We start from the raw sequence: 144179 nt of genomic DNA, 5'->3' as shown, positions 1-144179 counted from the left end.
GGAAAATACATCCTCGAGGTGTAAGGACAGGCCAACCCAAAGACTCAAAGAAAAGAGAAGCACCTGGCTCAATTTTCTTTTTATATGCTTTTTCTCCTCCCCCTCGGCATGCCCTATGTAAACTGAGCTAGCCAGGAGTGCTGTTTGTCTTACCTGAGGTCCTCACTCTGGTGTTCGGGACTGCCTATGTTCTATTTTTCTGGGCTTGTCTCTTCCTTATCTTTTAGCCACTGTCATTCTGGACTCCTTTTACCTATTCTAACTACCTAAAATTTCCCCCTCAATAGATGGGAGGCCCAATTTTTTGGGAATAGGGGCTTTGAGGTCTTTCTGGCTACTTCCTGCTGAACTGGGACAGTGAGAGGCCTTGGGCCTCCCCTTCATGCTAATCTCAAGCCTCAGAGTTCTTATAGCAGTGTCCATCTAAGGGTGAGTGATATTTTCTGAGGTCGGCTATAGTTTTATATATCCTTGTTGAACTGGCACTGCATGTTGTAGCTTGTTGACTGGGCAAAGACAAAATGGGTTAGACAATTTATAATACATGGAGAAATCCTAAGCAGCATCAAATATGGTGATAACAAGGATTAGTAGGGGCATTAGCCAACTCCAAATTTCCCATTGCCAGAAGAAGGATCCCCCAAAGAGATTGTAGCCACCCCAAGAAATCTCCAGCACTTCGAAGTCCAGTAGGATCTAGAAAGTTTTTCTTGAGGACCATGAGACTTTTTTAATTTAGCTGGAGGTATTTACCCAGAAACAACACGTCTCATTCAAAATGGCTCAAGCACCTCCTCGTTCAGGGATCAGGAGATCTATCTCCTGTCCGTTTTGGAGTACAACCCCTTCTAAGCTGTGCTGGCTCTTTAGAGCTATCCTGAGAAATCTTATCCCCAGAAATTAGATTTTGGGGGTGTTCAATAGAATGGCACTCATTTGTAGTCCTGAATAGGTATCTGAGATCTCCCAGGGTCTCACAGGTGTATTGAGTGTCCTCTTCTGCTTTCTTCCATGGTTTGACTCATGAGTAGTGAATCCAGGAGTCATGTCCTGGTACCTTGACTGCTGTGGGGGTAGAAAGTATTACAGGGTAGGGTCACTTCCATGTGGGCTGGAGTTGAGCCTTTGGGGACCCATCTTTCCAGACTTTAATTAGGACTTGAGTCCCTGGAACATATAGTGGTGACTCTTTAGAATCTTTTGGGTCCTGGTTGACACCCAATAAGCATATATCTTGTTGGAATTGCCCAATGGTCATCGTATAAGATGAGGGTCTGAGCCTCTGGATCTAGGAAGAGTTCATTGACATAAACAAAATGTCTCCCATATAGCGTCTCATATGGACTAAGACCAACCTGTTCCTTAGGGTCAATATGGGTGCAGAGGAGAGCTACTGGTAAAGCCTCCTTCCATCCCAGGGAGGTCTTCTGGGTTATCTTTTTTACCACTGATTTTAAGAATTGGTTGGCTCTTTCTACTTTTCTTGAAGACTGAGGCCTCCAGGCACAATGGAGATAATGTGTGATGCCCAATTCTTTAGAGACCCCTTGGGTGACCTTAGGAGTAAATTATGTCCCACTGTCACTTTGTAATGACCTAGGCAGACCAAGTCTTGGAATGATTTCATAGAGTTTTTTTTTTTTACCCCCTCCTTAGCCTCCTCAGTCAGGGTGGGAAAGCCTTCAATCCATCCGGTGAATGTATCTATCATAACTAATATATATTTATACCTTTGAGAAACTGGCATCTGGGCGAAGTCCATCTGCCAATCCTCTCCTGGCTAGGTCCCACATCGTTGGACAGGCTGGGACAGCTGGAGTATTCAAGCTCCTTGGGGGCTGTTTAATTGGCAAGTGGAACAAGAGGAGACCACTTGCCTTAGAGTCGTTTGGAGGCCCGTTCCTCTGAAGGACCTTTCTAGTCATCTTTGGAGGGCCTTCTCCCATAAATGAGTGGTGGACTGTAAGGAGTTAACCAACTTTTCATTGGAGGTTCCCAGGCAGAAAATGGAGTCCCTCCTTTAGGAACCACCCCGTATGATCTTCTTGAAAGCCTTCACTCTTAGCTTTAAGAGTCTCACCTTCATTATATGAAGGAGTTTCTGGCAAATTAGTCTGTAGAACTAAGGTGGTAACCCCTATTAGGTCACTGTTCTGTAATGCTGTTCTCTTAGTTGCCTGATTGGCTGCTTGGTTCCCTTGTGGCATTTCCGGCTCCCTTTTTGGTGTCTTTTACAGTGGGAGGCTGAAACCTCAGCGGGCAGATGGACTGCCTCCACGAGTCTAAGGATTTTATCACCATATTTGATTGGGGAAGCGTGGCATGTCAAGTGGCCTCTTTGTTTCCAAATAGCAGCACGTGCATGTAGCACCAGAAAGGCACACTTGGAGTCTATAAATGGCTACTCTTCTTCCTTTCCCAGCTCTAAAGCTTGAGTCAGGGCTATGAGCTCAGCCAATTGGGCTGAAGTACCTGGTGGCAAGGGTTTAGCCCCTGTGGTCTCAAAATTGGAGACTACTGCTTATCCGGCTCTTCTTTTTCCATCCAAGACAAAGCTGCTTCCATCAGTGTACCAGATTTCCTCAGGATTAGTCAGAGGATCTTTTGACAGACCCTCTCGGGGTTTTGTCCAATGATCCAAAGTTTCTAGGCAAGAGTGAAAGAGGAGAGAGCCCTTGCGGGTAGGCAGGATGGTGGCAGGGTTAAGAGCCTCACAAGGGGGTATAGTCAGGCCTGGATTTTCCATCAGCACTACTTGATAAGGGCATATAGAGACAAATATAAGGTTTAAATGAATGGAAAGAAGTGCAATTTTTTTTCTTTAAAATGCTGATTAAAAGCAATTAGAAGCATCTATATAATGTTTTTATTTTACTAAACAAATAAACTATCAAAAATTTGAAACATATAACAGTTGGGTATAAGTAAATTTAAAAGCCAAGTGATTAAAATAATGACCTCTTAGGAGATAAAAAGTTGCTATTAAATGATTCCTTTTTCCTTTAATAAATAATAGAAACATGGAATTTTAAAATATTAGAGAAACAAGAGTTTTCTAAAGAAAATGTTGGTATTTCAATGTTATCAACAATAAATTAGATCTGATTTCAGGATAAATAATAATAAAGATTTACTTTCATGGTGTAACTTGGCATAAACAGCATATACATTGCATGAAAGAAACTGTATCAATTCTACCTCTATTTCTTTTCATATAAATAAATTTTGTACTTAGGACAACATTTTGGGAATTGGTAAATAAAAATTCAATTTAATATTAATATTTTTCTGAAACTGTGAATTACAGTATGAGAGTGTATGTATGTATATACCATTACACACACACACACAATGTAGAGTTGCAAATAATCTGTATTCATTCAAATCACAATGCTGACTTTCTTCAATAAACTGCATGGCTGAGTTTCCAATAACTCTGTGAGGAATAGGCAGTTCTAGATGCAGTGCTTTCATAATTGACTATTACTATGCTCAGTTTCACCTGATGGAGAAGTCTATTAGAACAATTTTAAACCCTTCAAAGCATTCATTGGCCTTTGTTATTATTATTATTATTATTATTATTATTATTATTATTATTGTGGTCTCTTAGATTGTAACCATGTATGGACTGGAATACATTGCATCGATGTATAAAGTCAAAGCTTTAATTGCTTTTCAGAAACTTTTCCTGCAACAGCATCTTGATAAATTAGGTGCTTCACATGAATTCTTAAGAAAATTGTCACTATTAAATGACAAAAAGCATATAGGTCTATGCCCTAGGACACAGTTGCAGAATTTAGATAAACTTCAGCCTCACTTTTCAACATTCTTGCATGAAAGAGACTATCAGGAAAAACACTCTTGTTTTGATATGGTCTTGCTCTTGAATTCCATGGTTGGTTTAAATTGATGTTTATTGTTGTTCAAAAAGTACCAAATAGAGAAACAATAATAGCATTGTTATTTTGTCACCCTGCTTTTTTAACTTATATGCAGAGTACATCATGTGAAATGCAGGCTGTATGAAGCACAAGCTGGAATCAAGATTGCCGGGAGAAATATCAATAACCTCAGATATGCAGAAGGCACAACACTTATGGCAGAAAGTGAAGAGGAACTAAAGAGCCCCCTGATGAAAGTGAAAGGGGAGAGTGAAAAAGTTGGCTTAAAGCTTAACATTCAGAAAACTGAGATCATGGCATCTAGTCCCATCACTTCATGGCAAATAGATGGGGAAAAAATGGAAATAGTGACAGACTTTATTTTGGGGAGCTCCAAAATCACTGCAGATGGTGATTTCAGCCATGAAATTAAAAGATGCTTGTTCCTTGGAAGAAAAGTTATGACCAACCTAGACAGCATATTAAAAATCAGAGACATTACTTTGCCAACAAAGGTCTATCTAGTCAAATCTATCATTTTTCCAGTAGTCATGTATGAATCTTTCCCAGCATGTGAGAGTTGGACTATAAAGAAACCTGAGCACTGAAGAATTGATTCTTTTGAACTGTTGTGTTGGGGAAGACTCTTGAGAGACCCTTGGACAGCAAGGAGATCCAACCAGTCCATCCTAAAGGAGATCAATCCTGAATATTCATTGGAAGGACTGATGCTGAAACTCCAATACTTTGGCCACCTGATGCAAAGAACTGACTCATTTGAAAAGGCCCTGATGCTGGGAAAGATGGAAGGCAGGAGGAGAGGGAGATGACAGAGGATGAGATGGTTGGATGGCATCACCGACTCAATGGACATGAGTTTGAGTAGGCTCCAGGAGCTGGTGAATGACAGGCAAGCCTGGTGTGCTGCAGTCCATGGGGTCACAAAGAGTTAGACACTACGGAGCAACTGAACTGACTGACTGACTAATGGCACTGCTGAAATATATCACTGTTTTTTGCTGATACTCTGAAGACTTATATTAAATAATCATTGTTAACTATATGTTTTAAATGAATACTTTGACTTTTGTACAAAAAAATTAATTAACATCATATTGAAATTGTTTTTAGCACTTCTACCTAAGCATTTGCATTGAATGCCACCAAAATTGTCACACTGATAAACTCTCTTATATATTTTCTGAAGGAGATATCTGAAGGGTCAGATGAGTCTGTGTTCCAAAATGAGTAGATCTTAAAATGCTTTTGTAAAAAAGTCTTGGCTTTGCTTTGAAATAGTTAGGCCCTCCACTTTTGTGTAGAAAATACAATTAAACATTATTTTCTTGTTATTAACCTCACATAATATTCAAAAGCTAATTCAAGCATTTATTAAAACATTAAAACACTGATTATAACAGTGTGTGTGTATGTTCAATGACTCAGTCATGTCCTACACTTTGTGGCCTCATGTATTGAAGCCCACCAACTCCTCTGCCCATGGGATTTTCTGTGGAAAGAATACTAGTGTGGGTTGCCATTTCCTACTCTGGAGAATCTTTCTGACCCCAGGATTGAACCCATGTCTCTGGCCATTCATACATTAGCTTGCAGATTCTTTTCCACTTGCACCATCTGCTAAGTCACTTCAGTCGTGTCCACCTCTGTATGATCCCATAGACAGCAGCCCACCAGGCTCCCCCATCCCTGGGATTCTCCAGGCAAGAACACTGGAGTGGGTTGCCATTTCCTTCTCCAATGTGTGAAAGTGAAAAGTGAAAGTGAAGTCGCTCAGTCGTGTCCGACTCCTAGCGACCCCATGGACGGCAGCCTACCAGCTCCTCCATCCATGGGATTTTTCCAGGCAAGATTGCACCATCTAGGAAGCCCAATTAGAACTATAGTATTATCAGTTGCGAGGCTTCCCTGGTGTCTCAGTAGTATGGAACCTGCCTCCAATGCAGGAGGAGATGTAGGTTCGATCCCTGAGTCAGGAAGATCCCCTGAAGAAGGAAATGGCAACCCACTCCAGTGTTCCTGCCTGGGAAATCTCTTGGACAAAGGAGCCTGACAGGCTACAGTCCACGGGGTGGTAAAGAGTTGGGCACAACTTAGCAACTAAACAACAACAACATTATCTATTGCATTTGTTGGAATCAGTACATTGTCAAGACACCAGTGGACTCAATATTCTTGTTAATGATAATCCTTTCTCCCCACCCTAATGGTAACCACTTTTCTGGCTTTGTGAATATCACTGGTTGTTTTTTATTTGTTTGTTTCTTAATTAGCAACCACATTTCTATTTCTAAATAGTGGCATGCAATATTGTTTGTTTGGGGAACTCTATATAAATGAACATATATGGATATGCTTGGGGGAGTTGCTCTGTTTAATACTAAGCTTTTATGATATCACAGTTTATTTCATGTAGTTAGAGTGTATTCATATTCATTATGAATAGTATTTTAAACTTTAATTGTATAGAAAAATAATAACTGTCAGTCTTATGACTACTATGTACTCAATTTTACTTTCAAAAATCTGTTTGGAATTCTATACTACCTACCATTACAATAAGAGAAATATATTAAGCAAGGGATGGGAATTCCCTGATAGCTCAGTCAGTAAAGAATCTGCCTGCAGTGCAGGAGCCCCAGGTTCAATCCCTGGGTCGGGAAGATCCCCTGGAGAAGGAATGACAACCTTCTCCAGTATTCTTGCCTGGAAAAATCCCATAGACAGAGGAACCTGGCGGGCTCCCGTCCATGGGGTCGCAAGAGTCCAACATGACTTAGCAACTAAACCAGCACCATAACCAGGGGATGGAAAGCTGAAAACACCAGAAAGAAGACCAAATTTATAGTTAATAACTGTGAAAAGCATCTATTTCCCATAGATCTGGGAAAACAAATCCAGATGATGTTGTGATATCTGAACTGGGAAGGTTGAAGAGGGATCCTGGAGGGTTAGAAAGCAACTTTCTAGAAGGGCTGTAGCTGTCTCTGGAGCTTGGAGATAGGGCTCCCAGAGCAGGACCCAGGCATCCCTCTATGTGGCAGTACTGTAGAGCTGCTGCTGGCGCCTCTGGGCAGGCTAGGAGGCTTGTTCCACTAAAGTAGAAAGTAGTGTTCACAGTCTGGACACTGTGACAGACTATTGCTGTCAGGGAGAAGGGTTCTTGCTCAGTTAATGACAGCAGGGACAGAAAACACAAAAGAGAAGCAAGTTTTCTTCAACTCTTTCAGCCTTCAAATCTCACTCTATGCCCGCTACTGGCAGACCGTAATAGGGAATCCCTGGTAGCTCAGCTGATAGAGAATCGGCCTATCGTGCAGGAGATCCAGGTTCAATCCCTGGGTGCAAAAATCCCCTAGAAAAGGAAATGGCAGCACACTCCAGTTTTCTTGCCTGGAAAATCCCATGGACAGAAGAGCCTGGCGCGCTACAGTTCATGAGGTCCAAAGCCAAATGAAAAAGAAGAGATATCTTCTTTAGACTTTAATGCTAGCATGACAAAGTAGAGAAAGACATATTTGGATCTGAGAAATCATAGCTTAATAACTCACATGAAAATTTTAATTGCACGATTATGCCTGGGTTGCTCAACTAACATGAGGCTGAGGATATCTGGATTGATAGGGACTGAGACCATAATCATTCACAAATATAAACTTGAACTATGAAAATATTGGTACATAATGATAGAGGGTAAAGTTTAAAATATGAACTATGTAATAAACATGCTTCCAACAGGTAGATTTTTCAGTTATGTAGTAACTCCAAAGAATATTATAAGTTGTTCCCCCCCCCCCAAACTTAAAGCTTTTCATCTGGTATTGAGATGTTGTAGTACTTTCAGATGAACATCAAAATGACTCAGCCATACATATACATGTATCCATTCTCCCCAAATCCCCTCCCATCCAGGTTGGCACATAACACTGAGCAGAATTTCCTGTGCTATACATTAGGTCCTTGTTTATCCACTGTATATATGCAGTGTGTATATGACCTTTCCCAAAATTCTACCTATCCCTTCCCCCTAGCAACATAAGTTTGTTTTCTAAGTCTTTGAGTCTCATTAGACTGTGGCTCAGATTATGAACTCCTTATTGTCAAATTCAGATTTATTGAAGAAAGTGGGGAAAACCACTAGACCATTAAGGTACGACCTAAATCAAATCCCTTATGATTATACTGTGGAAGTGAGAAATAGATTTAAGGGACTAGATCTGATAGACAGAGTGCCTGATGAACTATGGACGGAGGTTCATGACATTGTACAAGAGACAGGAATCAAGACCATCCCCAAGAAAAAGAAATGCAAAAAAGCAAAATGGCTGTCTGAGGAGGCCTTACAAATAGCTGTCAAAAGAAGAGAAGTGAAAAGCAAAGGAGAAAAGGAAAGATACACCCATTTGAATGCAGAGTTCCAAAGAATAGCAAGAAGAGATAAAAAAAGCCTTCCTCAGCGATCAATGCAAAGAAATAGAGGGAAACAATAGAATAGGAAAGACTAGAGATCTCTTCATGAAATTTAGAGATACCAAGGGAATATTTCACGCAAAGATGGGCTCAAAAAGGAAAAAATGATATGGACTTAACAGAAGCAGAAGATACTAAGAAGAGGTGGCAAGAATACACAGAAGAACTATACAAAAAAAGATCTTGATGACCCAGATAATCACAAAGGTGTGATCACTCACCTAGAGCCAGACATCCTGAAATGTGAAGTTAAGTGGGCCTTAGGAAGCATCACTGTGAACAACGCTAGTGGAGGTGATGGAATTCCAGTTGAGCTATTTCAAATCCTAAAAGATGATGCTGTGAAAGTGCTGCACTCAATACGCCAGCAAATTTGGAAAACCCAGCAGTGGCCACAGGACTGAAAAGGTCAGTTTTCATTCCAGTCCCAAAGAAAGGCAATGCCAAAGAATGCTCATCTCGAACGCTAGTAAAGTAGTGCTCAAAATTCTCCAAGCCAGGCTTCAGCAATACATGAACCGTGAACTTCCAGACATTCAAGCTGGTTTTAGAAAAGGCAGAGGAAACAGAGATCAAATTGCCAACATTTGCTGGATCATTGAAAGAGCAAGAGAGTTCCAGAAAAACATCTATTTCTACCTTATTGACTATGTCAAAGCCTTTGACTGCATGGATCACAATAAACTGTGGAAAATTCTTAAAGAGATGGGAATACAAGACCACCTGACTGGCCTCTTGAGAAACCTATAGGCAGGACAGAAAGCAACAGTTAGAACTTGACATGGAACAACAGACTGGTTCCACATAGAAACAGGAGTACATCAAAGCTGTATACTGTCACCCTGCTTGTTTAACTTATATGCAGAGAACATCATGAGAAACGCTGGGCTGGATGAAGCAGAAGTTGGAATCAAGATTGCGGGGATAAATATCAATCACCTCAGATATACAGATGACACCACCCTTATGGCAGAAAGCGAAGAAGAATTAAAGAGTCTCTAGGTAAAAGTGAAAGAGGAGAGTGAAAAAGTTGGCTTAAAGCTTAACATTCAGAAAACTAAGATTATGCATCTGGTCCCGTCACTTCATGGCAAATAGATGGGGAAACAGTGCAAATAGTGGCTGACTTTATTTTGGGGGGCTCAAAATCACTGCATATGGTGATTGCAGCCATGAAATTCAAAGATGCTTACTCCTTGGAAGGAAAGTTATGACCAACCTAGACAGCATATTAAAAAGCAGAGACATTACTTTGCCAACGAAAGTCCATCTTGTCAAGGCTATGGTTTTTCCAGTGGTCATGTGTGGATGTGAGAGTTGGACTATAAAGAGGTTTGAGCACGGAAAAATTGATGCTTTTGAACTGTGGTGTTGGAGAAGACTCTTTAGAGTCCCTTGGACTAGAGGAGACCCACCCAGTCCATTCTAAGGGAAATCGGTCCTGGGTGTTCATTGGAAGGACTGATGTTAAAGCTGAAACTCCAGTATTTTGGCCACCTGATGCGAAGAGCTGGCTCATTTGAAAAGCCCCTGATGCTGGGAAAGATTGAAGGCAGGAGGAGAAGGGGACGACAGAGGATGAGATGTTTAGAAGGCTTCACCGTCTCAATGGACATGAGTTTGGGTAAACTCCGGGAGTTGGTGATGGACAAGGGAGGACTGGTGTGCTGTGATTCATGGTTTTGTAAATAGTCCGACACGACTGAGTGACAACTGATCTAAACTGATATCGTGCTTTATAAATTTTTGTGTGACTAATGAAGAGTAAATTTTATTTAAAGATTGATTTTAATTTACACCTTAATTCATATAAAAATCATTGCATTTGAATAAGCAAACCTCATATATGGAGTTTTTGAGATCATGTGAAATAGTAAGCAATAATTCCACCTTGTATATGTATTTGCAGTCCTAGAGAGATTAAGATATTTTCTTTTTTTTCCCCCAGAAGATGCTTCCAGATGTCTCTTTGCTTATGTGGACAAACCTTCCCTAGAATTTTCTTTTATACTTCTGTGAAAAGAAACTTAATTTTTTGAAGATAAGCTTAGCAGTTGTCATAACATTTCCACATGAAAGAAGTACCAGAACCTCTTGTAAAGTTAGCAGTTATAAGCCAGCCTGCAGAGCTGTTTACGGAGAAGGAGATGAGCCAGTTTTAATAGGGTCCAAGAGGCTGTCTCCAAGGAATGACTGAGATCCTTTCCTTGTTATTACTGCAAACTGATGAGTTATGATGGTCCAATGAATCGGTGTTAGAAAGAAAGATTCAAAAAATCCCCAAAATGAATCATACCAAGAAAAAAGATTGTCTATACTGACTTTAGACACAATTCCAAGATTAGAGGTTTATAGGGAAAAGCTAATTCTAGCCCACATGTGAGCTGAGGTGGAAAAATTTCAACATCCTTGTATGATGGTTTTTAATTTGTGTTTGGGAATACATGCTGAGCATGACCGTGTAAATTAACACTTCCAATGTTGGGTACCCTAAGGCATGATCAAGGATGAAGCAGTGCGAGAGTGGGTCTGAAGTTGTGAATGACCTGTTTTCAAGGGCAGAAAATGAGAGCAATATAAATGGCTTTGTTGTTCTTTAGTAAAAATCAGGATTCTATACGTTGATTAAAGGTTACTCTCCCTATCTGGAAATTAGAAACTAGACTAACGCTATTGTCAACGGAAGTTCCAGTATTTTGCGACAATTTTAGATTGTGAGGATTCTTAATAAGATTATATGGTAAGGACTGCATGATTAATAGGAAACATAAGAGAGAGAACTACATTTGGACTTTAATCTAATAAAATATGTCCTAACAGCTAATATACATGTGTGTCTCATACTAATTTTGGCATTACAAGTTTTGCTGGTTGTGGTTACCTAAGAAATAAGGAATTTATTTTCCAAGAATGTGAGTAGATACATGGAGGTTAAAAGTTGGCAAAGAATCAAATACCTAGTCAGGGGCAGACGTGCACTGAAAAAAAAAAAAAAAAAGCTGATGTCATCTACAATCTATTCCAGAACAATCACTCAAGACTCAATATATTCAGTAGGAACACATAGTTTATAAACTGCCATTCAGGGCCATCACTCTTCAACATCAAAAAAAAAAAAAAAAAAAGAGGGATGATGTCATATCAACTTTGTATTTTATGTGCATTAAAGTGAGGGCAAACATCTCATTTATCTTCTGATATTACAAATGTTTAGTACATAGAAATTAATCAATAAAGATTTGTGGAAGGAATGAAGGAAGAGAAGAGAAAAGAAAGGTCAAGTTGCAAGTTTATCACTATCATTTCAGGATCAATTCACAAATTAAAAAAAAAAAAAAAAAGTGTGACTAAGAATTGCTCCCTGAGTTTACACCTAACTGGAAGCATGAAATCCTTATGCTAAATACTCATGTGCTCCCAATTTTATTTTAGAACTATTTATTACCTTTATCACACATTGAGTAGCTGAAGAAATTGTACCGAAGGCATATATCATAAAGGAAAAGGCTAATGTACTTCGTTATATGAAAATTGAAAATTTTGTTCATAAAATTTGAAATACCATGGAATAAAATTAAAGATGTAAATAACAAACTGAATAACAATAATTGTGAGAAACACAACAGATAACAAGGTAAAGCCTTCATATATAAAAAACTTTTTCAATGAATTCAGAGACAAAGGAAACAAAGGATGAGGGGTTTATGATAAATAGATATATATAACAGGTAATATTTCAGGACTTGTAAAGATAGCCACGATATGCTATGCTAGAAAAAGAGGTTATTAAACAATACATACAACACCATAAATGTATAGACTCACAATGATCTCTGGAAAGATTAAACGTCAAGACTGGATAAGTAAATGTAAAAGGCTGTTATATTTTATGATGATGATTATTATCTTTTTCTCTTTCCAACCCCTTTCTTTCTTTACTGGTGAAAAAAAAAGTAATAACAAGGAAAGCTTAGGGAAGAAAAATAACTGAACAATGAAGGACATTTAGAATGCAGCCATTTATTAGAATCTAATTCATACTTAAAACTCAAAGAATGGAATAGATATAAAGAAGGAGAGCTATATATTAGACAAACATCATACTCTATAACAACAGATAGAATATCAAATAAAACTGAATTCAAAATATATTTTTGTGCTGCCTAACTGTATAGACATTAATACATTACCTATAGGTCCTCTTATTAAGTGTCACTATAGTCTCTGAGCTTTGGCATTTGTGTGAGGCGGGAGGGGGAGAATTGAGGGGTAGAGATGGTCTAGTCGATATTTGTGCTTTTTTTCTGTTCTTTATATTCACTGTGCTAAATTAAAGTTGTTTGTGTGTTTGTTTGTTTGTTTTACTTATACTTGTTCTGGTCTCTGTTATCTATAAGAATTTCACTATATGGCAGTAAAGTAAAATCTAACCACTATTTCCTTGATGACTAACCTTCACCTTTTCTGTTACTGCTATTTGTTGTTTAAAAAAATCTTTTCAGCTTAAAAAGTAGAGAAATAGTTGTGAAATATTCTCAGGTTTTCATTTTCTACATTTCCTCCTAGTACAAATGAAATTTATTCTCCTTCATGGTAAGAAACCAGATTGTCTCTGGTTTAAACAGAGAAATTATTTCCCAGAAGCAACCTTAAGTTAATTTTAGTAACTTCAAAATGTCATCAGGTAAAGAAGAAAATAGGGCTTCTCTGATGACTCAGTGGTAGAATTTGCCTGTAATGCAGGAGATTCAGGGTCTATCCTAGGGTCAGGAAAGTCCTCTGGAGAAGGAAATGGCAACCCACTCCAGTATTCTTGCCTGGGAAATCCCATGGAGAGAGGAGCCTGGTTGACTACAGTCCATGGGGTTGCAAAAGCTTTGGATACAACTTAGTGACTCAACAGCAATAACAAAGCAGAAAATAATGTACATCTTGTAGGGTAAAAGGATTAAATTAGATAACGTATATAGTGTACATATCCAAGAGCCAGGTACATAGTGCTGTTCATATACAAATGATTTAATAATTTTATAACAATCAATTCATTGTCCTTGAGGATTAACAAAATGTGCTATATTTAAATTTATATTTTGGGGAAAATAATAGACTGTTTTAGTCTGCTATTCCTTAGCTAAGATAATGCCTAAACTCCTAAACTAATCATGTGGTCTTTTACTAAAAGAATCCTGAGGTTCCTTTGCATTTCAGGATCTATAATTTCATAATTTGAATCACCAAGACTTTGAAATATTCTGATACATTTTTAATTATTTTATATATATGTATGCATATTTATAATGATCCAAGGTTTCACTGGTGGCTCAGCAGTAAAGGATCCATCTGCAATGCAGGAGATGCAGGACACACATCTCTGGGCCGAGAAAATCCCCTGGAGGAGGGCATAGCAATCCACTCCAGTATGCCTGCCTGAAGAATCCCAGGGACAGAGGAGTCTGGTGGGCTACAGTTCATGGGGTCCCAAAGAGTCAGACATGACTAAAGTGACTGAGTGTGTATGCATATTGATCCAAAATGCACCATCTGTATATGGCTAGCCTGTGTAACGAAACTGTTCATAACCATTTGTAAATGGCTGGTACACAAATGCATTATGCAATAAATGCCAATGAGGTAAATCTTTTCAGTGATATTCCTGTTGATGTTAAAATAAAAGAGGCAAAACACTAATGAATGAGTTTCATTTTTCGGGATAATCAGTTCAGTTCAGTTCAGTTCAGTTGCTCAGTTGGGTACGACTCTTTGTGACCTCATGAATCGCAGCACGCCAGGCCTCCCTGTCCATCACAAACTCCCGGAGTTTACTCAAACTCATGCCCATCGATTCGGTGATGCCATCCAGCCATCTCAAACTCTGTCATCCCCTTCTCCTCCTGCCCCAAATCCCTCCCAGCATCAGGGTCTTTTCCAACGAGTCAACTCTTCGCATGAGGTGGCCAAAGTATTGGAGTTTCAGCTTCATCATCAGTCCTTCCAATGAACACTCAGGACTGATCTCCTTTGGGATGGACTGGTTGGATCTCCTTGCAGTCCAAGGGACTCTTAAGAGTCTTCTCCAGCACCATAGTTCAAAAGCATCATTTTTTCAGTGCTCAGCTTTCTTCACAGTCCAACTCTCACATCCATACATGACCACTGGAAAAACCATAGTCCTGACTAGACAGACCTTTGTTGGCAAAGTAATGTCTCTGTTTTTCAATATGCTATCTAATTTGATCATAACTTTCCTTCCAAGGAGTAAGTGTCTTTTAATTTCATGGCTGCAGTCACCATCTTCAGTGATTTTGGAGCCCAAAAAAATAAAGTCTGACACTGTTTCCACTGTCTCCCCTTCTATTTCCCATCAGGTGATGGGACCAGATGCCATGATCTTAGTTTTCTGAATGTTAAGCTTTAAGCCAACTTTTTCAGTCTCCTCTTTCACTTTCATCAAGAGGCTTTTTAGTTCCTCTTCACTTTCTGCCATAAGGGTGGTGTCATCTGCATATCTGAGGTTATTGATATTTCTCCCGGCAATCTTGATTCCAGCTTGTGCTTCTTCCAGCCCAGCGTTTCTCATGATGTACTCTGCATATAAGTTACATAAGCAGGGTGACAATATACAGCCTTGACGTTCTCCTTTTCCTATTCAGAACCAGTCTGTTGTTCCATGTCCAGTTCTAACTGTTGCTTCCTGACCTGCATACAGGTTTCTCAAGAGGCAGTTCAGGTGGTCTGGTATTTCCATCTCCTTTAGAATTTTCCATAGTTTATTGTGATCCACACAGTCGAAGGCTTTGGCATAGTCAATAAAGAGGAAATAGATGTTTTTCTGGAACTCTATTGCCTTTTTGATGATCCAGCGGATATTTCGGGATAATACTTGGTCTCATATCAGTTCACTTCAGTCACTCAGTCGTGTCTGATTTTTTGCGACCCCATGGACTGCAGTGCGCCAGGCCTCCTTGTCCATCTCCAACTCCCAGAGTTTACTCAGATTGGTGTCCATTGAGTTGGTGATGCCAGCCAGCCATCTCATCCTCTGTCATCCCCTTCTACTCCCACCCCCAATCCCTCCCAGCATCAGGATCTTTTCCAGTAAGTCAGTTCTTTGCATCAGGTAGCCAAAGTATTGGAGTTAGAGCTTCAACATCAGTCCTTTCAATGAATATTCAGGACTGATCTCCTTTAGGATGGACTGGTTGGATCTCCTTGCTGTCCAAGGGACTCTCAAGAGTCTTCTCCAACACCACAGTTCAAAAGCATCAATTCTTTGGCATTCAGCTTTCTTTATAGTCCAACTCTCACATCCATACATGACTACTGGAAAAACCATAGCTCAAATCATAAAACCTAATAAATTCTCTTAACTATACTTAGACTTTATAGCATGCACGTTTCACCTTATTTTATTCAATAGAATTTCTGCTAAAGTTTATAGCTTGAATTAAGAGCCTCTTGATATTTCCTCCTGAGATAAAGAGAGCCACAAATTCTTTGCCTTTCCCCACCCCTCTCCAGGAAAACAATGACCTTCTTCCCATCTTTGAATTTGGACAACATGGAACTGTTGTGTTCAGTGGTGTGATAAAAGAGACACTACAACTGCTTGGGGCTAGACTTTGAAAGGACTGCAAGATTCTGCAGTGATATCTTGGAACCCTAATTTGTCATGTATAAAACAAAATGGAGCAATGTGGTGATGGCACTGAAAGGGAAAAGTTCCCTGTTGAGTACAATCTTGCAGACATGCCTAACAAAGTGTCCAGTAGATACGTGAGGGAAGAAACCAGCATGGAAATTGATCATTCATTCTCAAACACTCGGCTTTATGATACATAAATTAGACACAAACTTTCTAGCCAAGCCTTCTCTGACTTTCTATCTCAAAAATGATGATCACATGTGTTCAAACCCATAGCCTGTGCAACAGCAATAGTGAACCCTGAAGCAAACCATGAACTTTGTGTGGCTATGATGTGTCAACATGGGTTAATCAATTCAACCAATGGACCCTCTCTAATGGGAAAAGTTGATAAAGGGAGGAAGCTGTGCATGTGTGGAAGCAGAGGGTATATGAATATACACAAGCAGTATATGTTTCTTCTTTTAAATTCTGTGAATCCAAAGTTGCACTAAAAATAAAGCCTTAATTTAAAAAATTAGGGTAAAAATAAAACTTTTCCAAAACCAAATATCTAAAATTTGAGTGATTTAAAGACAGTTTATTCTTGTTAAAATTTGTTAAGGAATTACATTTTGAGAATAAAAATTAAGTAGGAATATGGTTTTGAAAGAAAGAGAATTTTTGAATGTTTGATGCCTTTTTAAATCTGAACCTGAAATGCACAGATTACTTTGAACACCCAGAATATTATTCTTCTAATAATGTAATACAGAAATTAGATGTGTAAAATTAGATATAATGAGCTTATCTAGTTTACTTGTATATATGTACTCATACAACTAGTAAGTCAAATCAAAAATACAAATTGTTATCAAATAAACCTATAAAATATATAACCTTGCAAGTAATAACCAATGTTGTAGTTCCCAAGCTGTGTGTGGACTCTAGCTTGAGAAACTCTGTTTCAACTAATTCATTTGGTTTACAAGGTTAAATTATTGTTATTATGTAATCTTTTCCCAATATGCAGAATCTAAGCTTTTATAATGCTAATTATAAATTAACATGAAAACTGAAATGCTTCCAGACAGTGAACTATACATATTGGACAGAATGTCTCATCAAAATATTTATTTTATCCTCTTGTAACTGATAAGGTAGCTGCAGTTGCTAAAGGCAGATGTTTTATTACCATATCATAATGTATGTAAATAGACTGTCAAAAAGCAGAGTTTGAGGAAGTAGTCCATAGTGATGTGACTCTACTTCAGTGTAAAAGTCAGGAGAGATCTATAGATGTCTGACCACTTGGATGAGAATGGGGTAGGTTTGGTGACAGAGAAACAATGAAAAAATGTAATTTATTAATCTGAAAGGCTGTTACTACCCTGGCAAGTAAATTAATATCTCTGAGTAGTTGCATTTCACATGAATATCTACCTGAAAAATTGTATTTTCAAAGCATTGGGAAATTCAAAGTCTAAAAATTTTGTATGAAAAATTACCCTTCTATTATTTTGTTACGATACATTCCCCTAATGAGTAATGAAGTAGAACTGTTTTCATCAAGTCTTTTCAGTCTTAAATAATACAAAGATCATAATATAAGTTTAACTCTATTATCAATATGACTAAGGATCATAATCATACAATCTCTTCATTTGAGTACATTCCTAATGAACTTCTTTATAATGTGACAAGATACATTTGACAAAAATAATTTTACTAAAATGGCTATACTACCCAAAGCAATCTATAGATTCAATGCAATCCCTATCAAACTACCAATGGTATTTTTCACAGAACTAGAACAAATAATTTCACAATTTGTATGGAAATACAAAAAACCTCGAATAGCCAAAATAATCTTGAGAAAGAAGAATGGAACTGGAGGAATCAATCTGCCTGACTTCAGACTCTACTACAAAGCCACAGTCATCAAGATAGTATGGTACTGGCACAAAGACAGAAATATAGATCAATGGAACAGAATAGAAAGCCCAGAGATAAATCCACGAACCTATGGTCACCTTATCTTCGACAAAGGAGGCAAGGATATACAATGGAAAAAACACAACCTCTTTAACAAGTGGTGCTGGGAAAACTGGTCAACCACCCGTAAAAGAATGAAACTAGAACACTTTCTAACACCATACACAAAAATAAACTCAAAATGGATTAAAGATCTAAATGTAAGACCAGAAACTATAAAACTCCTAGAGGAGAACATAGGCAAAACACTCTCCAACATAAATCACAGCAGGATCCTCTATGACCCACATCCCAGAATTTTAGAAATAAAAGCAAAAATAAACAAATGGGACCTAATGAAACTTAAAAGCTTTTGCACAACAAAGGAAACCATAAGCAAGGTGAAAAGACAGCCCTCAGATTGGGAGAAAATAATAGCAAACAAAGCAACAGACAAAGGATTAATCTCAAAAATATACAAGCAACTTCTCCAGCTCAACTCCAGAAAAATAAATGACCCAATCAAAAAATGGGCCAAAGAACTAAACAGACATTTCTCCAAGGAAGACATACAGATGGCTAACAAACACATGAAAAGATGCTCAACATCACTCATTATCAGAGAAATGCAAATCAAAACCACAATGAGGTACCATTATACGCCAGTCAGGATGGCTGCTATCCAAAAGTCTACAAGCAATAAATGCTGGAGAGGGTGTGGAGAAAAGGGAACCCTCTTCCACTGTTGGTGGGAATGCAAATTAGTACAGCCACTATGGAAAACAGTGTGGAGATTTCTTAAAAAGCTGGAAATAGAACTGCCATATGACCCAGCAATCCCACTTCTGGGCATACACACCGAGGAAACCAGATCTGAAAGAGACACGTGCACCCCAATGTTCATTGCAACACTGTTTATAATAGCCAGGACATGGAAGCAACCCAGATGCCCATCAGCAGACGAATGGATGAGGAAGCTGTGGTACATATATACCATGGAATATTACTCAGCCATTAAAAAGAATTCATTTGAATCAGTTTTAATGAGATGGATGAAACTGGAGCCCATTATACAGAGCGAAGTAAGCCAGAAAGATAAAGACCATTACAGTATACTAACACATATATATGGACTTTAGAAAGATGGTAACGATAACCCTATATGCAAAACAGAAAAAGAGACTCAGATGTATAGAACAGACTTGTGGACTCTGTGGGAGAAGGCGAGGGTGGGATGTTTCAAGAGAACAGCATTGAAACATGTATAGTATCTAAGGTGAAACAGATCACCAGCCCAGGATGGATGCATGAGACAAGTGCTCGGGCCTGGTGCACTGGGAAGACCCAGAGGGATCGGGTGGAGAGGGGGGTGGGAGGGGGGGACCGGGATGGGGAATACGTGTAAACCCATGGCTAATTCATTTCAATGTATGACAAAAACTACTGTAATGATGTAAAGTAATTAGCCTCCAACTAATAAAAATAAATGAAAAAAAAAGTTTTGTTTTGTTTTGCAGAAAATGATTTCATTTGCTTTCACTACATATGATGCAGATACTAAATTAGTAATGTAAATTATCAACATGAGTCTTCTCAATTTAAGGTTTTGTTTGCTTTTTGTAAAAAGAAGTTATATTCTAAGTACCTTGACAAATATATCTTTCCCTTAGGTTTTCTTGGGAACAACCAACAAAATACATTTAACCACAAATTATTCCTGCAAGCATTATATAACAATTCATATGATAAAGCAAGCTGCAGCAACGAGATACATATTCTAATAAGGTGTTTAGATTATATTCCCATTGCATACTTGCAAGTGTTTGCAAAGTAAATTAAGCTGGAAAGTTATCATTTTCTTGTTACTGATAGAGTTCATCTATATTCACTTGTGTTTCCTTTTTAATATACATTTTACTATCAAATTCCTTCAATCTCTTTCCTTCCTTTGGACTAACCTTCTCTTACTCTCTCTCATTATGACGGTCTTAGAGAGCAAAGCATATTTTATGAACCCTTACAAGGGTGCTGCTGAGCAAGATAATTAATTTTGATATTTTTGTTCCCAAATGTTAATCCTATTTTAATAAACATAAACTGGACACTGTATTTTATTTTCTTTAAATGATTAAATATGTCCTAGTCCTCCAACTTGTCCAGTTAACATCTGACATCAAGAGTACCTAATTTTGTATAAAACTTTATAGGCATAAAGAAAAATAAGAAAACTGGGCATGGGCATTCTGTGTACATAATGTAGTTATAATAATTATCACATTGATTTCCAATTATTCACTTTTGTATCACATATCGCCAATGAAAAGAACATGTATTATTCATGTTTGGTATCACCAAGGCAGATCTCAGTGTCTGCTACAATGGGAGTTCTGTAAAAATCATGGCTGAATAAATGGGTGGGTGGGTGGGTTGTTGGATGGATAGATTGTTGAGTGAACAGCATAATGCATAAACTCCACCCAAAAAGAAAATTATGATGAAAAACTAGATTCCAGATATAAAAATGCTATATAGCAATGTATATTTTTCGAGAAATAAAGTGGCATAATACTTAGCATAAATTTGGCCCACTTTTGTTCAGCATAAGCAGAACTAATTATATATAAGAAGCCATGTGAAATAATTCTGAAAGACAACCTAGAATAAAATCTTTAAATCTTTTGATGTCATCTCTCAAAAAGCAGCACTTAGACATGCATACAATTATGCAAGTCAATCATTTACATAGAGAAACAAAAAAGCACCCTGCAGAGACAGAAATTTAATAAGAATCAACAATTAATGTTATTTCATCTATTCAAACATCTTAGATTTTGAAATATAAGTTATCACACTACACAATATCCTTTGGAATTTAGAGTGATGACACTAAGGAAAAGGAACCATTATTCTCCCCCATTCAAAGTTACTGAATGGAAGACCAAAAATCAGGATTAAATATAGTTTTAAAGGGTTGTCACAGCAATGCATTTCACCTGACTGCTCAGCATTCTTTCCATGGGCCATGTTGTGTGGTCCTCCTGTTCACATTCACCTATAATTTGTTCATCCTCATACTGTGGCACTCAGGTAGAACTGCATTCTATCCTTATAAATGCTCATGAAAGATGTAGCTGGCATTTACTCCATGTGTGACTTCTCCAGATTTTATCAGTAAAGTGCCCACCTGACCAAGTTGTTTAATTTACATTCAAAGAGAACACCTAGTCCTACTTTTATGCCAGAAATCACCTTAAATTACCACTGTTAACTTCCATACCTCAAAACTGACTCTCTACCCTCACAAATAGTTTATTCATTTTCTTCACACAGTTCAACTCTCCAGAAGTTGTACAAAGCTCTACAAAGTGTGGCTGGAGTATCAGTTACTGAGAAAGACTGAGGGACCCTTTGTCAATTATCCACAGATAAAACAACTTCATCATTCTCTCTCAGCTGTCAATTCTGATGCAACTTGATTCACAGGATGTCTCACACAAACTAATCTGACATTGACATTTACTGAAGAAATATTTAATGTACTGGATACCATACAAGGCACACAGAACAAAACAGTAAACAGAAAAGACAATGTGTTTGCTTTCTGGAGCATACATTATTAAGACTGAGTGAAGGTCAGATAGTTAAATTAATATACAAAGAAAATATCAAAAAGTTAGCAATACGTGGAAGACAGAAACAACAGAGTAGAATATCTTTCAGAGAGACAATACTGTGGTCTAGATAACCTAATATTTGCATGCCCTATTACTAAAGGGAAGACCATTCTCAGACAGGTTCAACCTTTAGTAATATATTTCACTTGAAGAAGCAGTGTCCAGCAGAGAGAAGATGGGGGTGGGCGGTGGGGTGGAGTTTGCTTGTAGGAAAAAAACCAATGTCACTGCCAGAATCTGAGTATTCTGAGTCATAGAAATGGAGAACATATTTGTCTAATGAAATAGAAGAGTCAACAGCCAAGAACATAGGCAACAAACCTCCATGGAATCACAAATATTCATATCATGAAAGAATATTTATGCTGAAAAACAGAAGAGTAAAAAGGAAGTTACAGCGCCCCGCGGCGCGCGGCCAATGCGCAGGCGCGGCGGCCGATGCGAGTGTGTGTGTGCGGGGGAGAAGATGGCGGCGGCGGGGGAAGCAGCGTGAGGAGCCGGAGGAGCGCCGAGGCTCATTGAAACGGGCCGCCATGGCCCTCCGCAGCCCGCAGTATATTTTTGGAGATTTTAGCCCTGATGAATTCAATCAGTTCTTTGTGACTCCTCGCGCTTCAGTTGAGCTTCCTCCATACGGCGGGACAGTTCTGTGTGGCGCACAGGCTGCTGGAGACCTCCCTGACCGGCACGATTATCAGAGAATTGAATTTTATGTTAATGAAGTAATTGAACCCAGTGACACTTTGCCGAGAACTCCCAGCTACAGTATTTCCAGCACATTGAAACCTCAGGCCCCTGAATTTATCCTTAGCTGCACAACTTCCTAATATAGGATTTCTTATATGGATTTCAATATTTAAAACTATAGAAGATGCTGGGGAAATGAAGGATCAGAAAGGGGATTATAAATGTCCAAGCAGGAGTTACCGTTCAGTCAGTCTGGCAAGATATCCAGCAGTGGAAGTGAAGCTGGGAATTAGATTTTGTGAAGAGGTCTTTGGGAAACTATGTTCCCTACATACTTTTTTCATCGGTGGATCTACAACCAAGGCCCTGGGAGTGGGCCTAGAATGGCTGACTGATGGACAACTGATCCAGTAGTTGGGAAGACAGTCTCTCAGCTGAGTGGAGGGCAGCCAAGACATTCTAAAGTCCATTGGTAAATTCTGTCATATCTTGACATCAAAGGGTCTCTTAAAAGTATAACTCACTTCACTTCTGCATTTCAAATCTCCCACAAGTTTCTATAGTGGCCAATTTTAACTTGGAACTCTATTAGTAAAGGGCTCCCCAGGTGGTGCAGTGGTAAAGAACCCATCTACTAGTGCAGGAGATGAAAGAGACAAGGGTTCAACCTCTGGGTTGGGAAAATCCCCTGAGATCTGCCCCTGAGATGGCAATTCACACCAGTATCCTTGCCCGGAAAATCCCATGGACAGAGGAGCCTGGATGGCTGCAGTCCATGGGGTCACAAAGAGTCAGTCATGACTGATTACCACCATTATATTAAGAAAGAAAATTCTTGGAAATATATTCCCCAGCTTAATCAAGTTGATGCAGTTAATATGCACTTAGTTTTATTGGCACACACAAAATTATTTTTTTACAAATGAGAGTCTAATAAATTCATTGCAAAAATCCAATATTTGAAAATTGATACAAAAAAAAAATTGATCCAAAATTGTCAATTGATGACATTCTTTAAAATTCAAAAGACCATTTAGAAATAAATTATATAAAAGGTTATATATATATAGATATATATATACACACACATACATATATGATGATATGAAAAGTTTCACTGTTGAAAATTAGAAGAGAAACCTTATTTATATAAAAACTGCATTGTTTAAGAAATGTTTAGTACTTTTGGATGATGAGTACTTATGTGTAACTATATGGTTTTTGTTTGATTTCTGTTTCAAACAAAACACATTTGTTTTTTCCAATAAGTTAAATATTTTTGAAACTTCAGTTACCAGAGATACAGAAATGCTATTTATGCTGTTTCATGATCCAACATTCTCTATAATTTCTTTAAAGATTAATCATTGATTTGCAGTTTACCTCTGTAAATACAGAATGAAACTGTGTTGCTGCAATTTTTACTCAAGGACCTATTTTTGATCTAAAGTACTTTGATTTTTCTACAAAATAAAGAATAATATATGAGTGTCCTTAGATTCAGCTTTAATGGCCTTGTTGTTTTTTTCTGATCTTTTCTAATCATAGATCTAGAATTCATTCCAAAAGTTTATCAAAACTCTAAGGAAAATAATTATCTAATCTTGTACCAAATTTAGAATATTGCGAATGAAAATTATTACTTCGGAATTTCAAAATTAGCTGTTTAGACTCTGAAATGTAGGAAAGCTATTTTTTCATATATTTCATTGATTTTTAGTATAACTGTTCTTACTACAACTTTCATAAGTTTCATAAGTTTGGAGCATGTTCCAATGTGGATCATCTTTGCTCAGAAGAAAACACCATTTCTAAAATTCTCTTTATACAAAATAACTGTATATACAAAGTATTTATTTATCTTCTCCTGGTGAATTATATTTTCACAACTGAAATAAAAATTCTTTTACAAATCTTAAAACTGAAAATTAGAATGTTCAAATCTCATTTTGAAGCGTAAATCCTGGTATGAAATTATAAAACAGAAGGTTGCTAGCAAGTATAGTATCTTTCATACTGTGTCAAGTACATTTTTGTAAAATTGGCTATTTTTAAATAAATGCTTTACTTCTATCACAATTACATTGTTCTTTCAGTTTGGGTGTGTATACCCAGTTACTCAATCACATCCGACTGTTTGCAACCCCATACAGAAATATATTTCTTCTACAGATATTGTTATGTTCAGAGTTTCGGACTCCATTTATCAGTATTTGTGTATTTTTAGGAGACATATTCATGCTAACTGAGCAACCAAGTATTCTCCTGTATTTCTTGGACTCATTTGAAGTATTAAGAATTGTTAAAGAAGTTTAATATAATGAAATACTAATTAGTGTAACTATTAACTGTGAAATTGCTTGCATTTAGCTGATAATATTATGGTTCCACAAACATGAACTTAAAATATATCACTTGGGTACTTATGGAAAGAGATGGGAAAAGAGAGAGGGAATAAAATCATAGTTAAGTAAAAATTAAAAGCATACTTAAATGTTCTTCATTGCAAGAATAATCCATAAGACCCAAATTCAAATTATTTTTTAACAGCTTTTCCCTTTGAAAATGTTGTTCTAGAATATAAAGAAAGGAAACTAAGTATTCTCAATTGCAATCTGAGGTATTCTATTTTGCATTTCTCTCTACCATATTTCATTTTACTTCTCGTCATAATATATGACTTAGTCTGGAGGTATTTTCTATGGGGATATATAGGAACCAAAGATTGGAGAGTACCTTTAAAATCATCTGGAAGAACATCCGTGCTATCTGAAGTGAACATCCTCAGTATAGCATTGCTACGAGTGGATATCTAGTATATATTTGAGTACTTCAGGGACAAGAAGCTCACTGGTTACAGAAAAACACTTTTCTCCCTTTGATCAGGTAAATCCTTAGAAATTCTCCATTATTCAGAATCTGAGTTAGTTTTCTCTATATCCACTGCAAATATATAGAGCAAGTCAATTCTTCTTCATGGTTACTTGTAGCAGCAATGAAATAATATGTGTATATGTATTTCTCATAAATTAGTCCCAATAGCACCTCCTCATTAGTATAGTGGTTAGTATCCCTACCAGTCATGTGGGAGACAGGGGTTCAATTCCCCAGTGGGGAGGTTGGCAATCTTTTAGGGTTTTCTAGGTGGTGCTAGTGGTGAAGAACCTGCCTGCCAATGCAGGAGACTTAAGAGACACGGGTTCAATCCCTGTGTCAGGAAGACCCTTTGGAGGAGGGCACAGCAACCCACTCCAGTATTCTTGCCTGGAGAGTCTCATGGACAGAGGAGCCTGGCGGGCTACAGTCCATGGGGTCACCATAGTGGGGCACAACTGAAGCAACTTAGCACACATGCAGTCCCAATTTGCAAGCATGGCTTCCTGTAATCTCATCTAGTCTTTTTCGTTGTTGTTGTTATGCTCATCACTTTTTTATGTTTATTATATATTTTTGAATTTCTTTTTTTAAATGTATTTATTTTAATTGGAGGCTAATTACTTTACTATATTATAGTGGTTTTTGCCATACATTGACATGAATCAGCCATGGGTTTACATGTGTTCCCCATCCAGAAGCCCCCTCCCACCTTCCTCCCCATCCCATCCCTCTGGGTCATCCCAGTGCACCAGCCCTAAGCACCCTGTCTCATGCATCGAACCTGGGCTGGTGGTCTGTAATAGAAAGTGCCAAACAACATTTCAACTAGTCTTATTTATCATCTAGTTAGGCAGATTTGTAATAGGAATTTTCTACTAATTGAACTGCATCACTGACTCAGTGGACATGAGTTTGAGCAAACTCAGGGAAACAGTGAAGGACAGGGAAGCTTGGCATGCTGCACTTCATGAGGTCACAAAGAGTTGGACACAATTTAGTGACTGAACAACAATAGAAATACAATATCAATTGTCTATTAAGAAATATGAAAGGATAGAGCATTCTGCCTTTTCGAATGTTATATCCACCAAACTACACCAGTAGAAAATGAATAAATAAAAAATTTAAAAGGTAGAACTGAGTTAGAGAACTGTAAGTAGGACGAATTCATGAATTCATTTATGCCTTTGGCAAAAGCACATTACTCTTTAAGTCAGTTTGAAGCTGTTTGCACAGTAGGGTATTTCACCTACTAATGATGTCGCAGCTGGCACGTGCATGGCATCAATGTTTATTGGCATCTTCAATGTCAGTTATTTTTAAGAAGCTCTCTTCCAGGACTCTGAATAAATTATCTATCAAGTGCAGCAGCGCATGACAACACCCACATTACAATTTGCAGTCTTGCGCAAGCTCTCATTATTTGGTGTAAATGAAATCCCAAGTCATTAAAGTTTTTAAAAAATGAAGCCACCATGTATTAAAAATAAGAGCAACTGAAAGACCTGCTAGGTCATTCTTTCAGTCTATCATATGCATAGTAATGAGCCAAGAAATAGGTTCAATCCCTCAGCAATTGTTTACTTTCCTTTGAAAGACAAAAGTTTCTGTCAAACATCACAGAAAAAGTTCAAGCAGGCTAGTTTCATCTATTCCCCTGGGAATAAGCTTAGAAAATTGGCCTAGAGAAAAGACAACACAAGCAATGATGATAAGAAATAACATACTCTGAAATTTACAAAGTTATCAGTCAACAAAAAGTGTATGGTGTCTGCAGAATAGCTATGAGTGATTCATATGTCTATTTGTCAGAAAGTTTTCTTTTTTTTTCCCCTCTCATATGCTGTAAGATTTATTTAAAAAAAAAAAAGAGAGAGAGAGAGAAATGGAAAGAACTTTTCTTTAATCTGGCTATATGGGTCTTATCAATTTCAGGGAAGATGGCAGTACTTTCTCGACAATGAGTTTAAACATATCTCATTCTCTCCTGCTATGTTTACTATGAATTTTGATGATGCTTTATATGAACCTCAAAGCTATTGATATTGCTATGCTTTTAATCCATGAAGTAATGTTTATCACTCATCAAAACACATTTAATCGCAAATCAATAAGTGGTAAATGTTACCCACCACAGCTTGTTTTGTTGCTTTTCCTATGCAGTAAACATATACAATAATACAGTGTAACATCTTAATAATGTGAACATTGAGGAAAAAACATAAACACTCACTTATAAACTAATGAAGCTTAGGCATGATTCCACCTTGCAGTACCAATATTTTTAGACATCCTCCCTAAAATTTAACCCCCTTGGTATACCTGAATCTGTAGAATTGTTTTAAAAAAGAAAGAGAAAGAGGAAAAGACTCTAATAGTTTTAGCCAGAAAAGTCTAAATGCAATTAGACATTTGATCAATGTGGCTGTTTCCTATTACTGTTAAGTTCCACACAAAAAAACACTCATTTTTTTTTTTTTCTTCTCCAGTGTATTTTCCTCACTTGACATGTTCCTAGTGTGGCAGATTGACTGTTATTTCATTGCTAAGTCATGTCCAACTCTTTGCAAGCCCCTAGACTGTAGCCCACAAGGCTCTTCTGTCCATTTCCCAGGCAAAAATATCGGAGTGGGTTGCCATTTCCTTCTCCAGGGGATTTTCCTAACCTGGGGATCTAATCGCTGGCTCCTGCATTGGTGTGCTGATTTTTTACCACTGAATCACCAGGGAAGCCCCAATACAATTTAGCATGATAGATGCTCAGCAATATTTGTTAAATGAGTGAATAAATAACTGAAAGTAAAGGTCAAATTCTTGGGTCTTACTAACTTCAAATGACCCTACTTTGGCAGGGGTTGCTATGAAAATGTGTTTTACAAATAAATGCAAAGTTTTATAAAATTGGTATTCCAAGTGATGATAAAGTTATTAGCAAAAAATCTAGTACTGAAAGAAATTTGAGCTCTTAAAAACCAAGTTCAAATAGTATGTTTTTGCTGATGAGGACATAAGTGATAGAGATAAGCTAAAGGATTTTCTTATGGACACAGATCTAGGTCCCAGCCAAGCTGGAAGGAATGAAGGTGCTGTTTTCATTATCCAGTGCTCTTTATAGTTCTCTGAGTCTCTGTCATTTTATAACTCCCACAATTCCAGCACCATCTTCAGTCATCACTATTATCTTCATTAACAAATTTTACTCAGCTAAGAAAGTGACTAGACACCTTAACTAATACCTTTGTATATATACAGTTAGATTTTTATCAAATGGTCTCAACAGGAAGAAGTGAAAAAGACAATGTGAGAGGACTTATTCAATGAATGAGTAGAATCATATATATAAAAATACATAGTTGGATCTAGTAGCTCTGGATCCTCTGCTTCTTGAAGCTGCCTTATCTATCTTCCTTGATGTCTACAACAGTGTAATCTCCAAGAAATTATTCTAGTTTTCTGCCATCCCCTCAGAATTATTTACTGTATTATCTTTTCCCTTCTTTATATACAATCAATAGAATAAATCACAAGGAATGAACTTTCAGTTTTCTTTTCCATGTTGCACTTGGGAAATGCCATCTAATAACCTATCTTCAGCTCTCCCAGTTCTGTGAATTACTTTCATTTTTATATGTCTAACCTTATATTTTTCCATGCTACTGCTGCATAGCCCATTGGAATGTTTATTAGCAATATTCTGAAAAGCTATTCTATCTTTCTTACTCATTATGTCTACTCTCTATTTCCTCTCTCTTTCTTGTGCACACAAACATACACACACACACACACATTGCTAACCATCAGCAAAGACCTCCATGATTATATTTGACCACCACACCTACCCACTGCTAATTCCTAATAATATACACAATATCTTTCCTCTCCATTTGTATGATTACTATCTTAATTTAGAAATTCATTAACGTGTCCTTCAGTTACTGAACTATGTTGAAAATATTGTCTTTCTCTAGTGTCTCTTGCCTCTAGAGTATTTTATATACCCATCTTTTTGAAGAACATATTACTTTGTTAAACACCCTCCCCAACCAGAAGCAAATACTAATTTACCGTCTGTATCTATAGATTTGCATATTCTAGATATTTCATTTGAATGAAATCTTACACCATGTGGTCATTGTGACAGGCTCTTTTGATTTGGCATAATGGATGCAAGTTTCATTCATGTTGTATGTTGTAGCATGTATCAGTACTTCGATATCTTTTTATTATTTAAATATTTCTTTGTATGGAGATACTCCATTTTTATATCTATTAATCATTTAATGGACACAAAAATCCATTTTGATTAGGGGTCCTGACAGAAAGTGATAGTGAGGAAATTATTTATAAATCTTTGAAGGTTGGTATTTTCAATGTGACTATTTACTCTCAATTTTAATATAAACATCTCAACAGACTTTAGCATCAAGACAAGAAGAACAGAACAGGTGCACCAGTTTCAGACTGAGTTGCTGGTAGTTACTGAAATAATTTTGCATTGTTGAAGAGAGATGGAAACTGAGTAGTTTCCGAAGAGTGAAGAAACAGCAGAGATTTAGTGTAAGAAGGTGTTGATTATTCATTTCTCCCCTTTTACAAATTAGATAGCTGTTAATTGTTAATAGCCCAGTTCTTAAAAAAAAAAAAAAAAAAAAAAAAAACCTTTATACCTTGACCAAAATAATGAGCAACACCAAGAGCGATCTCTTTCATAAAGGAGTATATTCAGTTCTTAGTAGTAGACTGAGTTATATAAAATTGTCATTTTTACAGATGGAGAACTATTGCCTAATGTATGGTCAGATCTACTAGAAATGACTGAAGACCATCGGTGAGAAGAAATATTTTCCTTTTGGTGAATTTATAATAAAATGAAAGAAATATAAAAGTATTATTGTTAAAATAAGCAAATACCACAACAAATCATATTCAAAATATTTAGTGTCTTTTTTTTTCATATTTCTTTCTAAGAGTGTTTCATACTTGCCCATTCTTTTTGAATGTACACACACAACTCCTTTTATGTGGGAATTCAACCTTCACAACACTAAATTCAAAGGTCCTGACTGCATAAACCAAAGTTAGTTTTTTAATAGGCTGGGTGTTAATTTATGATTTGGCTCAAAAAGATAGCCTTGGGTAAACATATTCAACAAGAATATTCAATAACAGCAAAATGAAATATAGGGGAAATGCATTGAGGGAAAAACAGGCAAGAAAAAGTAACTCATACCAAATCAACTGCTATTTCTCTACTATTGTTGTTCAGTATCCCAGTCATGTCCAGTTCTCTGTGACCCCAGGGACTGCAGCATGCCAAGGCTCCCTGTCCCTCACCATCTCCTGGAGTTTGCCCAAGTTCATGTTCATTGCATCGGTGATTCTGTCCAGCCATCTCATCCTCTGATGCCTTCTTCTCCTTCTGCCCTCAATCTTTCCCAGCACCAGGGACTTTTCCAATGAGTCGTCTGTTCACATCAGATGACCAAAATACTGGAGCTTCAGCTTCAGCATCAGTCCTTCCAATGAACATTCAGGGTTGATCTCCTTTAAGATTGACTGGTTTGATTCCCTTGCTGTCCAAGGGACTTTCAGGAGTTTTCTCCAACCCCACAGTTTAAAGGCATCAATTTTTTGGTGTTCTGCCTTCTTTATGGTCCAGCTCTCGCTACCGTATGTGACCACTGGTAAAACCATAGTCTTGACTATACGGACTTTTGTCTGCAGAGTCTCTACTTTTCAACACATTGTCTAGGTTTGTCATTGCCTTCCTGCCAAGAAGCAATTGTCCTCTAAATTTCAAAGCTGCTGTCAGTGATTTTGGACCACAAGAATAGGAAATGAGTCACTACTTCCACTTCTTCCTCTTATCTGCCATGAGGTAATGGGGTCGGATGCCGTGATCTTAGGATTTTTGTTTTTTTGTTTTTTTTTAATCTTAAAAACTGGTTCTTTAACTTTCCTCCTTCACTCTCATCAAGAGGCTTTTCAGTTCCTCTTCACTCTCTGCCATTAGAGTGGTATCAACTGCATATCTTGGGTTATTGATGTTTCTCCCACCTATCTTGCTTCTGGATTTTAATTCATCCAACCTGGTGTTTCTCATGATGTGCTCATCATACAGTTTAAATAAACAGGGTGACAGCAGACAGTACTGTCTGCCATACTCTTTTCTCGATCTTGAACCAAACTGTTCTTCCATACAGGGTTCTAATTTGTAGTTTCTCTACTACACAACCTTATTTTCTCCTTCTAAATTCTCATAACAAAGGTATGCATCCAAAAACAAACTTATGCTTTATTTTTCTATATATTACATTATGCTCTATAGCTATATTTTATATTAATATATATTAATACATATATTGGCAGTGGCAAATATATGCAATGTAAGCTAAACACCATGAGGTCAGGATGCCATTTGAGATGTATCAGAAATTAAGTAGATATATACCAGACCACCTGACCTGCCTCTTGAGAAGCCTATATGCAGGTCAGGAAGCAAGAGTTAAAACTGGGCATGGAACAACAGACTGGTTCCAAATAGGAAAAGGAGTATGTCAAGACTGTATATTGTCACCCTGCTTATTTACCTTATATGCAGAGTACATCATGAGAAACGCTGGGCTGGAAGAAGCACAAGCTGGAATCAAGATTGTTGGGAGAAATATCAATAACCTCAGATATGCAGATGACACCACCCTTATGGCAGAAAGTGAAGAGGAACTAAAAAGCCTCTTGATGAAAGTGAAAGAGGAGACTGAAAAAGTTGGCTTAAAACTCAACATTCAGAAAACTAAGATCATGGCATCTGGTCCCATCACTTCATGGGAAATAGATGGGGAAACAGTGGAAACAGTGTCAGACTTTATTTTTTTGGGGCTCCAAAATCACTGCAGATGGTGACTTGCAGCCATGAAATTAAAAGGCACTTACTCCTTGAAAGGAAAGTTATGACCAACCTAGATAGCATATTAAAAAGCAGAGATATTACTTTGCCAACAAAGATCTGTCTAGTCAAGGCAATGGTTTTTCCAGTGGTCATGCATGGATGTGAGAATTGGACTGTGAAGAAAGCTGAGCACTGAAGAACTGATGCTTTTGAACTGTGGTGTTGGAGAAGTCCCTTGGATTGCAAGGAGATCCAACCAGTCCATCCTAAAGGAGATCAGTCCTGGTGTTCATTGGAAGGACTGTAAGTTGGCTAGAATTAACTATTTCAGATGCTATTGAATTTTTGACATAACTAAAAGAAAAAAGCTTTTAGCCCCATAAAGGTTTATTCTTAGCAAAGAGTAGTAAAAAGGAAAGGAAAAAGTATATTGATACCTCTTTTTATATTTCAGGACTTGCTTTCTCAAGGACACAGGAAAATAAGAAGGTAAAATAAAATTTGAACAAATTACTTTGGCCAAAAGTATGCATAGAGTTTGGAGTTAACTAGTAGCCACTACTAAGTTAAAAAAAATAATAATAACTATTTGGAAAATAAAACTTACTGAGTGGACTCTATACAAAGTTCAGAGAACAACCTATGGAAAGTTTATCTCTATGAATGACTAAATTCATAATTATCTGTGAAATCATCAAGAATGACTAGAGGTAAAACATTAAGATATTACATTAGTAAATATGGTCAGAGAACTGGTGCTTTATAATCTCATAAGTCAATAAAAAGGAAAATATTTCAGATAATTCATATTTGGCTGTTGGCTGTGTTTTCATTTTGCTGTTGTTGCTTTGGCATATTGAAAATGAGTGCCACTACTGCTCTGAATGGTCTCTTCAACTATAATAAAGAAGGACCAAAGGTGAAGAGGACTCAGTAACCATTGGAAAAGTATCTGCTCCATCTTAACTCCTGTTTATCATCTGCATTTACCTCAATGCATAATAGGAAAGACTGGCCATTTCCTTCATAATGGCAGTCTTTAATAAAGCTAATTTGCATTCTCTCTAAACTCATTAGAAGGTTTAAGAGCTTCCACCTGAGATGAAAAAATATACAATTTTTAAAAAGTATATAATAGATATATGGATGATAAAATACAAATTAAACAAGTAATTTTCCTGTATTAATTATTTTTAAAATCAATCACATTTTATCTGCAATGTTTATCACTAGGAAGTTGAGTCACCTTTATTTAAATAGTAATTTTTAGATTAAAGTGACGCATTAAAACAATCAATGAAATACTGTTGATAGGGGAAATTAAAATTCCAAACAAATTTTGTAAAGCATGCAACCCTAGAGAAAACAATAATAAGGCTGATTAATTATCAACATGAATCCTAGTAAAGTGTACAGACATGACTTTTTCAGTTTAGCTAGATACCATAAAATAATTTTCAGCATCACTGCGAAAGATTCAGTTAGTGTGTGACTGTGCTGCAGGCTGAAAATACTGATGAGAATATCCCCAGCTATTTATATAATCTACCATTTGTGCACTAATCTATGAAATATCATAATGAGCTTGCATTTTCAACCATATTGACTTCTTGTATCTTTCCTTTTTTCTTTTAATCTTGAAAGAACATCAAGCCTGAAATCCACATCAGATGAAAGGAAAGTTGGTGTTGTTGTAAGGTATTCAAATACATTCTGAGGGATGAAAATATATATCATGAAAATTATTCCCATTTCCTCTGAAGAATATTCTTTCAGAAACATTTAAAAAATCATGCTGGTTTCTTTTCTTGAAATCATCTGAACGATTGAAAACATCAATAGAGGGCACTCACAGGCTGTTCTGGAAAGCCTTTCATTTCACTGCTTGTGACAATGAAACCAAGCTGAGAAAGCAGTGCCTTTTAGCTGCATAAAGTTGCAGTTGCTGTGATGGAAAGAACAAAAAGTCTACATTGTCCTTGAGCCAAAAGATAATTTCACAAACCTAATCCTTTACTGATCCACTTCTCTGTATCAGATATTATCATCCACCTCTATGTATTCCCTTTCTAATATACCTAACTTTGTCTGTGGCTCTTTCAAATGAGATGTATTTCTAGTTTTAGACCTCATTAGTGATAACTAAAGAGTTTCCCAGGTGGTGCAGAGGTAAAGAATCCACCTGCCAATATAGGAGATGCAAGAAATATAGGTTCAATCCCTGTTTCAGGAAGATACCCTGGAGGAAGAAATGGCAAGCTGCCCTGGCATTTTTGCTTGGAGAATTCCATGAACAGAGGAGCCTGGTGGGCTACAGTCCTTGGATTTGCAAAGTCAAGCACAACTAGGCGCACATGCACTCACAACTAAACTTAACCTAGGAAAATATTTAGTCATGCAGTCAGTGCTTGGTGATCTGTACTGATGGAGCTACATCAGGATATTCCCAAATAAGAGCTATTTACAAATAATTATTGGTCTTGATATCCTACCTTTATGTTTTGCTTTTTATCTCATGTTTTATATCAAACTAATAATGATTATAGAAGGAAATCTATGGTGACATATAAAATTTAAAACAAGTAGTAGTAATGGTGATTCAGAGATGGTTATTTAAAGTCTTTGGAACCATAAAACATGAGTGAGTTTAGGAATATCTAATGTTCTCCAGAATTTCTGGAAATTAATGAAAATCTTTTTGATTTTAAGGGAGTTGAGACGTGCAACTCAGTCAACCATGTGTCCAAAAGCAAGAGAAATGGAACATTCATGAACAGAGTTGGTAAAGACTATGAGGACTTCCCTGGTGGCTCAGATGATAAAGAACCTGCCTACAATGCGGGTGACCCAGGTTCAATCCCTGGGTTGGGAAGATCTCCTGGAGAAGGGACTGGCAACCCACCCCAGTATTCTTGCCTGGAAAAATTCCATGGGGTCGCAGAGAGTCGGACAAGACTGAGCAACTAACACAACAAAACAAATTTTATCAGCTAGCCATCTTAGTGGATATAAACTAGTATTATATTGTGGTATTCATTTACATTTTCCTGATAATGATGTTGAGTACCTTTGTATATTTTGTCACTTGTAAATATTTTTATTGGGGAACTGTCCATTCAGATTCACTGTTCTTTTCTGAGTTGGATTATTTGTTTTTAATTCATTGCATCGAGATGTCCTTTATACACTCCAGTTGCAAATATTTTTTTCCATTCTGTGGTTTATCTTATCACTTTCTTATTAACATTCTTTAGAGCACAAAGGTTTTAAAATAGTCTCTCCTTTCCTTGGTAGTTATTCTGTTTATTGTCTATAAGTAACTTGATGCATATAAAATGCTGTATTAGTTTCCCGGGGCTGCCATAACAAGGTACCACGAATTAGGTGACTTAAGCAACAGAAAGTTATTGCTTCACAGTTTTGGAGACTAGCATTTCAAAATCAAGATGTCTGCAGGGTTAGTTCCTTCTATGATGAAAAATCTATTCCATGCCTCTCACTTAGCTTCTGCTGGCCCCTTGGTAATATTTAGTGTTTTTTGGCTTACAGGAGTATGTAGGATCACTTAGATCCCTTCCTTCATTTTCATACAGTATGCTCTGGTGTATGTGTGTGTGTACATGTCCACTCTCCCTTCACCTAAATGTAACTAATTATATCAGCAACAATCCTAATTTCAAGTAAGGACACTTAGCTGCTTTGAGTTAGGACTTTTAACATATGGGTTTTGAGGGACACAGTTAATTCAAACCCCAGCAGATATATTTTCAAATAGATACTTAATTGTACTTACATAGACTTTACTTAGTAAAATCTTGAAATTTGCATAAACATTTGCAAGGTTTTGTTCATACACTGTATCCTTTACTTTTCTTATAACCATATGGTGTGACCATCAGTATTTATAGCTCATGTCCAATTTGTAAATAGAGCACCACTGCCCTGGTGGTTCCCTGGCAGCTCAGTCGGTAAGGAATCACCTTCAGTGCAGGAGACCTTGGTTTGATTCTGGGGTTGGGAAGATCCCCTGGAGAAGGGATAGGCTACCCACCGCATTATTCTTTGGCTTCCCTTGTGACTCAGCTGGTAAAGAATCTGCCTGCAATGTGGGAGACCTGTGTTCGATCCCTGGGTTGGGAAGATCTCCTGGAGAAGGGAAAGGCTACCCACTCCAGTATTCTGGCCTGGAGAATTCCATAGACTCTATAGTTCATGGGATTGCAAAAAGTCACACACGACTGAGCAACTTTCACTTTCCCTGGTGGATCAGATGATGAATAAAGCAATTGATGTCTATAGAGAGATTTCTGATTTGCTCTAGTTTACTAAGTTTCATGTGTCAAAAACACAGGGGTACAATCTCCCATTCTACAGCCTCTCCAGGATCTTTCACATCCTAGAGTGATGCTTATGACTACATTTATCTACTTAAAAGAAAGGTAATACAAGTAAAAATCACTATATATATATGTATATATATATATATATATATATACACACACATACATGCATATATATATATGAATATGTGAGAAATAAACCTTTTAGATAAAATGGCATACATTTCTATTCAATAAGCCTAATGCCTATTTGCTTTGAGTTTTACTCAGCTAGACAACCCGGGACATACAGAACGAATAAAAAGTGTTATCTGTGCTTTCAATATATGTATTGTCTATCAGGGAAGTTAAAAATAATATAGAAAATAATGAATAAGAAAACAAGGTCAGAGAAACTATGATGAATTGTTCAACTGTGCAATTCAGACAATGGTCAAAGGAGAATTAAATCTGGGTAGATTGAATATTCTGGGATACCTTTCTTATTATAATTGAACTTGTTTTAGGGCTGATACAAGGGGATGGAGCCTGATGTCATAGAAAGGAGGAGGCATTCCAGTTGAGAGCAAAAACATGACGCAATCTAATAAATTGGAATTGTGAATACTTTCTCTGAGGAAGTGTGATAATTTGAATTACAGGGGATGAAGGAAAAAAGAACTGCAGACTTGATAATTAAGAAATGAACTTTGCAGTTCTTATTTCATTACTTATATTTATTGATTAACAAGTGACTGCACTGAATAGCTTTAAGATTCTATACTAATTACATTCATCTGGAAAAAAAGAGAATCACTCTGAAAAACAAGATCAAGTTTTTACTTCATGGTATTAAGTAATATTAAAGCATATTCAAAATAATGAATTGGAAACACTAATAATTTAAGTGGTTCTTTAGTCTACATACTGAGGAGGCATGGAGTGTGGACCAAGAAAGAGCAAAATTCCTCTCCAAGGAAAGTCAACTCTAATCTGGTGGGTCAGTACTTTAACCTCACAGCCTACTCAATCCATCTCTATTTTTCTGGAACTACCAACAAGGCTGCCAAATGTGATCCATGCACTTGTCCACTAGAAACTGAATGGGAACCATCAACTCATTTCACACAGGTCAGCAAACAGCAATCAAAGGCTAATGGCTTTCTGTCACCACCAGCCCAGGCTAGGTGCAAAGGCCAACCTGGAGGTCAGAGGCTCTGCATCCCATTACTATCCCAGGAACTGTCTAGTCTCCCTTTAAAAGGCAATTTACTTGGAGCAAAATTGAAAGTACCACCTGATTTGCTGTTTTCTCAGTGCTGCTTTCAAAAATACTGAAAAGTTTCTAAATGTTTGGCAAGTTTGAGGGAATAATCATGGAAAAACTAATAGAGAAAAGTCAAGTCACACAATGGCAAGAGGTGAATCAACATTCAATCCATGACAAAGACTCATGCTAAAATGTTTTTTATAATTATTAAGTGTAAAATATAGCCACACAAAAGTGTTTCCAAGAAAAGCATTTCTTTTCTTTCTTTCTTTCTTTTCTTTTTTTCTTTTCTTTTTTTTTTTTTTTTTGGTCACAAGGTAACCATTAACTGACATTAGTGATTAGAGGCAGGTTGGTTGAAAATTATTACTTTTATGGCTACATCATTAAAAAATTGAAACTATATGGAGTGGTTGACTTAATACTTGACTCTAGAAATTATTATTTTTTTTTTCAGAAACAGTTTGACTCAATCTGTTACATAAACAAGTTCTATATGTCTTATCATAGACTTTAGGGTCACTTTGTCTTAAAATTAATGCAAAAACTGTCAACAAATGAAAAATCAAAAATTGAAGTGAATATACTCTAAAATTAATGAAGATTAAACTTCAGGCACTCTCCCTCAACACATAGGTCATATCTAAAGCTCTAGTAACTTTCTGTTGATTCATTTTGTTATTTTTCTCTTAAAGAAAATCTTTCAAATTATGTAAAACATAGGCTACATAACTAGGGCGCATCCCTATCAACTGATTTATCCTATCATGAACCTATAAAAACCTACAAACACTATATCTAACTGTGCATTTTCAGTCTACACAAAAACCACTAGAAGCAATATTTGAACATATACTTCTCTGTGGGCCTCTTGGGGGAGACACAGCCCAAATAGTGGTTGCAACATTTTCTCATATTTTTTCACAGCAAAACTATTCAGAGATCCACACACAAACACAAGTACAAATGCAAATGCAAAGACAAAGGCAGTGTGAAAATAGACACTAAGATCTGGAAAATGCTAAACAATTCCATTTAGGAAGGAACTGAAAATATCTCATTCACTATGATGTTTAACTGCATTTAGTAAGAAATAAAACTGTAGTTAGTTAGAAATTACATGACTTTCAATAAAAAAATGTACCAGCTTATCAACACTGTTTTGAGGTGTGAACTAATTAATAGAATTTGTGCTTTACAAGACCCTATGTAATTTATTCTAGAATTTATATTCAATAAAAACCATCATAATTTATCATAGCCATTGACTTTTTGCATAAATTATATATATGTATGTATACTATATTATTCAAAGTCATATATATACACATATATGTGTATACATGTGTGTGTGTGTGTGTGTGTGTGTGTGTGTGTGTGTGTGTATATAGGGCTTCCTGGTAGCCTGGAAGGTAAAGAATCTGCCTGCAATACAGGAGACCCATGTTTCAAACATGTTTGAAACCTGGGTTGGGGAGATCCCCTGGATAAGGAAACCCATTGGCAACCCACTCCAGTATTCTTGCTTGGAAAATCCCATAGACAGAGGAGATTGGTGGGGCTACAGTCCATGGGGTCTCAAAAAGTTGGACATAGCTGAGCACCTAGCAGACACAGACACACACACACACACACACAACACACACACACACACATATGTAAGTTAGAACCAAACAGGGAACAGACTGGTTCAAAATTGAGAAAGGAGTTCATCAAGGCTGTATATTGACACACTGCTTATTTAGCTTACATACACAGTGCATCATGCAAAATGCAGGGCTGGATGAAGCTCATGCTGGAATCAAGATTGCCAGGATAAATATCAACAATCTCAGATATGCAGATTACACAATCCTAATGGCAGAAAGCGAAGAGGAACTAAAGAGCCTCTTGATAAAGGTGAAAGAGGAGAGTGAAAAAGCTGGCTTGAAATTCAACACTCAAAAAGCATCATGGCATCCAGTCCCATCAATTCATGGCAAATAGGGAAACAATGGAAACAGTGACACACCTTATCTTGGGCTCCAAAATCAATGAAATTGGGCTCCAAAATCAATGAAATTAAAAGATGCTTGCTCCATGGAAGAAAAGCTATGACAAACCTAAACAGCATATTAAAAAGTAGAGACAGCACTCTGCTGACAAATGTCCATATAGTCAAAGCTATGATTTTTCCGGTAGTCATGTATGGATGTGAGAGGTGGATCATAAAGGAGGCTGAACATTGAAGAACTGATGTCTTCAAACTGTGGTGCTGGAGAGGATTCTTGAGAGTCCCTTGGACCTCAAGGAGATCAAACCAGTCAATCTTAAAGAAAATCAACCCTGAATATTCATTGGAAGGACTGATGCTGAAGCTCTGATACTTTGGCCACCTGAAGCAAAGAGCCAGATCCTGATGCTGGGAAAGATTGAAGGAAGGAGGAGAATGAGACGACAGAGAATGAGATGATTGGATGGCATCGCTTATTCAATGGACATGAGTTTGAGCAAATTTGGGGAAATAGTGAGGGACAGGGAAGCCTGGCATGCTGCTGTCCATGGGGTTGCAAAGAGTTGGACATAACTGAGCAACTGAATAGCAACATATGTATACACACACACACATACATATGTGTGTGTGTGTGTGTGTGTGTATATATATATATATATATATATATATATAACTAGGAATACATCAGTCATGTTTTTCAACACAGCACAGAAATCTGTTTCTAGAATTATCTTTAAAATATGTACCTATGGGAAATAACTTAGAGTCATCAAAGTTTAGGAATATCTTGAGTTATGCTGTTTTAACAGATACTGTTTAGATTCTAAAATAACTTGCCTTGAAAGCTAGTTTTTTCTAATGATTTTTTTTTTTAATTTTTATTAGTTGGAGGCTAATTACTTGACCATATTGTAGTGGTTTTTGCCATACATTGACATGAATCAGCCATGGATTTACATGTATTCCCCATCCCAATCCCCCCTCTCACCGCCTCCCCATCCCTCTGGGTCTTCCCAGTGCACCAGCCCCAAACATTTGTCTCATGCATCCAACCTGGGCTGGTGATCTGTTTCACCCTTGATAATATACATGTTTCGATGCTATTCTGTCAAAATATCCCACCCTCGCCTTCTCCCACAGAGTCCACAAGTCTGTTCTGTACATCTGTGTCTCTTTTTCTGTTTTGCATATAGGGTTTTGTTACCATCTTTCTAAATTCCATATATATGTATTAGTATACTGTATTGGTGTTTATCTTTCTGGCTTACTTCACTATGATGGGCTCCAGTTTCATCCATCTCATTAGAACTGATTCAAATGAATTCTTTTTAATGGCTGAGTAATATTCCATGGTGTATATGTACCACAGCTTCCTCATCCATTCGTCTGCTGATGGACATCTAGGTTGCTTCCATGTCCTGGCTATTACAAATAGTGCTGCGATGAACACTGGGGTGCACATGTCTCTTTCAGACCTGGTTTCCTCAGTGTATATGCCCAGGAGTGGGATTGCTGGGTCATATGGCAGTTCTATTTCCAGTTTTTTAAGAAATCTCCACACTGTTCTCCATAGCGGCTGTACTAGTTTGCATTCCCACCAACAGTGTAAGAGGGTTCCCTTTTCTCCACACCCTCTCCAGCATTTATTGCTTGTAGACGTTTGGATAGCAGCCATCCTGACTGGCGTGTAGTGGTACCTCATTGTGGTTTTGATTTGCATTTCTCTGATAATGAGTGATGTTGAGCATCTTTTCATGTGTTTGTTAGCCATCTGTATGTCTTCTTTGGAGAAATGTCTGTTTAGTTCTTTGGCCCATTTTTTGATTGGGTCATTTATTTTTCTGGAATTGAGCTGCAGGAGTTGCTTGTATATTTTTGAGATTAATCGTTAAGAATATATCTGTCTAAAGAAACAGAAGACCTATACATAGAAAACTATAAAACACTGATGAAAGAAATCAAAGAGGACACAAATAGATGGAGAAATATACCGTGTTCATGGATTAGAAGAATCAATATTGTGAAAATGAGTATACTACCCAAAGCAATCTATAGATTCAATGCAATCCCTATCAAGCTACCAATGGTATTCTTCACAGAACTAGAACAAATAATTTCACAATTTGTATGGAAATACAAAAAACTTCGAATAGCCAAAGCAATCTTGAGAAAGAAGAATGGAACTGGAGGAATCAACCTGCCTGACTTCAGGCTCTACTACAAAGCCACAGTCATCAAGACAGTATGGTACTGGTACAAAGACAGAAATATAGATCAATGGAACAAAATAGAAAGCCCAGAGATAAATCCATGTACATTGACAAGGGAGGCAAGGATAACAATGGAAAAAAGACAATCTCTTTAACAAGTGGTGCTGGGAAAACTGGTCAACCACCTGTAAAAGAATGAAACTAGAACACTTTCTAACACCACACACAAAAATAAACTCAAAATGGATTAAAGATCTGAATGTAAGACCAGAAACTATAAAACTCCTAGAGGAGAACATAGGCAAAACACTCTCTGACATAAATCACAGCAGGGTCCTCTATGACCCATCTCCCAGAATACTGGAAATAAAAGCAAAAATAAACAAGTGGGACCTAATGAAACTTAAAAGCTTTTGCACAACAAAAGAAACTATATGCAAGGTGAAAAGACAACCTTCAGAATGGGAGAAAATAATAGCAAATGAAGCAACTGACAAAGGATTAATCTCAAAAATATACAAGCAACTCCTGTTGCTAATGCTTTTAAATAGTTTTTATTTAGACTTAGAGAAAAGTTCAAAAACACATAGGAAGTTCTCATATACCCTTTAGCCAGCTTTCCTTAATGTTAATATCATATACAATCATAGTACATTTATCAAAAGCAGGAAATTAACAGAGGTCAATACTGCGAACTAAACTACAGAGCTTATTTTAATTTCACTCATTTTTCCCTGAGTGTCTTTTCAGGATCAAATCCAGTATCCCGCATTGTACTTCATTTTTGTTTCCTTAGTCTCCTCCAATCTGTGACAATTCAGTCACTCATAATCTTTCATTCTGAAGCTTTTAATAGGAATTCCATTTATTTTCTCAAACAAGAAGATTGACATCAATTTCCACTATCGCCACAATGATGTTATTACTATGCCAAACACTCACTTAAATGCGTAATTATTCATTTTTTTTAAATAAAACTACACAAATATTTAGGATCATGAAAGGAGGAATAATTTGAATATATACATTGCTCACATATAATCATATTTTTTTTCATTCTTTCACTAGCATAATATCTGTTAGAAATATGTGTTATTTAATTTCATTTTATAAGTGATGAAATTGTGTCTCAGAAAAGGTACTTTCTCCAAATCATTTAACTGATGAGCAGCAAACCAGAATTTTAAAATAGTTTTTGTATTACAATTTATATGCTCTAGATAATCTCCCATGAATGCCAACTAGGTACGATTAGGTTTTTGTAGACTGTTAACACCTAACTCCTAAAGCATCTACATCCATTTTTGCTGTCTTGCACAGCTTCAGCTGCTCACTCACAATAAAATATGACACAACTGAATAGAACTGTTGGTTGCCAAGTCCTAGTGTGATCAATAGATTGTCAAGTTTGTACTTAATTTTTTTTGTAATTTTTCCATTAGGCAATGTCAAATACTACATATACACAAATAATAAGTCTTCCTAACATCTTTTGCATGAATTTCAATGAGCCAAAAATTCCCTTTCCAAACACCAGTACTAAATTTCTCCCTTCACATTGCCTCCTAGTTTTGAAAGGAATTACATTCAGAGAGGTCTACACACACACCTTTCCCCAGACTTCCTTGTCACCAAGTTACTATGCCATCTGAGCTGTGCATCATGGACTGGGTGTTTTCTGTCTCAATAAGCCATAAAGTTGTGTACACACACCAGCACTTAATCATCAAACAGAAGTGGTATATACGTGGCTGACTAGTGTATACAGGACCAAGCAGACCCTGAGGGTACAAATAAGTTACATGAAGAGTGGTCCAAATACCTAAGGTGCCTACCCTGCCACACTACCTTTTTATCAGCCTGTATCTAAGGCTTCATGTGGAGCTCCCTACAATCAGCACACAGAAGAAAAAAGAACCCGGGCCTGGTTTCGAGATGGTTCTGCCTAATATATAGACACCTCCCAAAAGTGGACAACTATAGCACTGAAGCTCATTTCTGGACATCCCTGAAGGACAGGGGTGAAGGGCAATCCTTCTTGTGGGCAGTACATTGAGCAATTCACTTGGTTGATACCAGTATATGGGCAATGGTGAGTGTTTTGGCAGGTTGGTCAAGGACTTAGAAGAATACAATTGGGAAATGAGTGACATGGCAATCTGAGGAAGAGGTATGTGAATAGACCTCTCTGAATAGGCAATAAATGTAAAGATATTTGTGTACCATGAGAATACCTACCAGAGGGTAATTGTGTGAATGCCTACCAGAGTTTGTTTTTGTTTTTTTTAAATAATTCTATGCCTGTGACCTGTTCTGTGTATACCAGTGTGCTTTTTCCCCAGCCACCCTAGTAACCACCTAAAAAGCTCATGAACAAAGTGGCCAGAGTGGCAAGGACGGAAGTTACATAGGGGCTTCCCTGGTAGCTCAGATGGTAAAGAAGCCTCTTGCTATGCATGAGGCCCCAGTTCAATACCTGGGTCAGGAAGATCCACTGGAGAAGGAATAGGCTAACCACTCCAATATTCTTGGCCTTCCCTGGTGACTCAAGTGGTCAAGAATCCGCCTGCAATGCTGGAGACCTGGGTTCAATCCCTGGGTTGGAAAGATCCTCTGGGGGAGGATATGGCAATAGACTCCAGTATGCTTGCCTGGAGAATGCCCACGGACAGAGGAGCTTGGTGAGCAATCGTCCATGGGGTCTTAAAGAGTTGGACATGACTGAGTGACCAAGCACAGCACAGCACACAGCAACATCGACTTCCACTCATCAAAGCAGGCTGCCTACAGTCACTGCCCACTCTGCCAGCTGCAGAGGCCAACACTGAGTTCCAGAATATGGTACCACTCCCTGGGGGTGATCATCCAGCCACTTTCTGGCAAATTGATTACACTGGACTGGTTATATCATGGCATCATGGAAGGAGCAATATTTTATCCTTACTCGAAGAGTCACTTACTCTGGACGCAGATTTGTCTTTCCTGCACACAGTGCTTCTGTGTCTTTCCCAGTCAATGGTAGGTCCCATCTTTTCTTCCAATCTTCTAATTTCCCAAGCACTATAAAAGAGGTTTTTGAGCTAAGTGGACCTAGGGTACATTCATTCTTAGGACTATTTCCCCAAATGGACTGAATATATGGATACCACACCACAATGAAGAGAATGTCTAAATAAGGCTATTCCTGACTGTTTCACACATCACACATATCATACTAGATTTATATTGCATATAACAAATTGCCACCAATTTAGTGACTTCAAACAATGTTCATCTGTCATCTCAGTGTTTCTGTAGGTCAGAAGTCCAAGGACTGGTTAATTGTGTCTTCAGATAAAGATCTACTAATGCTGAAATCAAAGAGTGGCTCAGGTTTCCACTTTCATCTAGAGCTTTGAATCTTCTTCCAAACCCATTCAGACTACTGGCAAAATTCAATTTCTTATGTTTGTAGGACTGAGACACTGTTTTCATGCTAGATAATAGCCAAAGGTTACTCTAAGCAATTAGAGTCTTTCTTCAAGTCCTTGACACATTGGCCCCTTCGTCTTCAGGGTGAGCAATGTAGGATGTTTCTACTATAGTATTTGACTTTAGAAAGGCCCCAGTCTCTTTGACAGGCTTACCTGGTGATGTTAATAAAACCAGATAGTCTCTCTTTTCCAAGATAGTAAGCTATGCTTGCTCTAGACAGTATATTAAAAACCAGAGGCATCATTTTGCCAACAAAGATCCAGATAGTCAAATCTATGGTTTTTCCAATAGTCATGTATGGATGGGTGAATTGGACCATAAAGAAGACTGAGGGCCAAAATTGATGCTTTTGAACTGTGGTACTTTAGATGATACTTGAGAGCCCTTTGGATGGCAAGGAGATCAAACCAGTCAATCCTAAAGGAAATCAACTGTGAATATCCATTGGAAGAATTAATACTGAAGTGAAGTTCCAATACTTTGACCACCTATGATGCTGACTCATAGAAAAAGATCTTGATGCTGGGAAAGATTGAGGGCAAGAGGAGAAAGGCTTGACAAAGGACAAAATGGTTGAATGGCATCATTGAATTCATGGACATGAGTTTGATAAAACTCAGATAGATAGTGAAGGACAGGGAAGCCTGGCATGCTGCAGTCCATGGGATCACAAAGAGTTGGACGTGACTGAGCAACTGAACAACAAATAAACAAATTCTCTCTTTTAACTAACTCAAAGTCAACCTATTAGAAGTCTAATCACAATATTTCATTATATTTACAAGGGGAGAGGATTATAAAAGGCATATACATCATATGTTGAAAATCTTTGGGGCCATCTTAGGCTTCTGTTTACCATGCACATAATGTGGATAAAACATATCCCAGTGGTTAAAAGCATGAATTTTAGAGCTGGAAATCCTGAGTTCAAACCCAATTATATTACAAATTATCTAAGTAATCTTGTGCACTCCCTGTAGCTCAGATGTAAAGAATCTGCTTGCAATGCAGGAGACCATGTTCAATCCCTGGGTCAGGAAGATCTCCTGGAGAAGGCAATGGCAACCCATTCCAGTATTCTTGCCTGGAGAATTTCATGAACAGGCCATGCAGTTGCGAAGAGCTGGACACAACTAAGTAAATTTCATTCATCATTGCAATCTTGTGCAAGTTACTTAAATTTCATGTGCTGCTGTTGTGCTGTTGTTTCCCTCATATGTGTAATATACATGATTTACAAGTATTCCTGTTCTGCAGGGTGTTGCAAGGATTCAAATGTATATATAGAAAGCGAAAGTGAAAAGAGAGCTTGTAAATGTGTGTGCACACAGAATTGTATACATTTTAGGAATTTTATTATTAGAATAAAAATGCGTTAAGCCAAAGAGAGAAATCACATTTTATTAAACTGTGCTGCCCAACTCTTACTTAACTCCAGAATTCTTTCACAACTCCCTATTCACCAATTTCTTCTCCAGTGCTGTGACTGCCCTACCTAACTGCCAATTAAGATTTTCTAATATGTTCGCTAAGTTTAATAATTGTTTCTCAAGTTTGGAATTCCCTGGTGGCTCAGACGGTAAAGTGTCTGCCTGCAATACGGGAGACCCGGGTTCGATCCCCAGGTCAGGAAGCTCCCCTGGAGAAAGAAATGGCAACCCACTCCAGTACTCTTGCCTAGAAAATTCCATGGATGAAGGAGCCTGTTGGGCTACAGTCCATGGGGTCACAAAGAGTCGGACATGACTGCGAGTCTTTTCACTTTCTCAAGTTATGCCTGGAATTATTTACATTATGATGGGTTATGCTTTTTATAGTAGTCATGTACGGATGTGAGAGTTGGATCATAAAGAAGGCTGAGGAGTGAAGAATTGATGTTTTCAAAATATGATGCTCGAAAAGATTCCTGAGAGTCCCTTGGACTGCAAGATCAAACCAGTCAATCCTAAGGGAAACCAACCCTAAATATTCATTGGAAGAACTGATGCTGAGCTGAAGCTCTAATATTTGGCCACGTTATGCAAAGAACCAACTCAATGGAAAAGACTGTGATGCTGGGAAAGATTGAAGGCAAAAGGAGAAGGGGACAGCAGAGGATAAGATGGTTGGATGGCATCATTGACTCCATGGACATAAATTTGAGCAAACTCCAGGAGATAATGAAGGACAGGGAGCCTGGTGTGCTGTAGTCCATTGGGTTGCAAGGAATCAGACACCACTTAGCAACTGAACAACAATAACATAGGGTAGAAGACGGCAGTTAAAAGCCAAATAAAATAAAATAAAATAACAACTACAATAATCAAAAAGAATAAATCTTTCTTGTTCTAATCTGATAACTGATCTGGACAATATTTTGAAAGAGTTCTTCATTCAAGTATTAATAACAGCGCTTGAGTCCATGTTATTCACAGTAAAAGTTAGAAGCTATGGTTTCTTAATGTAATTTGATATGCATTATCAAAACATGACATTAGGCGTGCAAACATGCTGTTGGAAATGAAGAAACTGGAAATCAAAGCATTTAGTTTCTAAAGTCAATTCCCCATGTAACTTTTCTGTGACATTGTGAAAATCTGTAAACTACTATTGGATTCTTCACAGCAATTCAAAAACAACAAAATAGTGAACAAAGATCAAAGGCTCTTTCAGTTATAAATTATCTATTTTATGAGTAAAATATAATATCAATATTAGCTTCATTGGTTAAATTTATAAGAAATAATAATTAGTTTTTTTTTTCCAGTCCATAAACCCACAAAATTCAAAGCAAACTCCTTTTATAATGGATAATAATCTCATTGGAGTTTATTTTTTTCCTTTTTAAAATTTTAATTTTTTGCAATTTTAAAGGTTACTTTGTTCAGTTATTTAAAATTTTTGGCCATATTTCCCATGTTGTACAATAAATACATCCTTATGGTCTGTCTCACACAAAGTATCTCACATCTTCTTTATCCATTCATCTGTTGATGGATCTGTTTAAAACAGTTTTCATATACATTATCTCATTTCATCTTACACACACTACAGTATTCTTGCCTAGAGAATCCCCATGGACAGAGGAGCCTGGCCAGCTGCAGTCCTTGGGTCACAAAATATCAGACACGACTGAGTGACTAACCACACCACAGCACATACACCAGAAACACACACAGAATGTGGTGAATAGAACTGGTATTAGCCCTACTTAAGCAGTCCAAGGGGTCACAAAGAGTCAGACTGAGTGACTGAACTGAAGTATTATCTTTACTTCGTAGATGGAATAAGGATGATTCAGATAAGTAACTTGCAAAAAGATACGGTTAAAAGTATAAGTTCCATGAGTAAAATTTAAATTTCAGTGTTTGCTTTTTTCAGCAGACCATAACACTATTTTCATGTGATTTGCACTTTAAGGGGACAGAGTCTAATACTTCTATGCTTTAATCTTTAAAGAACACAAGACAAGAATCATAACACAGTTGTTATGAGGAACAAATGGCAAAATATTGCACACTGTGCTTTCCATTTAAGTGATTTTTAAAATCATAGATTTGGCAGTCAACAAGTAGATACTATGTTTCCAAGACAATAGATTAACAATGTACAATGCTAGGTTAAGACAAGATTCTTATGTCTCATTAAGCATTTGTACTTGAGGGATATCAATGAGAAAACAAAACAAAACTATTATCACTTCTTTTCATTTTTGTCTGAATAATACTGGAAGTCTTGTACAGTCTCCTAATATGCAACATATTTTATAAAAATAGGTATCTAAAATCACAAGACATTCTACAATGAGATAAAATTCTTAAAAATTAAGTGAATAAACAGTGATAGGGTCCAATGTTTGAATAAAGATGAAAAATTATTTTAAAGTAGATAATTGAGCTTTTTACTCCATTCAACTATTTTCTTATGTCTTCCTTGATGGGAGTTAATCCAAAAAATCTGCCTGAGTATATTTCAATCTTGAGCTTATAAAAATTTACCACACATAGGGATGATTCAAGGGACTGTCTTTAAGAAATAAAATATATTGTTTGCAGAGAAGAATTATATTTACCTGTGGCACACACAAAAGGTACATTTTATCAATCTTGTCAGCCAATTCAGGTTAATGCAGAACCAAACATAAGCTGAGTTTTCTTACTGTTCAAATGTAAGGCTTACTTTAATTAAAGATGAAAGTGAAAAACAATGAAAATTTGGAACCTTAAGTGTTGCTGCCTAACATTTTCAAAGTGTGAGTAAATACAGTTATTTGGTAAACACAAAAAGTACATTTTAAGGACTGGTTTACTGAGATATTGATTACAATTTAATAATTTCTCAAAAAATTTGGTTTTATACTAACTTACAATAAGTCTAATGATCTCATCCTTTGTGACGTAAACTTTCACTTTTTCCTTTAAGAAATATGAAATAGTTAAGTTTCAGAGGTGCCTCTGTGTTGATACTGAGGCTAATATAAAAGTAATAGCCTATAGGTATAATTAGTTGATCAGTAAGATAATTGAACAGCATATCTCCTCTTGTATCACTCCTAATTATCACATTATTCATATATGAGAGACAATTTACAACACTATTGCTAACTAAGGCTTGACACAGTGATTGAACCCATGATATTTTATGTTATTTCTTATAATATATGATTATTTCTTATATTATATGGGACATCTTCTCAGATAATCTTATGATTTCATTTATAAAAGTTCAAAAAGAGACAAATATAATATTTACAGTGTAGTAAAACCACCAAACTATAACTTCAGTATTAACTACATGAATTATGAGGAACCATTCTAAACACAGAAGGAAAAAAAAAACAAAGAATTTATCAAGCTTTCCCACTGATTACTTATGTGATTTGGGACAAATAATTTAACTTCTGTGTTCTTTCATCTCCATCTGTTAATTTATATTCCATGAAGCATTTTTATGTCTTAGATATTTGCAAGGTAAAGTAATGTTAAAAAGGGAAAAAAGAAAGTGTCATCTGGAAAATGAGGATAATGATATAGTAATTGTCAGTTAAACAGTTTCAATTTTTTGGAAGAAAAATATGAAGCAATTTGAAGCATTATTATTTAATGAAAGCAGCTATTCTGTTACTCACATTCACATGAACATAACGGTATAAATTATAAATGAATCTTTCTACTTGGGAAAGAAAATGGGAGGTAGAAAATTGTCATTCAGAAACAAATTGATATGTGAAAAGTAAAGAACCTAGCATTATCTACAGGTTTAATAGGAGATCAACCTAAGGGTGAAATATCTTTCTTCCAATAATAAGAACAACGGTTGTTATACTAGTCTTTTTGGCCTACTGCTATCTTTTCACTGTTAATGTAAATGTTAATGCAAAATACTTCATCCACATTTTGGTTGTCTTCTGTCTTGAAATAGCTCAGCTCTCTTTGCATTTTCACTTAGGCTTTATTGTCTCTCCTCACTATTCTTTGGAACTCTGCATTCAGATGGTATATTTTTCCTTTTCTCCTTTGCCTTTCTCTTCTCTTCTTTCCTCAGTTATTTGTAAGGCCTCCTGAGACAACCATTTTGTCTTTTGCATTTCTTTTTGATGGGGATGGTTTTGATGACCACCTCCTGTACAATGTTATGAGCCTATGTCCAAGTTTTTCAGGCACTCTATCAGATCTGATCCCTTGAATCTATTTGTCACTTCCACTGTGTAATTGTAAGGGATTTGATTTAGGTCATACCTGAAATGCCTAGTGGTTTTCCCTACTTTCTTCAGTTCTGTAGTTTTCAAAGAGATCAAGAGTTCATGATCTGAGAACAGTCATCTCCTGATCTTGTTTCCACTGACTATATTCTTCTCCATCTTTGGCTTCAAAGAATAAAATCAATCTGGTTTTGGAATTGACCATCTGGTGATGTCCATGTGTAGAGTTATCTCTTGTGTTGTTGGAAGAGGGTTTTTGCTATGACCAGTGTCTTCTCTTGGCAAAACTGTTAGCCTTTGCCCTGCTTCATTTTGTACTCCAAGGCCAAACTTGCCTGATACTCCAGGTATCTCTTGACTTCCTACTTTTGCATTTCAATCCCCATGATGAAAATGATTTTTTTTTTCCCCTGAAATTAGTTCTAAGAGGTGTTGTGGGTCTTCACAGAATGGTCAACTTCATCTTCTTCAGCATTAATGGTTGGGGCATAGACTTGGATTACTGTGGTATTGAATGGTATGTCTTTTTAATGAACAGAGATCATTCTGTCATGTTCGAGATTGCACCCAAGTACTGCATTTCAGAATCTTTTCCTGACTATAAGGGGTACTCCATTTCTTCTAAGGGATTCTTGCCCACAGTAGTAGACACAATGATCATCTGAATTAAATTCACCCATTCTGATCCATTTTAGTTCACTGATTCCTAAAATGTTGATGTTCACTCTTGCCATCTCCTGTTTCAGTTCAGTTCAGTTCAGTTCAGTCGCTCAGTCATATCTGACTCTTTGCAACCCCCCCATGAACCGCAGGACTCCAGGCCTCCCTGTCCAACACGAACTCCTGGAGTTCACCCAAACCCATGTCCATCGAGTCAGTGATGCCATCCAAACGTCTCATTCTCTGTCATCCCCTTCTCCTCATGCCTCAATCCTTCTCAGCATCAGGATCTTTTTAAATGAGTCACCTCTTCGCATCAGGTGGCCTAAGAATTGGAGTTTCAGCTTCAACATCGGTCCTCCCAATGAACATCCAGGACTGATCTCCTTTAGGATGGACTGGTTGGATCCCCTTGCAGTCCAAGGGACTCTCAACAGTCTTTTCCAACACCACAGTTCAAAAGCATCAATTCTTCAGTGCTCAGCCCTCTTCATAGTCCAACTCTCACATCCATACATGACCACTGGAAAAACCATAGCATTGACTAGATGGACCTTTGTTGGCAAAGTAATGTCTCTGTTTTTCAATATGCTGTCTAGGTTGGTCATAACTTTCCTTCCAAGGAGTCTGTGTCTTTTAATTTCATGGCTGCAATCACCATCTGCAATGATTTTGGAGCCCAGAAAAAATAAAGTTAGCCACTGTTTCCACTGTTTCCTCATCTATTTGCCATAAAGTTACGGGGCCAGATGCCATGATCTTAGTTTTCTGAATGCTGAGCTTTAAGCCAAATTTTTCACTTTCCTCTTTCACTTTCATCAAGAGGCTCTTTAGTTCTTCTTCACTTTCTGCCATCTCCTGTTTGACCGCTTCCAATCTACCTTGATTCATGGACCTAACATTCCAGATTCCTATGCACTATTGTTCTTTACAGCATCAGACTTTACTTTCACCATTACACACATCCACAACTGGGCACTGTTTCTGCTTTGGCTCCAATTCTTCATTCCTTCTGGAGCTATTTCTCCACTCTTCTGTAGTAGTATATTAGGCGCCTACTGACCTGGGGAGTTTATCTTTCAATGTCATATCTTTTTTCCTTTTCATACTGTTCATAGGGTTCTCAAGGCAAGAATACTGAAGTGGTTTGCCATTTCCTTCTCCAGTGTACCACGTTTTGTCAGAACTCTCCACCATAACCTGTCCACTTTGCCTGGCCCTATACATCATGTTTTTTTGTTTTGTTTTTTTTCCATTTATTTTTATTAGTTGGAGGCTAATTACTTTACATCATTACAGTAGTTTTTGTCATACATTGAAATGAATTAGCCATGGATTTACATGTATTCCCCATCCCAGTCCCCCCTCCCACCTCCCTCTCCACCCGATCCCTCTGGGTCTTCCCAGTGCACCAGGCCCGAGCACTTGTCTCATGCACCCAACCTGGGCTGGTGATCAGTTTCACCCTAGATAATATACATGTTTCAATGCTGTTCTCTTGAAACATCCCACCCTCGCCTTCTCCCAGAGTCCACAAGTCTGTTCTATACATCTGAGTCTCTTTTTCTGTTTTGCATATAGGGTTATCGTTACCATCTTTCTAAAGTCCATATATATGTGTTAGTATACTGTAATGGTCTTTATCTTTCTGGCTTACTTCGCTCTTAGACAAGCTTGTGGTCCATGTGATCAGCTTGATTAGTTTTCTGTGATTGTGTTTTTCAGTCTGTGCCCTCTGATGGAGAAGGATAAGAGGCTTATTGAAGCTTCCTCGTGGGAGAGATTGGCTGAGGGAGAAACTGGGTCTTGTCCTGAGCATGTGGGAAAAGCCCATGCTCAGTAAATCTTTAATCCAATTTTCTACTGATGGCTGGGACTGTGTTCCCTCCCTGTAGTTTGGCCTGAGGCCAAACTATAGTAGGGGTAATGGCTGTGATGGTGACCACCTCACAAGGTCTATGCCAGCATGCTGAGGCTCCCAGGACTATTGCAGCCATTGCCCCCAGACCCCATGGTGGGCCACTACTGACCCACACCTCCACCGAAGACTCCTGGACACTCACAGGCAAGTCTGTCTCAGTCTCTTTTGGGGTCACTGCTCCTTTCTCCTGGGTCCTGGTGCACACAAAATTTTGTTTGTGCCCTCCAATAGTCTTTGTCCCCAGTTCTGTGGAAGTTGTTTAATCAAATTCCACTGGTCTTCAAAGTCAGATTCCCTGGGTGTTCTCAGTCCTTTTGCCAGATCCCCAGGTTGGGAAATCTTTTGTGGGTCCTGGAAATTTTGCAACAGTGGAAGAACTTCTTTGGTTTAATTGTTCTCCAATTTTGTGGCTCTATAGTGTAGCTAATGCCAACCTCCTCCAAGAGGATATATGCCATACCCCATGCCTTCCAGGTCTGCTGCAGCCAGAGGCCCTGTCAACAAGGCAGGTCACTACTGACCCATGCCACCACAGGAGACACTCAGACTCTCAAAGACACACTTGGCTCAGTCTCTTGTGGATTGTCACTGCTCCTTTCCCTCTGTCCTGGTACAGACCAGGTTTTGTTTGCACCTTCCGAGTATCTCTGGTGGGCCTGAAATTTTATTTTAAATGTGATTGCATCCCTCCTACCATCTTACTGGGGCTTCTCCTTTGCCCTTGGATGTGAGGTATGTTTTTTGGTGGGACCCAACATTCTCCTGTTGACGGTGTTCAGCAGCTGTTTGTGATTTTGGTGTTTTCATAGGAGAAGATGAACACACATCCTTCTACTCTGCCATCTTAAGTCAAGTCTCTGAGAAATGTTAATGGATTGTAAGAATTAAAACAGTATATGCATTTTATTCATTATTTTAAATAAAGCATTGCTTTGTGTAAAGAAAGATGTATATTTTTATGAAATCAAGTTAGGCTCAACGAATCAATTGCAATGGGCATATGACATTAGTCATCCTCTTGAAAATAGATGTAATAAAATGTTTAGGTGAAAATAAGTGAAATAAAATATCCCATGCATTTTTTAAATCCATCTCAATTTTCCTAGAGAAAGTGGTAGTTATATTATGTATAAATTGCTCATAAGGAGAACAACATACTCTTAGCTGCCCATGTATTCAGAGTAAAGCATAGCGTTTTAGTTTTAAAATTGTTTAGAGCATTTTTCACAATAGGGTAAAAAATTATAACAACGTACAAGAAATTTAAATAATCTTTATTATATCTACATATTTATCTTCTGTTTTAGATAGAAATTATAAATATAATTCCATTTCATACAAAAAGTTGGATAAGGAAATTTTTAACATTTTAAACTATATAAAATTTTATACTATTTCAATATGTTTTTAAATGAGATTTTATTCTGAAATAATTAAAATGACACCATCTGTGTATTTGTAAATAAATAACCTTCAAATCAAATGTGCCACCATTAAATGGTAATATAAGTCTAACATGGGGACTGTGAATAAGTTTGACCCAATCTTGTATTACAAGAGTTCAAGTTGTTGCAGTTTGTAAAGCTTCTCATTAAACAGAGTGAAAAAATACAAATACAAATAATACAGTCTAAAGCTTTAATGACAACTGTCAAAGAGATATTGTATTAGAATCCTGCTTCAAATTCACTTTAGAATGGTAGATTGTAAACAGCATGAAAGAATTATAATGAAAATAACATATATTGAAGATCAACCAAGATGGTAGAGTAAAAGGATATAGAACTTGTTACCCCCCATGAACACATCAAAATTACATTTACCTGTGAAACAATTATCACTGAAAACTAACTAGAAACTCCAATACAGCCAAATCTGTAGGAAAGATACACAAGTAATTGGGTAAGAAGGGAAGAAAAGCAGTCAGGTCAGGACCTGTGCCTTTGGGAGAGGACTAGGGGAAAAGGGAGAACAAGCAAAAAGACACCACCCTGGGGAGTAAGCAGTGAGAGCCACAGAGTGAGCTCCACAATCATGGTGTCCAACTCAGGGGAGATGAACCGTCTTGGTTAGCCCCTGAGGCAGCTGCTCTAGCAGTTGCTGGGTTTGCCATCACTGCCTTAATGTGTGACCTAACCCAAGCTAAGTTATCGCTTTGGCCCTGCTCACTCCACATCACATCATGACACTGCATGGGGTGGCCACAATCTGAGAGAAGGTTTGATCTTGGGATGCAGAGGCGGTCCAATCTCAGGGTGAAGTCTGAATGGGGTTGCAGTGGGTATTCTTAGTGCTTACTCAAACAAGACCCCACCACTCCACTACAGGTCCTGCAAATATGTACCAAGGGTCCATGTGTGCCCTGTCAACTCTGCAGTGTGCCTCCACAAAGGGATGGGGGTGGTGGAGGCTGGGGACAGTGAGAGACTAGGAGAGACAAAGGGGACCTGACCTGAGGCTGCATCTAAACAGAGCAAGGGAAATAAACATGGGCACTTGCACAGGAAGTGCATCAGAGAGAGCTTAGAACTCTGTCTACAGTCAACAGGAACAGAGAGTCAACAAGGTCCTACTTGCTTCAGGACTCCTCTCTGTTGCAAGAGTCCCAGTGTAGGACAAGGGGAAAACATACACTTCAAGGAAACAGAGAACCCCAAGCCCAAGCTCATAGTTTCTGCTCTAAAAACGTGCCTAGACCCTATCCCCAGTGGGGTGCTGATGGTCACTGAATGGATAGGAAGTCTTGCCTCACAAGCACCTCCTGCTCTAGTTCTGCCATCTCCAGCCTCACTCCTTACAAGGTGATATTTGCTGACACATCCTGAGGAAAGATTTAACTTGTATCCATGTCAAATCCAGCTCTCCCACCAAAAGTATTGGGGACACCCAGTCTGTTAGAGGAACTCCCATATAGGGTCACCATGTCAAAACTGTAAACTGAAGGTAATTCTTTCATCTAATTTTATAGAGGTGGAGAAAATTAAGCAAAATGAATAGACATAAATATTAACATGTGAAAGTGAAAATGAAGTCACTCAGTCATGTCCAACACTGCACCCCATGGACTGTAGCCTACCAGGCTCCTCCCTCCATGGGATTCTCCAGGCAAGAATACTGCAGTGGATTGCCATTTCCTTCTCCAGGGGGGTCTTCCCGACTCAGGGATCGAACCCGGCTCTCCCGCATCGCGGGCAGACACTTTAACCTCTGAGCCACCAGGGAAGCTCCGCCCCTCTCCCCCCCAGTAAACAATTAACTGGATAAATAATTCAAAGCATTGATTATAAAAATGGTAAGTACATGAATGAAAAGAATTGATCCACACAATGATAATTAATAACAATTCAGAAAATATTTTAAAAAGATCCAATCAGAAATAAAGAATTAAGTAGCTGAAATAAGCACACAAGAAGGAATGAACAGTACGCTAAGTGATAGAGAATAACATATAAAATACCTGTAAAACAGAAAAACGGAAGCCGTCCAATCAGCACAACAAAAAGAAAAGTTAATTAAAAAAATATGAAAACAGTATAAGAGATCTCTGGGATAACATTAAGTGTACCAGCATTTGCGTTATAGGAGTGCCAGATGGAGAAAAGAGAGAAATGGTTCACAAATTTATTTGAGGAAATTATGGCTGAAAACCACCCAAACTTGAAGAGGGAAACAAGTCTCCAAGTACAGGAAGTATAAGTGAAGTCACTCAGTTGTGTCCAACTCTTTGTGACCCCCATGGACCGGTAGCCCTCCAGGCTCCTCCATCCATGGGATTTTCCAGGCAAGAGTACTGGAGTGGGTTGCCATTTCCTTCTCCAGGGGATCTTCCTGACCCAGGGATCGAACCCGGGTCTCCCGCACTGTAGGCAGATGCTTTGCCATCTGAAACACCAGGGTATACAAGGTTACAAATAAGATGAACCCAAACAGATCCAAAATTAGAGATACAATAATTAAAATGGCAAAAGTTAAAGAGAAAAGTTTAAAGACAGCAAGAGAAAAAAAAAAAAAAAAAACACCATACAGTCATATTAAAGCAAATACCCATAAGGCCATCAACTGATTTCTTTGCAAAATAATTGCAGGCCAGATTGGAGTTGCACAATGTATTCAAAGTATACTAAAAGGGGAAAAGCCTTTTATAAGGTACTCTAAAATAATCTACCCAGAAAGTCAACCTAAGAAAGTAGATTAATCTAAAATAATCTACCCAGAAAGGCAACCTAAGATAATCTACCTAGATCGTTTATTAATTAGAATCATAGGTGACATGAAGAACTCTCAGATAAGCAACAACTGAAAGAGCTCATCAGCACCAGAATAAATGGTAAAGGGTTTTCTGTAAGAGGAAAAAGAAGGAGCAGCAGGAAAGGGCTAATCCAATGAGGAAAGGCAAAATTATAGAAGGAACTGAGGATCAATCACTTAAATAAGCCAGTAATAAAAGATTTGCAAAAGCAACTGTAGCTACAATACAAAATAAAAGAATACACATGAAAATGTAAAGTATGACATCAAAAACACAAAATGTGGGGGAGGGGAGTAAAAAGTGTAGATCTCTTAGGTCTACATTTAAACAGTTTAAAATAATTATTAGTTTAAAAAAAGTAGTTATGGATCGACATATATGAAACCCATGGTTACCACAAATCAAAACCAATAATATACAAAAACTTAAAGGAAGACACATATACTACTAAAGAGATTTATCACATGACAAGGGAAGAAACAAAAAGAAGAAATGGAAAGAGAAGAACCATGGAAACAACTGGAAAATAAGCAATAAAATGGCAATATGTACACACCTATGAATTATTACTTTAACTGTCAATGGACTAAATGCTCCAATTAATAGATGTGGTGTGGCTTATTTGATTAAAAAAAAAAAAATCCTTCTGTACCCTGCCCATATGAAATTTATTTCAGACCTAAAGACACACACAAACAAAGTTAAGGGAAGGAAAAATATTTCATCCAAAACAAAAAACAGTAAAGTGTGCATAATAATACTCATATCAGGTATAACAGATTTTAAGACAAAGTTTATAATAAATGACAAAGAAGGGCATTATTCAGTAATAATGGAATCAATAAAAGAGAATATTATGCTTATTAACATATATGCAAATATAGAAGTATTTGTGTAAATACTAACAGACATAAAGGGGAAATTTGATAATAATACAATAACAGCAGAAGACTTTAACACCAACAATGGACAGATCATTCAGACAGAAAATCAGTACAGCAACAGTGGACTCAAATGACAAAATTGACTAGTTGCACTTAATAGGACATTTCATTCCAAAACAAGGAGTATATATATATATATATATATATATACATACATATATTTAAAGACGAACAGAATATTCTCCAGGGGAGACCACATGTTAGAACAAGAAAAAAACAAATCTCAACAAATTTTAGAGGATAGAAATTATATGAAGCATTTTTTCCATCTGTACTGGTATGAAACTAAAAATTAGCAACAGAAAGAAAAACGGGAAAAGTATAGATACATGGAGACTCAACAATGTACTACTAAAAATCCAGTGGTTCTATGAAGATATCAAAGAGAAAATCAGAAAATACTTTGAGATTAATGAAAGGCAAATACAACATTCCAAAATCTATGATATGCTCCAAAAGCGATTGTAAGAAGGTTTACAGTGATATGGACCTTCCTTAAGAAACTAGAAAAGTCTCAAGTAAACAACCTAATTTAAAACCTAAAAGAATCAGAAAAAGAGCAAGCAAAGTCTAATGTCAGCAGAAGGAAGAAAATCATAAAGATCAGAGAGGAAATAAAATAGAAACCAAATAAACAATAGAAAAAAATCAATGAAACAAAGTCTTTGATAAACAAAACTGATAAACTTCCATCTAGGCTCACAAAAAAAGAGGGATGATCTAATTAAACAAAATAAGAAAACAAAGAGTAGAAATAACCAACACTACAAATATACAAAAAACAAAATAAATCATAAAAAATACTATAAACAATAACTATGCCAACAAAATGGACAACCTAGAAGAAATGAGCAAATTTCCATAAACATACAACTTTCCACAAGTGAATCAAATAAAAAAGAAGCAAACAAATTGAATAAATCAACCACTACTAATGAAATTGAATTTGTAATAAAATAGTCCCAGCAAACAAAAGTTCAGAACCAGATGGCTTCACAGGGAAGTTCTACTAAACACATTAAGAGTTAATACCTATACTTCTCAAACCATTTCAAAAAGTTGAAGAAGAGGAACAATCTTGAATTCATTCAATGAGGTCACCAATACAGATATCAAAATAAGACAAAAACACCACAAACAAAATTTTTAAGAAATTATAGGACAATATACTTGATAAACATAGATGCAACAATCCTCAAAACATTAGCAAACTAAATCCAATAATATATATAAAAGGAGACTTCCCTGGTGGCACAGTAGATAAGAATCCACCTACCAGTGCAGGAGACATGAGTTCAATCCCCAGTCTGGGAAGATTCCTCATGCTGCATAGCAACCAAGCCCATGTGCCACAGCTATCAGCCCACATTTTAAAGCCCACAGGCCACAACTACTGAGCCTATGCACCTAAACTGCCGAAACCCATGAGCTCTAGGGCCTGCGAGTTGCAACTACTGAGCCTGTGTGCCATAACTAATGAAACCTGCACACCCTAGAGCCCGCATGTTACAACTACTGAAGCCCGCACATCTAGAGCCTGTGCTCCGCAACAAGAGAAGCCAGTATGATGAGAAGCCTGTGCACTACAACTAGAGAAAGCCTGTGCAAAGAATGGAGACCTAGTGCAGTAAAAAATAAAAAATAAGTAAATAAGTAAACATAAGTGTGTGTGTGTGTGTGTGTGTGTGTGTGTGTATTAAGGACCACATACTATGGTCAAATTGGATTTATTCCAGGAACAAAAGGGTGGCTTAACATTTGGAAAGGAAATCAATCCATGTGATACACCAGATTAATCAAATGAAAAATAAAAATCACACAATCATCTCAACAGACATACATAAAGCATATGAAAATATTCAGTCACAATAAAATCCCTCATCAACATGGCTATAGAGTGGAAATATCTCAACACAAAAGGCCATTTATGACAAGCCTACAGCTAACATCATATTCAACCCTGAAAAGTTCAAAGCCTTTCCTCTAAATCCAGGAAGGACACAAAGATACCCACTCACCATTGCTATTTAACATAGCATTGTAAGCCCTAGTCACAATGATAAGAGAAGAAAAAAAATAAAAAAGCATCCAAATTGGAAGGGAAGAAGTAAAACTGTCACTATTTGCAGATGACATGATACTTTATATAGAAAATCCTAGTCTCCACCAAAAATCCATTACAACTAATAAATTAATTCAGTATAAGCTGTAAGATACAACTTTCAGAAATTTCTTCCTTTTCTATATACCAATAATAAAATATCAGAAAGAAATATTTTAAAAATTCATTTAAAATAACATCAAAAAGAATAAAATAGGAATAAACATATCCTAGGTAAAAGATCTATACTCTGAAAAACATCTGATCAAGAAAATTGAAGGTGATGCTAAGAAATTGAAAGATATCTCATGTTTTGGGGTTGAAAGGATTAGCATGGTTAAAATGGCCATACTTCCAAAACAATCTACAGGTTTTATGCAATCCCTATCAAAATACCCATTTATTTTTAACAGAACTAGAACAAACAGTCCTGAAATTCATATGGAGCCCCAAAAGATCCCAAACTGCCAAAAAAATCTTGAGGGAAAAGGAAAAAAAGCTGGAGGTATCAGTCTCCAAGAACTCAGATTATGCTAGAAAGTTACAGCAGTCAAAACAGAAAATTACTGGCACAAAAACAGAGACGGATCAATGGACAGTATAGGTTGTCCCCAAATAAACTCATGCACCTTCGGTGACTCTGTGACAGAGAAGGAGAAAATCTACATGGGAGAAAAGACAGTCTCTTCAACAAGTGGTGCCTGGAAAACAGGACAACTACATTAAAATACTAAGATTAGACTATTTCCTCATACCATGTACAAAAAATAAGCTCAAAATGGATTAAAGACCTAAATGTGAGGCCTGAAACCATAAAACTCCTAGAAGATAATTTAGACAGAACACTCTCTGACATAAACCATAGCAATTTTTTGGATCTGTCTCCTAAGACAAAACAAATAAAAGCAAAGATTAAAAAATGAGATGTAATTAAAAGCTTTTGCACAGCAAAGAAAAGAATCAACAAATGAAAAGACAGCCTGTGTAGTAGCAGAAGATATTTGCAAACATTATTTCCCACTGTCTTATTCATTTTTTCATTTTCTTATTCCTGATGGAATGTATCAAGTTAGACTTTTCTTTTACCAAAACCTGATCTAATGTATGATCAGGGCCACTAATGTAGTTTTATTTCAGTAATTATGGTTTTATCACTATATTTTTCACTGATAGAAAATTGTTGCCTCTTAGTTCTAGGTTCACAGGTGTAGCACAATCCTAAATTTTATCTCAATATAAATGAGAAATTAGGGTAAAATTTACGGAAAAAAAGTTTCTCTTTTTATTTCAGATGGGCTTTTACTTTTGAAGTCTAGTGCTTTCATAAAGCTGGAGATATTCCCTGATTATTTTTATATGGTACTCTATATTTGCCTTTTAATGGCCTAAAACGAACAAAAAAAGATATGGTTTTCAATGGGCATTGTAGGTAATGTAATAAACTCATCATGTCCAGAGGAAAAAGGAATATAGTACAGACCAGAAATATTCACATGCAGTGCATTGATCCTAAAATGTTCTACTGACAAAAAAGAAATGGGGCTAGGATTAGTTGAAGAGTTTGAAACCAAGAACCCTAGGCAATCTCTACAAAATTCTTCACTTTCAGACATATTTTTTTTTCTTTCCGAGTTGATAGACTCACATACACTAAAAGCAAGTCTTGGCAGTTCTGCTCTATTCTCTTTTGTTGTAAACTCATCCAGAAACAAGACCCACAGAATGCCATAGCTATGAGAAGTCCAGAATTCATGCTTACATGAATAAGATATGCTTCTGACTAATAGGAGTTCTGCTTCCACCTAGGATGCAGAAACCTGGAAAGAGCATTGCTCCCATCCTAATAACAAAAGAAAAATAGTCTGAAATCCACAGAAAGATGGGACTTGTAAAGAGAGATGGGATATGAGAATTGACATATGACAGAATAAGGGAGAAGCGGTTCTGGGTAGCATATGAGAAGGTAGGAAGAATTTAAGTTTATTAAATTGCTGATGTCCTTGGAATCAACCTAGATGCCCATCAGATGATGAATGCATAAGAAAGCTATGGCACATATACACAATGCAATATTACTCAGCCATTAAAAAGAATTCATTTGAATCAGTTCTAATGAGATAGATGAAACTGGAACCCATTATACAGAGTGAAGTAAGCCAGAAAGATAAACACCAATACAGTATACTAACGCATATATATGGAATTTTAAAGGGTGGTAACGATAACCCTATATGCAAAACAGAAAAAGAGACACTGATGTATAGAACAGACTTTTGGACTCTGTGGGAGAAGGCAAGGGTGGATGATCTGAGAGAATAGCATTGAAACATATATATTTTCAAGTGTGAAACAGATCACCACCCCAGGTTGGATACATGAGACAAGTGCTCAGGGCTGGTACACTGGGAAGACCCAGAGGGATGGGATGGGGAGGGAGGTGGGAGGGGGCATCGGGATGGGGAACACATGTAAATCCATGGCTGATTCATGTCAATGTATGACAAAAACCACTACAATATTGTAAAGTAATTAGCCTCCAACTAATATAAAAAAAAATAAAGAAAAAATAAATCTTGGAATATTCAGTCTTAAAAAATAAATAAATAAATAAATTGCTGATGTCTAAGTATAGTTTAAGAGTACAGAAAACAATAGAAGCCACAGACCCAGGAGAAGGTTATACTCATCCTTATGTTCTCCTCTTCCAAACTCCCCAATTGTACATGAGAAAGATTGGATACAGGGTGAGAGATGAGAGAAAGCATGAGTGGTAGTGAAGGTTTAGAAAAAGTGGGGGGACTCCTTATTGGAAAATCAAAAAGACCCACCCAGGCAATTCTACCTTACGTAGGTGATAAAGGTAATTTAGCTCCTCAAGGACATAGATAGAGGTGCACTAGGAAAAGGCATTTATTACCTGTGGGTCCAGACAATGAAAGGATTTTTTGTTGGTAGGAGAGGAGAAGAAAACTCTTTTTTGACAAAAGCCACCAAAAGATACAAAGCACAGTTTGACCATGAGCAGAATCACTGAGAAAGTTATCTTCAGAATGCAGAAGTGACCTAAACCTGATGTTGGACCAGGATGAGAGAGAAAATGTTTCCACCTGCAGTCCATACATGTGCGCGTGTACACACACACACACACACACACACACACACACACACACACACACACACACTCCCCAGTACTAAATAACAAACAACAAAGTCAACTACTGAGGGAGGGGCAAGTTTACAGGGAGAAATCTAATCTGAATCATAGACACACATGGAAGATAGAAAGGTGAGGGTGAAGCAAAGCTATTGAGAAAGATAGTTTGCCAACCAGCCTTTACCTTTATATCACTTCTGTTAACATAACTGGTTATTTTTTTATCAAAGCTGAAAGTAAAATTTATTATAGAAAGAACAGTTTTTTTAAAAATAAATGGTGCTAGAATAAGATATTTAAATGTAAAATGAATGAATGAAAGGATAAATGAAAGATATATGTTTAAAACTTCAAAGACAAGCTTACAGCTAAGAGGAAGCATTTGCAGGCAGGTATCTGATAAAGACTTGTATTCACAGTATATGAAGAGTGCTACAATCAATAAGAAAACAAATGAGGCAACTAAAACGGGCATAACATTTCAAGACACTTTCATAGAGATATGATGGCAAATAAGACATATAAAAAAGCTATACATAATTAGTCATTGTGGAAATACAAATCAAACCACAATAAAATTCTACTACACATATAATGATAACCAAATGAAAAAACAAAAGCCAACCAAACAAAAAATTCCAAGTGCAGAAAATTATGTGCACTAGCTAGAACTCTCCTAAAATATTGATAGAAATGCAAAGTGGAACAGGCAGTGTGGACTAGAGTTAGACAGTTTATTATCAAAGAAAAATATTCACTTACCCTAGAATCATATAATCTACACTTTGAAAATGAAGTCACTCAGTCATGTCTGACTCTTTGCGACCCCGTGGACTGGAGCCTACCATGCTCCTCCATCCATGGGATTTTCCAGGCAAGAGTACTGGAGTGGGTTGCCATTTCCTTCTCTAGAGGATTTTCCCAACCCAGCGATCGAACCCGGGTCTCCCACGTTGTAAGCAGACGCCTTACCATCTGAGCCACCAGGGAAGTACCTAGTCTACACTTTAGTGTTACTAAAAAAGATACATGAACAATGATTTGTACACAAAACAGTGCACACAAATGTTTACAGATGCTATATTCATTAACTGTCAAAAGTGGTAATAACACAAATGCTCCTCACATGATGAGTGGATACACCAATTACACAAGTCTATAAAATGGAATACTATTCAACAATAAGAAAAAATAAATTATTTATAAAATGAATAACTTTTCCAATGCATTATGCTAAGTGAAAGAAGTTGATTTGAAAGGCTCCATTGAGATTTACTCCCTTTATATTCCATTCTGGAAAAAGCAAACAAATTAGTGTCAGTCAGGATTTGGGGAAAGGAGAATGGTTGATTACAAAGGGATGAGAGAAAACTTTTTTTCAATAATGGAAACAGTCTATGTAATTATGGTGTCATAGATCTAAACTGTCAAAACTCATAGAATTGTATGCCTAAAAGGGCAAATTTTCTGATTGTTAATGAAACCTTAATAATCTGACTTAAAACAAGTGTTCAAGATAAGCACAATTGTTTCCTTGCAAAAGTTAAACGAAGGACAATATTTCAAGCATTTCTATTAATACTAAATGGAAAATATATTATAAAATATGATACATTTCATAGTATCAGAATTTTAAGTCTACCAGGTTGAGGTCAAGAATAAATGTTTTTCTAAGGCAGAAATCTGAGTACTCTACAGTAGATCACACATCTCATGCCTAAAGAATGCAAGTCATAACAAAGACTAAATTTAATAATGAAAATATCCAGTGGAAATGAGCCACGTATAGCCTGTTAATATTCAGTGAAAGAAAAGGACATATCCCAACTCTTCCATAGTAAACCTTTAACAATTATTCTTTTCATAAAATGACACTGAAGAAATAAACCACATATCATAAGTTTAGATTCTATCAGGTTCATTCTGAATTAAAATACTTTGATATAGATCACATCAAAGCTAATGATCAATGACTAAATAATGTTCATAGATTCCTTCCCACACAAGAACATATTACTGCCAAAAGTTAACTTTAGTGGAACAATTAATGTTAAACATAAATGTAACCATGTTAACAAATGGACCTTGCCCAACTACCTAGTATTAGCAAGTCTTACTTTTTTTTTTAAATAACAATTGAATTTTTTTCAATGTGGAATAATTTTTTCATGAACCTCATCAAATTTCTAATAGTCCTACTGAAATTAAGTATCTGTTAAGAAGTGTGACATCAATTCTGAGTATATTTTATATCTTTGAGCAAGTATTCCTTTGAATAGCAATAATAATGTTTTTGAAAATGTATTGTAAAGTCCTGTAGAATAATCATGCCACAAATCTCACTTTATTTTCCCAATGCAATCTGTGAAAAATAGCAAAATAAAGCATGAATGCAAACCTAGTCATCTAAACAATTGTTTCTTTGGAATTTCTTTGGAACATTCTTTGGACTATTTAATTGTTTTATCTTTTTCTGAGGGAAAGGATAGTTTAAGTATACGTAGAAAATCTTCTGGTTACCTTAATATTTCCTCATAGTACTGTGAAATAAAGTACATAGAACAAAATTACTTCTCCAGTAGGTAGTGATTTGTTGTGCTATTATATTTTTTTGCATCACTTTTTTCAGTATTATAGTAAAGTTATGTTTTAGCTGTGCTTATGGGCTTTTGAACTGTGGTGTTGGAGAAAACTCTTGAGAGTCCCTTGGACTGCAAGGAGATCCAACCAGTCCATCCTAAAGATTAGTCTTGGCTGTTCACTGGAAGGACTGATGCTGAAGCTGAAACTCCAATACTTTGGCCACCTCACGCGAAGTGTTGATCTATTGGAAAAGATCCTGATGCTGGGACGGATTGGAGGCAGGAGGAGAAGGAGACAACAGAGGATGAGATGGTTGGATGGCATCACTGATTCGATGGACATGGGTTTCAGTAAACTCCAGGAGTTGCTGATGCACATGGAGGCCTGGCGTGCTGCGATTCATGGGGTTGCAAAGAGTCGGACACGACTGAGCGACTGAACTGAACTGAACTGAACTGATGGGTTCTCAGGTGGCTCAGATGGTAAAGAATCCTCCTGCAGTGCAGGAGATCCAGATTTGATCCCTGGGTCAGGAAGATCCCCTGGAGAAGGGAATGGCTACCTGCTCCATGATTCTTGCCTGGAGAATCCCACAGACAGAGAGTCCGGCAGGCTACAGTCCTTGAGGTCCAAAAGATTCGCACACGATGGAACGACTAAGCACACAGACACACATGGGTTTGCCTACTGGCTCAGCGGTAAAGAATTAGCCTCTCAATGCAGGAGATGTGGGTTCCATCCTTGGGTTGGGAAGATGCCCTGGGGAAGAGCATGGAAACCCACTCCAGTATTCTTGCTGGGAAAATATTATGGACAGCAGAGCTTGATGGACAATGGTCCATGGGGTCCCAAAGAATCAGACATGACTGAAGTGACTGAGCATGCATGCATACATGAGATATTAATGGACCACCTAACACCAACAGCACTTATTCATGGCTGTCTTAAAAAATCAATTTGTTACATGAAGAGAACTTCTAACCAACAAGTTTAGAAATATGAGATGTGAGTTCTGTTTGTGTCAACCAACAATCTCTACAACAGAAAACATACACTCTCCAATGTTTTTATATCTTCATTGATAAGTTAAGAAGTTAGAAAATATCAGAAATCACAAATAACTTTTTGATGAATCATTTTCTGCAGTTTGTCAAGGAATACTTTTACTTTTTCTGTTAAATTAAATGCTAAATACAATATTTCTACATCTAAAGCCACTATTTAAAAAATTACATTTAGATCTTTAATCCATTTTGAGTTGATTTTTGTGTATGGTGTTAGAAAGTGTTCTAGTTTCATTCTTTTACAAGTGGTTGACCAGTTTTCCCAGCACCACTTGTTAAAGAGGTTATCTTTTTTCCATTGTATATCCTTGCCTCCATTGTCAAAGATAAGGTGTCCATAGGTACGTGGATTTATCTCTGCACTTTCTATTCTGTTCCATTGATCCATATTTCTGTCTTTGTGCCAGTACTATGCTGTCTTGAAAAAAAAATTACAAACTATAAACCAGATCCCAAAAAGCTGTTTATTCACAATGTTTTAGAAGGATGCTATAGGATATTAATAGGATATTAATATTATAGAATATCCTAAATCATCCTTTCCTAGATATTTAGAGTTTTCACTTAGTTCTTTTAATCCTGTATTTTCTAAGTGATTTTCTGATAATTTTTCAAAAAAGTTATTCTGCTTAAGTCATTTCCCTTTGATAGTGTGTTTTTATTGTTCCAAGATTAAAAACAGCACAGGCTGGGAGATATGTTATGGTTTTCCAAAGATGAAGTTTTAGTGCACACTAAGTTTTAATTACTGATTTGATATTTATTAGGTTTTAAAGTTTGTTTTCTTATTCTTCAGATTATCTTCTAAAATTTGAAAAATGTGACATAGGTCTTTTTAATAGTTGTAATTATTTCAATTTGGAATAAGGAATCAAAAAAGTATAATGTGGTAAGAAGAAATAATATTTTCTTGATAAGAGGTAGAGAAACCAGGAATTTCTCCAAAGTGGTTCTGTGTATCTTAGATGCCTATCCCATTGCAGTTATGAGTTAAATTGATTATTGGAGAGTTGTATTTGAGTAAAGAGGAAACTAGATTGGAAAAGGCACTGAAAGAATCATCAAAGGGTAAAATTGAGGCTCTAAATTATCTTCCTTTTCTTCCTGCCTTCAACTGAAAATTTGATCCCTAATTCATTTCTCTTGATAATTTAAATGCAAAGTGGTTTGAGCAGCAAGCTTCTCCTAACTTTGACCATTTCTTGAGATAGACTTATCAGGGTTTAAAATTTATAAGATATGAAAATCTTCCACCAGAAATCAGTTAGGATATCAGGCATCTACAGTGTAGTGTAAAATTAAGAGTAAATTTGCCTTTCCTGGGAATGTTGGATTTTACATCTTATAAGTTTTTGAGGCATAAGAATACTGCTGCTCAATTAAACACCTTAGGCTTGAGTGCACAGGATGGGGAGGATTTAGGTAAGAGACACTAAATTGATGCTGTGCAAGCTGTCTGTGCTCTACCCATGCCATCATATTTATTTTCATTGACACATTTGTTGAATTCTGATTAAACAAAACTTTTCTGTAATTGCTTCAAACAGCATCAGTCAGACTTCTGTATAAATAATTTGTCACCCTTCCCCCACTACTGCCCAACAAGAGTCCCACCCCCTGAGTTTTGTGTAACATCTTTCAGCTGAAAGGACATTTACAGAAAAATATGTACATGCCATAAATTTTAGCAAACACCAAGAAACAATCTGCCTTCATAATTTAGTGTGCAGGCGAGGGAAAAAACAGACCCTCCTGTGAATTATTGCTCCCTGTAGTCATAATGTACCTTGTTTCATGGCCATAAACCAATATGAAAAGTAGCACTGTGATGGATTCAGTAGTTATACCATATGCCAAGATATTTTCTTGAAAATATCTTCCCTTAAGTATCTAACAAAACAGGTAGCTCCTCATGGCTGATTCTTATGCAAATCTAAAATAGTTTCTGCATACTTGAAAAGGCCCTGAAGGGTAATAAAGGGATAATAGGTTGTTAGCATTATTCCGATGATTAAATGCTCAGGAAGTTAGATGGTGTCCCATGTAGGCTCCTAATACTTGATTAGTAGTCACGTAATCATATCCTGCAGAGGATATCTGCCTATTATATTAGGCCAGGATGCTAACATCCCAGCTGTCATAAAAGCTCCAGTGTGTCAAGATGCTCAATATTTAGGAGGTGATGCTATTCTGTAATGATAATATTTTCAAACTAATTCAATGTTTGAGAAAAATATCTCCTTTTATTGTCACAATATTACTGTAATAATGACAAATAAGTAAAAAAAAAAAAATCAAAGCAAGAATCTGTGCATTAGGGTGGACAATTAACCTCTTACAATTTGTCAATTATGATTTAACAAGATAAATTCATTTGAAATGGATGATACAACTATTTTCAAGCCTTACTTTAAGACACATAGATGAATATGGTTAGGCATGGGAAAATGTCAACCCACTCCAGTATTCTTGCCTGGGAATCCCACGGAGAGAGGAGCCTGGTGGGCTAAAGTCCATGGGGTTGCAAAGAGTTAAACACAACTTAGCGACTAAACAACACATATCCCAAATAATCAGCAGACATTCTAAACTTACAAAAAATTCTCAACTGAATTTTCATTGTATCTCTTTTATCTACTACTCTATCTCCACAGAAAGAACGTAGCTAAATATATTTTAAAAGAGAGTACTTCAAATAAATTAATGATTAAATGAAAAAAAGTATTTTTTCTTAGCATTAAAGTTACCTTAAAATTATGTTCCAATTATTTCAAGTCCTTCACTAAGTTAATGCAATCTGTCATTTCTACTTTTTTCTCATCTCATCTTTTTCTCTTTCATCTTCTTTTTTCCTGTGTGTTCTTTTATTTTCCACACTCTCTCCTAGCAACTAATGATGGGCAAGAAACGGCCAAAGACTAGATTTTAAAATTTATTAAAAGAAAATTATCTCATAATTTGAAAAAAAAAGTAATCAGAAGAAAATTAAGTTTCACAAAGGAAAAAAAAAGGACTGTGTGACTATAAAATTAGTCTAGTTAATTGAGAGCAATCAGGCATAGGTTTGATCTTTGTAGGGAAAAAAAGAAATAAAAAGTAGGGAATAGCTTTCTTGTGAATATTTCAAAGAGAAATAAATTTCTCTTTGAAAAACATACATAAAAGACAATCTAAATTGTCATAGTTTGAATATTTTACTTTGTTTTTACTTTCACAGGAGTTAACAAGATGTATGCTATACACTAAGTACTTGATAGATTTTTTAATTGATAAGCATAATACTCAATAATTTTCCAAAAGTAAAGGCTGCCTAGGTTAGCTCACAGTTGTACTGTAACATGCATTAAATCATGCTAAAATGGAACATAACTAAAAGTTCACTGTGAATAGCATATTTGGGCATAACGGTTGATCTAAAGTTATTTGTCTATTTGTTGCTTGATCTTGGGGAATTCATTCAAGCTCTGAGGTTTTTCTCATCTGTAATTGAGGACATTATCACTATGTTCTTCCAAATCAATCATGATGATTAAGAAAAAGTACTGTGCACATTGTACATAGTAAACCAATTGTTTAATAAAACTACATTTATTTTTCTTTCTTGGAGAAACTTGGGCAGGTGTGAGACTCTTGGCAACTTTCCATAAGATGATTGTGGAAATAAAATTTAGTCAAGAAGTAACATAAATTGTAACTTGGAGAACATAGAACCAAGAATCTTGGCTAGTCAATCCCAAGACAATTAAAATGACACATAAACATAACATACTTGTAAAACATTTCTATCCTGTTCTCTGTTGGGATACGTTGGGCTTGTTGGGTACTTCATAAAATTTTTACTGGACATTGAGGAAGCTGCTTTTGTCTGCAACGCACCCTCAGGAATCAAAATGGTGAAGAAAAAGATGTACTAGGATGTGCTATCGTGGTTTGGGGTTTTAAAAAGACAGCCAAGTAATCTTACTCATAGGAAACACTGACTGTATCTTCTATGTGAAGTTTGTCAATAGATAAACTGAAATATTTGTCCCTCTTAAGATAGTAAGAGAGGATTCTTTTTTGTTAAGAGCTTGAAAATATTGAAAAATTCTCCTATAATAGTAAGACTATAAATTAATATGTTCAAGAGTAGAAAATAATTAGCTTTGTTGAAAAATGACATGACTTGTGTGATGACTCACGGCCCCATGAATAGAAACTATTCATTTGGGGCTTATCAAGAAGCAAATCTAAAGTCTGGCCATAAAACCTCTTCAATAGTGTCCTAGTCATTTTTAGATGATTAAAACTCTCTTCATATTATAGTAGTATATTATTCTGACAACAGTATATTAGTTGGACCACACTGATCCTAAGTGCTAAAGTTTAATTTTGCATGTTTTCAAGTAAGCTAACAATTTTGGAGATTCAACAACTACCCTCATTTAATCCTTATATAGTCATAATTTCTTGTTCATAGACTGTGAAATTTCTCCATCTTAAAATTATCCTTTTAATTGAGATTTTTCTGAATGCAGAGTTCCAAAGATTAGCAAGAAGAAATAAGAAAGCTTTCCTAAGTGAACAACACAAAGAAAGAGAGGAAAACAATAGAATGAAAAAGACTAGAGATCTCTTCAAGTAGAGATACCAAGGGAACATTTCATGCAAAGATGGGCACAATAAAGGACAGAAATGGTACGGGCCTAACAGAAGCAGAAGATATTAAGAAGAGTTGGCAAGAATACACAGAAAATCTATACAAAAACTTCATGACCCAGATAACCACGATGGTGTGATCACTCACCTAAAGCCAGACATCCTGGAGAAGTCAAGTGAGCTAGTGGAGTGACAGAATTCCAGCTAAGCTATTTCAAATCCTAAAAGATGATGTTGTGAAAGTGCTACACTCACTATGCCAACAAATTTGGAAAACTCAGCAGTGGCCACAGGAGTGGAAAAGGTCAGTTTTCATTCCAATCCCAAAGAAGGGAAAAGCCAAAGTATGTTCAAACTACTGCACAACTACTAGCAAACTCCACATATGCTAGCAAGGTAATGCTCAAAAACCTCCAACTTAGGATTCAGCATTATGTGACCCAAGAACTTCCAGAGGTACAATCTGAATTTAGAAAAGGTAGAGGAATCAGAGATTCAATTGCCAACATCCTCTGGATCAGAGAATGAGCAGAGAATTCCAGAAAAAAGTCTACTTCTGCTTCATTGACTACACTAGAGCCTTTGACTATATGGATCACAATAAGCTGTGAAAAATTCTGAAAGAGATGGGAATACCAGACCACCTTACTGCCTCCTAAGAAATCTGTATGCAGGTTAAGAAGCAAAAGTTAGAACCAGAACATGGAACAATGAACTGGTTCCAAATTGGGAAAGGAGTACATCAAGGCTGTGTTGTATATTATCACTCTGCTTATTTAAATTATATGCAGAGTACATCATGCAAAATGCTGGTCTGGATGAAGCACAAGCTCGAATCAAGATTTCTGGGAGAAATATCAATAACCTCAGATATGCAGATGACACCACTCATATGGTAGAAAGTGAAGAGGAACTAAAGATCTTCTTGATGAAGGAGAAAGTGGAGAGTGAAAAAGCTGGCTTAAAACACAACATTCAGAAATGAAATCATGACATCTGGTCCCATCACTTCATAGCAAATAGACAGGGAAACAATGGAAACAGTGACAGACTTTATTTTCTTGGGCTCCAAAATCACTGAAAATGGTGACTGCAGCTGTGAAATTAAAAGGTGCTTGCTCCTTGGAAGAAAAGCAATGAAAACCTAGACAGCATATTAAGACAGAATAAGTAAAGTAGAGATATTACTTTGTGGACAGATGTCCATATAGTCAAAGCTATGTTTTTTCCAGTAGTCATGTATGGAAGTAAGAGTTGGACCATAAAGAAAGCTAAGCACCAAAGAATTGATGCTTCTGAAAGGTAGTGCTAGAGAAGATTCTTGAGAGTTCCTAGGGATATCAAGCCAGTCAGTCCTAAAGGAAATCAGTCTTGAATATCCACTGGAAGGTTGGAAGCTGAACCTGAAGCTCCAATACTTTGGCCACCTGATGCGAAGAGCCAACTCATTGGATCCTGATGCTGGGAAAGACAGAAGGTAGGAGAAAGGGATGACAGAGGATGAGATGGTTAGATGGCATTACTGACTCAATGGACATGAGTTTGAGTAAGCTCCAGGAAATGGTGAAGGACTGGGAAACCTGGCTTCCTGCAGTCCATGATGTCACAAAGACTCAGACATTACTGAGGGACTGAACAACAACCAATTATAGCTTTACTAGGAAACCACCAAATATTTTAATTTTTCTAATATGTTTTAGAAGTCCCACTGAGCATCATATCTTAACCTAGTATAACATAATACATTGTGTTAATAAGAGCCTGAGTATAATGTAATAAACAGGTAATGGTAATACAGGTTGTATCATGCATCTGTGTATTGAATTAAGATATTGACTTTAGTATGATTTTCCCTTTAAATCCATTTTAATTCTAGGAATATTTGTTGTATGTCTTAGTTATAAAAAATAGTTATTGCAGTAACATAACTTCTAGATCTTATGGAAGCCACCTACTTCTCTTCAGAATATTCATTTAGTTTCTTGGTCTATTGAGACAGATCACTTGAGAACACTTAGGGTTACTGACAACTGCAAATATCTGTTCTCCTAATAAGTTACTTTACTGTAATCTAATGATAAGTTATTATAATAACTGAAATAAATTATGAGGTAAACTCTTTAGTAGTGCCCAAAATGCTAAGCCACTAATATAAGCAAGATGTGTTGTTTGCTCAGTCAGATCTGACTCTTTGTGACCCCATGGACTGCAGCCTTCCAAACCCTCTGTCCATGGACTTTCTCAGCAAAATACTGAAAGTAGTTGCCATTTCCTACTCCAGAGGATCTTCCCAACCCGGGGATGGAACACCGGTCTCTTGCATCTCTTGCGCTGACAGGCAGATTCTTTAGCACTGTGCCACCTGGGAAGTCTGGAGCAAAATAGTTCAGATTTATGACATACATATTTCATAAGGAATAAATATATCCTCACAATTTGTATGCTGTAAAGTACTGAGGCCACTATGTGTCATTTAGGATGGGCTCAAAGTAGTATTACCATCTGTTTACTAATATAAAACTGAAATTAGTAAGTTACTTGAGTAAGCTCTTTAAGGTCAATCTGAAGTCTGACTACTCTAAAACCTTGGGATAATTAAAAGAATAAAATATTTCACATCATGCATAAATTATCCAGCACATTATGGTTGATCAATAAATATTGACAGTATCTTTTTTCTTCCATCTTTATTGAGATATAGTTGGCATGCTGCCATGCTTATATATGTATACATTAAAAATTTAAATAAGAATATGAGACTATATTAAGAGCAAAATTAGGAGGATCTTTTCAAAGTTTCCAATATTAACAATTTTTATCCTTATTATTTTGAATAACTATTATCAGAAAAAAACACTAATACAACTTCATTAAGACTCAATTGAGCTATGATTTTATGGACAATGTATAAAAGAGCTGTAATTATGAGATTAAACAATATTTAATATAATTAAATATCTTCAACATTAATTTACTATTACACATATGACTAGATATGAATAATGATGGAAAATGAACTTTAATTTTAGTTCTGTCATCATTCAAAGATAAACTACATTCCTAATATATTAGTATGTCCTTAAGAATAATGCACTGTATTCAAAAAAAAGTAAAAGTAGATAGACATATTAAATAGTAAGACATTCAGAGAATTCTCTCATCTAAGCTTTTTTCCCCAAACATTATTGATTTTGGCCCAGAGATAAACTCAGTCACTGTGAGTGATAAACTATCACCAAGTCCCATTGACTTTTTTCCTCTTTTTGCTGTAGTTTTTGTCAGGTCAATGAATTATCCTTGACTTATACTTTGTTCTCTAAGGCATAAATCAAGATTTTTTTTTTTTTAAATGTTGGATCCTCACAAGTTTGGAGGAATAAAGTCAAATATAGCCTGAAGAGAATATCTCTACTTTTGTTTATTTGAAATGTCTTGCTCTTATTCATAGAATATCAATATAACTGCTATTTATTAATGATTAGAAGTGGCTTTTTTTCATAAATTTTGGATTTGTTAATGAACAGAAAGAAAAAGTTTTTTTTTCCCCTATTCATTTTTTACTTCAATGGCCATAACATACTGCTAAAAATAACTTCTGTAATTGTAATTAGTTAAGACCAAACTATATAGCCACACTGTTGTTAATAAGCAAAAACTTTTATTAAATTTTTAGCTTTTTCCAGTGTATGCACGCGTGCTCAGTTATATCTGACTCTTTCTGACGTCGTGGACTATAGCCCGCCAGACTCCTTTGTCCGTAGAATTTTCCAGGCAAGAATACTGTAGTGGGTTGCCATTTCCTCCTCCAGGGGTTCTTCTGGACCCAGAGGTTGAAACTGCATTTCCTGTGGCTCCTGCATTGGCATACAGGTTCTTCACCACTGAGCCACCTGGGAATCCCTATATGTGTGTACACCTGTCTGTCCGTTTACCATCATTATCAGAATCATCTACTGATTAATCCTATATTTAAAAGAATTCCTTTAAATTTAGCAAGTGAAAGTGAAAGTGAAGTCGCTCAGTCGTGTCCAACTCTTTGAGACCCCGTGGACTGTAGCTTACCAGGCTTCTCTGTCCATGGGATTCTCCAGGCAAGGATACTGGAGTGGGTTGCCATTTCCTTCTCCAGGGATCTTCCCAACCCAGGGATGGAAACCAGGTTTCCCGCATTGCAGGCCGACGCTTTACTGGCTGAGCCAAAGATAAAATCTGAGGCATGATGTGGCTATGTAGTTGCCCATGTTAAACTGTTTAGCATGTAGTAAGACAAAATCTGAATGCAGGACATCTTGTTTAGTGCCTATAGGCTTTTAAATAATGTATTATATATACAGTTTCTTTAATTTAATAACAGACCTAAATATATATGATGGTTATTAAATATTCTATTTAAAATTTAAAAGTACTGATATTTAGGTTAACCTTTCTCAGATTGACATTCTATTAAAAGACACCCAAAATAAAATTTAAAAAAATACACTAAAAATAAAATTTTGGGGGGCTCCAAAATCACTGCAGATGGTGACTACAGCCATGAAATTAAAAGACATCTTCTCCTTGGAAGAAAAGCTATGACCAACCTAGACAGCATATTAAAAAACAGAGACATTATTTTACCAACAAAGATCCATCTAGTGACAGCTATGGTTTTTCCAGTAATCATGTGTGAATGTGAGAGTTGGACTATAAAGAAAGCTGAGCTCCGAAGAATAGATGCTTTTGAACTGTGGTATTGGAGAAGACTCTTGAGAGTCCCTTGGACAGCAAGGAGATCCATCCAGTCAATTCTAAAGGAAATCAGTCCTGAATAATCATTGGAAGGACTGATGTTGAAGCTGAAACTCCAATAATTTGGCCACCTGATGCAAAGAACCGATTCATTGGAAAAGACCCTGATGCTGGGAAAGATTGAAGGCAAGAGGAGAAGGGGACAACAGAGGATGAGTTGGTTGGATGACATCACTGACTCAATGGACATGAGTTTGAATAAACTGCAGGATTTGATGATGGACAGGGAAGCCTGGCCTGCTGCAGTTCATGGGGTCACAAAGAGTCAGACATGACTGAGCGACTGAACTGAACTGAAAAATAAAATAAATGATTTGATCCAAAACAAAGAATGTACAGTTTTGAAGCACTTAAGTTGATTATTCTAACAGGTACTAAAATAGCTTTAGAGTAATTAGATAGCTAGTAAAGCATCTAACTTTTCTGTAATGCTACAGTTTTGACCCACTCTCTGACCCAGTAAACCACACTAGTTCATTCACATTTTTTCATTATCGTAGACTTAATGACTTGTCATCAGACTAACAAGCAGGGATTCTGTTTTATAGTCAATATACTTTGAACTTTTTTTTTTACTTGATATGTACCTCATTTTGACATCTCTGATATTCAATGGATCTGCAAAACTCTGCGATACAGAATCTTACAGTTGAACTGTAATATAGATGGTAAATGATTCACACTCCTCTGTACATAAGAATTTATTTTACAAATTCTTTCTCTAAATTAAAATTTGCATCTATTCCTTTGAGGTTCCCTGGTGTCTCAGTGGTAAAGAATCTGCCTGCCAAGATGCAAGAAACACAGGTTTGATCCCTGGGTTGGAAAGATCTCCAGGAGAAGGGAAAGGCTACCCACTCCAGTACTTTTGCCTGGGTAATTGCATAGACAGAGGAGCCTGGTGGGCTACAGTCCAGAGGGTTGCATGGGATGGTAAGTGATTCACACTCTTCTGTACATAAGAATTTCTTTTACAGATTTTTTCTTTAAATTAAAATTTGCATCTATCCTTTTACTTTTTTCATCAATTGCTAGCATCACTTTAGTTTAAAGCTACATGTGCTTATATACTGTTACACAGCAATGATATCCCAATATTCCTGTCATCATTTTTGTACCTTTGTTACATTAGTTTCAACATCCAGGTTAGCTTCTTTCTTCCATTCTGCCTAAAAAAATCTTCCAAGATCTAGTTTTAAGTACAGACATATCTATAAAATCTTTATTATCCTTTTCCATGACATTCTCCCTACTCTGAATTGTCAGGATGAACCTTACTATCAAATAGTTTAAAATCCCCTGATGATTCAAAGAAAGAAAACTTCTGAAGATGACTAATGACATGATCCAGGGGCCAAGTGGGTGATATAAACTTTAAGTGACTATCCAAGGCAAGAGAGATCACCAAGGACTGGCACAGGATTTGTGTTTATTGAAAAATGGCAACACATCCACAAAGAAGAATGCTGAAGATTTTAGGGATAAGATCAGGAAATAATAACTTGGAAATAGATATAAATGTGAGAAAAAATCTACTATTATTCATCGCAGACAATTTGTGAGAAAATATACATGAGCTCTATATTAAAGTTCATGCAACTAAATTATTTTCCCCAAATAACCAGGGTTGCAAAGATTTATCCCAATATAATTTCAAAGAGAAGATACCAGTCCATGATTAAAAAAAAATTAGATGCAATTTAAATCATTGCTAACCTGCAATAGGAGACTCTTGTAATGGCAGAAACTTTGCTTGCATTATAAGAATATCGAAAACAGAGCTAGATAGTGTATATTTGTCTGGATATCCCCAGCACCATTGAAAAGAGAAATAAACTGATTCTGCATGGTTTGTCCCAGGTATTCCGACAGGAAATTCTCTAGAGGAGAGAAGGGAAATTCATTACAGTACTATAGAATGATAGAAATATTTCTTAAAGAACATTAAATTTCCTTTGTTCCAATTCAGTGCTCTCCAGATAACAATCTGATCTATCATTTATTTTTCTGAGGAGATATTCTAAACCCCACTACAACAGGGTTTTTTATGATCCAATCCAATTAATTGGGTGATATCACTCACCACACACTAAAAAGTAGGCATCATGCTTCATTAATCAGTCTCCTGTGAAACTGATTAATTTTATCTGCCCCCATTTTGATAATACCTCAGAGTAAGGTAATAGAACAAAGACCTTAAAAATGGAACACCTAGTATATGTATACCCTCACAGCAATCTGAAACAGTATGACTTAACCATAATAATTTTTGTCTTAAATAAACTATTTGAAGTAATCTAACCCCCAAATGTATGTACCATTAAATAATCAGAATGAATTTAAAAGGAAGATTTTTTCAGTGGTTTTAGCATTAGATTTCATTAATGAAAAAATGAAAATTAATTATTAATAGAGAATAGGCTGTTTTAAGTATGTTACAGGTTTTACATTTTTAAAATTATTTATAATGGTATTTCAACCTTGGTCCTCTTTAGTCAGCCATATAATCATATGTATAAGTGTTAAAGATGAACAGAACTGAAAATATAATAGGAGTTTTTAAATCCAGTTTTTGAATAATTGTACCTAAAATTAACTATTCCATTATAATTCATAAATTTCTTCCAAGAGGTGAAACAAATGAAAAACAATTTAATAGATCTTGGGGTCTATACTTTACCAATAATCTAACAAAGGAACAAGCTTAACTGTAGCTAAGTTTTCAAAATAAGTAGCACCTAAATTAAATATTTCAAATCTTCCTTTCTATAAATGATGTAGTTTGCTAAAATTACTCATTTGGCATATCTTCTCAGTTATTTCAAATATATTCATAAACACTGAAATTCTTATTTGGCTAATGAAAGTTATTTGTCAGTCAATTAGGATAATGATTACTGGCTTTCTCATTCCTCCAAATTTTATTTTCATATTTAGAGGAATTCTTAACAATGAAGAAAAATTATACAGATGGCAAATTAATATTGCTAATAATTCTGCTCTCCTCTATTGTTCATCACTTGGTTTATTTGCATAAAATCAGAGCTTCTGATTTTAAAAAATTCATCTACATGAAATGTCTCAGCACAGAAAGTTACAAGCTCCTCATTACGAAGTACAACCAACTGTAGGATCATACACCAATATAATGCAAAGGTGAATAGGGCCCCAGAGATAATACATGCTACTCTTTACACAGAAGACAGCGAACTTCAGAAAATAAAATACAAGATAACTTTGTATTTTTAACAAAGGCAGAATTCTGCTCAACTCAATGAATTCCAAAATATTATTTGTATTACATTATAAAACATGTCACCAAGGTATTTAAAGGGCTTCCCTGATAGCTCACTTGGTAAAGAATCTGCCTGCAATCTAGTAGACTCCAGTTTGATCACTGGGTCGGGAAGATCTGCTGGAGAATGGATAGGCTACCCACTCCAGTATTCTTGGGCTTCCACTGTAGCTCAGCTGGTAGAGAATCCGCCAGCAATGTGGGAGACCTGGGTTCGATCCTTGGTTTAGGAAGATCCCCTGGAGAAGGGAAAGGCTACCCACTCCAGTATTCTTCAGTTTAGTCGCTCAGTCCTGTCCGATTCTTTGCGACCCCATGAACTGCAGCATGCCAGGCCTCTCTGTCCATCACCAACTCCCGGAGTCTATCCAAACCCATGTCCATTGAGTCGGTGATGCCATCCAACCATATCATCCTCTGTCGTCCCCTTCTCCTCCTGCCCTCAATCTTTCCCAGCATCAGAGTCTTTTCAAATGAGTCAGCTCTTTGTAACACGTGGCCAAAATATTGGCGTTTCAGCTTCAACATCAGTCCTTCCAATGAACACCCAGGACTGATTTCCTTTAGGATGGACTGGTTGGATCCCCTTGCAGTCCAAGAGATTCTCAAGAGTATTCTTCAACACCACAGCTCAAAAGCATCAATTCTTTTATGCTCAGTTTCCTTTATAGTCCAACTCTCACATCTATACATGACCACTGGCAAAACCACAGCCTTGACTAGATGGACCTTTGTGGACGAAGTAATGTCTCTGCTTTTTAATATGCTCTCTAGGTTTGTCATAACTTTCCTTCCAAGGAATAAGTGTCTTTTAATTTCATGGCTGCAATCACCATCTGCAGTGATTTTGGAGCCCCCCAAAATAAAGTCAACCACTGTTTGTTTCCCCATCTATTTGCCATGAAGTGATGAGACCAGATGCCATGATCTTAGTTTTATGAATGTTGAGTTTAAGCCAACATTTTTACTTTCCTTTTCACTTTCATCAAGAGGCTTTTTAGTTTCTCTTCACTTTTCTACCATAACGGTGGTGGCATCTGCATATCTGAGGTTATTGATATTTCTCCCAGCAATCTTGATTCCAGCTTGTGCTTCTTCCAGCCTAGCTTTTCTCATGATGTATTCTGCATATAAGTTAAATAAGCAGGGTGACAATATACAGCCTTGACATATTCCTTTCCCTATTTGGGACCAGTCTGTTGTTCCATGTCCATTTATAACTGTTGCTTCCTGATCTGCATACAGGTTTCTCAAGAGGCAGATCAGGTGGTCTGGTATTCCCATCTCCTTCATAATTTTCCACAAGCCTGGAGAATTCCAAGGACTGTTTAATCCATGAGGTCACAAAGAGTCGGACACGACTGAGTGACATTCACTTTCACTTTCAAGATAGCTAAAGGATTTATTTTTAGATCTCAGGATACAAAATCATCCTTTGATCATGATGCTTATTGATGATGTTTTGAATGTTTTTCATTTTCTTTTAGTATTGTTTTGATCAACCATTCAACGGATGATAGCTTTCGTTAAGGCATGGATAGTTTATGCTAGTCATTCCTATTTTAATAATTCCATTTAATGCAAAATGGAAGGAAAAAACTGTAAAGTCTCCACTAGTCTTTTCCTATATTAATAACAGTATTTAATGCTAAATGGACAAAATAATCGTTAAAGAAATGTACGAGCAGCTTTATTTCTAGGTATTGAATTTTGGAAAGTTTCTTACAGAATACGAATATCACAATAAATGCTTATCCAATTTTAAATGTTATAATTGGATTTTATTTTATATTAATAGACCTTTTATTAAGAGAAAAAACTTAGGTTTTCCAAAAATGAGGGCAGAGTACAAAGGGTTTCCTATAGTCTGCTCCCTGTTCCTACCCTTTCGCCACAAATTGTGTACTGCACAATTTCCCCTCTCATTAACATCTTTCAGGAGGGAGAGGATATATGTATACACACAGCTATACACCTCATTGTACAGCAGAAACTATCACAATGTTGTAAAGCAATTATACTCCAAATAACTAGTTTATTTGCCAGTTAAAAATAATCTTTTCTTTTACTAACTCTTCATCAGTGTTTCAACATGTTCAAAATCTCCCATTGTAAACATCATTTCCATCATGAATATAATGAAATATATATATATATAATGAAAATTGATACATGAAAATTGATACTCTTTGATACATATATATATATACATGTATATATATATAATGAAAATTGATATATATAATGAAAATTGATATATATATAATGAAAATTGATACTCTTTGATACATATATATATACATATATATATGTGTGTGTATATATATATATATATATATAATGAAAATTGATACTCTTTGACTTCCATTTATTATGTTATCATTTTTAGAGTCAGTAAACTGATATTTTCTAAGTCTTTGTTTCTGCCCTTAAGTCTCTCCTGAGCTACAAAAGTACAAACCCAAAGACAAACTGGATATCTCGATTTGTTTACCCCAAAACCCAGTTCTTCTTCTAATGGGTTTCTCTTGCAAAATTCTCTACCTTAGTAAATACAGTTTACCCCACAGTGAAAATTAGAAATGTGCCTGTTTTATTTGACTTCTTATTTCCCAGCACTAACCTTCAATCATCACCAGGCCCTGTTGCTTCCTTAATATCCTCTTTTCAGTCTTCTGAATTCTCTTCTTACTCATGTTCATGGTTATGGTCCAAAACACCATGATTTATCACCTGGTTTTTGACAACATTCTCCTAAGAGTTGTCTTCACTCAACTGACATCTATAATTTATAGAGCAGCCAGAATGATGTTTCTAAATCACACAACTGATGGGGCTGGCTAAAAATCTTAACACACTTCAAAGGCTCATTGCCCTCAGGAAAAATACAAATCTCTTAGTGTAGCACAGAACGCTTTTCCTAACCATAAACTTAATTTTTTATTCCATGACTCCAAAATTTTTAGTTGGCCTCTAAAATCTAATTTGAGATTCTTCTTATTCTTTCTCTTTTGCTTTTGCCAAACAGAAGCAGAGGACTGATGGAGTCTCCAGAACTCTAAAGAATGACTGGAACACATTATGGAAAGAACACATCTCTGTGAAATGGGGAATCTTCAATTATCTGATGTGGACAATAATATGAGAATAGTAAATTATTTTTTGTGTTTAGTCAATGAGATATGGTATTCATTTATTAAAACAATTGATCTACCACAACTGATATATTTAGAAGAAATATTGTTACAAGAATAATATCCTCAATGGTTGACTAGATGGTTGACTAACACAATGGGTTAAATGAATATGAGAGTTTCTTGGCACAAAGTATAATTCCATGAATACTCTTAAAATGTAGTACAAGATAGAAATAGATGAAAACTATAAAATAAATACTACTGGTGATAGAAAATTCCAGATGTAGTAACTTGCATGTCAATTTGTTTCCAGAGTGATATGAGAGAAATGGAGAAGAAAAGAATCATTGGACAAATTTTAAGGAAAAAATTTCCCCAGCTTAAGACTGTCAGGAAGCATTTAACAGTAAGATTCCTGTGTGCTGTTTCCTATTTCTCTTGAGTCCTCTGTTCCTTGTAAGCCCTGTCAGGGGTGAGAGGAGCAGGCGAGCCTCTCCCAGGACTGAGATCAAAGAGATGGGATACTTGCATAGGATTTCCTTCATTAGTTTTTCTATACAGTGACAAGTACCCTCTTCCTTTTTATGAACCATGCGGTAAAAATGATTGTTTATGACTTTCTCTCTTTGATAAGGATCGCTGTATGTTTTGTAAGTCTGGAATTTTAATCTTTATCTTTGCTGAGAATAACTACCTTGTAAGACAGTATATATGCCCACGCCATGTTGATTAAAACACCTTTGCTCCATCAGAGCTTGGGTCCCCATGTCTTTCTCTCTCTCTCTCTCTCTCTCTCTCTCTCTCTCTCTCTCTTTCTCTCTCTCTCGCTCTCTCTAACCCAGGGAATATTAACCTCTTTCCTTCTTTCACTCTCTCGTCGTCAACTCCAGACCACCTTATTAAACAGCAAGCAGAATAAATTAAAGAGACCATAATTAGACTTGCCTTTGGGAAACATCAAAGTTCCAAAGACAAATGAATCCTAGATGCTTACAAAAGTGAGAGAAAAAAGTTTTTTTTTCCTTTTTTTTTTAAGTTCACTTATTGATTAGTAGTCACACTTTCACCAGATTTCTTACCAGTAATACTGAATACAACAACAACATTTGTCTTCAAAAGGATGCAGGAAAATAGGAAAATAATGTTCACGTTCTATCAGCCAAACTGCAAACTGTTAGGACAGAAGAAAATGTTCCAGACAGGTAAGATCACAAAGAGTTTATTTTTGTTCACATGCTCTTTTGAAAAATACTATGGGCTATATTTCAGGAAAATAAAAGTGAAAATCAAGTAGGAGACCTTGCTATGCAAAGAGGTTGGTGTAGAGTAAGGAAGGACTCATTGTGGTAGGCAGATGATTAATAAACAGAGTTAAAACAAGGTCAATTGTCTTAGAGATTAGGGGGAAGAACTCTATAAATTCCATGAGAACAAATTTCGGAGTTGCCTGTTTCACACAGTTTTTATACTGTTGATAGATTACTGTTTGTCTTGAATAAGAAAGAGCATGCTTTGAAGAACAAGAAACTTAGGCTTAATCTTTGAACCTCCTCTACCTCACTAAGCACTGGTTTTGATCCAAAAGAAAAAGATAAATCTCTTTACAGTACAGCTTATGAAGTGTCTATGTATAATGACAGAATCCATTTGTCAAGAGTACATTAAATTTTAAAACATTTTAATCTAGGAACAATGAGATTGCAAGTTATGTATGTTTTAAACAAATTTGTCCTTTAAATATGTCCCTACTTTGTCTTAAGCCAGAATTTGTTTATAGAATGAACCTAAAATATGTAGTTTTTGCTGACAACCTTTTAATATTTTAATATAAAGCCCTACATAGTCCAGATTAAAATTTATAAGATGAAAAGTAGCAGGTAGTATTTATAGGAGAAAATGAAAGGATATATCTTTAAAATGCCATCATTATCACTAAAATAGCATCCTGATTACTAAATACAAAATTAGTAGCAACTTTAACTCATTAGGTTTAACTGGTATTACTTTGTTTTGGTCCTAAAACAGAAGCTTTTTACTTATTTATTAGTTTTATCTGATCTTAAATACATATAGAAGTAAAGATGTTACCTTGTGTCCATGAAATACCCAGGAAATGAATATATTGATTTTTTTTCACATTCAAATATGAAGAAGACCAATTTTTTTCTTTCTTTCTTTAAATTCTGGAGTGATATGAATTCAAGCAATGGAAACAAGTTCTATGTGTGAACATAAATGTCGTGGTCTCTATCGCTGTGCCTTGACTTCCACGATCCAAAAAAAAAAAAAAAGGTAGGAACTAGAAAAATGCTTTCTGATGATGGTGATGAGGAGGAAGATGCAGCTGTTTGACTAATGTACCCATACATTCTCTTAGTGGCAAGTCCTGAAAGAAGATAAGTTGCTAGTGTGTGTAGCCTAACATGGTATTGATCAGCTACAGAGAATAAAGGGCAATGAAAATAAGAAGCTAATGGAGTAGCAAAGGAAGAGAAATTCTATTACAACAGATAAAGCCTAAAGTCATAATAGAGAAGTCAAATATAAGCAATGTTGCAAGCTCTAAATACAAAAGAGAGTTGAGATACTAACCATGCCAGTTCCTCTTTTCATATTTCATATTCAAATAAAGTCTATATCCCTAAACATTTAAAGGAAAAAGTGTCACCCCAGGAAGGGACATAGGGTATTACCTCTGAACTGCATACTACTATTGGACCTGAGTGTGTATTGGTGGCTGGGAGAGAAATGCTGTTATGATTCTATCAAACTTCCCTCTTAGTGAAACAAGCCGAAATGGTGGATGTCTCGTGGACATGATTTTTGTTCGTTTTCTCAGAAATTTGCCACAAGGACTCAATATTACCCTACTGTGTAATGTAGATTATGTTCCTTTTAGCTCACTTTTTGAGTTTATTCTCAGCCTCTAACTGGTGGCAGCTTCTTGGCCCTTCAGAGTATTAAGAATAAAATGTAAAACAGTGTAACATGTATCAGAGAAAATAGTTAAAGAGAAAGAAGACTGTTGGATTGACAAATTAGCCCTAGAAAATCAACTGCAGTATAATGCATATTTAGAAGGTGGAAATGAGGGTGAAGCCAGACTGGGCCAGGCTGTATCGAAAAGAGGAAGAAGGAAATGAAAAAAAAAATGGATATATAATTTTAAGTAATTTTATGTTGAATGTTTTCTACTCATTTTTTGAAGTTGGAATTAAGAACATAGGTTATGACTATTACTAACTAAAAAGCTACTGAACACCTAGCACATTCTGTGTTCATTGAAGCTCATGACTATCTTATGGGGAAGATACAGCTGTTATCTTCATTTTACAGATGAGGAAATTGAAAACTAAAGCATCTAGCAGATGACCACAAACAGTAAATGGTAACTTTGCTGCAGAGTCTGGGTTGTTAATTAATAAAATCGATGACACCTCAAAATTAGGAAGCAGTGTTATATTATAGGGGTTAAGTATTTTGGTCATAGTTTGCAGCAGTAGAATTACACTTCAAATAATGGGGGAGAAAGGGGGTTATATGAATTTTCTTTTTAGTTTTAAAGGCTCACCTAATGTGGGGACTGGGGATTTTGAATACCATTGATCACATTATTGTGTGAATTTCCTTTTCATTTTTCAACAAAATACTGTATTTTAATCAAGTACTACAAGAAAGAGGAGCTTAGGAAAAATACTTGGCAAGTGTAAAAATAGCACAATTTAGAGAAAATATAGAGTTCAAGCCACAGGGGTTGGAAAGTAAAATCCTTTCTTATATCCAATTGCATTAGTTTTCTAGGGTCACCATAACAAAGTCCCACAAATTAGATGAGTTTGAACAACAGAAATTTATCTTCTGATACTTCTGGAGGCTAGAAGTCAGAAATCAAAGTGTCAGCAGAGGCACGCTCCTTCTGAGACCTAAAGAAAAAGAGTCCTTCCTTGCCTCTTCCAGGTTCTAGAAGCCTAAACATTCCTTGATTTTTAGCAATGCGTGCTGTGGTTCATGGGGTCGCAAAGAGTCGGACACGACTGAGCGACTGAACTGAACTGAACTGAACTCCAAACTTCATTTGGCATTCTCTGGTTTTCCTCAAGCTCTTCTCTCTGTGCACATCTGACTCTGTGTCAACTGTCACTTTTCTTATAAGGACACCAGTTGCATCCAATTAAAGCCCACCTCAATGACCTCGGTAAGACCCATTTCCAAACAAGATATTTAGTTGGGGACAGTTCAGCTCATAACAACAATATTTCCATTCAGAAGATTCTCAATAATAGCCTCAGTTCGGTTCAGTCACTCAGTCATGTCCAACTCTTTGCGACCCCATGAATCGCAGCATGCCAGGCCTCCCTGTCCATCACCAACTCCTGGAGTTGACTCAAACTCATGTCCATCAAGTCGATGATGCCATCCAGCCATCTCATCCTCTGTCGTCCCCTTCTCCTCCTGCCCCCAATCCCTCCCAGCATCTAGAGAATCATTAAAAGAATTAAGATTAAAAAAAGAAAGATAAAAAATAAAAAAAGAATTAAGATATATCTAGTGGTGTATAGACCAAAACAAAGGCAGGTTGTTCTGCCTTAACTAAAACCTCTTAGTGAACTATGACTACTTCTATTAGACCTCCTTGAATGGCAAAAACTACTTATAGAAAGGCTACAATCATGGTTCTCACTCCTAATGGGACAAAATATTCCTGGTTAAGCATGTTTTTAAAAGAGTTATCGTGTGTTTTTTGGAGTAAAATAAAGTGCCTTGAAAATTTTTAAGTTTTTGAAAGAACTTTACTGGCAAAATCAAAGTCAGCCTAGAATAAAACAGAATGAGATTAAAATAAGGACACTAGCACCCAAATTTTTACATAAGGAGAAGTATATTGAGAAAGCTGCTTAATCACCAAAAAGGAAACATTATTCAAAAATATTTTCACAGACATTTCTCCAAAGAAGACATACAGATGGCTAACAAACACATGAAAAGATGCTCAACATCACTCATTATAAGAGAAATGCAAATCAAAACCACAATGAGGTACCATTACACGCCAGTCAGGATGGCTGCTATCCAAACGTCTACAAGCAATAAATGCTGGAGAGGGTGTGGAGAAAAGGGAACCCTCCTACGCTGTTGGTGGGAATGCAAACTAGTACAGCCACTCTAGAGAACAGTGTGGAGATTTCTTAAAAAACTGGAATTAGAACTGCCATATGACCCAGCAATCCCACTCCTGGGCATACACACCAAGGAAACCAGATCTGAAAGAGACAAGTGCGCCCCAATGTTCATTGCAGCACTGTTTATAATAGCCGGGACATGGAAGCAACCTAGATGTCCATCAGCAGACGAATGGATAAGGAAGCTGCAGTACATATATACCATAGAATATTACTCAGCCATTAAAAAGAATTCATTTGAATCAGTTCTAGTGAGATGGATGAAAGTGGAGCCTATTATACAGTGTGAAGTAAGCCAGAAAGATAAAGACCAATACAGTATACTAACACATATATATGGAATTTAGAAAGATGGTAATGATAACCCTATATTCAAAACAGAAAAAGAGACACAGATATACAGAACAGACTTTTGGACTCTGTGGGAGAAGGTGAGGGTGGGATGTTTCGAGAGAACAGCATCGAAACATGTTTATTATCTAGGATGAAACAGATCACCAGCCCAGGCTGGATGCATGAGACAAGTGCTCGGGCCTGGTGCACTGGGAAGTCCCAGAGGGATCAGGGTGGAGAGGGAGGTGGGAGGGGGGATCGGGATGGGGAATACATGTAACTCCATGGCTGATTCATGTCAATGTATGACAAAAACCACTACAATATTGTAAAGTAATTAGCCTCCAACTAATAAAAATAAATGGAAAAAAATATATTTTCAAATACAACCAAGCAGGATAAATAAAGTTCCAGAAAACTGAGTAGTAGTCTGTGAAGAAAAACGAACTAGGGAACCACTACTAAAAAGTCTAAAGAAAGTATGTTTTTTAAAATCCAAGGTAGAGAGATCTGATAACATTTTCTCACTGAGATTTTGGACTTGCCATGAATCAGTGACTGCTATGCTTTTCCCTGCTGTTTCCTTCTCCAAAAATAGCTATTCATTACTATCTTTCTCCTGTTTTAGCATTATATGATAGATGCTTGGTAGATAGATATAACTTGCTTCTTTATATCATAGGTCTTCATTTTAAAATTAAATACTTTAAATCATGTAGATCATATAGAACATGAAATACTGGATTTCAAGTTGATGTATTTGGATGAGACTTCAAGCATTTATGGAATAGGGTCAACGAACTTTGCAAGTGACAGGGAAGTAAGTATGAAAAACAGGACAATGAAGTAGATGATATCATTTTAAAAAAATTCACTTCCTTTCCTTAATATTTCCTGGTGGCAAGATACTTTCCCCCATCAAGTCCCAGACCTGGGCTTTCCAAGCACAGTGGTGAAGTATCCCCCTGCCAATGCAGGAGACGTAGGAGATGCATTTTTCCATCCCAGGGTCAGGAATATCTCCTGGAGTAGGAAAAGACAACCTACTTCAGTACTCTTGCCTGGAAAATCCCATGGACAGAGGAGTTTGTTGGGCTACTCCCAACACAGGCTCACAAAGCGTGAGCGACTGAGCTCACACACACACACACACACACACACACACACACCTGCAGCCCAGTCACCACCCAATTTGAGGCTTGCTCATGTGATTTACCTTGCCAAGCAGGACACAGGAGAGGCTTCAGTATCTTATTGGAGTTCTGTTTGCTGCCTTGTACTTTGGGGGTGGCAGAGGATGAGGTGGCTAAATAACATCACCCACTCAATTGACATGAACTTAAGCAAACTCCAGGAGATAGTGAAGGACAGGGAAGCCTGGCATACTGCAGTCCACAGGGTCGCAAAGAGTTGGACACAACTTACAGACTAAACAACAACCTCTCCCATTGCCAAAAAAACACCTTCCTTGAGTAGCTGTTGCTCTTTTGTCCTTAATTCCCCAACTGAACACACTTGAAGCAAACCTGAGCCTGGCCATGCGGTACCGGGAGGAGCCAAAACCAGTCAGATGCACTTCCTGAAGCTGAATTGCCCTGTGGACATCAACCTCTATCAGCTGAGCCCCAACCAGCTATGACGCCTGCAAACCAGCCCAGGTGAGGTCAGAGAAGCTTCACTTGCTGACTGGATTCTATGGTTGCTTGTTACTCAGCTTTATGTAGCAATATCTAACCAATGCTTTCTCAGCTGCAAATATGATAGTGAAGTATATACCTACTTTGCTATATTAAGTACTGAAGAACCATTATTTTTCTTTCTCTTTTATTCATATAACTTTTGCTATTACATATTTTTAATTCCCACAAATGAGTTAACATTTGTGATTATTTTTGTTTTGCTTGTTTTCTTTTAAATCAACTAATGACTCCTCACCTAAAATAAGATCCCCAGTTGTTAGTTATTATTATATTACCTTCTCCTATATTTATTTTAAAATATTATGATGTCACTCTGGAAAATGAATGGATTGAATGTATGATGATCCTTTTTTCTCATGCACCTATACTTGAATTTTAATCAGTTAATTAATTTCTTCTAACATTCCTTTTCATGTCCTCCTATTTATGGCCATAAGTTACGAATAATAAAAGTGCCAATGTGTCTTTTGCATGCTGAATTATTTCTTATTCAGATGCTAGGCAATACCAGAGCGTCTCTCCTTCACTGTGTAAAAGGAAGGATACTAGAAATATTTAGGTATATTTAAATTTCTATAAATTTTAATTAGCTTAATCATGTTTTAAGAGCTATCTTATTTTTCAAATATACAATAATATAGGAAGTCAGTTAAGTCAGAAAGCTAGGATTACTCTGTTCTAGCTTAATTTTATAAGGTCAAAGTTTCTTAATATAAATGGATTTTGCTAGTTCTTTACATGTTTTTGGAAAAATAGAGTCATATTTTTGTGTATCTATATGCAAATTTTCACACAATGACCACTAACAGTTTGACTTAAGTATTTCATTGTTGACTTAAATACCCTTTTCTAATTTCGAGGCTTATAGCTCACCATTTTTTCAGGTCAAACTGAAAGGCCCTAGAAGTTTGTCAAAGCTTTCACAGTCTACAATAATTCCTTAAATTCAGGATCAGTTCAGTTCAGTTCAGTCACTCAGTTGTGTCCGACTCTTTGTGATCCCATGGACTGCAGCATGCCAGGCTTCTCTGTCCATCACCAACTCCCAGAGCTTGCTCAAACTCATGTCCATCGAGTTGGTGATGCCATCCAACCATCTCATCCTCTGTTGTCCCCTTCTCCTCCTGCCTTCAATCTTTCCCAGCATCAGGGTCTTTTCCAATGAGTCAGTTCTTCAAATCAGGTGGCCAAAGTATTAGAATTTCAGCTTCAGCATTTGTCCTTCCAACAGATATTTAGGACTGATTTCCTTAGGGATTGACTGGTTTGATCTCCTTGCAGTCCAAGGGACTCTAAGGAATCTTCTCCAACACCACAGTTCAAAAGCATCAATTCTTCGGTGCTCAGCAGTTTTTATGATTCAACTCTCACATATGTACATGACTACTGGAAAAACCATAGATTTGACTAGACAGACTTTTGTCGGCAAAATAGTGACTCTGCTTTTTAATATGTTGTCTAGGTTTGTCATAGCTTTTCTTCCAAGGAGCAAGCCCCTTTTAATTTCATGACAGCAGTCACCATCTGCAGTGATTTCTGAGTCCAAGAAAATAAATCTTTCTCTGTTTCCATTGTTTCCCCATCTATTTGCCATGAAGTGATGGGAATGGATGCCATGATCTTAGTTTTTTAAATGGCAGAAAAACTCAGGATAATTATTACTTTAGTTCTTAATAAATACAGATAAATCCACACACTTCTGTATTATATACAATGAAGGATTCAACTTTTTTCTATTCTAATAATTTTCAGTTCTGTAATAAATTTACTCAAGTATTAATGGTCAGTTTCCACCCATGTTTATCAGAGTGGGGAAGTTTGGTCTTTGGGGAGAAAACCTAGAGCCTCAGATAAAGAGTATATAGAATTCTCAGATTATTTCACCATGAAATAACTTTCTGCAGTAAGCACTAGTTCAAAGAACTTCCGAATATAAAATTGATAGAAAAATGTTAATTTTGTTTGTTTACCTTGAGAAGTTTTGAGTACTATTATTGACATTTTGTATTACAGCAGTGTCACATTTTATCTTCATCCTTGCTCTGTCTGGACTGGTTGTAATACAGAGATCTGACTCCAGTTGGAGCCATAAAATATCTACAAGTTAGTTTGTAAATAGTTTCAGCTATGAGGTAGAATGTTCTGAGTCAGAATCACAATATATTTTAGTATAAAATAGCATGCTCAATATTATGGGACTAAGTATCTAGTGGGTTGGAGTGATGCTTAATTTTATGTGTTAATTTGACATAGGTATGGTGCCCAGTTATTGGGTCAAACAACAGTCTAGATTTTGCTATGAAGGTATTGTTTCTGTGTGATTAACATTTAAATCAAGGGCCATTGAGTCAAGTAGCTTAATCTCCATAGTGTGGGTGGGAGTTGTCCAACTGGTTGAAAACCGTAAGAGCGAAGACTGAGGTTTACCATAGGAGAAGGTATTTGAACATAACTGCAACAGAAAAACATTCCCTAGGTTTCCTGTCTGCCTGCTGTGTCCAGAAGAATTAGGAATCAAAATCACAACTTCAGGCTTGCCCTAATTTTGGACTTGACAGTCCCCACAATCTGTGAAATAATTCCTTAAGATAAATCTCTCTCTCTCTCTATATATATATATATACATATATATTATATATATATATATAATATATATGTAGATATTAACATAGTAATAATCCCTTAAATCTTTCTTCTCTCTGAATATATATATATATACATATATATATATATAAAATCTCTCTATATATATATATAATATCTCAGCATTTATATATATGTGTATATATAATTATAGATAGATAGATATCCTATTGGTTCTGTTTCTCTGGAGCACCCTGACTAATAAAGGCAGTAACCAGGACCGACTGAATTTTAATAATGTAACAGGAGAGTTTGGCTCTAAAAATACTCACATATATAAGTTATTACAGAGTTTCTAGGTAAACTCAGAGCAGTGAGTGCCACAATCTGTTCAGGCTCACTCTATCCTTTCCCTCTAAGCTATATGATTATGTGCTCTTACCCTTATATACCAATTTAGTTAGAACTCTATCATTTTAGCATCACTATCTTCTGCATTTAAGCTTTTGAATCTAGTAGGTTATCAAATGATTACAGTTGCTCTTACTAAATTTACATAACTAAAATTTGTGTAAATTTACACAACCAGGGACAATGTAACTAGTGACAATATAGTCAAAGAAATAGCCAATAGTTCCACAGGATTCTAACAGTGGAAAACACTGATAATATTATCACACTCTATTTTGTAGCTATAGTTCTATTAAGTAGATGGTTTCAGAGGAACCTAGAGGAAATAGAGACTTCTGTCATTATGCTCACAAGATGTCTCAGTCTTCCAGCAACCATATCTTACTCCTCCTTTCCACATCCAAATCTCAGGAGGGACCCAGTGCAGCCAAGCTTCAAGATAATTTGGAAAATGTACCTCTTGCTTTTTACTTCTTTTTATTTAAAAAATATCTATCTTCCTCTTTTATGTTTAAAATATCTATTGATATTTTATTGATATCTAGAAGAAAGGAAACTAGAAGACTGTAGAGTGGGTATTGAGTTAGAGTAACCACTAGAGTGGGCTCTATTTGACTTCTTGACTTGAGTTTGCACAAACCTTTTCATATTTACACTTAAGAATGAATGCTAACAATAGTATAATCCTACTAATACACAGTATGAATATTTTCTAGACTGTCCATCAATTTTGGTTTGCATGGTCTTTTCTATAGATATTTTCTCATGGTTATATTGAGGTTATGTAATTTTATAAAAATAACTCAGAGATAATGTGCTCTTCTCAATAAATCAGACCAAAGGGTCCTTTCTATTCAGATGTCTCATTATGAGCGATTTTAACCTTAATTGTGTGGTTAAGGTGACCTCTGGTAGGCTTCTCTTCTGTCAAGTAATTTTCTCTTTGTAATTAATCAATGTTTTGGGTAAGATATATCTTTTTTTAAATACATAAATATCCTATTTCTTCTTAAATTTTTACTCACTGAGTTTTAGCACACATCAGTAGGTTTTCCTGCAGCAATTATTACTGTGTTGTCATCATTATTTCTTACCATTGTAGTTGGCAGTACTAAAAGACCCAAAGGATTGAGGGTTAAGGACATATCCTGCCTTGCACATATTTTGTGGCATCATTTGTATCTTCCTTTGTAACTAAAATTAGTCACCACATCCAAGTAAAAATAAAACTTCTTTTCTACTGATATGGTGATATGAGGAGTCAAAAAAGTCATGTGCATACAGTATGATAAAACTATTGCTGTACTTCTTGGTAGAAAGATGCTGTTTGCTTCTGAGAACTTAAATCATAAGATCATATAGTTCTGGGATGGCAAACATTTTCTGGTAACTCATCTGGAATAGCTCCCAGACTATATATTTTGTTAACGAGAGACAGAGCATCATATATTGGCCACTAATTTAAAGCAAGTTCTGTATCCTGTTGGTAGGCTCCACAACCCTGCAGGGCATGGGTTTACAGATGGTGCCATAACTGAGGTTTCATAGGCCATTCCACTGCTTTGTAAGGTCAACTGCTTCTGATAATGTGGCGCATGCAATAATGATGGAACACAAAAATGTCAAATCAAAGATACCAATATTAAGTTGAATACAAAACTGATGATTGCTGATTGCTGTCACTTTGTCATTGAGCTTTCTATCTTTAAAAATCCTGTTAATGTAGCAAAACAGTTAACCACTGCTTATTAATCAGCATAGATTATAATTTTTGCCTGTATCCCTTTAAGTCAATATAGATTCTATGTACAGTTCCCAGTTCTATTCAGAAAGAGTTTTACTTATTTATAATCTATCTGGGTCACCATAAAACAGTGCTATTTTAGCTCATGTCAGCATATTAGTTCTTTTTTTTATTTATTTTTATTATTTGGAGGCTAATTACTTCACAACATTGCAGTGGGTTTTGTCATACACTGACATGAATCAGCCATGGAGTTACATGTATTCCCCATCCCGATCCCCCCTCCCACCTCCCTCTCCACCTGATTCCTCTGGGTCTTCCCAGTGCACCAGGCCCGAGCACTTGTCTCATGCACCCCACCTGGGCTGGTGATCTGTTTCACTATAGATAATATACATGCTGTTCTCTCAAAACTTAGTTCTTAAAAGAATCTGTAAACCACTCTTGATTTTTTCTCATTCATCCATTGTGAAAAATAACTGCTATGATAAGAATTCAGATGCTACTGCAGCATGCATATTCACATTAAGAATTCACATGTTAATACAACTTAACTGTGATTTTTAGCCTTCTTGAACCAGGATATATTTGCTGCTGGCCATGCCTGCTTCATGGGTTGGTAGTAAGAAATCACCCACTTCAAGAAGAACAGCTCAAATTAAATAGCCACTTTATATTGCATGTTTAAGTGTCTCTGGCAGGACCCAATACCAAACCTTGACCTCCATCTCAGAAGTAGAGCAATCATTTACCAAGGAAGGCGTAGCTTGGTGATAAACTAAATAAGTCATGGGAATGTAGTATATAGAAAGGTGACTATAGTTAATAATACTGTGTTGCATATTTGGAAGTTGCTAAGGGAGTAAATCATAAATTTTCATCACAAGGAATAAAAAATGTGTAAGTATGTATGGTGACAAATAGCAACCTGACTTATTGTGGTGATCATTTCTCAATATATACAAATATTGAAACATTATGTTGTACACCTGAAACTAATAAGTTATATGCAAACTAAAACTTATTTAAAAATAAGAATAAAGCATGACTTCATTTCAAACTCAAATTGCCTGCATTATAACTACTCTGTAGGTTTCCACATGAGCTATAGAGCACAATTCTTGCTATTCAGTTGCTAAGACATGTTAGACTCTGCAACCCCATGAACTGCATTACCCTAGGCTTCTCTGTTCTTAACTATCTCCCTGAGTTTGCTCAAACCCATATCCATTGAGACAGTGATTCCATCCAACCATCTCACCCTCTGTAGCCTTCTCTTGCCCTCAATCATTCCCAGTATCAGAGTTTTTTCCAGTGAATCAGTGCTTGGCATCTGGTGGCCAAAGTATTAGAGCTTCAGCTTCAGCACCAGTCCTTCCAATGAATATTCAGGTTGATTTCCTTTAGGAATGATTGCTTTGATCTCCTTGCTGTCTAAGGGACTCTCAAGAGTCTTCTTCGGGACCACAATTCAAAAGCATCAGTTCTTTGCCACTTAACGTTCTTGATGGTCCAACTCTTACATCTGTTCATGACTACTGAAAAAACACATAGCTTTGACTATATGGACCTTTGTCGGTGAAGTGATGTCTCTGCTTTTGAATATGCTGTTTAGGTTTGACATAGCTTTCCTACCAAAGAGCAAGCATCTTAAATTTCATAGCTGCAGTCACCATCTGTAATGATTTTGGAGTCCAAGAAAATAACATCTGTTACTGCTTCTACCTTTTTCCCTTCTATTGGTCATAAAGTGATGGGACGGGATACCATGATCTCAGTTTTTAGACTGTTGAGTTTTGAGCCAACTTTTTCACTCTCTTCTTTTACACTCATCAAGAGGCTTTTTAGTTCCTCCTCACTTTCTGCCATTAGAGTGGTGTCATCTGCACATTTGAGGTTGTTGATATTTCTCCTGGCAATCTTCATTCCAGCTTGTGAGTCATCCAGTCCTGCATTTCTCATGATATACTCTGCATAGAAGTTAAACAAGCAGGGTGACAATATGCAACCTTGTCATACTCCTTTCTCAATTTTGAAACAGTCCGTTGTTCCATGTCCAGTTCTAACAGTTGCTTCTTGTTCTGCATACAGGTTTCTCAGGAAACAGGTAAGGTGGCCTGCTATTCCCATCTCTTAAAGAATTTTCCACAGTTTGTTGTTATCCACACATTCAAAGGCTTTGGCATAGTTAATGAAGCAGAAGTGGAAAAAAATTCAAAAATTTTTGAATTTCCTTGCCTTTTCTGTGATCCAGTGGATGTTGGCAATTTGATTTCTGGTTCTTTGCCTTTTCTAAATCCAGCTTGTACATTTGGAAGTCCTCAGTCCACATGCTGCTGAAAGATTTTGAGCATAATCTTGCTAGCATGTGAAATGAGTGCAATTGAAATGTAATTTGAATATTCTTTGGCATTGCCATTCTTTGGGACTGGAATGAAACCTGACCTTTTCCAGATCTGTGGCCACTGTTGAGTTTTCCAAATTTGCTGCATACTGAGTGTAGCACTTTAATAGCATCATCTTTTAGCACAATAAGCTACTCATATATGGGCTTCCCAGGTGGCGCTAGTGGTAAACTTATCCAAGCAAGAATACTGGAGTGAGTTGCTGTTCCTGCTCCAGGGAATCTTCCCAGCCCGGGGACTGAAACTGTGTCTCTTCCTGCATTGTGGTCACATTCTTTACCCACTGAGCCACTGGGAAGCCTTTTACTAACCACAGATAAGATAAATGTTATAGCTATAAAAGGCCCCAAACTGCTTCTGTTCTTGGATCTCTCAACGCAGGGATTCCCCAACTTACCATTAACCGACATCACCTGACAATGAACCTCCGCTAAACGTGCGCTTCCTCCTGTGGAGGTCCCTTCTGGGGCCCTATATCCCTCCTAGACCGTGACCTCTAGCTGCTGCCTCCGAAGGCCTCTTATTTGGGACTTCCACTTTCACAGACCCCTGCCCACCACCACTGAGTACAGCTGATTGTGTATTGCTGCCTCTTGAGGCCCTCTATTTCTTTTCCAGGGCAATTCTGAAATTCTCTAATTTACCAGATGCTCTCAAAATTCAGCAAACGTCCAATCCTGTGGCTATCAATATACTTAACTTAGAAGCTTTTGAGGCCATTTTATTCATTCTCAGCATCTTCAAAAACTCATGGGAAAGAGAATAGTCTCTAAGCACTGACAGACAGTAGGAAGGAAGGAAATCTAAGTTATGAACAGCCAAGGGCAACAGGCAAACTCTATGTCTCCTCCCAGCATGCAGAGAAGTCACTTGGTGTTTGAACCATCAGAAATATTGGTGGTAATAAGAACTCGGTGTGTGCGGAAGAGAGAAACTACATCCAGAATTCAGATAATTGCAATTCTGGGAGGAGTCAGCAGGGGGACTTTAGTGCACGACAGGGGCAGCAGAGATAACCACCAATGACACTGGGAAAAATAATTGTGTCCTAAAGTGCTCCCTATGTTGTTAATTACAGTATTTCTACAAAACCAAATGTGGTTTCTGTTTGTGCCAGTATCACTTTTTTCCAGAGCTGTTGGCTCTATGAGTCCTGTCCTGAGATTCTCTGCTGAAATAGTGAGGGGGGAAAAAAAAATACAAACACTTTTGTTCTTTTCTCTAAAGTACTGAAATGAAAGAGAGAGAGAGAGAGAGAAAGGAAGATGAAATGTTGATTATATGGTAGGCTGAGATGAGAGCAGAGAAAGGATGATTTTTATGAGCTCATGTTCTTGCAACCCAATTCATCAGTTTGAAATTCAAACACTTGTCAAATAGGACAAGTTCTGCATGGTTATAACTTGGAAGCACTATAGCTATTGATTTTTATATTTAGATTCTTTTTTTTTATTCCTAGGAATACACTGAGTTTTGTAAAATTTACTGCAATTTCAGTGGAAAGAAAATGACAGTAAATATAAGAACATAACTCAAGAAAAATGCTCAAAAAATATTTTTCAGAGAACTGTCTATACACACAGGACAAGCACATGTGTCAAATTTTCCAATACAGAGCTGATTATAATGCTCTGACATTTTTTTGAGATGATTCACTGTATGTCCTAATTTTTCCTCAGAAAATCTAATTGCTACATGTGCATTTTTCATGCAACTGAAATAGGAAACCTACTAAATGTATACATGCATTTTATATTCAGTGAGTGAGTCTAACACAATATTTATTTATCAGGTTATATAATCTCAAACATTATATCAGTAATAGGATATGATGAGGCTAAAAATAAGCAATGTCAAAATTTATTACAGTCTTAAAGACACAACTTGAACATTAGTTGAAAACATAAGTCAAAGGAATACTATACTTACAAAGTTATTATAACTTAATATTATAAAAATAATATAATTCAAATTAGTTTCAAAATTAGTTACATAAAATAGCTTAGATCTGAGTAATATTAATCATACCAGCAAGCAAATTAAGATATGAAATTGTTAAAGTCAGCTCTGTCTTTTCAAGCTTGAGTTTTCCCTATTTATGCTACAGTCTAACTTTGTTCACCAAGGAAGTTTGAGGAGATATGAAGGCTAATCATTAGATTACACGTGTATACACATTTTGTTCTCTTTAGTCTTCTGTGCATAGGCACTACAATAAAATTTCCAAATGCTACCTTAACTCTATACTAATACTGCATTTAGGGCTTCCCTGGTGGCTAAATGCTAAAGAGTTTGCCTATAGTGCAGGAGACAACGGTTCGATCCCTGCATCAGGAAACTACCCACTCCAGTTGTCTGGAGAATTCCATGGAAAAAGGAGCCTGGTGGGCCACAGTTCATAAGGTCGCAAGGAGCCAGAAATGGCTGAGTGACTAACACTTTCATTTTCAATACTGTATTTGAGAGTTATTCCTTTTTTTTTTTGGCTAGTTATTTTATAGTCAATACAAGGAGATTGACTTAGCAACTTACTTTTAGTGACTAGTATATAAAAAACAGTGGTAGGATGTTACTCCAAGATTATCTTATAAAAATGTTCTGCTATTCATTGTGCTCACTGTTCTTGATCTCTTATTTGCTCTCTTGAATAAAAACCAGTTGCCAAAGATATTTGCTGCCTTATAGACAGACCAATGTGGCACCCCCCCCCAAAAAAAAAGAAAGAAAGAAAGGAATGAAGGAAGGAAGCCAACTAAGGTGTTCTCTGTTCAAAGATGAGTGAAAAACTGAAGCATTCAATTCATTGACAATTCAGCAAGCCATGAGAGTGATCTTGGAAGTGGACACTTCCTCAATCAAGCCTTTAAAATGACCACAGTACTGATTGCCACCTTGATTGCATCCTTATGTGAGACCCTGAGTCAGAAGACCCAGCTAATCCATATTCAGATTCCTGACTTACAGAAACTGTTAGAAAAAAAATAAATGTTTGCTGTCCTAAGGCACTACATTATGGGGTAATTGATTATATAGCAATAAAATTTTAATCCATGTGGTTTCCAAGATGACTGTGTATGGATTACAAAAGAGAAAAAAGCAAAAATGAAAAATAACCTCAGTGACTACAAAATGTGAATGCTAGTGATAGACATGATGCTTTTGGGAGCAAAAGCACCTTGGCCCTAGGAGTCAAATAAAATTTGCTTTTGGTAGATTAAGGAAAGAGTAGAGCATTCAAATATTAGGAAATATAAGGTTAGAAATGAGGTCACAGCTGAAAATAGATATTTAAGAGAGGTTTAAATACTTATATAGCAGCTTAAAACTTTTCTCATTCAATACATCAATTAAAATTTGACAAAAGATGCCCAGTAAGTTGTTTTCTATGAAAAATATCATCCTGTTATTTGAAGACTTGGGATTGGGGCTTCTGACTTGATTCAACAGATAAAGCATTATTTATTTGTTTGTTTCTTTATTTTACTATCACCAAATGTATCAAAATGAAACTATTAGATTATGTGGCTAAATGCTGCTTTCATAAATTTCTATACTTTAAGAGGACATTTTCATTATATGTACAAATGTATCTCATATTTGACTAAAATTAGACAAGTAAAAACACTATAGATCAGCATGTGTGGCTGGAAAATGGGAGTTTAAATGATTGACATGGAAATCAAAACTATTTTTTTACATTTGAGAGCAAAATTTTTCTTAGATTGAGTCTAGCAATGAGGTCTAACAAATTAAATTCTAAAATGTTGCATGTTTATATATGATTTGTCATAATCACCCTTACTTTTTTCATAATTAGTACAACACTACTCAGATCTGATAAAGTCAACTTCAAAATCCTGATTTTCCCATTCCAACTTGAATAGGATGTTGAGTTTGGGAACTTTACTAATTTACTAATATTTTATAATATTTCTTGAGCATAAGTTTGTTTATTTGTAAAATGAATATAATATATTCTAATAAAACAAATATAATATATTCTACTACTTATATATTAGTTACTACTTATCTAGTTCAATGAAGAAATGCAAATAAAATGCCTAGCACAAACATTATACATAATTAATACTTAATCAATATCAAATATTATGATTTTTTCTCTCCAAATTTTGTTCCTCAAAGCACTTATCTTTTGGGGAGATGTCAATTAGCAACTAAATGAGAAAAATAAATAAATAACCCAATGAAAAAATGGGCAGAAGACCAGAATAGACATTTTTCCAAAGAAGACATGCAGATAGCCAACAGGCACATGAAAAGATGCTCAACAATACTAATTACCAGAGAAATGCAAATCAAAACCACAATGAGATATCACCTCACACCTGTCAGAATGACCACCATCAAAATGAACAAAAATAAACATTGGCTAGGATGTGGAGAAAAGGAAACTCCAGAAAACATCTAATTTTGCTTCATTGACTACACCAGAGTCTTTGACTGTGTGGATCTCAGCAAACTGTGGAAAATTCTGAAAGAGAGGGGAATATAAGACCATCTTACCTGTTCCCTGAGGAAACCTGTATGAAGCACAAGAAGCAACAGTTAGAACTGGACGTGGAACAACAGACTGGTTCCAAATTGAGAAAGAAGTTTGACAAGGCCATATATTATCACCTTGCTTATTTAACTTTTATGTAGAGAACATCATGTGAAATGCCAGGCTGGATGAACCACAAGCTGGAATCAAGATTGCCAGGAGAAATATCTAACCTCAGATATGCATGACACCATCCTAAAGGCAGAAAGTAAAGAGGAACTAAAGAGCCTCATGATGAACGTGAAAGAAGAAAAAGCTGGATTAAAATTCAGCATTCCATAAACTAAGATCATGGCACCCAGTCCCATCACTTTGTGAAAAATAGATGGGGAAAAAATTGAAACAATGACAGACTTTATTTTCTTGGGCTCCAAAATCACTGCTGATGGTGACTGAAGCTATGAAATTAAAAGATGCTTGCTCCTTGGATGAAAAACTATTACAACTTATATAGCCTATTAAAAAGCAGAGACATCACCTTGCTGACAAAGGTTCATATAGTCAAAACTATGGCTTTTCCAATAGTCATGCATGGATGTGAGAGTTTGACCACAAAGAAGGCTGAGTGTCAAAGAAATGATCCTCTCAAAGTCTGAAGCTGGAAAAGACTGACTTTTCAGAGTCCCATGAACAGCAAGGAGATCAAACCAGTCAGTCCTAAAAGAAATCAACCCTGAATATTCACTGGAAGGGCTGATGCTGAAACTGAAACTCCAATACTTTGGCCACCTGATGCGAATAGCCAACTCATCAGAAAAGACCCTGATACTGGGAAAGATTGAGGGCAGGAGGAGAAAAAGGCAATGGAGAATGGGAGGGTTGGATGGCATCACTGACTCAATGGACATGAGTCTGAGCAAACTCTTGGAGATAGTGAAGGACAGAAAGCCTGGCATACTACTATCCATGGGGTTGCAAAGAGTCGGACATGACTGAGCGACTGAACAGTATACTATTGGTGGGAATGTAAATTCGTGCAACAACTTTTGAAACAGTTTGGAGGTGCCTCAAATGACTAAAAATAGAATCATGATATGATGCAGCATTTCCACTAATGGGTATATATTTGAAGAAAAGGAAAATACTAATTCAAAAAGATATATACACCACAATGATCATAACAACATTATTTACAATAGACAAGATAAGGAAGCAACCTTAGTGTCCATCAACAGATGAATGAATAAAGAATATATTGTATCCATTAAATATTGCAAAGCATAAAATTCAGCAGTTTGGTTGTATATTTTGATATGTCTGCCTTTACTATGTGAAAATATGCAGTTTGATTTATTATTTCTTAAGTATGAGAAACTTCTCTATGTTAATTATTTTAAATAAGCAACTGTATTAAAACTCATTGCTGAAATATAGAAATTTAAAAAAAAAATTATCTCAGACATGTCTTGATAACTTTGGAACAACTGAAAATGTCATAATAAAACTAGATAAAAAGATTATTTCATGGAAAAGAATCTCAGCCCACAAAGATTGACAGTAGTTAAATTGGAAGGAAAATGGAACTGCCAAGAATAACTCAGTTAACACTGACATTCTAAGCAAAAGTATTTAAAGTATTTCAAATTTTTGTTCATATATGATGGGGAGGTTAAAAATAAAGAGATGCTTAAATAAGGCTCACAATTGTGATTTACATATAAAAATGCAATGAGTTTCAAAGTTAATACCATCCATACAGAAACTAGATAAAACTGTATGAATTAAATGAAGCTTTTCTAGGCAATAAAACTTGCTTGTAACTTTAATCCCTGAGTTGAAAGAGATATTTGAAAATTCTTAACAGAAATCCTAGGGTTTATTTTTAGAATGGTATTAATGGACATGTTTGATTTATTTTCTTCAAATTGACACTTTGTACAAAGTTTTCATGAAGTCTGCTGCTGCTGCTGCTAAGTCGCGTCAGTCAGTCGTGTCCGACTCTGTGTGACCCCAGGGACTGCAGCCTACCAGGTTCCTCCGTCCATGGGATTTTCCAGGCAAGAGTACTGGAGTGGGTTGCCATTGCCTTCTCCATCATGAAGTCTAGGAAAAGTTAATTTAAATAGTTGCATTAAATAAGAAGACAGACAACAGCCATGTGAGCTGCCTGGTAAGGAACTGGTGTTCTGGCAACACAACATGACAATGTTGTAACAATGTAATAGAACCAAATACAGAAGCACAGAAATGCCTGGATAAAAAACAGCTTGATTAATACAATCTCCAGACAATGCTAGAATGAACTATATTGGTATAAGTATTCTATTCCCCTAAACTTCAAATCATAGAAAGGATCAAGGAGTTCATCTTCATTTTATAAATGAACTAAGAATAACTTAGGAGGTCAGGAAAATCCCCTAAGATCTTTAATAATTAATGCAAAGTTCAAATCTTATCTCAAAGCTTCAAATTTCTAGTCTAATGTCCTTTTTGCCTTTGTCATCTCATTTTTCAAAGATGTAGTATCTGAAGTGTGGCTTTTTAGAAATTACTAAACTCTTTAAAACGTGTTTTCTTGTGATAGTCTAAAGTTCATACCAGTGATTTCATCAAGCTACTAATTATTTCCTTAATTAAGTACAAAAATAAACATTACCTTTATAATTCATGAAGGGATATGAATTAACATTTTATCTATAAAGAATAAATTAATATGAGTTAAATTACATTATTTACACCTGATATCTGCTTCCCTGGGGGCTCAGATGGTAAAGAATTTGCCTGCAATGCGGGAGACCTGGATTTGATCTCCTGGGTTGGGAAGATGCCCTGGAGAAGGGAATGGCAACCCACTCCAGTATTCTTTCCTGGAGAATTCTATGAACAGAGGAGCCTGGTGGGCTACAGTCCATGGGGTCACACAGAGTCCAACATGACTGAACAACTAACACTTTCACTTTTATATCTGTGTTTAGAATAAGGATGGTGGTTCAACTATGCTAGAAACTTCTTTGCAATAAAGTGAGAAATGTTCATATTTTTCACTACCCTTGTCTTAAAATATCAGGGACCAAAAATAATATCTTTTAAACTGTACACACATAGGCCTTCCCTGATTAAGTAAAGGAGGCAGACAGATAAAGCCCTGAAAATACCATCTTGTCTTTCTTATTCCCATAGGAAATTAGATGAACCCAAAAGACTACCTCATTTGTTAAAATCCCATCACCCTTATCTACTCTGGTTGTTTTCAAACTTTAGTTGTATCAGAATCATCTTGTTAAAGGAAAATTGCTGACCTCACACTCAACGTTTCAGATTTAGTAAATACGAGATGGGACCTGAGGATTAATATTTTGATCAAACTCCTTGATGATACTGGTGCTGCTCATCTGATAACACACTTCAAGAATCACTGCTTCACTCCACCTAGTTTATGTGTATTTTCATTTAAGCAGTTATACATAATTATGTAAAATTAATCATTAATGTAGTTGCCAGCATGTTTCTTTTTTAGGCTATTTTTTTCTATTTAATAAATTGTAGAAAAAACTCAACCTGGATTTATATTCATATCCACACTCCCCCATTATTTAAAAACACAGTGTGTTTCAACCTGTTCAAACAGTTATTATGAGATCCCAATTCCATATTGTTTTAACCTATATTTCTCACTTTAATATGAGGCCATTTCTTTCCTTTTCAATATATCTTTAAATGGGAAATGATAGTGCTTTTGCTCTATAACAATTATTTTTATGTATTTAATGATTTATATTGAATAGATAATTGAGTATCTCCTCAAAATTTTGCCCATGAACAAACACTTATTGCAGGTCTTGATGGAAGAGAACAAAATGGTGAGTTGTGAAATACAGCCTGCCAGGGTGCTGTGGGATCTATTAAATCACCTTGGTTTTTCTTCTACAGCCTGAATTACCAGCTCATTTATTTGTTCTTCCTTCAACTTCTCAGAGATTTCACCTGTTAAATTGCTTTCCCTTTGATCCTACTCTGCTTTTCACAACCTAATTGAAATGTGGAACCAAAAAATGGACTCACAGAGAGTGAAATATTTTTTGAGTTTGTACATTCACTAAAACAGTTGAAAGTGTGTGTGTGTGTGTGTGTGTGTGTGTGTGTGTGTGTGTAGCTTCTTCTCAACTCTTATGAGGGCAATGGATTTTTTTCTGCTATAACTCATCCTCAAAAGTACTCCTGATTTATTTTTAGAGCAAGTCATTAAGAATTTAATATTATTTAATGGTCTTTCAAATATTGAATTGTTGGAAAACAAAATCAAATCCTTGTAGTCATGACAAAATTCTTACAAGGATAGTACTGAAATTTACTGGCAGTAAATTTCATGATAAATATAGTGCCATAGGCATTTCTGAGATCCTGTGTCTCCAAAAAGCAAGACATTTGCTATTTGTTGAATTATGAAACTTACAAGACAATCCCTAAAGTCAATTGTGATTATTATCAATATGTACAGTGTTTGGTGTTTACTTGAAAAGCATCATTCTTATGAACTGTTTTTAGAACTCAAGTTAACTTTGTGTTCTGTAAAATGTTGAAATGCAAGGCTTCTAGGCACTAAAGATCACAAAGAACTTGCTGTGGGGTTATTTGAATGAAAGCTGTTATTCTTAAATTCAAAACTATGAATATGTAAATAGAGTACATTTCTTTTGCAAGACTCCTAGAAATTAGAGTTGCCAGGAACATTAGAATCTATTCTGCAGTATCTGAAAAGGTAACCTCCAGGCCATGAAAATCTTAAGAAGTACCATTTCTTACCCACATTTTTTACCCATTTGCAAATGGGCTTGTCTGCTACCAGAATTTTAAGAACTTTGTTACTGAATTTTTTTTAATTTATATTTTGCATTATAAATTACAAATAAAAGTGAATCAGTGTAATCTCATTATAAAGTTAACAAAGTTATTTGTCCTAGGGTTATTTTACAATTAACATAATAATTTATTTTAAAAAAGAAGTGAGTATTTGCTATGCACTATAGCAAAAATGAAGTATTCTGCCAAGGCTTATAGAGAAGCACTAGCTAATGCAAATAATCCATGAACATTACCAATCATCTAACTGGCTCCTCTTCTTTTTTTAATGTGTTTTGTGTTATCCAGTTTAATAGAAAGAGGAAGGAAAGGGGAAAAAACTTCTCTTCACTTTTGCTATAGTAAACCAGTACAAATAAACACCAGAAGTGTGGTTTTGGCTCTAATCTCACATATCACAAGTTTGATTTTGCTCTTGGCTCTGAGGTTTTGTTCCACTTGGATGAAAGAAAACTTCTCTGCACCCAGGACAAAGCTCATAGCATGCATTTATGATCAAAATAGCAGGCTCATCCAGTATTTATTTATGTCTGATATGTTACTTTACATTTAAAAATAATTAACAACTATTTGCAATAGAATGACATGTTGAAAATGAATAACTTCAACTGGACTAGCATTTATTTTTTGCTCCAATTCTGATAGCTTATGGTGAACAATGTTGGAGTAGTGATCTCTAAAGAAGATTTAGCTTTGGGATCAGAGACCAGGCTTGATCACCTAAGAAATTTTGTGTAGCAGAGTATTATTAAAGTGAAGGAGGACAGAGAAAGCTTTCTTACATAGACATCAGAAGGGGGATGGAGAGTGCCCCCACTGGCTAGTCTTATCAAGGCCTTATATACTTTTATCAGACCCACTCCCCCAACATACATCTTAAAATAACAAGATTTTAGAACTAACAACAGAAAGATCTTACCTGACTCACTCCCACAACAAACCTCTTAAGATAACAAGATTATTCAGAACTTTCTTGTTAAGGAGAAACCTGTCCTTGAGCAAGATACATTGTTATATTTACTAAGGCAAAGCAATGTGGAAAATAAAACATTTGTCCTCTTCTCCTCCTTGAGAATGCCAGACCACTTTCTCCTCCTCAGGAACCTGGACTTGGTATCAACCTACCTAAGAACTGACTTTCAGTTCCTGGCCATTTTAGAGATTTGAACACAATGATACAAAAGAATCATTTTTTATGAAGTAAGTAGACTTCATTCATGCTAAGAAAGTAGTAACATAAAGCTTACATAATTGTTCTCTTTGCATTAATTATAGATTTTTAAGAGTTTTGTTTTACACTTTTGGTTTAAGTTGTATTGTCTACTTCGTAGGAGGTAGTGGACAAATACAGTGAATATTTCAGAAGATTAAAAAAGGAGTAAGTATAAATATGTCTCAACCCCAGTTTCCAAGATTTTCTTCTCAGCAATAGCTATATTTTCAACTTCTTATGGTCTATTTAGAAATAAGTTATGCAAATAAAATAAGTATTAAAAAAATTTCAAGTGGATCTCCTGTCATACCAACTAAAGGAAGTATATTTTAATAGCATATAGATTTCCATAATTACTTGTTCTCTCTAAACATGGGTTTTGACTCTTTGCTTAATTTGAGGTGTATTTCACAATATAGTTTTTAAATCTACTTTCTTATATATTAACAAAATTTTTAAGATATTTATTGTAATAAATAATGCATTCTAATATTTCACCAACTTATATATTTTTTGAATGTTTTAATCTCTATTTTCTTAAACAATTCCAAAACATAATTTTTAAAAATCTGTTTTAAGAGTGAGTGAACAGTAATAACTACACCTGAATTTTGGCATATACCATATTTTAATTTAGTAATCACTGATTGATTCTCAAATTCATGAAAAGTCACCATGTTCCAGTTGTTCAGTTCAGTTCAGTTGATCAGTCATGTCCAACTCTGGGATCCCATGAACTGCAGCACATCAGGCCTCCCTGTCCATCACAAACTCCCGGAGTTTACTCAAACTCATGGGTATCGAGTTGGTGATGCCATCCAGCCATCTTAAACTCTGTCATCCCCTTCTCCTCCTGCCCCCAATCCCTCCCAGCATCAGGGTCTTTTCCAATGAGTCAACTCTTCGCATGAGGTGGCCAAAGTATTGGAGTTTCAGCTTCAGCATTGGTCCTTCCAATGAACACCCAGGACTTATCTCCTTCAGGATGGACTGGTTGGCTCTCCTTGCAGTCCAAGGGACTCTCAAGAGTCTTCTCCAACACCACAGTTCAAAAGCATCAATTCTTCGGTGCTCAGCTTACTTCACAGTCCAACTCTCACATCCATACATGACCACTGGAAAAACCATAGCCTTGACCACATGAACCTTTGTTGGCAAAGTAATGTCTCTGCTTTTTAATATGCTCTCTAGGTTGGTCATAACTTTCCTTCCAAGGAGTAAGTGTCTTTAAATCTCATGGCTGCAGTCACCATCTGCAGTGATTTTGGAGCCCCCCAAAATAAAGTCTGACACTATTTCCACTGTCTCCCCATCTATTTCCCATGAAATGATGGGACCAGATGCCATGATCTTAGTTTTCTGAATGTTGAGCTTTAAGTCAACTGTTTCACTCTCCTCTTTCACTTTCATCAAGAGGCTTCTTAGTTCCTCTTCACTCTCTGCCATAAGGGTGGTGTCATCTGCATATCTGAGGTTATTGATATTTCTCCCGACAATCTTGATTCCAGCTTGTGCTTCTTCCAGCCCAGTGTTTCTCATGATGTACTCTGCATATAAGTTAAATAAGCAGGGTAACAATATACAGCCTTGGCATACTCCTTTTCCTATTTGAAATCAGTCTGTTGTTCTGTGTCCAGTTCTAACTGTTGCTTCCTGACCTGCATACAGGTTTCTCAAGAGGCAGGACAGGTGGTCTGGTATTCCCATCTCTTTCAGAATTTTCCATAGTTTATTGTGATCCACACAGTCGACAGCTTTGGTACAGTCAATAAAGCAGAAATAGATGTTTTTCTGGAACTCTCCTGCTTTTGCAATGATCCAGCGGATATTGGCAATTTGATCTCTGGTTCCTCTTCCTTTTCTAAAACCAGCTTGAACATCTGGAAGTTCTCGGTTCACATATTGCTGAAGCCTGGCTTGGAAAATTTTGAGCATTACTTTAGTAGTGTGTGAGATGAGTGCAACTGTGCGGTAGTTTGAGCATTCTTTGGGATTGCCTTTCTTAGGGATTGGAATGAAAACTGACCTTTTCCTGTCCTGTGGTCACTGCTGAGTTTTCCAAATGTGCTGGCATATTGAGTGTAGCACTTTCACAGCATCATCTTCAGGATTTGAAATAGCTCAATTGGAATTTCATCACATCCACTAGCTTTGTTCGTAGTGATGCTTTCTAAGGCCCACTTGACTTCACATTCCAGGATGTCTGGCTCTAGGTGAGTGATCACACCATTGTGATTATCTGGGTCATGAAGATCTTTTTTGTACAGTTCTTCTGTGTATTCTTGCCACCTCCTCTTAATATCTTCTGCTTCTTTAGAGTATAATTAACTTACATACCCTGTACTCTTCAGTTCAGTTCAGTTCAGTCGCTCAGTTGCGATGGACTCTTTGCGACCCCATGGACTGAAGCCTGCCAGACTTCACTGTCCATAGCCAACTCCCAGAGTTTATTCAAACTCATGTCCATTGCGGAGAAGACAATGGTAACCCACTCCAGTACTCTTGCTGGAAAATCCCATGGACGGAGGAGCCTGGTAGGCTGCAGTCCATGGGGTCGCTAAGAGTCAGACACGATTGAAGCAACTTAGCAACAGCAGCAGCAGCATGTCCATTGAGTCAGTGATGCCTTCCAACCATCTCATCCTCTTTCATCCCCTTCTGCTTTCAATCTTTCCCAGCATCAGGGTTTTCTCAAGTAAGTCAATTCTTCACATCAGATGACCAAAGTATTGAGTTTCAGCTTCAGCATAGTTATCTATTTTCTTATTTCTTAAACATTTAGTGAGTTAGAATTTGGAGGAGAGGTTGAGAATAAAAATATCAACTGTCACTTTGTCCTAAACCTTGGAAAAATAGTGTTAATTAAATTATATTTCATAAAATCATACATAATTCTGATATTTACTAATGATGAATTAAATATATCATCTATGGAATTCTCAGTTAATTTGCTATCTTTACCTGTGTGCCGTGCTTAGTTGCTCAGTCATGTCCAACCCCGTGTGACCCCATGAAGTGTAGCCTGTGTAGATACTGTTAAAGTAATGCACTCAGCATGCCAATAAATTTGGAAAACTCAGAGTGTCCACAAGACTGGAAAAGGTCTGTTTTCATTCTGATCCCAAAGAAAGATAATGCCAGAAAATATTCAGACTACCATACAATTCTGCTGATTTCACAAGATAGCAAGGTAATGCTCAAAATTCTTCAAGCTAAGCTTCACTAGTACATGACCTGAGAATTTCTAGATGTATAATCTGGACTTAGAAAAGGCATAGGAACCAGAAATCAAATTGCCAACATCCACTGGACCATAGAAAAGCAGGAGAGCTCCAAAAAAAACATCTGCTTCATTGCCTATACTAAAGCATTTGACTGCACGTATCACAAAAACTTGTGGAAAATTCTTAAAAACATGAGAATAGCAGAGCACTTTATTGGCCTCATGTGAAACCTTATGCAGGTCAAGAAGCAACAGTTAGAACAGTTAGGACATGGAACAATGGACTGGTTCAAAATTGGGAAAGGAGAACATGAAGACTATATATTGTAATCCTACTTATTTAACTTCTATGCGGAGTACATCATGGGAAATGGCAGGCTGGATGAAGCACAAGTTGGAAGCAAGATTGCCAGGAGAAATATAAAAAATCTCAGATATGCAAATGACACCAATCTAATGGCAGAAAGTGAAGAGGAACTAAAGAGCCTTTTGATGAAGGTGAGTAAAAAATCTGGCTTAAAGCTCAGCATTCAAAAAACTGACATCATGTCAACTCATCGGAAAAGACCCTGATGCTAGGAAAGATTGAAGGCAGGAGGAGAAGGGGACAACAGAGGATGAGATGATTGGATGGCATCACCAACTCAATGGACATGAGTTTGGGCAAATTCTGGGAGATGGTGAAGGACACGGAAGCCTGGCATGCAGTAATTCGTGGGGTCCCAAAGATTCAGACAAGACTTAGCAACTGAACAGCAACAACAACATCTATCTATCTATCTATAAATACCTGAAGGAATCTCAAATACAAGCATTTCAGTTGTGTAGAATTGAGTTGCTTGTACTGCATTCACTTTATCTTATTATCAACATCCTACAATGTCCCACAACATCCTCATTGTGGTTCTCAGATTTTTCTTTAAACTCATGTTTCGATTGTATTCCTCTTCCTGACATTGATACCCACTCTCATAGATTTACTGAATTTATGTCTAAGTGATATATATGTATACATAAATATATAACATACTATATGGAGGCTATTTATATAAAATTTAATGTTTTATCATTTCTGATTCAATATCTTTTAGGACAAGTTTTCCCAAATATAGTTTATTCTTTCTTTAGAATTGTTAAAAAATTAATTGTATCTATATAACATGTTTTACTTTTACATTCCATTACTGATGGCACCCTAAGATATATTCAATACATTATTATCATAAGCAATGTGTAGCCAAAGCTTCCTGTGCAGAGTGTACATTCATTGATCTAACTGTGACCTCACCTACAGATGTCACTTAAAGTCTTTATTCCATATTAAGATAAAAGTAAGTAAATACATTCTTCCCATTTTCTGCTTTAGGGGAAGCAAATGAGGCTCACTCAGTACAGGAATTGTGGGGCATTAACACCCAGGAATTAGCTTCAACAGGTGAACTGAATAAGTGACTAGACTCTAGCCTGCAGAGGGCAACTCTGAAGTATGCTATCAATGCTTCCTCAGTTTCCACCAACGCATTTCAGTTCTATTCATCCACAAATATAGGTAGCTCCATAGAACACACTTGATGTTTTTCTTCCTTCTCTGTCACTGACATAGTAATTAGTCATGGAGCTAGAAAGTCTAGTGGGATTTTAGTGATCAAGGTGGAAACAGAGACTCAAATGTGCTTGCATGATTTTTCTTTACCTCTTATGCTCCTAAGATAAATCCAGCAAGAACATGCCTCAAGGCAGCAGTTGTTTTTGAGCTTGAGCTCCAGAATGATATCATGTGGAATTAACATAACCCCAACTAGAACTCAGAGACCAACCACGTCCAGTCAAACTCAGTCTAGATCAGAAAAGTCCCTACAGATATGTCAACAAAAATGAATGTTCAGTGTGCCTGTGAGATTTTTGAGGCTAATTTTTACCAAAAAAAAGTTTAGTAACATAATTAATTTTACTCATGAAAAGCCATGTCAAAGAAAAAGAAATGGAAGAAGACAAAATGGTGTGTGAGGAGGCTTTACAAACAGCTGAGAAGAGAAGCAAAAAGCAAGAGATAAAGGGAAAGATATACCCAACTGAATGCAGAGTTCCAGACCATAGAAGGAGCAATAAGAAGGCCTTCTTAAATGAACAATGCAAAGAAATAGAGGAAGATAACAGAATGGGAAAGATTAGCGATCTCTTTGAGAAAAGTGGAGATACCATGGGAATATTTCTTTCAAGGATGAGCATGATAAATGACAGAAGTGGCAAGAACCTAACAGAAGCAGAAGAGATTAAGAAGAGGTGGTAAGAACACACAGAACTATACAAAAGACCTTCATGACCCAGATAACCATGATGGTGTGATCATTCATCTAGAGCCAGATATCCTGGAAGTGTGAAGTCAAGTGGGCCTTAGGAAGCATCACTAAGAACAAAGCTAATGGAGGTGATGGAATTTCAGCTGAGCTATTTCAAATGATGATGTTAACGTGATGCACTCAACATGCCAGCAAATTTGGAGAACTCAGCAGTGTCCACAGGGCTGGAAAAGGTCAGTTTTTATTCCAGTCCCAAAAGGGTAATGCCAAAGAATGTTCAAACTACGTTCAGTTCAGTTCAGTTGCCCAGTCATGTCCAACTCTTTGTGACCCCATGAATTGCAGCATGTCAGGCCTCCCTGTCCATCACCAACTCCTGGAGTTTACTCAAACTCATGTCCATCGAGTTGGTGATGCCATCCAGCCATCTCATCCTCTGTCATCCCCTTCTCCTCCTGCCCCCAATCCCTCCCAGCATCAGGGTCTTTTCCAATGAATCAACTCTTTGCATGAGGTTACAATTGTGCAATTGGGTTCATTTCACATGCTAGTAAGGTTAAGCTCAAAATCCTTCAAGCTAGGCTTCAAGCTAGCTAGTTCTTTGTAAACAAAGAACTTCCAGATGTAAAAGTGGGTTTGAAAAAGGCAGAGGGACCAGAGATCAAATTGCCAACATTTGTTGGATAATAAAAAAGAGAATTCTGGAAAAAAAAAAATCTACTTCTACTTCATTGACCACACAAAAACCTTTGACTATGTGGATGACAACAAATTATGGAAAATGCTTAAGGAGATGGGGAATACCAGATCACCTTACCTGTCTCCTGAGAAACCTGTTTTGTTCAAGAAGCAACAGTTAGAACTGGACATGGAATTTGTCCAGTTCCCAAATTTGTTTCAAAATTGGGAAAGGAATAATAAGGTTGTAAACTGACACTCTGCTTACTTAACATATGCAGAGTGCATCATGAGAAATGCTGAGCTAGATGCCTGATAGGCTGGAATAAAAATTGCAAGGAGAAATATCAACAACCTCAGATATGTATATGACACCACTTTAAGGACAGAAAGTGAAGAAGAACTAAAGAGACTCTTGATGAGGGTGAAATAGGAGACTTGAAACTCAGCATTAAAAAACTAAGATCATGGCATCATGCCCCATCACTTCATGGCCAATGGAAAGGGAAAAAGTGGGAGCAGTAACAGATTTTCCTTTCTTGGGCTTCAAATTCACTGCAGATGGTGACTGCAGCTATGAAATTCAAGATGCTTGCTCCTTAGAAGGAAAGCTATGACAAACCTAAACAGTGTATTAAAAAACAGAGACATAGCTTTGCCAAAAAAAGTCTCTACAGTCAAAGCTATGGTTTTTCCAGTAGTCATGTATGGATGTGAGAGTTGGATTCTAAAGAAGGCTGAGCAAGAAGAATTGATGCTGTCAAACAGTGGTGTTGGAGAAGACTCTTGAGTCTCTTGGACTGCAAGGAGATCAAGACTGTCAATCCTAAAGAAAATCAGTTCTGAATATTCATTGGAAGGACTGATGCTGAAGCTGAAGCTCCAATACTTTGGCCACTTGATGTGAAGTGCCAACTCTTTGGAAAAGACCCTGATGCGGGAAAGACTGAAGGCAGGAAAAGAGGGCAGCAGGGAATGAGATGGTTGGATGGTATCACTGACTCAATGGACCTGAGTTTGAACAATTTCCAGGAGACTCTGAAGGACAGGGGAGTGTGGTGAGCTGCAGTCCATGGGGTCATAAAAATTCAGACACAGCTTAGACACTTAACAACGACAAAAACAATTTTATATTCCATAGATAATTGATATGAAATATTCTAATATTTGCCAATTTGCTAGGTGTAGGGTGATATCTCTCTGAGGCTTTAATTTGTACTAATATATCTTTGCCTACTCATAAGATTATATATCTTTCTATATATTGTTAGCTATTTGAATTTTCATTCATAAAATAATCATTCATTTTCTGATAGTTTTTATTTGGTCTCCTTTGAAGTAATTCATTTATGTATTATGTATTCTTTTGTGTTGTTTTCTTTTCAATACTGCAATTATTGCTTCTGTTAATTTTGTCAGTATATTTCAGTAATGAGAAACTAATTTGATCTATTTCATGTACATATATAAATTTGCATAATATATACATATATAATTAAATTTGGGATTTTAAGGATCTTATTGAGTATCTTTCTAGATCTTTTAGTACAAGTATCCCTATGTATTTTTTTCTATTGATTTTATTGTTTTAATTTCATAGTCAAAGTTGTATGGACTTTTGTTTCATGTGATCGGAGATAGACTGCTAATTTTATTTTTCTTTATCAATTCTTTTCCATTGCTATGTGACATTACAGACATAGATATATCAAAGTTCCAAAATACTTCTTTTTCTGGGCTCTTTGCTTTGTCCAGAAGTCTCACTGCCTCTGTGCCAACACTATCGAATTTTATTGCTCCAGCTTTGCAGCATAAATATCTTAAATATTTGGTGGAGAAAGCTTCATTCCCTCAACCCCACCCTATGGTATATTTTTTACAAAATAGTTTTTATTGATCCATGGGCATTTATAATTGCTTATTAATTTAATTATTTTCTCAGAATCCAAAAATTCTGCTTGTTTAGTGGGTGGAATTGCATTAAGTTTTATAATAATTGGGGGAAATATGTATCCCTACATTATTAGTCTCAGTTCCAATATGGCATTTCCACTTTATTTAAATTTTTAAAAGTAACTTTGAATGCGGTTTTAAAATGTCAGCCAAGTGTCTGTAGACTCCATCTTCTACCCCTAGATCCATTATACATGTTCTAGGAAGAGCTACCCATATACTTTGTCCTGCTAATCTCTACTCTTCATACTAGTCAGTTCAGTTCAGTCGCTCAGTCATTTCCGACTCTTTGTGAGCCCATGAATCACAGCACGCCAGGCCTAAATACATATTTCCTTAGGGTTACCATTTCTTTAAAGCTAATTATATAAAATGCCCGTTTTCATATTCAATAAGTATTTCTTGTTATTGTTGTTTAGTTGCCAAGTCTAGTCCGACTCTTTTGCAACCCCATGGACTGTAGCCCACCAGGCTCCTTTGTGCATGGAATTTTCCAGGCAAGAATACTAGAGCGGGTTGTCATTTCCTTCTCCATCAATAAAGTATAATTTATTAAAATACTCCTCTCAAGGCACTTGGTACCCCAAAGTCAACATTCTTGATAAAATAATGTAGAGTATACTAGTAAACACTACTTAATACAGTTTCATGAGTTAATTCATATCTTTTTACCCTCAAATGCTCTCAGCAAGGACACAAAGATTGAAATATTGAAGGCTGTAAAATGCAGACTCAAGAAAAACATAGTAATATGAGATTGCTTACTCTGTGCCAGACACATAGATCAAAATAATTATACAGTAATATAACAATTAAATAATTATACATATATTTTACATAATTATATAATACATAAATGTGTTATATATAGTGGCAAAATTATAGAGTGCTCAAATCCCAGGTATTAATCTAGGAGTTTTAAATATATTTATACAATCATTATGGCAACTCTATGAGGTATTATCATGCCCAATTGATAAAAACTGAGAAAGAAAAAGGAAATTAAGTTAATTATTCAGGTCACACTGCTGAAAATTGGTGAAGCTATTTAAATCTTACAGTGTGGCTTGAAGTCTATACTTTTAAGCATTTTGCACCTTTGTCTTTCACTGTAAGTTCCATATTATTTAATACTCACCATAACCTGGCATAGTAAATAAAACGTTGAATTCATTTTATAAATGAGGAATCTCAGAATTCATGTTCAAAAGGGCACATACATTTCTGAAGTACTTAGAGTTGTCAAACTTTATATGCCAACAGTTATTAGGTAAATGAGAAGTCCATATTATGTTATATCATGTAGAATATGGTAATAAAGCACAGAAATATTATTAATTTCTATATGTTTTCAAAATACCATTGTTCATACAATATATGCTTTTCCTTGTTTGACTACCAAGATCCAAAAATGATAATTTCAAAAACTTCTCCATTATTCATGTGATTTTAAAAAGAATGTTAATTAACAATGAAAACATTAAATTTCAAAACCTCTTTTTAGCAACTTTTCTTAATCTGTGCTTACTCTATTATTATAGGATTACAAAGGAAGTATTGAAAAGGGTACCTAATTTAATAATTGAATATTAGATTCCCTAGATATTGTCTAAATATTAAAAATCTTAAAAGATTATAAAATATAAAATTTTCAAGTGTCCTGAGCACAAAACTGATTTTCTTAATCACTCAGAGAAAGCCATCTAAATCCAAAGTCTTTAGCTCATGTCTGTTCTGAAGTATGGAAATTTAAGGTAAAATAATAGCATTAAGAATTGCATAAAAAATTAAATTGTTAGGTTTTTTTAGCAAGGATTTGTTTTGAGGTAAATATACGTAAGGTCTTACATATTGCCACAAAATAATTATTAAAACATTCTTTGAAGTTAAGATGTTTGTAATTTCAGAAACTATATTTTGACATGATATAAAACAACTTAAGTCATTTTAAGAACTTGCTGTAAAGTCTAAGATTGCAAAGAGTTCTCAATTTTAAATATATTTTTTCATTCATAGACAAAAAAGTACAACTTTACAACTCTTTCATCTCTTTTATAGTTATTCTAACTCTTAATGCAGAAAAGCACATGGGATATTAGTAGCAGAAAAGAACACAACAGCCTAGTTTTAATTTACTAAGTGATATCAGAAGATAAAGCAACAGCTAGGAGAATAATAACATCATATTCCTCTTAACAAGAAAAAGTAGTAGTGCTTGCTTCGGCAGCACATATACTAAAATTGGAACGATACAGAGAAAATTTATACTACCCAAAGCAATCTATAGATTCAATGCAATCCCTATCAAACTACCAACAGTATTTTTCACAGAACTAGAACAAATAATTTCACAATTTGTATGGAAATACAAAAAACCTCGAATAGCCAAAGTAACCTTGAGAAAGAAGAATGGAACTGGAGGAATCAACCTGCCTGACTTCAGACTCTACTACAAAGCCACAGTCATCAAGACAGTATGGTACTGGCACAAAGACAGAAATATAGATCAATGGAACAGAATAGAAAGCCCAGAGATAAATCCACGAACCTATGGTCACCTTATCTTCGACAAAGGAGGCAAGGAATACAATGGAAAAAAGACAACCTCTTTAGCAAGTGGTGTTGGGAAAACTGGTCAACCACTTGTAAAAGAATGAAACTAGAACACTTTCTAACACCATACACAAAAATAAACTAAAAATGGATTAAAGATCTAAATGTAAGACCAGAAACTATAAAACTCCTAGAGGAGAACACAGGCAAAACACTCTCCGACATAAATCACAGCAGGATCCTCTATGACCCACATCCCAGAATATTAGAAACAAAAGCAAAAATAAACAAATGGGACCTAATGAAACTTAAAAGCTTTTGCACAACAAAGGAAACTATAAGCAAGGTGAAAAGACAGCCCTCAGATTGGGAGAAAATAATAGCAAACGAAGCAACAGACAAAGGATTAATCTCAAAAATATACAAGTAACTCCTCCAGCTCAACTCCAGAAAAGTAAATGACCCAATCAAAAAATGAGCCAAAGAACTAAACAGACATTTCTCCAGGGAAGACATACAGATGGCTAAAAAACACATGAAAAGATGCTCAACATCACTCATTATCAGAGAAATGCAAATCAAAACCACAATGAGGTACCATTACACGCCAGTCAGGATGGCTGCTATCCAAAAGTCTACAAGCAATAAATGCTGGAGAGGGTGTGGAGAAAAGGGACCCTCTTACACTGTTGGTGGGAATGCAAATTAGTACAGCCACTATGGAAAACAGTGTGGAGATTTCTTAAAAAGCTGGAAATAGAACTGCCATATGACCCCGCAATCCCACTTCTGGGCATACACACCGAGGAAACCAGATCTGAAAGAGATACGTGCACCCCAATGTTCATCGCAGCACTGTTTATAATAGCCAGGACATGGAAGCAACCTAGATGCCCATCAGCAGACGAATGGATGAGGAAGCTGTGGTACATATACACCATGGAATATTACTCAGCCATTAAAAAGAATTCATTTGAATCAGTTCTAATGAGATGGATGAAACTGGAGCCCATTATACAGAGCGAAGTAAGCCAGAAAGATAAACACCATTACAGTATACTAACACATATATATGGAATTTAGAAAGATGGTAATGATAACCCTATATGCAAAACAGAAAAAGAGACTCAGATATATAGAACAGACTTGTGGACTCTGGGAGAAGGCGAGGGTGGGATGTTTCAAGAGAACAGCATCGAAACATGTATATTATCTAGGGTGAAACAGATCACCAGCCCAGGTTGGGTGCATGAGACAAGTGCTTGGGCCTGGTGCACTGGGAAGACCCAGAGGGATCGGGTGGAGAGGGAGGTGGGAGGGGGGTCTGGGATGGGGAATACATGTGGATCCATGGCTGATTCATTTCAATGTGTGACAAAAACCACTGCAATGATGTAAAGTAATTAGCCTCCAACTAATAAAAATAAATGGAAAAAAAAAAAAGAAAAAGTAGTAAAGAATCTATCTTATAAACAGGATTTTCTATGAAATATGAGTTACATCTTTACTATTCTCAACTGAATATGTGTATTCTCAACAGAAGTTCATTTATTCCTAAATGTAATGTTTACATTTTATATTTTTCCCATGTTTTACTATAAAAGTTTCCAAACATACAGAAAACTTAAAATAATCACTCAGTATATATACCATATACCCACCACTTCTTCAATAATGGTTAGATTTTGATGTTTCCTTTATGATCCACCTATCATTCTTCAAATTAATATATATGTATATATTTCTTCAATCATTTTTTTATGTATTTCATGTACTTTATTTCCATGTACTTTAGAATGCATACATAAAATTGCAATGTTTCTGGGAGCAAAATGTACATGCAGTAATATGCACACAAAAAAAAATGCTTGTAAGTACAATTTTCAGGCACCTTAGTCTTTCTTGTTTCTGTGTGCTCTAAGTTTTACATCCTCATCCTACACCAGATGTCCCTGTTTCACTGCATTTCATATATTCTAAATGACAGAAATCACAGAGAATCCTGTTGTTTCCCCAGCCCTTAGCCAATATGATGCTTATTCTTATCGGGATACTAATATGTCACTTTGGTTTGTATGAGGCTGTTCTCTGTCACATTCTTACAAGAATATTGAACCAAAGCAGCCAGCCATCAGCATTTAGCTGGAACAGAGGAAAATAGATACAACACAAAAATGCCAAAGCATGATATAATTAATCCCTAAATGAAAGGTCATTTATAATTTGGGTAAACAAAGTGACATTACTGAAATTAATAACTGGGACGTCATACATAGGATCTATTTTCCTGACAAAAGGTAGCCTATCTCTACTTGAGTTGTATTAAAATGTGCTATTAAAGACAACTTTGTTAGCCTAAAGGCATGGCACATTGTTAATGTGAAATGTTGCCCTAGGTTTACAAACGACAACACTTGACTTTAACAGGCTACCCTATAAAATCAATTACCTCTGCTCTAAATAAAATTTTAGTGGCTTTATAAATAATTTAAACTAATGGATATATATAGTACCTGAATATTTCCAGCGACCTCAAGAATGGTTTAGTCATTGAAGTCTTATGTCTTCATTAAAAGGCATTTTTCATAGAATTAAAAAAATGTTAAAACAGTGTCTAAAATTTAAATACCTACAAAACATGCCACTTCTTTCATTATCTAGGTAGTCCTATATTCAGACAATGTTAACAGACATTAGAGCCAAACCACCCCATCACAATTCTTTCTAGGTTAAGGGGAGCTCAAAATAAACATTAAAAATATCTCTATCACACCATATGGAAAAAAGTGTTCCAAGATATCAGAATGACTCAAATTCTTAATGAATATTAAACACCATTAGGTGAAATTGTAGCTGGCTTATGTGTATAATATGAGCTGGATAATAATGTAAGTATGATGATCCAACTCTTATATGTTATCAACAATTAAAAGATGCCAAGAAGCTAGACAAGGGCCATTTAAAAGTAAAGTACTAAACTTAACAGTTTATCAGTTAATTTCAAAAGGGGATATCCCCAGTATTTAGAAGTTAAATATTTGGTATTTTATGAATTCTAATTCTCCATAACCATTTTTCTTTGCAATCTTTTACTTTTCAGTTGTATCAAAATGAGAGCAGTTTAGAAACATGAATTAAATAGTCTGGACCATGGTACTGAGCTCCAGTGTTCACTTTTACATTTTCATGATAGTCAGCCCAGAATTTTAAGTATTCAGTCAGTTTCACCATTGTAATCTATTGAATGTAATAAACTTTAAAATTCATTATTTTACTCCTGCTGTGAAGCTCCCACATTTCAAAACTATTGAAGTCCAACAATCTTCCTCTTGTCTAATAATACCAAAATTTGTGGAACAAAATGGTGCCAAATAAAGTAATACAAAGAGAAGAAGTGAAGTGTTAGTTGCTCAGTTGTGTCAAAGAGAAGAGGATGACAATTGTTCATATTACTGTTGTTGTTTAGTCACTAAATCATGTCTGACTTTGCGACACTATGGACTATAGCCTGCCAGGTTCCTCTGCTCATGGCATTTCCTAACCAAGAAAACTGGAGCGGGTTGCCATTTCCTTCTCCAGAGGATCTTCCTGACCCAGAGATCGAACCCGGTGTCTCCTGGTTGGCAGGCAGATTCTTTACCACTGAACCACCGAGGAAGCACAATTGTTCATATACCCATAGTTTTATTCCAATTTGGAACAATAGTGTATTCAAAAGTAGGCTACCATAATTAAACTTCTTTTTTCAGTTACTAGCTTTTTTCCTAAAATAATAAACTGAATATCCACTAATAAATAACTGAAATGTGTTCTACCAGCAAAGGTTAAGTATTATCTGAAACAAAGTAATTGTTGTTGTTGTTGTTTTTTTCATTTTTCTTTTAAATTTACTATATTTATTCAGCAATGCTCTTCTAGGCAATGTGGCATTTCACTTTTAGTGAACAGCAGGAAGAATTGTAGGAGGCAAATCTCTATATGTTAATAGAAACTTTAAAATAGACCAAAATAAAAGTGCTGCTCATTCATCTTTTCATGACTTTATCCTGAAAATGGTCTTTTGATTTAGTCTGTAAATGGATTTTGTAGTAAAGGCCAAGGCAAACTACCCTGCTTCAGAAGTTGATTTATTCATGAACCAAACCTAGGATATGGTCCTGCCCAATTCAGCCCAGAAAGGAAAATTCACCTCTGGATGGAAGTGGCCTTTGCCTAAGAGCCTGGTATTCAGACAGTGATCTGACCCTAAATGTTATCCACACTCGGTTCTCTCTTTTCTGATAAAACTGTTGGTGATTTTAGTTTCTCTTTTTGGAGCATTTGTGGTTGATAAGTAATTATGTTATACTACTCTTGGAAATACTTGTAAGACAAAAGGTAAATTATAATGCTATTTTCACTTGCACATGCCAAGTGTAAGGAAATTTCACAATAATTAGGTTTGTGGCTGAATCACACTGAGTCCATTTTACAGCTTAATTTTAGGCCTGCAGGACTACACCCCTCCCTTTTCTGAGGGCTGACTGAGCTTTAGACCATTCACAAGTAATGCCCCCAAGCCAGATCAGTTTCCAATCAACTTTTATTCTTGCCTTCATCTGATCTATGAAAACAGAAAGAATGCCTTTTGTTGATGAAGATGGTTAAGTCATGAGATTTCCCAGGCTCCATTTAGTAGCAGTACACTTCTCCTTGGGCTTTCCTGGTGGATCAGGTGGTAAAGAATCCACCTATCAATGCAGGAGACTCAGGAGATGCAGGTTCGAACCTTGGGTCAAGAAGATTCCCTAGAAGAGGAAATGACAACCCACTCCAGTATTCTTGTCTGGGAAATCCCATGGACAGAGGAGTTCAGGGGTCACAAAGAGTCAGGCACACACACTTCTCCCCAGGAGTCAGATTCTGTTTTTAGCTTTGGCATCTCCACCTTCCCCAGTAATCCTTTTGACATGTGGTAATACAGCTGCAAATACAAGCTGGATCCTTGTCTGCCCAACCCTGCCTGTAAGTAAGCTACCCGCAACAAACTTCATAACTGTGTTTTATGGAGGTACCTGCTTTGTTTTTTTGTTTAAAATTACTTCTCTGTTCAAAGGATATTATTCAATATCTCCTCATTATTCAATGCCTTCCAACATTAGTCAAACAGCTCTGAAACCAACTGAATAGGTCTATATCCTGGATCCATTAGGCAGCAAGTTAACCAAGAACAATGAGAGGTGGCTCCATAGGCCAAATGTCCAATGGCTGCCTAATCCCACAGTTATTTACCACCCCACCCCAAATACAGTACTCCATCAGTACTCCAGAATGATCAGGGGACTGGAACAATCTCCCACTGGCTGACTGGTGGGACATTCCCTACTCTGACACATGTGCACGGCTCACATTATCACTTACTTAGGTAACCTCTGGTGGCCATTCAGCTCATTAAATGTTCATACACATTCCACGTATACATACATCTAATTATAACAGACTGAATTATGGGAAGTACACACACATTGGAATCTTTTGTTATATAACCTGCAGCTGTCAGTCAAGACCGTCAATCAACAATCTCTCGGATTATGCAAATAACCTTGCCTTAAAAACTCTGCACCCCAGCCCTCTGGGGCCATTGCCTTCATTGCTCTGTCCCACATCTGCTTTGAAGTGTTCCCTCTGTTCTGTTTTTCCTTATCTTCAATAAACTCTGAGGCAAGACTTCAGATTCTTATTTGCATCTTTACCAAGAACCAAGGCCCACAGGAGTAAATGTCTCCAGACTCCTCCGCTAGTAGATCTATTTTTGCCGTCAGGTAATATTAAAGAATGTCTGTATTTTTACATCTGTAAAAAAAAAATTACAATTGTAGGACTTATCTCACAGAGCCATTGTGAGAGGTAAATAAAATTTGTGTTTCAAATATTTAGGAGAGAGTTAGTTCCATAGCATGTACTAGCTCTTTAAGGCAGAAACTGCACATGAGCTTTGTTCTTTAGATTTTTATATAATGGACATGACCGCATGTAATTTTACATCTTTCTTATCCTTTCGTCTAAACTTTCGAGAGAATGTGTTTCTGTTGGGGGCTCTTAATGGATGATTTTCTTTAACCTAGGTTCAGAAGAGGACCTATAGCTCTTCTAGGCCCTAGACTCCTGAAACACCCCCCACCCTGAGGCTTCAGGAATAAGTATAAGAGGCCTGTGTATGGATTTGCCTACTAATGAAGTTGACAAACATATTTATTCATTCAAAATCAGTCATTCAGCACTTCATCCTCCAGGAGCTTGTATTCTAAGGAGAGCCAGGGCCAAAGCAAATGTTACAAAATAATATGATCTTACTATTAATACAATGAAAGTCTTTGCTATTATTGAAACATATCACAAAGTCCCCAACTGAATTATAGGCAGTCGGGGAGAAGGGGATGTGCTAGAGCATGAACAGCTGTTACCTAAGTGGAATGTGAAGAAAAGAGAAGATAGTAGGCAGAGGAACAGCATATTCAAAGACAAGTGGTTTAATATAACTAGAAAATTAAGTGTAAGACTGAAAATAATTGATGAGGATACTATATGAAGAGAGACAGCTACTGATATTTAATTACAGAGATGGACAAGAGAGGCTTTTAGCATGTGATCTAGTATGAAGGGGAGAATCTGGTATGAATAGTCAAGACTATATATTTTGATATAAAATCAAGAGTTGCCAAAGTTGTTTTGCTTTGTCTTGAGCACTCACTCTGGAAAATTGATAAAACAGGAACTAGGAACTAACAGAAACTTAAAAGTTAAGCATCTAAATAGAGTCTACCTAACAAAATGCCTCACCATGAGTATTAACTACCAAAAAAAAAAAAAAAAAACGAAGAAAGAAAGACAGAGAGAAATACTCAAGCTGTATTATTGAATATAATAGGAAAACAGTATAAAATTGTAAGAAGGTTAAGCATGGGTCAGATTTTTGTGGCCAAGCTAATAAGTTAGACATCCTTAAAGCAGTTGAAATAGTTCAGGCTTTTAAACAAAATTTGAATCATTTGCCTTAAAAATGTCTGTCTGAAAGCAATATGCAAGACTTACAGGAGGTATCAAGGCCAGTTGTTTTGTTTTTTTTTTTGTCATGATTCTGGTGAGAAATGATTAGAGACTGAGCTAAACTACATAGCACTGATGCATTTTTAGAGATAGTAAAGGAATTGACTATGTTCTAGTAGGACATTTACACTATTTGAACTCAGTGTCTCCCTCTGCCCTAAACTGGATACATGATCACTGACACTGATATTCCTGTGTGCACTTTTATTTTATAATATCTATTTTAAAAGAAATAAGAAATTTGACTGATCTTTGAATCCAAAGGAAAGATGACTATAGAAGATAGCATGATTTCAATGTCCTCAAATATGACTCATTGAGAACTGACTCATTGGAAATGACCCTGATACTGGGAAAAATTGAAGATAAAAGGAGAATGGGGTTCATAAGATGGGATGGTTATCTAGCATCACTGACTCAATGGACCTGAATTTGAGCAAGCTCTGGGAAATAGTGAAGGACAGGGGAGCCTGGTGTTTTGCAGTCCATGGGGGTGCAAAGAGTCAGATATTACTTAGAGACTGAACATCAATAACAAATACTGAACTGTATTCATGACCAGAATCTTCTGGTGCTCACACATTAATGATTTCAGATGTAACTCTGAAGTCCAGGTAACTAAGAATGGAGTGAGAGCCCTACTCTGTGTTCACCTCCAGGCCAGACTGATCCCTGAAGGCTGATGATTGTATAAAGGGTCTACAGTAGGTTTAATGAGCACTAAATATCAACAAATGCAATTGAAAAGAGAGGAAGAAGGCTGATTCCTCCTGGCAGCTGCAGTACACAGATTATTACTTAAAATTAGAATATTTCTTATCAAAGTAATAAACACATAAAGATCTAAAGTCAACTCAAAGACTGATTATAATACAAAAGTAGTTCCTTCCTTTCTATTTCTACCCCTTCAATCCTGCCTTCAAGAGGATATCACCATTCACTTCTTCAGATGTTTCATTAAGCATTAATTCTATGTTTCTAACAATATGCTAAGCTTCTTTATGGAGGATTAAAGTTTTCTTATTTAATTTTCTATTGCCTCCCCAGACTCCTAATTTATTTATCTTGATGAATGAATCATCAATGTTTACATTTTTTTGCATTAAAAAAAAATAATGTTCACTGCAGAGCCAAAAAACTTACTGCAATAACATTTTCTTATATGTGTTACTTTTCATGTTCTATAAAAAAAATAAAATCAACTTGTTTTTCTTAGATTATTTGCTATCAGAAAGCCATAATTGTATAAGTGCTCACTCATATCGTGTATTCTATTACCCTTCCCCTTTATATTTATTTTCATGAAAAAGTAATAATAGTCACTGGTTAGAAGCATAAATCATGCCTGAAAAAAAAGCACTATGTTTAAGTACTCTGTCTCACAACTGGAAACAAAACAGTCTTCAATAGACCATTAATAGTGGAATTCCATGCATCGAGCTCATACAGAGCTTGCATTTTTGCTGCTATGCCCACACTAATCAAGCACTAGGTAGATGGGAAATGAGATTTATCAGCATTTACAAAATGTATTATCTTCTTGACAAATGCTTATTCAGAGCCTCCTGTTAAGCAGATGTCCTTTGTTAAGTAGTCACCTTTAACACAGATACTTGTGTATTTCAGCCCATCCTAAAATATCCATCTATAAACTTCTTCCCCAAATATCTTTGGAATCACTGTCTCAGTCCTATTCTTTCCACAGTTATACTCATCAGCCCCAAACATTAACAACATTAGTCTCAACTTTTTTTTTTAATCCTTGACCTTATTTAGCCAAGAAGCAATTCCTAAATAAAATGCCATTACCACTTTTTATCCTATACCTCACTGAACACAGCACTGTATGGAAAGAAATCACCAATAAAGAATCTAAAACTATTTGTAATGCCACTTGACCCTCCTTCTAGAGATTTTAAAGAAACTGTTATGCTATTGAGAAGGCAAGTAACGAAATTAGGTATTAGTTCTGTGAGCTAATAATATGACTCCAATTCCAAGGTGAAGAACTACAGCTTATACTTAGGCTGGAGACCAACTTAAAACTTCAAAGATGAAGGAAGATCAAGGTGATTAAGTCTTGGATTAAAGATGCTTCCCTAGAAAGTTTTCAAGTCATGCCTAAATATCAAGCTACTTAATTTAATGTTTATCATCTGCTCTGAGTTACCATAAAAAATTAATTATTTGCAGGTTTGTATAAAGTGAAAAACAAGATTCTGATAAAGGTAATGACTGTAGTCAATAAAAGGGGCATTGAGAACAGTGAAGTTCATATGGAAAATAGGTTTAAAGGATTCATGTACAGTTTTCATTATAAAATATAATTCTCAAAAACAAATGAGTTTAATTTTAAAAATTAATGAGTTAAATTTTAAAATGTTGGCTGGGTTTATAATTGCAAGTTGCTTGAAAGAAAGAGTTGAATCTAAACTTTGTTTTGAATTCATAGAATAAAGCACAAAATAATAAGTTTGATTTATATAAAGTTTTCACTGGTTATTAATTATTTAAAGAAATAAAAGATAATATTATAGTGAAGCTAAGCAGGAAAAAACCATGCAGGTAATCTTCAATATTGAGAATAAACAAAGAGACATTTTACTACTTGGTCCAGAGTAAATACTGAAAGAAGTAACCACCATCAAGCTAAACTGAGATGCTGTCTGTATTCAGAGTCCAACCTGATAAGGTCAGGGGCCAGATGGTTTACCGAGGAAAAAAGACAATGTTATAAAAATTAGGCCATCGGGGTCTTTGATTGTTTTATTGAGCTACACTGAGATGAAGTGAGGGAGAAGTGTTTTTCTCAGTAAGCATTGGCCTCTGAAATCTCATTTGTTGTTTGGTAAGAATGGCTTAACACAGTTACATGCTGAGCTGCTAGTAAATTCAGCAAATGAAGACTTCTGTCTCAGTGAGGGCCTTGCCACCACTTTTGAAAAACAACTGTCCCAAAGTTAACAAGGGACTTTGGCAATACAATAAATAGAAGGGGCCAGATTTTACAATACTGAGCATCTCTTCAATTTCCTTCCAGAATGTTTATATACAATTACATTACTTTTACAGTTGGTCCCTAATGGACAAAAGAAGATGCCTCAAAGAGTGTTTACCTTTTTAATAAGACAGATGAAAGAAAGTCCCTTTGGGTTGAAAAGTATCTACCCATAGCCAGGCCATCTTTTTTATTTTGGTGTTCTTGAGTTTCCCCTGGGCCATTATTAGGACCATCAGCGAATGTTTGCAGTAGTACTGGGATGAACACAGATTAAAAAAGATCTACTTTGTAGACACAACTGAGAAGCTGTAAGAACTTTCTGTGAAGAAATACTGCCTCATAATTTCTCCCTGCCCAGTTTATAATAGGAAATCTAACCTAGCTTGGGAAAAGATTGTGGAAACGAAAATATTTTAGAGGCAACCTAAATTGTAGAGCCTGAGGTCCCAGTTGATAACAAGAGAGATTCAGAATGCTGTCATAAATGCTCCTGTTGATGGAGAATGCATCATATCGACTTGACATAATTAGCCTGACTCATCTAGAGCTAGCCGGTTGTTTATTAACTCACAGCAGTTTGTAGCCACTGAGATTCATAAAGGTATATCTCAGGGAAACATTAAATGCCCTCAACCCCTGAGTCAACCCTTATTTACATAGATAACCAGGTATTTAAAAAAAATATTCACTCATATATTAGTTTGTTACTATTTTGAGATGTAATCAGATCAGATATGTAGATTTCCAATAAGTTTGAAATGCCACACTATCATCTTATGTGTGCCTTGCTCTTTGTAAAATTTTTATTATTTTGATGTCTGGCATTTTCACAAATTTAAAGTTAGACTACTTTATTATTTCACTAGCTGCAGATACAGAAAAAGCAGAACTCGAGATGTGTAAAGTATAGAAACAATGCCAGCTATACCAAGCATAGGCCAATATGAGGCTCAGAACCTGAAAGACACTCGTTCTTGGTACCAATAAGTAGACACTGATAAAAAAGAATGGTGAGCTAAATTAAAAAGTGGACTTTGAAATGGGAAGAGTTGTTGTATAAAATCAAAATTGTATAAACCTTGGCAGGAATGATACTCAGAATATGATAGGACTACACACACACACACACAAACACACACAGAGGCATAAAGGTAAGTATATGAGGAAAAGTATATATGAATTAACTTGATTGTGGTAATCATTTACATATATGCATATATATGTACACACACACAGTTGACTCTTGAACAATTCAGGGTTTGGAACAGACCCTGCACAGTTGATAATCTATATGTAAATTTACAGTCAGACTACCATATCTATAGTTTCACATCATCAGATTCAATCAATACTGGTTCTGTGGGCTGTGTATGTATTTATTTTAAAAAATCCTCCTGTAAGTGGACCCGCACATTTTTTTTTCATTTTTATTTTTTGCAAAGACTATATTTTATTTTATTATTATTTTTTTCCATTTATTTTTATTAGTTGGAGGCTGATTACTTTACAATATTGTAGTGGTTTTTGCCATACATTGACATGAATCAGCCATGGATTTACATGTGTTCCCCATCCCTATTCCCCCTCCCACCTCCCTCTCCATCCCATCCCTCTGGGTCTTTCCAGTGCACCAGCCCTGAACACTTGTCTCATGCATACAACCTGGGCTGTTTCACCCTTGATAGTATACTTGTTTCAATGTGTGTGACTGTGAGTGTCTGAGCGCCAAAGGGCATTCAAGGATATGCCCGGGAGTCAACCCCACATCACACCTCTGAGGCATCTAGACTTCCGTTTCTCTCAACCCTCCATACTGAAACAGTCACCATATCATAGGCATCTGTTTACCTTCTAGGTGATAGATAAATCTGTTCACTTATTTTGCCTTTGTCATCTCTCTACAACTAACCTGACAAAAGCCTTTTTCCTATCAAAACTTTGCACTACTAATATAGTTGACTAATTGTTTTTCCCTCAGACGCTTATCTTTTTCTCCAATTTCGAAAGGAATATTTATTTAACAAACCTTTTCTAGCACAATGAGCCCAAAAGAGGTTTATAATTTAATGAAAGGTTTAATTCAAGAACCTCACCATTTCAGTGGAATGTCAAACTCAATATACTAAGATTATCAATACTCAGTGTTAAATTTTTCAGTTAAATTTAAACAAAGTCTACTTGGATGTGCTTTACAGGATATTAAATAAAAGAGATATAACTAGCATGGCAGATTTTTTTTTTTTTTGATTGCAGGCCCAGCTCCTCTGTTTTACCGTTTTAAAAAAGACTGTATTGACACCATGCAATGTAACATGGTTAGAAAAATACAATTGAATACGCTTTAGCAAAATATACTTACTACCTAAGTAAGCCTCAGTTTTTGTGTGGAAAAATACTGAAGTTGAAAAGTCCAAAAAAAAAATTCTGATTTCTACATGCGATGAGTTTTACTAATAATCATAATTATATAAGCTAGGTTCCTGAGTACTTTTTTATATTCAAGACACCAATCCATGCATTTTGCATGAGTTTTTTCATTCAATTTTTGCAAAAACCCTTTGAAGTAAGTATTATTATTGTTACGTTATTTTAGCAATAAGGAAAAGAGACTAGTTCTTTACCCAAATTCAAATTCTAGGAAATGGTGTGGTTAGATTTGAAAATCAGGCATGTGGAACACATTGCCTTTTCTAAATGTTTAAAATATATTTATCCCTTTCTTAAAATTGTTTTAGTTAAGTTGATGACCAAGATTAATTCCATTGTGCAAACACATTTTACTTAAAATGTTAGTATCTTCCTTTTGCTCCTTTTATTCCCTTAAGTATGTAGCTTCCACTGAACCATATATACATATGTCCTTGGTTACCTATGAAATTACTTTTGAAAGGCAATGGTATCTTCCTGTAAAATATCCACCAGTCCTGTCATCTCCAAGCTACCCAAATCTAACCTGTGAACTGCTAGAGGACAAATCTGATTATATTAACTGGTTTAGTTGTAAAAGGCCCTTCTTAACATCTTAGAAAATCTAGTCAGCTACCGTCGGAGGCCTGTCCTGACCTCACAGAGTTAGATTTGTATGCTGATTGGAAGCAAAGCCTACACTTGGTCGAACCAATCTATGCACTGTTCTCAAACCACCTCTACTTTACTAGTGCATTTCTGCTTCCTATAATAATTTTCTCATTTCTGTTTATTGCAATAATTCCATTTTATCAGATCTTACATTTTCTATTGTGTCTTCACAATCAACTCAGAGTAACCTCTTCAAATATTTTTCCACAATCCAATACTATTCATATTTTTGACACCTATTTTTTTATGATGAAGAATTATGCAAATACATTGTCCTTGATTAACATGTGATTTTTTGTTCTGTTCCTCCAGATAAAAAAACAAATATTAACTATCTTAGCCATCTCTTCATGATTTAATTTGAACGCTTATAAGAATGTGACTTCCTAAATGTCTGTTTTTCAAATATGAAAATATTTGCTTTAGTTTTTAGACCATTATTGTTTTCAATTCTGTCCTTCCTTCATCATGTAGATAACTACTTTTTTAAGCACTTTTCAAAAAATTTGTTCCAGATGACACTAATGGTAAAGAATCTTCCTGCAAGTATGGGAGACAGGTGTGGGTTTGCTCCCTGGGTCAGGAAGATCCCCTGGAGGAGGGCATGGCAACCCACTCCAGTATCCTTGCCTGGAGAATCCCATGGACAGAGGAGTCCAGTGAGCTACAGTCAATAAGGTCACAAAGAGTCAGACATGATTGAAGGGACTCAACACACACACACAAGAATAAAGGGTGAGGGTACCAATAAACATGAACCAAGTTCTTAGAATAATAGGTAGCAATCTGTGCTGCAACTTCATGCTTCATAAGGTGGATCCTACTGCAGAAATGGTACTAAAGAGAGACAGTCAAGGTAGAATAAAGCTTTATAACCTACAGTATATTTGATAGGATTTGATTTTATCTGTTCACAAAATGATGACACAATTCTTTTTTTTTTCAGTACTTTACTAAGTGTTATATTTCTACAAGTTTGTCTTATAAAAGCATATCTGTTTTACCCACATACAGGTCAATCCTCCTGAGAATGTCAATAATAATAGGTAATTTTAGTGCTCAATATTATTGACAATAAGAGAGAGCACTGAAGACAATCTTTCTTTAGTGAAGGAAGTGAAAGGAATCAAAATTAGTTGATATTTTCCCACAACGATGAGATTTCCTTTCTTTGCATAATTGTTTACCTTTGCTCTCTGGTTTCCTTGGCTACTGTCAAAACCAGGATCATTGGGCAGATAATTGTCAGTGTTGCCAAACAGTCAATCATATATTTTGAACTCTCATTTTTATCTCTGTTTTATAAGGATGATGGAAGACATAATCCAAAAGAAAAACAAAGATTTTTATACCTAAGAGAAATTGTCTTTTAAATCAGTCACTAGTCTTTCCTACAGTAATTTTTGCTCAGTTACTCCTTTTATGCTTGTTCAAAACTGTTCAAAGTTAGTAACAGGAATTACCTATAGCAAGCACTACAACAAGGTCACTTTCTGTTCCAGATGAATAATTTCAGAAATATTCAGGTGCATTCTTTCCTGTGTCTTCTAACGTTTTGGCAAGTGGACCATAAAAAATTGGATGTCCTTTTTGGTCTAATAGTTACATCTCTCCTATATTCCCTAGGTGCACTTTCCAGATTTTATTTTTTTCCTCCCTAGAGGAAACTTGGTTGTCTGAGTTAGGCTTTAGTTAAGAATAAATATTCATATTAAAATAAATGTATCTCTTGAATGATACTTATCAAATGATAAGATTCTCTGAAACATGGTCAACTTAATTAAGTAAAAACTGACAGAATTAAAAGATTAGAAAGTTTAATAATAATAGAGATGTTAATATAACACATTTGATAGTAAATAGAAAAAGTAGGCAGAAGGTCAATAAGAAAATAGAACACTTGAACAATATTAAAAAACAAATAGATCTAATAGGTACATATAAAATATTCCACCAAATAATAGCAGAATACATGTTCTTTTCAAGTGTCTATGAACACTTTCCAGGAAAAACACACACACACACACACACACACACATATGTCAGCATATAAAGCAAACCTAATGGTATTAAATATTACGGTAATCCAAGTCTATGCCCTGACCAGTAATGCTGAAGAAGCTGAAGTTGAACAGTTCTATGAAGATGTACAAGACCTACTAGAACTAACACCCAAAAAAGATCTCCTTTTCATTATAGGGGACTGGAATGCAAAAGTAGGAAGTCAAGAAACACCTGGAGCAACAGGCAAATTTGGCCTTGGAGTACAGAATGAAGCAGGGCAAAGTCTAATAGAGTTCTGCCAAGAGAACGCACTGGTCAAAGCAAACACCATCTTCCAACAATACAAGAAAAGACTCTACACATGGACATCACCAGATGGTCAACACCGAAATCAGATTGATTGTGTTCTTTGCAGCCAAAGATGGAGAAGCTCTATACAGTCAGCAAAAACAAAACCGGGAGCTGACTGTGGCACGGATCATGAATTCCTTATTGCCAAATTCAGACTGAAATTGAAGAAAGTGGAAAAAACTAGACCATTCAGGTATGACCTAAATCAAATCCCTTATGACTATGCAGTGGAAGTGAGAAATAGATATAAGGGACTAGATCTGATAGACAGAGTGCCTGATGAACTATGGATGGAGGTTTGTGACATTGTACAGGAGACAGGGATCAAGACCATCCCCATGGAAAAGAAATGCAATAAAGCAAAATGGCTGTCTGAGGAGGCCTTACAAATACCTGTGAAAGGAAGAGAAGTGAAAAGGAAAGGGAGAGGAATAATTTCTCTGGTGACAGTGTTGAGGGCCCAGGAGGTTGTGTTGATCCACATCTCTTTGCAAGGGAGAGTGATGATCCTTCCCAACCCCAGAAGCCTGTTACACTACTCTTTCATCAGTAGAGCCAGAAAACTCTCTCTGATAGAGCCCCTTCGGTATGTATACTGACTTTCTCACACGCTTCTGTTTTCCAGGATGACATATTTTTTCCTCCCATTAACTACATTTTATGGCTACATTAAATTAGGAATGGCAACCCACTCCAGTATTCTTGCCTGGAAAATCCCACTGACAGAGGAGCATGGTGGGCTACAGTCCATGAAATCACAAAGAGTCAGACACGACTGAGTGACTAACACTACTACTACTATGGTCACATTAAATTAGACGGTGATTCTATAGCTTCAGGCAAATTGTTATCAGGTAGCCCTCATTCAGTCTTTGAAAACCTCCTCAGTGCCCTATTTCATGCATGCATGCTCAGAGGCTCAGCTGTGTCCACCGCTTTGCTCCCCTCTAGCTCCACTGCAGCCCACCAGACTCCTCTGTTCACGGGACTGTCCAGGCAAGAAAACTGTCGCAGGTTGCCATTTCCTCTTCCAGGGGATCTTCCTGAGCCAGGGTTCAAACCCATGTCTCATGCATCTCCTGCATTGGCAGGTGGAATAATAATCACTTAGCCACCTAGAGAGTCCCCTGGGAAACCACACTGTTTTATTTATCACTCTAATTTCCAGAGGTTTGTGATCTCCGACTGAAGATATGTTTTCACGATTACACTGTCCGAACTCATTCTGTCCCATACCCTGCTGAAACTATATGCTGTGTATATATTTTATGTTCACTTATTGTACTGCTTATGTTCACTTTCTTCCCAATCCTTTATTCTTATTCTTCTGAAGAATATTTTGGGTGTGTTTTGCCCTAATGACATTTTTCTTTGCCTTACTAATTTGGATACAATAAATTTGGAATTTAATTCATCTGATTTTCCATGGCAGTGTTCAACAACTTCCTGTATTATTTAAACTCTGTATTTTCTAAACATTTAAGACTTTCATATAAAACGCTAATCCAGCTTTCAGGGAGCACATCAACAGCACTCTGGAAGAAAAGCTCACTAATTCAATCTGTCAATACCCTTTCCAGACTTTTGTTGTTTAATATGAATTATTTTATTCAATTAAAAATAACAACAACAAAAAATATCCTTTAGGTTTAAGCAAGTTGGAATTGATTTCTGTGCTTTGCAACCAAAAGATATCCATTTGTTTTCCAATAACAGAGCAGATTTTCAACAGGCACCACTATCGTAACTTTCACAGTGTCAATCATTTTCCTACTCTGGAGAATTAAAGGAGCTACTGAGTAATATGAAATTAGTATTGAGAAGCATGTCCTTTTTTCTTTAGATAATGGCCAATGGTAACAACTTCCCCAAACATATGAATAATGCTAATTTGCTGAAGGGCTTCACTGGTGGCTCAGATGGTAAAAAATCTGTCTGTCAATGCAGGAGATGCATGTTCGATTCTTGGGTGGGGAAGATCCCCTTTAGAGGGAAATGGCAACCCATTCCAGTATTCTTGCCTGGGAAATCCCATGGACAGAGGAGCCTGGTGGGCTACAGTTCATGGGGTTGCAAAAGAGTAAGACACGGCTTAGCAACTAAATGACAATTTGCTTAAACTCTAAAACAGAAAACCTTATACATCAATTTCTTCTTGAGGTTTTAAACACACACACACATATAAATATATACAAATATATATATATATATACATTTGTCCTAAAGTTGCCATTAGAAGTCAAAATTGTTTGTAAAGTAATCTCAGCCCAGATGATGTGTGCCTGGAGTGGGAAATGGGACACTTAAAGTTCTCCCTCACTATTTTTTTTTTTTTTTTAATGTTCTCTGCAGTAGTCACCGGAGAAGGCAATGGCACCCCACTCCAGTACTCTTGCCTGGAGAATCCCAGGGAGGGGGGAGCCTGGTAGGCTGCAGTCATGGGGTCGCACAGAGTCGGACATGACTGAGCGACTTCGCAGCAGCATCAGTAGTCACAATTAGGAAAACTACAGTGGCTTCCACTTATTGCCTGATTTTTTAAGAATTATACAGTACATGGATGATAATGTCCTTCCTATTACCTTTTTATGGACCATGCAACTGAGTCTGAAAGAGAGCAAGGAACATATGAAAGCATCTTGCTTATAATTGGATAATTCAAAAGATCTGGTAGTATTCATAACTGGTTAGAGCTCCTAGTGACTGAGAGCATTGTTCTCTCTGTGATACAGAAAGAGAGTGAGAGATGTGAATACTCTAATTAAAAAAAAAAAAATGTGTAGGCATGCTGTCAGGCTAGAAGGGATTTTAATATACAAACAGTAACTGCATGTGTTTGACATGCACAGTGACAGTTTGAAAGGCTTTTTACATTCACCACATTTTCATTAAAATTGAGCATGTAAAACTAGACATTCTATTACCAGATCATAAAACCAATATATCCTTGGTTGTTTCTTGAAACGAGATTTTCACAAATTTGCAACTGTAAGAATGTAACCTCAGGAAAGGTTCTGAGAAGCCAATCAAAAGTTAATACAAAAATGTGCTCAAGGTAAAGATTTTACTAAAAAAGAAAAAGTTGTCTTGTTCCCCAAACAGCATCATTCAGTAGAAATAAAATGCTAAGTTTTCATGAAGTTAGGCAAAAATCATATATATTCTGAATATCTATCAATTTAAAGATGCATTAAAATTTCAGTTTATAATAATGCAAATATATAGAAGAAATATATTTTTTAATATGATTTTAGGAGAAACAAAAATAAATTTGAAAGTAAGAAAAATAAATTTTAGAATAATCTTAAAGTAGGTTATATTCTGAATTTGTTTCTGTAATTTTGATTCTATCTTTTGTTATTACTGCTTTAATGTTGGCATTATTCTTCCAATCAATCAGTAAGATGATGGTTTCTGACTTAGGGTATTTCTGTAGATTTCTTTAACAAAAGTTGATATTTTAAAAACTTTTAGTTTAACCAATTATCTTCACAATAATTATTCCTAGTGGTTCATTTTTAACTCGAAATGAAGGCCACGTGAAAGATGAGACGCTAACATAAAGGCATTTTGCACTCATCATCTAAGATTGTGCTTTTGGCATTTACTTTGATGGCAAAGGAAGTTACTTCCATTGTAACTATAGAAACTGATTTACTATACTGTACATTACTACATAATATACTCTGGATTACAACCATTTCTATCTGCTTGTGAGTACTGATAAGGAATATATTTGGTGTGTTATAATGAACACTAATTACACCAACTATTTAGCAACAGATTTCAGATGGTATCATCCTGTTTGTACGATCAGATTTGCATAGTAATCTGAACTCTCCTACAGTTCTGAAAGCTCACTCCTCGTTAGTATAGTTGTGAGTATCCCCGCCTGTCACGCGGGAGACCGGGGTTCCATTCCCTGACGGGGAGGAGTACACATGTTTTGGAGAAGGAAATGGTAACCCACTCCAGTACCCTTGCCTGGAAAAATCCCATGGGAAGAGCCTGATAGGCTATAGTCCATGGAGTCGCAAAGAGTTGGACACAACTGACCAACTTTACTTTACTTACACTTCTGAAAGTATTAACTCTTACTGATTTCATAACAAATATTGAACCTAACCTATGTTAGGAACCTGGAACCTATGTTGATCCAGGGGCTGAACTAATTACTATATAGAATTAATATAAATAATAGCCAATAAAGTTAAAAGAGCTGGAGAAGACCTATAAAATCTAGAAATTGGATGAGTAAAATGGAGTTAAGGGAATGGTGAGTAACCAAGTGAGAAATCAGAAAACTCTAAATCCTAAAATAAGACAAAGGAAGCACAGCGATGGCCCAACAGTTAGAAAACTGTTGGGCATGGCCAAAGGACTGGAAGATGTTATGAAGAGGCCACTATGCTGAACACCAGTGTAGAGACCTTAAAAGCCCATTATTCAGACAACACATAAAGTTATTATAGGCTTGTACAAGGTAAATACTTCAGGTGGTGGTATCCTAACATTTTTTTTTTTTTTTTGAGATCTTAAAAATGATTTGAAGTCATTACTGGATATAGCATAGGTTCTTGGCATGGGAGAAAAAGAGATTATAACAGTGACATTGAAATGGGAGAACAAAGCAACATGAAAATTTTGCTTACCTTACCCTTTCACTTAAATCAGGAATGATAAATATGGAACACAAGAAACCTCTAAGCCCAGCCCTCTAACGATGGCAATCTTCAGTTGACCAGAGGGTTTTTTTTTTTTTTTCTATCTAACTAGGACACTTTTCAACCCATAGCTCTTGATCCACTTTTGCAGCTCAGCATGGGTCAAAATGAGTTGAAATCTAGTTAAGTGAATAAACTTTCAACAGATAACAAGAAACAGAAAAACAAAAAACTAAACCAAAAAACTAAACCAAAAAACCTGGCTTAAACCAATAGTACAGTATTATTATAGGTCAGCAGGCCAGATATAGGACTGAATAGTACAGAACTACCAAAGTAACAGATTTGCTAATGCCAAGCCTTATGTATGGTGGCAACAGATGCACGTGCTAAGTTGCTTCAGTCATCTCTGACTCTGCACAACCCTATGGACTGTAGCCTGCCAGGCTTCTCAATCCATGAGATTCTCCAGGCAAGAATACTGGAGTGGGTTACCATGCCTTCCTCCAAGGGATATTCCTGACCCAGGGATTTTGTTAATGCCAAACCTTGTGTATGGTGGCAAGAGATGCCCAACTACGCCCAGGTATCCTGGTGTTTAAATAACAGAGGACCATTTGGCCTTCTTTGGTGGCTCAGAATGTAAAGAATCTGCCTGAAATGCAGGAAACCTGCGTTCAATCTCTGGGTAGGGAAGATCCTCTGGAGAAGAAAATGGCAACCCACTCTGGAATCCTTGCCTGGAGAATTTCATGGACAGAGGAGCCTGGTGGGGTATAGTTCATGGGTTTGCAAGGAATCAGACATGAGTAAACAACTAACACTGACATATGTTTACATCCATAAAACATGCTAGAGTTTCCTCTTGTTCTGGATTCCAAGATTTTAAAAATATTGTTCTGGATCCTAAGATTTTAAAAATATCTGGTCTATTTTACCCACTGATCTCCAAGTTAATTATAGGAACAGTCTTTAAAAGACCTTTTATGAATGACACAATGGAGATCAAATGGAATTCCTCAAAAGTAAGCAAACTATATCTATCAAAACTTGAGAATTTATTATTGTTGATAGAATCAATACTCTGTACTTAATGACTCATATTTATCCCAGGTCTTAAAGATGCTGCTTGCTCTGCATATAAAACTTTACCCAGCTTCCATCTCTCCCAAGTATGTGATTCCTATAGCATTCAATTTAGTACTATACTTCCCCCACAGAACTGTTTCCCATTTGTCCAAGTAGCATTGGTTTGGTGGTTTACTCACTAGGTTTTGTCTGACTCTTGTGACCCCATGGACTGTAGCCTGCCAGACTCCTCTGTCCAGGGTATTCTCCAGCAAGAATTTTGCAGTGGGTTGCCATTTCCTTCTCCAGGGGATCTTCCTGACACAGGGTCCAAATCCAGGTCTCCTGCATTGCAAACAGATTCTTTAATTACTGAGCCATGAGGAAAGCCCAAGTAGCATTAGGTGCCAATTATCCAGGAACCTCTAGAATTCTAAAAATATTTTGATAGCATTTTTCATGTGTTCTGAGTTTATTGTTGGTGTATTTATTTGCTTACCACAATGGGCCCTGAGATCCTTAAGCATATAACATATTTCTATGAGTTACTTTTAATTATAACTTATAATATACAACAAACAAAACTTGTGTGCACCAGGACCCAAAGACCCCACAGAGACTGAGACAGAACTGTTTGAGTATCTCCTGTGGAAGTACAGGTCAGCAATGAACTGTTGCAGGGTCAGCAGCTCTGGTTGCAGCATACCTCCCTTTTGGAGGAGGTTGCCCTTAACCCCACCATAGAGCCACCAGAACTTACACAGGACTGGGGAAACAGAATCTTGGAGGCCACAAACACAAGCTTGTGCGTACCAGGACACAGGAGAAAGGAGCAGTGACCCCACAAGAGACTGACCCAGACTTGCCCATGAGTGTCCAGGAGTCTCTGGCAGAGGCGTGAGTTGGTGGTGGGCTGCTGGCAGGGTTGGGGGCACTGAGTGCTGGCAGTGTATGCATGAGACCTTTTGAAGAAGGTTGCCATTATCTTCATTAACTACACCATGGTTTGCCCTCAGGTCAAACAACAAGGAGGAAACACAGCTACACCCATCAATAGAAAATTGGATTAAAGACTAACTGAGCATGGCCCCTCCCATCAGAACAAGACCCAGTTTCCCCCCTAGTCAGTTTCTCCAATCTGGAAGCAAACATAAGCCTCTAATCCTCATCCATCAGAGCACAGACAGAATGGAAACCACAATCATAGAGAACTAACCAAACTGATCACATGGACCACAGCCTTGTCTAAGTCAATAAAACTATGAGCCATGCCGTGTAGGGCCACCCAAGACAGATGGATCATGGTGGAGAGTTCTGACAACACGTGGTCCACTAGAGAACGGAATGGCAAGCCACCTTAGTATTCTTGCCTTGAGAACCCCGTGAACTGTACGAAAAGGCAGAAAGACAGGACACTGAAAGATGTGCTCCTCAGGTCTGTCAATCAGTCAGTTCAGTCGCTCGATCATGTTTAACTTTTGCCACCACATGGACTGCAGCATGCCAGGCCTCCCTGTTCATCACCATCTCCCGGAGTTTACTCAAACTCATGTCCATTGAGTTGGTGATGCCATCCAACCATCATCCGCTGCCATGCCCTTCTCCTCCTACCTTCAATCTTTCTCAGCATCAGGGTATTTTCCAAAGAGTCAGTTCTTCCCATCAGGTGGCCAAAGTATTGGAGTTTCAACTTCAGCATAAGTCCTTCCAATGAATATTCAGGACTGATTTCCTTTAGAATGGACTGGTTGGATCTCCTTGCTGTCCAAGGAACTCTCAAGAGTCTCAAGATTCTCAAGAGGCAGGTCAGGTGGTCTGGGATTCCTGTCTCTTCAATAATTTTCCACAGTTTGTTGTGATCCACAAAGTCAAAAGCTTTGGCATAGTCAATAAAGAAGAAGGAGATGTTTTTCTGGAACTCTCTTGCTTTTTTGATGATCCAGTGGATGTTGGCAATTTGATCTCTGGTTCCTTTGCCTTTTCTAAATCCAGCTTTAGAACATTTGCAAGTTTATGGTTCACATACTATTGAAGCCTGTTTGGAGAATTTTGAGCATTACTTTGCTAGTGTGTAAGATGAATGCAATTGTGCAGTAGTTTGAGCATTCTTTGGCATTGCCTTTCTTTGCAATTGGAATGAAAACTGGTCTTTTCCAGTCCTGTGGCCACTGCTGGGTTTTCCAAATTTGCTGGCAGATTGAGTGTAGCACATTCACAGCATCATCTTTTAGGATTTGAAATAGCTTAGCTGGAGTTCCATCACCTCCACTAGGTTTGTTCATAGTGATGCTTCCTAATGCCCACTTGACTTCACATTCCAGGATGTCTGGCTCTAGGTGAGTGAACACATCATAGTGATTATCGGGTTTATGAAGATATTTTTGTATAGTTCTTCTTTGTATTCTTGCCACCTCTTCTTAATATCTTCTGCTTCTGTTACATCCATACTATTTCTGTCCTTTATTGTGCCCATCTTTGCATGAAAAATTCCCTTGTATCTCTAATTTTTTGAAGAGAGCTTTAGTTTTTTTTCCATTCTATTGTTTTCCTCTATCTTGGCATTGATCGCTGAGGAAGGCTTTGTTATCTCTTCTTGCTATTCTTTGGAACTCTGCATTCAAATGTGTATATCTTTTCTTTCCTCCTTTGCCTTTCCCTTCTCTTCTTTTCATAGCTGTTTGTAAGGCCTCCTCAGACAACCATTTTGCCTTTTTGCATTTCTTTTTTCATGGGGACAGTCTTGATCACTGCCTCCTGTACAATGTCAGGAACCTCCATCCATAGTACTTCAAGTGCTCTATTAGATCTAATTCCTTGAAGCTATTTGTCACTTCCACTATGTAGTTGTAAGAGATTTGAATTAGGTCATACATGAATGGTCTGGGTGGTTTTCCCTACTTTCTTTAAGTAGAGTCTGAATTTGGCATAAGGCTTGCCTGGAGAATCCTGTAGACAGAAGAGCCTCCTGGGCTGGACTGCAGTCCAGGGCTGCTGCCCAGAGCCAGGCTGGACTGGGTTGCTGTACATGGGGTCACACAGAGTTGGACACTACTAAAGTGACTTAGCATAGCATGGCGTAAGGAGTTCATGATCTGAACCACAGTCAGCTCTCAGTCCTGTTTTTGCTGACTGTATAGAGCTTCTCCATTTTTGATTGCAAAGAATATAATCAATATGATTTCTGCATTGACCATCCGGTGATGTCCATGTGTAGAGTCTTCTCTTGTTTTTTTTGGAAGAGGGTGTCTGCTATGACCAGTGCATTCTCTTGGCAAAACTCTGTTAGCCTTTGCCCTGCTTCATTCTGTACTCCAAGGCCAATTTTTCCCATTATCCCAGGTATCTCTTGACTTCCTACTTTTGTATTGCAGTCCCCTATAATGAAAACATCTACTTTGGATGTTAGTTCTAGAAGTTATTGTAGGTCCTCACAGAATCATTCAACCTCAACTTATCAGGTTATCAGGTTACTGGAGCGGTGTCTGTGTGGTGCTGGAGTGACTGTGAGGAGATACTCCACATCCAAGGGCAGAGAAGCCCCAGCAAGGTGGTAGAATGGGTGAAATCACATTTATAATCAAACCCCATACCTGCCAGAGATGCTCAGAGGGCTCAAACATACCTTGTGCACACCAGGACCCAGAGACCCCACAGAGACTGAGACAGAGCTGTGTCTGGGTGTCTCCTGAGCAGGTACAGGTCAGCAGTAGACT

This window comes from Odocoileus virginianus, chromosome 25 (assembly GCF_023699985.2).
Source record: "Odocoileus virginianus isolate 20LAN1187 ecotype Illinois chromosome 25, Ovbor_1.2, whole genome shotgun sequence".
Lineage (NCBI taxonomy): Eukaryota > Metazoa > Chordata > Mammalia > Artiodactyla > Cervidae > Odocoileus > Odocoileus virginianus.
The sequence above is the reverse complement of the archived record's forward strand: the minus strand, read 5'-3'. Positions refer to the sequence as shown.